Here is a 144,179-nt window from a genome sequence, read left to right as displayed (position 1 = left end):
GTGCGGTTAAACAGATCATTGCTTATTCTTTGGGTTATTGGGCTTTTTCCTATATTTTCCGTTGTTTATTTTTAATGAATCATATAACAATAATTTGACCGACATCTTAAATAATGGTGTGATCTGATATGTGCGTTTAAACTCATGCCTCTTTAAATCGTTCTGTACAGAAAACGGTACGGTCACACGTGCATTTGTTTAAGTATATAGAATAAACTGGATGTTATTCTGCGTAAGCTAAGGCTACTATTGCATCTCTTTAGTTCGCTTAAATGGAAGTAGATAATCAGGGTCTGAGAAAGTACCCCTTTGCAATTAAAAAGAAATTCAAACAAAATAGGATTTCATGGGTTTTGAATTAATACAAATGTATATGTTTGAATGGTCGCGATATGCTTTTATTTGAAATTATAATTAATTATTAAAAATATAAACTAGTATTCATTATTATTTTGAACACACTTGACTATTTTCGTTACAAGTCCGTCTCCAACCAAACGCGACATTTGGCGCGATTCAAGTATGGGACAGGGATAACTATCGCCTTGTGTGTGCGGAAGGTTTTGATGATCTTGCTGCTCAAGCAGTGTGTCGATCCCTTGGATTCACCTACGGGAAAAGCATTTGCTGCTCCGCTTTTGGAAGGATGGAATACAGCATTGTTTATAGCAATATCAATTGTACTGGTATCGAGTCAAGTATACTCGAATGCGATTATGTTAAATACTTTGCCAACTGCACCAGTGAACATTACGCCTCTGTAGCGTGTTCGAATAATCCTGAAAATGAAGGTTTATTCAATATTTACTTTTTGCTTGCTCCTTACATTGGATGATTAAAAAAAGTTTGTTATTTGCACAATTTTCTAAATTGTTATTCAGACGCATGTCTTCAGATTCGTTTAAAACAATGCACTCGTGTCTTTTCGTCAAATCAATCATTAGAGTTTTAATCACGTTTGTTCGAAGTGCAATCCAATGATATACAGCTTTTTGTGTTAGTTGATATGTACTATACCCTTGTTTTTCATAAACAAAGAAATTCTCAAAGCATTTTTTTACAGAATTTGAATTAAAGATACATCAGTCTGGAAAAGTTACCACAAGACATTTTGATAATTCGGGCTTTATCTGCGCTAATGATTTTGACGATACAGAAGCGACAGTTATTTGCAAGGAGATGGGATATAAAGGTGGATCTGCGTACTTCCATTCAAGGCATACGAAATATTCAACAGTCCCACTTCTAGGTATATCAAATATTTTACTATAATCAAATCCCGGATGAGGTCAATGGTTTTCCGTTCCAAATATATCTCTGAGTTTGGTAATCAATGATGATATATTGTTTAAATAACACTGTATTTTGATGATATTAATTTAGAAATAAAAGAGTGTTTAGAGTTAATATCTCTCGATTTCTTAATTTTAGAAAAAAAACACATTTGAAATGTTTGTTTCTTTCAATTATATACTAGGAGTTCCATGGTTAGCAAATATTGCCTGCGAGGGAACCGAGAAGTATCTCGGGAAATGTGGAAAAATCAATTGGGGCTCAGTTGGTACTTGCGATGAAAACAGATTACCTGCAGTTTACTGTTACAACAAAACGGGTACCTAAACTTAATTTTCTGCTTTGTGTACTTTTGGATACGGGAATATAAACTTAGTTTAGGCCATGGGTTCTTAAGCATATGACTGGCTTAGCGTAGTTTATTTTGTTCTTGGCTATGGGTACTTAACTGTATTGTTGGTACGAGTATTTAAGGTTACTTATGATACGGGTATTTAATGTTAGTCTTGGCAACGGGTATTTAAAAAAATAGGTTAAGCTTACTTAATATTGTTCCAAGCTACGGTATGGTTAGGACCATTGGTTAGGACCATTGTGTATTTAAGCTAAGGTTAGGTTAAGCTTACGTATTCTTTATCTTATTCTAGGCTACGGGTACTTGAATGAATTATAAGAAAAAGGCTTAATTTTAGCTGTGGTTACCTAATCTTGTTGTTGGCTATGGACATGTACGCTTATTTTTGGGCAACGTGTTTTATACTAATTTTATCCCACGGGTATATATTCTCACTACTGCTACGTGTATTTAAGCATGTTTCGGACGCGGCCATGTTGATTTCATTTGTTCTTTGTTTACTGATTATGTTAATGGTAAATCTACAAATATTATTTTTGTTGACAAATGCCAATATTTCAGTTTAATTTTACATAATACCTGCAGTTTATTAAAACAACCCAACGGGTATTTAACGTTATTAAAAGCTGCAACCATGCCGTTTTTGTCGTGTTTATCATGGTTAATTTACAGTTGCAAACATTTATCCTTCTGACAAATGAAAATCATCTACTTAATTTTTTATTGCATTCCACAAAACAGAATACCTGCAGTTTTTTGTTTACACGCGACGATACAAGGGGCCGATGTCTTCTGTCTTTTACGCAAATGCATTTTTATCTTTCTGATTAGTAAAAGTCAACAACAAGTATCTACTAGTATTTCATTTTTATTTCACATCATAATAATAATGTCATATCATTTTTAAATACAGGGTTTTCTTTAGCCCTTGTAAATGGAGCAGACAAAGATAATGGGCTTGTTGTGTTCACCGTAGATGATAAAGAGGGTGCAATATGCCTACGCGATTCTGTTACAGAAGAACGACAAAAACTTGCAGCCATAGTATGCAAACAACTTGGATATAGAAACGGCGGCCTTCTTTTGAATGGTACTGATGCTGAGAATGAGTTCACTGCAAGGAAATTATTTCCTGGAAAGTCGGATATGTTTATAACCAAGATAAAGTGTAAAGGAAATGAGAGCAGCCTAGCGGAGTGCACCTTTAGGATTTTAGAAGGAAGGTATGATTTCCCTGAGGATTGGATATCGATTACTCTGGATGGTTGTCAAAACAGTTCTTGTTATAGAGCACGATCATACAACCGAGGGTATGCGTTTTTAAACGAACTCTCGTGTTGGGCTGGAAAACGACGTCTCGTTGTGAAATGCTTCCTTTAATATCCAGTATTGTTATCGATTATAACAGAAAACATTCGTATTAGTATTTTTGAGTTGTTTTCATGCATTAATGTATGGTTTGCATTGGACCGTGCGTCACTAAAATGCGACTGGGCACGTAAAAGCATGTCAAGTGTTTGTTATCAACAGGAATTAAACTATAGTTTAACACAATCTACCATAAGCTCAATATCTGTACGCATGTAGACTAATTACACAAACGGATTTATATAAGTGTATACTGGTTATAAATACAGAATGTCAAATAATACTGTTACAGATAAAGTTAAAAATATAGCACACATGATAGTACAAACACCAAAGCAGACGTATATCATCATTAACAGTAAATGTCAAATAAATATAGGTATATGTAGACAAGAGCAGTACAACATTAATATGACAATTCATAAACCGTTTGAAATTTAACAGGCAGTATAAATAATGATAAAAAAAATCAAGAGTAAATAAGTTGTAAATTTCAAATTAATACAGTTCTCCCACTGTTCATACTGTAACATAAGGCCTATATGCCCTTTTATTGGTGTAGTTTGTTAATTGGATTTTAATTTTGATGTTGTTTATCATACTCAAATAGGATATGTTTTCATAAATATTTAATGGTCGTAAACAATATTTGAATATGAGATGAATAATAAGTGAAAGACCCATAAAGTTGGACTTATATAATATTCCCAAACCAAGTCCAACCAAAGTAGCATTGAATAATGACAAGAGTTATATGACTTTGTTCCATTGCTGAATGACGAAGTAGTATTATTTATGGATATAAAAGTATGTAAAACTGGAAACTAACAAAACAGTAAAACTGTGATGTAAAACCGACAATATCGGCAGATATGAAAATCATATATTGGATAACAGCTAATATGTAATTATATAAACTGATAATTAAAGCAAGCACAAATAATATTAAGCAAAAAAAGCAATCAACCCGAAATAGGTAAGTATACAACGGAACTTAAACGGATAAAACAATATATACATATAAGCATTAGCAAGTCATGTTAATCGTGGAAAGTGTTGACATGGCTGTACATACATGTTTGTTATAATCACAACTAATCATTCGATAATATGAATTGTATGGAAAAAGCGATTGATAGTGGAGACACATAATCAATACCTCCTCATTCTGTGATATGAACTGCAATGGTGAAGATACACACTCAATATCACCTAATCAGATAAATACATACTAATTACATGATAATTGACATGAATGGTGGAAACGCCTTTAAACACCATTATCTCCTCCTTGGTTTATATAAAAATGCATAGTTAAAGCCATGGTGGAGACCCTTATCAAATATCTCCTCATTGACTGATATGAAAGGCATGATAAATGCTATAAATGGTAAAGACTAGTGATGAAACGATTATCGAGTACAATCGATAAATCGTCGCTGACAATGCTATGTCGGCGACAATTGATAGTGGTTGTCCAAAATCGATGCCGCTAATGTTACTTCCGGTAACTACGTATTTTTTTGTGGTAAAAGTCAAGTAAATCTCAGTTTTTCTTTCAGGTAAATTCTCGTTGAGTTCATTTTAACAAAGGCGGTCAGTCTTTTACGCAAATGCGATGAATGTAAATACTTTTGTTTAAAAACTTACAAATTCTCCCAAAATTACAAATTGTTTTAAATTGTTTGTACATTTCATAAAACCTTCAATAACCTGTCTCTATGGTGTAGTGGGTCCGGTTTTATCTGCAAATACCGGGGATTCCGGCTCGATGCATTCTATTTTTGAAACCTTTTTTGGTATCGTTTGTAATTAACTAATTTACCTTTATGTGAAAGTTTTATGTAAATAAGATATTTTAATGAAATGTTCAATATAGCAGGTTATTGAATATTAAGCTGGTTCACAAATATTGAATATGCCTTTACATGGATAAAATGTTAAGATAACTTACTTGATGCGGTGTGCATCATTTTGCAATTGATGTGCAAGTATTAAGTATGTGTTGATGGAAATAATAGCAAAACTTTTCTCCTGTATTTTCGGAGTTGGACGGCAAACATGTCCGTTCTTCATATATTTTTTTGTTTTTACATCGACTGGAAAATTTACTATTTTCAAGAAAACATTTGTTTTCGATTATTTGATTATCGAACGATGAGTTGAATACAATTGGGGAAAAATAACAATTTGGCACTGATAACCACTGTTTCATTGTCATAATATCCTGTCGAAACGGTGGCGGTACATTTTTTTTAATCTTCACCTCTTATCGCTCATTACCATCGAACTAACTTTTAAGAATCTGTACAAATGAAATAATGTATTACGTGTAAAGCTGTATAGTAGGAACTTTAACTGGTTCATATTCACTACCGGTAGTGACTGACAGGTCTTGCTCTTCAGTGACTAATGTGGTCGCTGGTCCTGGTTTTGTAGATACTACTGGCGCAACTCTGTGCTGTGACAGGGTGGCGACAGACGTCTGTGCCATTGCTTGTGAATTATGTCTCTCCAAATAACTGGATAGTTGTGAAAACTGGTGCAGTAAAAACATGATTGTTAAACACTTTGAAAATTGTGTTAGAATTGCTGTAGAAATTAAAGCAAACTATCACCTTTTGAAAACATCAAATGATGACAATCCTCTACAGTCATGCAACCAATCTGAAGTTGAGAAATTCAATTCTACTCCAGCCATTTATTAAATAGCATTATCATAGTTCTCACATTGAATTATTTCTCCGGTTAAAGGTTGTATAAGAAAATGTCTTGACATGATATTTTAAGTAAACAAACTTCATTTGTATAAAATTCCAAGTTTTCATCTTAATGGAACTTCATGTATCGAGATATCGATTGTTTTGAAATGACCCTTCGTTTCGTAGACTCGGGAAACCTACCTATCAATAAGCATTTTAGCTAACACGCTGTCATTTTGAATAGTTATACCATCTTTCAGAACTTTCAACCGACCAATTTCATTACCGATAATAATCTGTATGGCCCTGTGGCGACGTTGTTTCGAAGCAATTGTCCGCTCTTTGCGCTTGCCGTCTTCTTTGAAACCATATTTGTGTGTTTTTTTAGCACAAGCGAAAGTCACGTGATGAGTGTCGATCATATCCCGATGTTATTTTTTAAAATTACTAGTTAGACATACCCAGTAAAATTTGAACAGAAAAAGGCAACCACTGAAAAATACAGATATGTTGAGAGCGATGTCGTACATCGGTAAGTAAGATTTATTTAGTTGTACACATCGATATCAATTTTATGTAAGATTATACATAATCATATATTTTAAAATCATTAAAATATTTGTTCACAAATGCATGTACCTCTTATATCTAAACAAAACTTAAGTGTTTTATTCGTTTTTTCCGAACCATTACCTCACTTTCCGCTAAATCCGAGCCAAAATGATAAATGGGCCTGTAATCTACCAGTCGGATTTTGTACATGTTGGACACATTGCAGAAGTGTTCTCGAAAACGGTTAAAGTTTCAAGGGAAACATGCATATTCTAATACACACTAGGTAGGTGGGCATATGATAGGCTATGTTTAAAATTGAAGAAACTATTATTATTATATGTATAACCTTGAATTTCGGCTCGAGTCAAGCGTTTTGATTACGCCAATTTGTACTGAAACCAACCATTTGGTCACGTGGAATCCCCGCCGTGAATATTTTGGCTTTTAAAATTTATCAAGCATAACTACGTTCTTAAATACTGCGCTATTTGTCATCGTGTATTGAAATTAAGAACATTAGACACATGTAGGCACATGTAGGCAAGAAACCACCAATTAATTTTCCTTTAGATTTTTAAGTCAATTAACCAATTTGCATGTGAAAAAAACACTGATTTCTAATGATTCACGACTCTCAACACAATATATGGAAAGTAAATTCCAAGTCTGTACTACACATTAAACAACGTAAGAAAAACTGTTTTATAAGGGATAAAAAGTTGAAAACAATTATTTTGCATTCGATGAAGTTACCACATCCCTTGTACAAGCAATGCGGTGAAAATGTAAATAAAAAACGTACATCAAGTAGGTCCAACATGTTATGTTTTAAATACAAACCACTTAGCTTCAAAACCTATAAAGATTGTAGCCAGCCACTGGTCTGAGATGGAAAAAAATATGCTTTATTTCAATGGCATGTGTTCAAAAGGAAAAAAAAGCATGCTGCATTGAGTTGCAAAATAAATACAATCCTAATGATGTAGCAAAATAAACCATGCCATTAAATTTCAAGAAGACGATTTTTTTTAAATCAAACCTATGAGTATGCTCTACTTGTAAGATTTCAAAAACTTAGATGGGGTGGCTTTGAATATGGGACACTACATTCAATAAAATATTTGTCTAAATTTCAACCAAGAAACATTAAAATGGGTTCGTTAATTTAAATTGAGCTATAATGTACAGCTGGTCTTTTATCGAAGTGAAAGAAATGTATTAGAAAATTTATAATATATAATTTAACATTGCCGTGCAACCAGTGTTACCCGGAAAAGTCTGACAAATCTACACATACCAAGTAAAAATACAAAAATACCTTTTCCGAATGTACTTGTGTCTCAATTCCATTCAATCATAACAATTGGAATCTTTAGAATTCGTTCATGTTCAAGATTATAATTCATCAGTATTAATGCGCATTAAAACGGCCATTGAAGTGTCTTGTTATTTAAAATTCAAGTCAAATTTCCATTCTTGATCGACACAATTTATTAATACTTGAAACCGCGCAACGAAAAATATCAGCTTTAGATACAAACAACTCGTATGCTACGTTTTCGTATGATCATTGTAACAAAATGTTTTTACTAAAACGATTTAAAGGCGTAAGGTTATTCAAAATAACGCTTCATCATTATATCAAATACAAGCATACTTCTGTTGACAATGTGGTTTGAAACGTATGATTGATGTCACGTAAACACAACTTATCGCAGAAGAAACAAAACGTTTCATTGCTGGATCTACGCGTGTATTGGTATTAGAAATACTTGTTCACATTAGATGCTTTTGTAGTTTTGTGCATTTTCTCTTGGGAGCGCTATCTGATGATGATTTTTTTCTAACATTATTACTCTATGTTCGTGAAGTTTATAGAAAGATTCAACTGTATAACTTTAAAACTTCAGATTAAAGCAAATATTTTGGCACATGGTTAAACAAGTCCGATACAAAGCATTTATACACATCTACTTAACTTCGGTACCTAACAATCCTTGATAAACTTACCTTGTTTTAATATAGTATACATGTATATGTACTGTGTTGTTTGAAGAGTTTTGTGCTGTTGTTCCATGTTTCTGGTTTGTGATTTTTTGTGTTCTATGGCTTTGGCGTTTACCCTGTGCCATTAAATGGGATTTATGTTTCAACGTTTTGCTACTGAGCTTGTTTCAGTAGTTTTATTATATCAATATTGAACAAGTTTGTCAACATTTGAATGTTTCTTTTGCTTGTGTGTATCTAAGGTAAATGATCCATAATACTTGACTTGAAAAAGCTGTTCGTTATACCTATCAGCTAGTTAGGATATACGATTTGTTCAATAGCCGTAAGCCAACATTTAATCTATTTGTTTCGTTCGTGAATTTTCTTATATTAATAACAAATGAACTCGTCAAAGTCGATTCAAAGTGTATCATTAAGTTAACTTTAAGTTCAATAAGGTCCTGGTCCTAGTTTCTCAGAATTTCTAAAGTTCTTACTTAGCTAAGTATTATACTTAAGACATGTGTATATTGTAAATAAAATGGAAAGAAAGATAATATCACATAAACACATATTACTGCAGAAAAAAACAACATGCTGGATCTACGTCTATTTGGTATTTGAAATACGTGTACATATAAGTTGCTTTTGAAATGTTCTTGGCATATTCGTTTGGGAATGCTATCTGAATGGTGATCATTGTACTTATGAAATTTAAATGCCGTTTGGTAAATCGCGCTCCTCTCACCGATTTGGCTTTTAATATATGAATGCGTTGTTAGTGTTTGTTTCTAAAGTGAGCTTTATTATTGTTTGTAAGAAAATTCATAATACCTAGAAGAAAGGTTTAACTTTATGTATTCAGATGTAAGCGTATCTTAAACGGGTCCTTTGCATTGCATATACACACATTTATTTAACAGAGTTGTGAACTTTTCAATGTTTCTTTGCTTGTTTGTATCTAAGTCACCTTTCAGCTAGTTAGGATATAAGAGGTGTTCAGGACCGTAATTCAATATTCAATCCAAATGATCTGTTTGTGAATTCTGATATTAACAAGTGAACTCGTCAAATTTGTACCTTAAAAGTTGTTAAAGGTTTTTTCTGAGCTGAGAACTCTGTTAAAACATTTGTATACTGTGAATATAACGGAAATTACATCTGGATCTTTCATATATCAATTTATGTTGTTGTTTTATTATTATTTAAACCATATAATGTGCGCTCACTTATTTTATATTGTCATGTTATATGCTTAAACTGCCGAGTACACTAAACAAATTCGATGTTTTATTCAATAACATCAATACAAAATATAGCCATCTGCTACTTAAACGGAAGCTGCTGCACATAATTTCACCGAGCTGTACTGCCATCAGCGGAGATTAGTAATGCAAAACACATGCGAAATCACGTTCAAATTATACAGTGTAGCGTGTGTGGAGATTAAGCTTGATTCTTATCATCCTGTGGTTTCGAGTTGTTGATTTTTTCGATGTAAATGTGCAAAATTCATAATAATTGGTGATAAGTGATTTTTCTTGGAAGCTTAAGCTGTTTAACAATGGCTGAAGAAATATCGGCTCCTCGAATTGTGTTCAAGCAAATGGTACATAGGGGAATTCCTTTGTTTGAATGTGAAATTGACCGAATTGAAGCCATGGACACATTTGACGATGACATCTGGCTTTGTGGATACCCTAGATCCGGTGAGTTCTACAGAGATTCAATGTGTTGGATAATTACTTAAATATTAAGGATTGACTTAAACTTAAGCAAAGGTAAATAAATACCTGGGGCCGTATTCAATAAGCATCTTAGTGAATATTTTCAACTTAGTGAGAATTTCGTAATTTTTGACATCGATTATTTTAAATACCTGCTACTTTTCATCAGATTTATTTATATGCATATATTGTTTAGACCATTTTCTTCCTAATTTTCATATTTTTGGTGTACAAACATTGTTCGTTTTCTTAAAATTCATATTAGAAAAAAGGCAATTTTTCACTTAGTTGAATTTTTTTACTGAGGTGCTTATTGAATACGGCCCCTGTACTGACATAATAGTGTATTATTGGGTCGACTTTGTCTGCTGCTAGAATACTCCATAAATCATCACGGTTTTTCAACAAAAATGAATACAAAAGATAAAGCGCGGTAAATAGATTATTTATCTCCATTTATATTCCTATAATATTAATTTTGAAATTACGTGTATAGATAGGAGCTTAAATTATCATTCTAGTAACATATTTATAGAATGCCTTCATAAAATCCATGCATCTATTTTGTGTAATATTGATTGTTTTATTATGCTAACCATGATCAACTGCCAAACTAAACCATGTTTTGAAACCAGGAAATACCTTGACACAGGAAATGACATACCTTATACAGACACTCGATTTTGGCCGTGCAAACTCCGTTTACCTCGAGGACAGAGTGCCTTGGATTGATGCCAAAGATGACCGCTTACAGAAAGTAAAAGGTGAGGGTTTATAAGAAATAAATAGTCATTATTTATAATGATTTAGAGAAAGGATCAAATATGTTTTAAAATTAATACACAATTTTAAATAATCTAGCAAAAAGAATGAATAATAAAATGAAAACTACAATGAGAAGGCGGTAGTTAAAAAAAACCTTGGTAAGTTCAAGATGGTACTACCATATTACAGTTATTAGCTTTGAGTAGTCTTGCATATTTTAGAGGGCATTTGTTGATTTTAGTGTCAGATCGTATTTTATAACATAACTTACGGCGCAGGAGTGATATAACCCCATGCAATAATTTTCATATATAACTAGTGTAATAACTATGCGAACTAGGTAACCGTTCCACAGAAAAAAATGTATTCATACGCGCAGTAAAAAAAAAGAAATCATGTCGTGTCAACAAACTCAATACCACGATGAAACGAATGGCGAAGAAAACTGGGCTTAATCCAAACAAACACCTCCATGATCACAGCGCCAAAAAATTCTCGTCCTAAATCAAATGACAACAATGTTCCTGCGAACCAGATTATGCAAACATAGGTACACAAGAACATTGCATCTATAAACAACCATAATCTCATAAATCCAAAATGACACAAGGAAATGTCCAGCATCCTGTACTCTAATGAAAATACCCCGTCTACTTCCTTGCAAAATGCCCATTCTAGGCAGTTCGCCAGCAAGGCTCAAGTGCATCCACTGCCACTATCACTGATTCCACATAGAATACCACTTTTTCTTGTGGATTTTACAACATTTATGGTGCTCCAAATCACGGATATAATGTCCTTGTGCACATCCATCAAAAAGACAAAAATCCATGCAGTAATCGACCAGCTACAAAACGATTTCGGACTATTGAAAGCGACTTGCTGACCTATGTTCTTTTTAAACTTCAACCGCCAAATAACATGTACACACTTGCGAGATTACTAATGACGTCACGCAGTTATGACATTAATATTGCTCTTATTATTGATTCGCTTGATTTAAATATGTATTTTTGTTTTTATTAAGTGAAACCTTTGAAAATCGGTTGATAAATGAGACATGATTTATGTCTTTTATTGTTAATAAAACGTTTTTATATCGGGCTATTTTCTTTCCTGCGGATGAAGCATCCTTATAACACACAATGTAAAAACTTCGCACTATGACAAGAGAAGTGTATTAAAGAAACTTTGACCTACATTTCAACGTTAAATGAGTTAGGTTATAAATAGTATCTCAAATTCGTGTTTATTTTGTATCAAATTTATATAAGTGTTATTGGTATTTAATAAAAGAATTCACCCTTTTCTGTATTTTGAACGCCGCTACCCGTGAGACGCCCATCATGCAACGTTTTGACAGCTGATGACTTAGCTGTCAATTCTTTTTCCGGCCCATTGAGAAATTGTCCTCAGAAATTTTGTATAGTTTGACATTTACTCGTGGTTAAGTGCTAACATTTTATGAAATTCATCTGTGAAATTGTATTATGCATCTTTGTTTCTTTTAACAGTTAATGCAGGAAAGTATTTTTAAATTAAATAGGTCATGACATCATGAACAAAATAACAAAGCTCGCCATTAACTGAACAAAAATTAGGAAAGGTCGATATCAATAAACATTGGATTAAAACAGTTTTACAGTTGTATGAGTTTGTTTTATGATACTTTGGTAGACAGTCACTACACACTGTCAGAGATCAAACTGATTCGCTTGAAGACGGGTCGTTTTCCGGATAAAGAGTGAAGAACAAGCTTGGTTGTTGACATATGTTTTGGCGGGCTGCTGGGGTAAAGAAAATTTGTTATTTGTCGAGTGAATTTTCCGGGGAAGTACTAAAAAGCCATAAAGATATAAAAATATATTTGATTAATTGTATAACATCGAATGTTCAAGCAACACTTGTTTTATTTTGTTTTGTACGAACGCAAATGAACAAACACTTCAAATTCAAAACAACAACATTCTTTGAATAAACGAAAGTTATGGGGTTTTCTTTCAAAAATATGTTTATCTAAACATATTTTATTAAATATCTTATAATTACTTTTGGCAATATGAACTGATTCAAAAGTGATTAGTTTAGTCTGGATTAAGGGGAATGCTTTCCCTTAGTTTGAAGGTAGCACTTAAAGTTGATATCTTCATTCTTTAGTTTGCAGCGCAAAAAAGTAAACGCTTTCCAATATTGTACAATATAGTGATCTGAATAGTTTTTTTTTCTTTTTTTGTCTGTGGTAGATAACATACGAGTTTCGATATTTTATTTCACTGCGATACTTGTTTTCCAGGTGTTGATGCCATAGAAGAACAGATCAGACCAAGATTTGTAAAATGTCATCTTCCATACGATTTCCTGCCAAGTCAGTTAAAAGATGGCAAGGGAAGGGTATGAGAACAATTAGTTGATTAGTATTGTCTCTACTGGCTGATCTACTCACTATGAATGTATGCATATACTTATAAATGTACGACACTATTAGTATTAATTCACATAAATAGTCATATGAACCATATAACAACTTCTAATTACATGAACATTTTCGCATTTTCAGATTATATACGTATCTCGAAACGCCAAGGACGTATTTCAGTCCTACTACCGGATTATGCTGTGGGATGACCAACTTGACACTTCTAAAGAAACCTTAAACACTTTCTTTGAAAACTTCGTGAAAGGCAAAGGTCAATTTAGTTTTAGAATAGTCTAAAAAAAAATTAACCTGAATATCATTTCTAACATTTAAAGCATTTTTACAATTTATCTTGTCCAACATAATTATGTAATATGAGCTGCCTTGTATGTGTATTGTTACTGCATGTCATATAATATGTTTGGCATATAATCCTTGTGCCAAGAAACAATTACAACATGCTTTGAGTTGGCGTTACCGCCGTACTGGCGTTTGGTCCTTGTGCCACAAACAGGATCACCAAACGGTTTTGGCAGTCGTTACAGGCATTAACCTGTGTTTGAATCTAATGCAAGAAACAATATTACTGGCATTTGATCCCTGTGCAAAATAACAAGATTACAACAGCCGTTTGGATGGTGTAACTATTGCATTACTGGCGTTTGCTCTTAATGGCAGAATTAAAATCACCACTTTTGGCTGGCGTTATAAGAGTTTTACATGTGTTTTATTTGTGTCAGAAATGAGATTACCACAGGAGTTTGGCAAGCGTACACCTCGTTTTACTGGCTCGTTTTGAGAGAAAAAATATCGCATCAGGATTTGATCTGGCATTTGGTCCTCAAGACGGATAAAAGGTCACGACAGGCTTTTCGCTGACATTTGATCCTTGTACTAGATACATGATAACAACAGACATTTCTATGGATTCTGTCTCTTGTTCCACAAACATGAATCCAGCAGGCGTTCGGTTGGCGTTTCATACAGATGCGGGAAACAAGATTGCACAAGGCTTTTTCTACTGGATATGTCCGTGTGGTCCATAACATTACTCCCAAATAATATGTGATACATAGATACATTCTTTCATTTTTTTTGTATATTGCATTAATATGTTTTCGTTCCAGTTGCAAAATTGATTGAAAATAATATACTGCAATTACTCGCTTCAGACCTATACGGATTATGGACCGACCATATCATTGGCTACTGGAAAAAACGCGACAATGTGCTCTTTCTCAAATTTGAAGACATTGTTAAGGTAATAACATTCCTTATGCAAGCCTAACTATTATTTTTTGTTCACAGACGGCAATGCACAATATGCATTATAACGTCTATATTATTAATAGATTTTTTTCGCATACTACTTAGTTATATTGATACTTAATATATTGAATTTACTAGTGAATACACCTTATTGAGGGGGCCAAAACACTTTTTGTTATAGGTTCAAATAACGACGTTTAAATTGATGTTCATTTTTAAAACTGGAACCTGTTTAGTATTCCTTTTTAAAATTGATATTTTAAAGGAATCTTTAAGTGATGTCAGACAGTTTTAGATATATTTATTGTCATACATTCCTTTTTTAACTAGGATATGTATATAGCTTTCTGAAAAATAATTCAACATACAAAATGTAGCTACAATTTAAACATGTACTTATCTTTACAATAACAGGATATGCCGACGGCCATTCGAACAATAGCAACGTTTCTGGGACGAACGTTAGCGGAAGATGACGTCACAAAAATATGGAAACATTGCCACGTGAACAATATGAGGGACAATCCGATGGTAAACTTTTCCTACAAGGCAAAGAATATGTCGATTCGCCAAGAAGTGGGAGCATTTATAAATAAAGGTAAATAATTCACATTAGTATGTACTCTGTTATTTTCAAATATTCGTTTGTGACGACATATTCATTTGACGACGCACAACTAATATTGTTTGTGCGTTTATCTTTGCAAGGTTCATTTAAGTGTTGGGTTTGTCGGATGGTCATATGACTTTATCTCTGTATGTACTTAATAGTGTCACAGTGTAGTTTTTAGTCAATTAAGTTCTATTCCAGACGTAGTATCTTGAACGGCAAAAAGGACACGCTTACTTTATATGTAATTCTTATAGTAATCTCGGATTCTTGGATTATGTTTTAACTTAACCTGTTAATCAGGTATCTTAAATTTGTCAATAAAATGAGGATACAGCTGTGTCTCGTCTTAAACAAAATCGATGAAGCATTGAAAACACCGAACAGACTACTATTATTTTGTTCTGAAACTAAAATCAATATTTCAACAGTATATAGCAAATATTTTGATCACGGTATTTGCCTTACATAATAGTAGTTGTTGTGTCGTTTTAATAGGAGAACCTGGTGTTTGGCGTAATGTTTTAACTCCGCAGATGAGTGAACAGATAGACGTCATGATGATACCACTGGATGGAACAGGACTTAAGTTTGAATTTTCATAATACAATGGAAACGATGGGACAAATTCAGATATATGACATGATGAAACCTCTGGATTGAACGGGGTTCTGGTTTGAAATGACAAAATATAATGAAAAATACAGGGACAATCTCTGATAGAAGGCACGATAAAACCTCTTGATAGAACGGTACTCGAGTTTGAATTGTCAAAATACAATGAAAAATCAGGAACAAATTCGGAACATGATATGATGAAACCCTTGGATGGTACTGGACTCGAGTTTAAAATTGTCATATGAAAAAATGGAAACTACAGCGACTAGCTCAGTAACAGGCTTCCTGTTTTAAAACACAATGTTCATGGCCTGATATACAGTAAAGGGTCGCACTTATATAACACGTTTTAGTGTTTAAGTAATATTGCTTGATACATCTTTTATTAGCATCCGTTTTATTTATTCATTTTGAATCCATATCATATTGTTGTTTATGTTTCCATTTGTACATGCAATGGCTTTGTTTTCATTGATATGCTCAGTTATGGGCCTTGTTAACAATTAAACTTAAAACTTGAATATTTCCGGTTGGTTAACGTCGAAAGGTTGGAATTATTTGGTCGTGTTTCGTATCCAAGGTCTAATTGTTACAAGCTTGACTCTGATTCCTTGGGTCACAAGTTCGATTTCCCTCCTCATTGAAAAAATATACTAATTGTCGTCTTAGAGGAATTTGCAACGCGTTTCGTGTGACACTGCTTCATACTAGTGCACGTTAAATACCAGGATAACTCTAACTATGGCTACATTCTGGCTGTGCCCCACATCCTAATGATAATGATGCCCCCACTGGAAACAACACATGGATAGCTTACTTAATCTTAAATACACAAATGTATAAACACCGTAGTTGGTCATATTTGCTCAAGCCGCCGGAAAATGATATTTAAAGAACATACAATTAAAATGATAATTATTTGAAGTTGCATTTGAAAACACTGTCGATATGACATACCGATAAGTCTGGAAATCTCTTTTGTGAAGATGTCGTCATTAGGTAGCATTCCTACACACTCATATATAGCTTGGGTCGCATGAATTCAATCAAAATGACAGCGCTATGAATTGTCAATGTTCAGAACGACGTTTGGTATTTAAAGATTATGTCTATGCATATTGGAGACTTTTGACAACGACGAGACTAGCAGGCCATCTATTACGACACAGGTGCAATTTTGCAGGACTCGTGCGTTCTTAAGGGCTCAAGTGGCTTAATAATAAATAAGTATTTAAAATAAGAAGTTTACCTTGTGGTTTGTTGATGAGGGATTGCTATAAAGGTTGACATAACGTCATAACGATATTTGGTGGTGCAGTGTGTACAACGTTTATTTATATACAAGTTTTATAAGTCTTATCATCACTGCTTGAAAAAGTCGATAAACAATTTAAGTTTCGATCGAACAGTAAAATAGATTTGCGATTTTGCTGATTTATTAATAAAACCCAATCATTAATTTTGCCTATTAATATTAAGAACACAACAGAAAGTAAAACAGTTTTTGACGAAACGTGTTTGAAGTATGACACATGTTTAAAATTTAAGATAACATTTTATTTTAATTATTCTATTGGGATTTAAATTACTGCGTTTTGCTGTCATGTCATTTGACGTGTAAATCGACTGCGTTGTTTTAAGGGCGTTTGTGAACTGACGGTACATTGGAATGCGGTTTGTTTGTGTTTTGCCTTGTGTGTTTCTTGATGATTGTCTGTTCTGCATGGACTCTGACTATGGTTTCATTCATAAGCAAGATAGCACCGAGACTTTGCCTTTCAATCCTTGTTATATTATATCTTATTACAGCAAGAGTTTTGCTATCAGGTGTAACTACAAATCTTACTTAGTTTTGTTTGGCACTAAACTATATAAACATTTCTTATTTGCGATTTTCGATTTGATATTTAAGAATCAATTTTACTTGTCTTCTCAATCCTCTTAATGTAGTTTACTTCACTGTTGACCTTTTTAATGTAAAAATCATTATACACATGACTGGGGTATGTTTGATGATATGAAATAGATGGAATTCCAAGAAGTCACCTTCACGTAAGTTCACAGTTTTGCATGTTAGTAACGTAGCAAGTTAAACAAAATTTATGCTATACACTCGCCGACAGACACTATCATTTACAATTAAATGTGTTGAAATAATTTAGCATGAATATAATGCATCGTACTCATTGTGATACACTATTTAAAAGATGTGACGTAAGATATCTTTGGAGTAATGTGCTGTTGTTCAATGTTTTTTGTTTGTGAGTTATTTTTTTGTGATCTTTGTCTTTGGCGCTTACCCTGTGCCATTAAACGGGGTTTATGTTTAAAGTTTTTGCAACTGAGCTTGTTTCTTTAGTTTTTTTATATAAATATTTATATTTACATACAGTTATCCTCTTTTCATTCCTAACGTGAGCAGAAATCGTGTTCCATACTTTCATTTTATAATAAGAAAAGCAATCTTAAGCTAATTTATTCGCAATATTCTCTTTAAACAAAGATCATGTTATGAAACCGATCGAGTTGAAAAGTGTTCATTATTTAAAAATTAAGTAAATCGTTTACATTGACAGGGACCAGTGTAATTAATAGTAATATAGACAAGAGTGGCTCAGTGGAACTTAAATATGTCTGTAAAGGTAAAAACCATTTAAATTCTATTAATTGATGGGCTGGCGAACATTTTGGTCTTTTGAGGTGATTTATGCAGCCCTTTTTGGCAAAATTGCTACTTTATTTGTGTTAACATTATTGTCTTTGTCCCATATATTACACCAATAACCAAGTATCGTAAGTATATATGCATTAAAGAACATACGTTGTATCTCCACTGTGAGGTTAAACATTATCTTAATTAGAATGTTAAGTTTAAAATAGAGTGTTTTGGCAAAGAAAGTCTTTTTTTGAAAGTCATTTTAGATTATCATTATAGACACCTAGTGTCAGGATTACCTGACTCAACCTACATTTTAGTATATTATTATGTCTCAATATAGAATGATATATAATGTGGTGTTTGCAGTAGTCTGCACACTTTGAAATGATATGCAAACGTGTTATGATCTCTTGTAATTCTACAATAGAATGGCCGCATATATCTTGTTATGTACATAATTATTATGTTTTAACTGAATTGAATATATGTGGATGAGACTTTAGTAGATAAATATATAATAAATAATATATATATATAGAATGATTCCAAGCAATTTGTGCACAAGGTTATGCAATTGATTGTTTAATTTTGTTAAGCGGCAAGTTTTGTTTTGTGGAGGCTTGCCGCTAATCATTCATATTGATATATTGATTTTTTGTAGATGATTTTTGACGCTTGTTAAATTGTAGCCTGATTTGTGCAATGTTGAATCAGCAGCAAATAAATATATTGTCATAACAATATCATTAATATATATAAGAAATAACAGCGGACCAAGAATATATCGCGTTGGTGCTCCTCCTGACAATTCTGAAGCAGGTTTGATTTTATATTTTCTACTTAAACTATCTGTTTTCTATAAGTTAAATAGAATTGAAAAAAAAAACACACACACTAGTATGGCATTTCCGTAACGTGATATAGCTTCTGTTTATGCAAAATAATCGTAAGATCTACTTAATCAAGGTTTTTTTCTTAAATCAAGAAATAAAACCCCAACAACTTTGCACTTGCCAACTTCTTTAACCATGCTTCTATTTAAATACTGGACAACATGAATGGTTTTCCTTGAAACCAAATTGCTTTGTATGTATAATATTTTCAGAATGAAAGTAAGATTGCAATTGATTTGCAATATGCCTTATATATATGTTTGATATTTTGGGCAGTTTTGAAATCGGACGATCATTATTTGGATCTTCGTCCGAGCCTGACACCTGATCGGTCACGTGCAAAGATATGGAAATATCCCCTTCCGTATACTTTTATTTAGCATTGTTGCAAAGCTCAATGTTGTATTATCACCTCAGTTAATTGGACAAACCTCATCAGGCCAAATATATATCTTTTTACATCACGTTTATCAAATACTTAGTATAATTTTCCTCTGAAAGGTAAAATATAACTGAAATGAAATATACTATTGCCTATCATAGCGTCAAAAATAAATGCCTTTCTACATTTCTAATCATGGCAATTGTTTATATTTCTTAGAGATTTATATTCTATATACATTGATGCTTTTACTTCTTCAGTAAACCAGAATGGTTGGTAATCACATTCTACTCGTTTTTGCTTAATATGATGATGTTTGGTCAACACTTGATTAATAATGGAATAAAACATATTTAATGCATCATTAGGATTGACAATCGTCCAAATACCGTCAATTTCCCAAGAAATTATGCCTTTTTAAAAAGTTTGTTCATTGAACATCTTTACACATCTTTTTGTAATGAATTTATGATAAAAACTTTTAAAACAGTTATTGTAAATATTTTTTGAATGAAGCATGAATAGGGATTATTCACTGATAATTCTGGTACGTTTTCTGCACAGCCAGTACAACCTATATAAATGGGTATTTACTGTTGTTGTTTTGTGTGTTACCTAGTAGGCGTTATAACAAGCTTTTTAAATCCATATTTCACGGTTAGGTCACACTATGTAGTATTGTCGTAACTTTCTTAATCGCTAAAATACTAAATACAGTTTAGTTAAGAACATAATAGTATACATTGCTAGTATCTGAAATGTCCAGATGAGGACAATAAACAAAACTAACTTTAAGGTATCAGAAATGTTTTCCCTTTACTTCTAACCAAAGAGATTCAATATCAGTACTTTCTATTTTAGTTTGTCGTTTGTAAATCAAAGCATCACTAATATAAATAAAAGTGGGCCATATGTTGATGAAAAAGACTTATTCTTTTATTATTACAGGTGTTTTCTTGTAGCAATTCATTTTGTAATTTGTCTTTTACAAACGCTTCACACAGAACAACTAAGTTTTTGCTCTGTAAATGCAATTATACTTCGTCTATTTTTTTAAGTAAATGTTGTATATTTAGGTAAGCAAAGTGAATCCCATCTCCTCCGAAGTTAAAGGTTGTTTCAGTGATTCGATAACATTTTTAATTTACTGAGCTGGTTTGCATCTGTTCGGATACCAAGTTGTTACAGTGAATGAGGGACAATTACGCAGTAAAACATGCGCTACATGCTCTTTATGTTTCTGTCCGTGGAGCCATTGTTGAACGTTCTTTATAAATCTACCCTCTCATCACTAAATAAGACCGGCATGCTAAAAAATACTCACAGCAATTATTTACTTGCCAGAAGATATACGCGATTAAAGTACGGGATAGCTTTCTCAGCAGCGTAATGAAACTTTTCGCCAGCTAAATTTCGGGAGACCTTTCGGATACGAATATGGTTTTGTTTTCGAATATACCTTCAGAAATATTTGTTTGCGATTATGTATAATAAGTGTCATTTTCTGTAGACACTTTGTTCTTAAAAGCATAACGTCTCCAATACAATGATAATATTGACTTTTTCTTAAGGTGTCTCAGGATTCCTTAATGAATCTTTTACCAAAGTCATATTTCGTGACAACGTCAACGGTTAAGGAAATAACAAAACTTCTGTAACGAGTGTGAACATAAGAGATACATCAAACATATAAAAAGACATTGGTAACTCTTGTTTTCTATATGCATGAGTAAAGAACTATAAGATATTGTTCGGAAACAACAACAATCAAACAGCTTTGCAAATTGATATTGATTATTGATTCTATTGGAAAACAAACCATTTGAGGATATGTACTGTTTCAGGTGACAGCTCATCGTTTTTGTTTTATTTTGCATCGGTACTTGCAGAAGAAAAGGATAACATCAACGAACTTTCCGTCATCGTAAATGACATTTCCTGATGATATAGTTTGTAATCTATGAAATAAATACAAATACTGAAGAGCAATCGCTGGAGTAAAAGTTGTTAAATAACATTTTGAATACTTATCGTCGGACGTCTTGTGTAAGTGATTTCAAATGCAATAAATAATATGCAACTTTTAACGTTATTTTATCTAACAAAAAATAAATGTAAAAAGAAATAACTGAAAATAACGACCAACAACCAACAATGTCAACCCCAAAGCAATATCAAACTAAATAATACTCTTGCACATTGTACGTATTGATGCACTAGTGTACATAAGTAAATGGTAATGAAGCTTGAATATAGTAAAATAACCTTTTTAGTCACATGAAATCCTTTCCTGAGCATGTTACACCTCTAGGTCACTGTGAAACATCAATGGTATCATATTACACCATCGATCTACAAACGGAGCCTGCATACTGTTATTATTAAATTCACATTCACCATAATTATACTTAAATTGACCAGAGAGCGGTGCTAACAACATTACAACATAACAGCATTAGGCCCAGTGTGTTAATGCATGAATTGATATTTTACTATTGTTTAATGTGAACGATGTACAAATAGCCTTGTCATGTTATAGAGACATATTTGCTTCATTTGTCCATATAAATTTGGAATCGTTTCGAAATGGGATTTTTTATTGATTACAATGTAGCCGGTTGTAACCCATGTAGCCCGATAGTTTAGATAGAAAAAAAACAACACTTTTGGACAACTTTGCTGCAACTCATCGTAACTATTGTAACTCTGATCAGGTGGCGACCTGAAAACTCGTTTTTTGATGCTAAATTTTGATTATCTTGTATGTATTCAATATGCTTGTAATGTATTCGAATGTAAAATTCGAAATAATGGATAGTCGAATTAAAGTGTCTAAAATTGATTTATTTGTAAGAGTGGATAAGTTATGTAATGAACATTTATGCCAAGAAAACGGAAAACTGGTTCCCGCAATCTAAAGACAAAAATAAAACACGAAAAATGGCCACCAGCCAAGGGACTCAATGGGCTCAAGGGTTAAAAGTTCAAACAGCAACCCAAGCCAACCAATTCGACCAGCCTTATATTATAGAAACTCAAGTCAACAAAATTAACTCGCAATTTTACAATATGGATTATTGAATTTTATTAGATCAGATCAAGTCAAGTGTTAACCGTAAAGGATAGGTAATTCTGTATGGAATCAAAGCTCGAGGACATTTAACCCACTTATTCATTTATAAGTTACCAGTACGATGGATTACTAGCAACGTCTGTGCAAACCCCATGTAAAATAGGATTATTAAAAACTCAAACTTGTGAAATATGAAAGCGACCAGTTAAAACGTATTGTTGAGAATTTATTTGAAAGTATTATCGATATATAATGCCGTTCTAAAAGGGAAAATAGCCTGTTCTGGAATATTCCAAAGGGCCCTGGAGACATGCTATTCGCTGGCAGTTCGCCAAGTGTCCCTTCCGATGGACCGAAGTGAACTGCTTCCGATGGCTTAGGTGCTTGACATTTGCAGAAATGTATTATTCATTGATTTGATGTTAAACTTAGCAGAGCTAACAGAGATGGAAAGTATGACCGTGGCAAACCTCGCTTGATTATTGCAGATTTTGTTGACTTAAATTTAAATTGGTGGTTTAGGACTGGAGCTTGAATATAGAGTCCCGACGAAAGTTAACAAAAGGTGACAACATATGCGCTGATAATGAAGCAGGCTAGAAGCGAAGGTTATCGCACAAATCTTGTAATATATCAACTTAATTTTATCCCTATCACTTCCATAAGAAGACGCCCTTGATCTTTTGATAAGTGTGTCAATGCTTTGGATTTAAATTGCATAAGATGTTATTTATCTAGTTATATGAACATTGTTAACTTTTTCTAATTACGGTATTAGTGTTATTGACAATTTGGTAGTGTCAGGGGATTTATTTCTCTAAGTTCAGAATTAAACTGTTTATGATATGTACAGGTTATCTCCATATGTTCCATTCTCATTTATGTTAAAAGTTGACATGCGCAATTTTGAAAATAGTAACAAGGATTGTTAGGTACCGTCTTGGAACGGTCAGTAAAATGTAAATTTACTGGGGGTTTTAACCAGTTTATATGCACAAACCTCACTCTTACCCCAACAATCCTAGATAAAGAAAAAACTCAAAGGTAAATATTATCAAAGTATGCATTAACTTGAGGAAACTTAATACTAATAAACTTATAGGTAAACCCCAAGTACTTCAATAATAAGAGATCCCAATTCTATATGCAGATGGAGGAATACAATTCAGAGCACCTAATGCAGAAACTTTTCAAAGATACGATGCAGTCATTGTTTGAAACTATGAGCATCGCACACAGTCTGCCATACAAGGTTTAAAACTGTGAGATCATAGCGTTTCGTAATAAATGTCTTCTGGTGAAGTTGCTAAAAATAACTATGTTGTCTGCAAACATAAACAGGAATAGTTTTAGTGTGTTTACATTGATGCCATGCGCACCTTTTATGAAAAGCTTTTCCTCTAAATCGTTTAGACGCATAGCAAATAAAAATGGAATTAAATTTCACCTTGCCTCACACCGAGTCAAAGGAATCGCCTGTGTTACTTATCCTAACATGTGAGTTAACAGTAGTATACATTGACTTTGTACTATTCAATTATTTTACTTTAATACCTAGTCTGTATATCTTTTGCCAACTAACAGAATGCCTTTGAATAATCCACAGTTGTAAAAATCGTTTGTCATCATTATTAAAACAATGATGTATCAATGCATTTAAATCAAAAATAATGTTAACAATGCCCATCTTTGCTCTAAAACCTATTTGAGCTTTAATGTGCAAATGATAAAAAAACAGCCCATTCTTTGAGGCGGGTATAAATACTTTTTGTGAACGTTTTCCCTATAATACTGAATTATATGGAAGGGTATTTAAGTAAAAAATAAATTCATATAAATGGATTATTCTTGTATGTAAATTACATTAATATTATGGTAAATTTATATTCTATCATTACTGCTAACATGCGCATTCATACTATTGTTACGCACATTTAGAGATGTTACTACATCTTAGTTACAAATAGCTGCCATATATGATATTCATATAAATGTATTATTCTTGTATGTAAATTACATTGATATTATGGTAAATCTTTGTTCTATCATTACTGCTTACATGTGCATTCATACAAATGTTACGCACATTTAGAGATTTTACTACTTCTTAATTCCAAATTGCTGCCATATATTAGAAACTTGTTAATTTTAGATTTTATCTACAGACTGACAAATGTCTGCTGACTACTGCCTAATAACTGCTTGCGTGAATCTGAACGAATAGTTTATTTATAATTCAAATTAATAAGTTAAGGTTATGCTAAGCGAAAACATCCAGTACTATAACACAGCCAGCAAGCAGTAGACAACAAGCATTTGTATAAATCCGTGACGAAGCTAAATTCATATAAAGCTAGGGACCATTATCTTCGGTTGTTTCCGTGATTCGCAAGGTGCGCACCGGTGTTACCTGAAAAAAATACCACGGCAAATTTCTACCGCGAGGAGCGTGTTCCCTCTGGTCGGCCCAGTTGTCTATCCTAAATTATGATCGGACCTGCTTGAGGCCATCAGAATTATTAATGTCGTTCATCTTTGTCGTGATATTTTTTTTTTACTTTTATGTTATAAAAGGAAAGGCAATATTACTATATTATAGTATATTCCATACTTTGTTAGGAGTCTATCATGAACTATTTTAATGCAACGTTTATAAATACGTTGAAACTGTTGTCTATCACAGATTATTTAGCTTGACGAAATAGGCTATTGAGCAAACAGATTTTAGGCTTAAAAGTATCACGTTTATGAAACTGTTGTCCGCATCTCAATAATATGTACCTTTTAATACGAAGTTGTTAGTGTCTATCAAAGAAATATTTTAATTGATATTTATGTATGTCATACAAAAATAACCCTATCATATACCATTTCTTTTATGGACATTTGAAGGTACATATTAACAAAATCAATTGATATATTTTATTTTTTGCATCAAATATGTTCTTTGATAATATAAAGAAAAGTACATTGATCAAACAAGTGTAAGTGAGAAAGAAATAGAATTGGCTTCAATTGCCAATCAATAATTTCTGCTCACAGTCTGCAGTCTATCACAGATCAATGAGCAATTGCAATGACCAACAGTTAACACAAACGCTTCCGTGGGAGGGGGGATGGCACACCCGGCACATGCCCCATCACTAAAGTCTTCAAAGTTTGCATTCTATCTCAAAGGAGTGGAAATTAATAAACTACACCTTTCAAATGCCATCATGTGCAGGCGATGTGAACTCATAAAAACAACAAATTCAAACAGCGCAACCTCCTTTAATTATGTCCTCTTGATGTTTCTTCATCCGTATATAAACAACAGTTTCCACGTCTTCCAACAATTTCCAATACTGGTGAAAATGTATCCATTATCCGTGTGATATTTGTTGAAAACAAGAAAAGCATACATGCCATAAAACTGAGAAAAAAGTTATTTTCTCCAGTCTTGTAGCAGAACGCAATCCTTGAACATGTGCAAGATATGCCATGAAGTCAATATCACCACTACTTGAAGGCCACCGATGTGTTATGTTCACGTGTATGTCTTTCTGATGTCTTCACAAATTGCTTACGTCTAGCGGACCCTTGGGGGGAGGGGTACGCCCCTTAGGTATGTCCTCTCTTGGGGAGCGGGGCGTGGTATGCCCTTTCTTGGGGAGCGGAGTACGCCCCTTAGGTATGCCCTTTCTTGGGGAGCGGAGTACGTCCCTTAGGTATGCCCTCTCTAACGTCTATTCCTGAACTCTCCCCTGCTTTTAAGATAAACTTTCATAACCAGTATCACTTATTACCTTATTATTATAATAAAATTCATTAAACTTATCTTGAAGCCATATGATGGCAGATAAACAATGGTTAAAGTTAAATGAACAGTAATGTTCATTTCTATTTTTTTATTGATAAGATTAATCCCAGTATGTAAGATTCATTTTATATTAGAAAATAAATAAAATATATATGTTTAGGAAAGACAATTAAGAAAACCATGTTTTATGATAGACAATATTTTTTTATGTAAATGATAAATAAGAAAAAATATTCTTATTGTCTATCATGAAATATATATTTCTTATTGCCTATCATGAAATATCTTTCTAACTGTCTATCATAAATATTATCATATTTTATGATAGACAATAAGAATTTTTTTTTTAATATTTCTTATTGTCTATCATGAAAAATATTTCTTATGGTCTATCATGAATTACTTTTATTATTGTCTATCATGAAATATTTTTCTGTCTATCATAAATTTTAATACATATGTTTAAATTAAATATTTCTTATTGTCTATCATGAATTTTTTTCTTACTGTCTATCAGGAATTATTTTCATTATTATCTATCATGAAATATTTTTCTTACTGTCTATCATAAATTTTAATAAATGTATTTTATGATAGACAATACGAAAACAAATTATACATAATTACAGTAAAGCAAAAACCATGATTGACTGTAAGAAACTTACTACTTGTGTTTTCATGTAATTATAGGACAAATAAGAAAAATATAAATAATTCTTATTGTCTATCATAAATTTACAAAAACAACAACATATTTTACGATAGATAATAAGAAAAAATCTGGATAAACAGCTAAGGCCTGTAAATATGAAAATTTGTTCATGCTCAAGTCAATCGTATGATCAAACTTCAAAAGATTAAAACAGTAAAATGCTTAATGTTTTACTGATTTTCAATATTCCAACTCATTTTAGCTCAAGTTAGGCTCTTCCCATCTTTAATTTAGACAAGAGACATAGTGGTCCTACATCGCTCAACTTATTAAAGGGTTACAAAAGAACCATTGCAAATAATCTTTGTGAAATAGCCACCTCAGGACCGCTAAGACACACAAGGACATGCAAAGACACCTCAACTTTAAGGGAAAGCTACTTTAAAGCACTGTACTAGGTATTAAGCAGTCAAGAACTAAAAAAAAAAAATCACATAAAATCATTTTTACCGGTTAAAATCGTTTTTGTTTGTAATAATTACAAAAATGTAGAAAGGGCTCAAAGTCTCAACCAAATGTTCCCCTTTGTCTTTACTGGTTTAGAATGTCTATTTCTATGTTATTAACCTTGCCGGATCAAGTAGAAATTGATCTTATTAACCCTTATTAACCCTACCCTGGCCCTAAATCCTAGTGGTTATTTAGGTTTGTCGTCAACCAATTAACTATTAGTGTTTCTTATGAAACAGTACCTCTCATGGCACTCATAATATGCATGGGCTATTTAACACTATTAAAACACGTTATTTAGATTTTGACGGACTAAAACATTATAATTGATGTTTTTCAGTACATATTTTAAAGCTTTGAAATAGATTACCCACTACTGTTAGTGTCTTAGTGTCCTAGCTTGTGTGTCTTGGCGGTATTTACCAATAATAGTTGAGCTAAATTTTGCCCCCTCCATTTGTGATTTCTTGTTAGATATTTAATTATTTTTCCAGTAATGCATATATACCTGGTGATGATTGAACCCGTGACACTAGAAATCCTGCTCTCTACCGCTAACTGAGCTAGCTGGGGACCTCAGAGTAAACAGTGGCTCAGTTAGTAACGGCATGAATTTACATAATTTCAAAGACTTCTCTGCCCCTAAACCAGCCCTTTTTACGATTTTTGATATTCCATGTTGCTGGTGTAGGGTCAGAGGAATTTCTATAGTGAAAATGTGGGACTCTCCTCCCCCTCGCAGGAGAGGAACTTTAAACCACTATATCTTTGTAAAACATCATTTAATAAACATTTTAACACTATGCATCTGTTATCTAGATATTATTGAACCTATCTGAACAGAAAAAAATGTTTTGTACACCTCAGATATGTTGTGGTAAAGGTTACAGAAAATATGTATGGCATAAGTACATTTATACATGAGGCATTTGATTTGTCAGATAACTCTGAATTGGATTGCCTCTAACTAAGACCTAATGGTTTAAAAAACAAAAGTTAAAGTTCAGATAGGTTAATAAATATATTGATAATATATTTGTAACATTGAAATATTAATCCAATGCATGGTTACAGAGATATATTGATTTAAGATCCTCTCCTGCGAGGGGGAGCAAAGTCCCACATTTTCACTATAGAAATTCCTCTGACCCTACACCAGCCACATAAAATATCAAAAATCGTAAAAAGAGCTGGTTTAGGGGCAGAGTAGGCTCAGATTAGGTAAGGGGGGCCAGTCTTGCAAGTTAGACGTGGGTTCAAATCATTGTCCTACACTAGGTATATCTCCATAAAAGTACAATTTACGTCTAAACAAAACTTTATACCGATCGGTTAGTGCAAAACTAAAATTGATTATAAGATTTGCACTGACCAGACAATGTCGATTTCCCTTGAACACTGTAGAACGATTTTGCTTCTTCAGATTTTTAAATTTATATAGAAACTGTGAGATAAATAGTCATTGTTCCAGTTTGCGATGAGTCATTTAACGTGTACAACCCAATTTGTAAAACATTAAAACTTTCGCACAAGTTGCAAGTAAAACATTAAAACTTTCTCACAAGTTGCAAGTCCAATGTATCCGGATTGACGTATCCGAATTGCATGCTTGCGGTCGACAAATATAAACTTCTATTTGGACAAATATATACTCCTGATTAAGACGTAGGAATGTTGCGGCTTGTTTAATGTAATTTTTCAATGTACAATGTATGTTTATTGATATTTACCTCATACGACGTGTATATAATATGTGTTGTTTTGTTATCGTCGTTGTTCATCGTATTATCTGGGGCTGTAGGAATCGGGTAATGTTTATCCATGCACCGTCTCGTCACGGAAAATCTCGAAGTTATGAAGATGCTTGACAGAGTGACCTCCCGTTTATAGCAATTTGCGCTAGAATTTTGTTTTTTTTATTACTGGTTCCCTTCCATATCTCGAATAACACAATGCACAATGCTTTGTGCGTTATGAGTGTGCTTATATTGCAAAAATCAGAACATTGAATTTGTGTTATTTCTAATTGATATAAGGTAAAAGTGCAATTTTAACATTAGAATCTACATGTTGAAGGAAAGTTTGATTATGCTGCATGCAGAAGTAATGAAGCAACACAATGAACTCGCTCAATTACATGCACGAATAAGACGGTTATTATTTACACGCAATAGCATGCATAAACATCTTGGTAATAATAATAGAATGTCGATTTACCATTTGAGACTATGCAGTTGTCACTAGTATGAATACACATGTCACTAGTATGAATACACATGTTAGCAGTCATGATAGAATATAAATTTACCATAATATTAATGTAATTTACATACAAGAATAATGCATGTACATGAATTGATTTTTTACTTAAATACCCTTCCATAGAATTAGGTTACTCTTCTTAAATTACTAACTTCATTAACACTTCCTTTGTTGTACATAGGCACTATATGGCATTCTCCCCGAGATTAAGGGCAATAGCCTTCTATATATTTTATTAAAAGCATTTGTTCATACTAAAGTGAATATATTCTTACTATAAAACAATAATTTATTAACAATTCTATCCGGACCTCTAAATAGTATGTTTAATTCTACTAACAAAGTATTCATTTCACTCTCTAATAATTGGTTATTAAAACAGTCATCAATGGCATAGAAAAATGATTTGAAACTTTATTCAGGATTAATAAGCATTGACTTATATATAAGTATAGACTTTAATTATATAACTTATATGATACCTTTACAGAATATCTTACTGACATCAAGCACAAATGTTTAACTTATAATAAATGAACAGCGTTTTTCCTAAATGTTAAAATGTACTTTAATATCAACGTTTATTCTTTCCTTACAGATCAGCTGGCGATTTGGCGTAACCTTTTGTCACCATAAATGAGTGCCAAGCTCGAAATGTTGATACCAAATTGGAGGGATCTTGACTCTCATACGGTGTTTGTTAAATTGATGATTTATTATGCTTAATATTTTTTGAGATTTTAGGTAAGTAATACAATTTAATATTTATGTCAATAGTATAATGTAAGTTTATCGGTAGCATTTGAAAATTATTCAATAATGAGGAAAATGATTTTAATATTTATATGAAAAACTACAGAAACAAGCTCAGAAGCCAAAATTTCAAACATAAACCCCGTTTAGTGGCACAAGGTAAACACCAAAGACATAGAACCAAAAAACAAAACAAAACAAACAACAGCACAAAATTCCACAAACAACACAGTGCATATATACTATATAAACTAGGTGTGTTTATCAAGGAGTGCTAGGCACCGCCTTGGAACAGTCAGAAATATTTACTGGGGTTAAACCAGTTTGCGAGCACAACCTCACTCTTATCCAAGCAATTCAGAATAAAGTAAACACGTACAAGGTACATCTTATCAAAGTATGCATTAACTTAGGTAAACTTAATAATAAAACAAATAATAATAAACTTATAAAGGTGATAATACTAATACTAACTGTTTAATTAAAAAAGATTAAACGAGGGCGTTTTTTATTGTTTTAAAAAGCTGCGTGGATACATTACTGAGTATTGAACAAACTTTTGTATACGCCAATGGCGCTACATCAGTTTGTCATGTCTGTACTGTCTATACATGCGTGTCATTATTTTGTAAAGTATATGTTTATGTGTTAGATTTACCATGTTGGTAAGCGAAAGAAGTAAGTAACTGAATATTTTCCTAGTTGTAAAAAAATCTTCCCAAATAGTTTAATAAGTTTGTTTAAGAGTACTGTTGATTCATGTTTAAAACAGTCTTTAAGAGTACTGTTGGTTGATGTTTTAAACATTCTTTTTATCCGTATATTTAATGTCTACAAACAATTTATATTTTACTTCAGTAGCCATCGTCTTCGAATGAATATAGAAGAATACTACAGAATCCTCCAAATAATGAAGTTGGAATTTGCTTAAGCTTGTGTTAACATTGAAACATGTCGCTAACCTAAATATTCACAGCAGACGAAAATCATAATAATAGGTTACTTAATGAATGTCCCTCGTATGTCTCCACAGACGAAACAAACTACTTTTGTGGCGTTTTAAAGTAACTTGTTAATATCACGGTACCTTCAAATATCTATGAAATAATACTTTTTTGAAAGCTTACCATATGTGTCGGAATCATCGATTGACCTAATATTTTTTTCTCTTTGACAAACTTTTAATTATTTTCCTTTGTAGAAACGATTTTTATCGGTAATCTTAGCGATCAAAAATGTTGGTTTGAGCTCCAGTGATTTGTATCAAATGCACCATAAACTGTGATACGGGCTTTTCCCAATATCACTACAAGGTAACGGGTTTTAGCACAACACCCTGAAGTATCTTTTCATTCGGAACTCTTCGGCCCATATCGAAAACAACCTCGTATGTATTTGGACAGTTAACATACTCAAAAAGAGATACGTTTAAGATCGCGTTGTAATTTTATTAAGGAGTTAAACGTTTTGACTTAACTCTTGGGAATCTTAATTATGTTTGCAATAAAACATGTCACTGGCAATCAATTTAAACTTAGATCAATAAAAACAACTCTAAAACACTACATTTAATTAATGATATAATTCAAATATTTACGAACGACTTCAACTGATGTACCGGCATACATCCGAGGTTGTTTTCGATAAAAATGGCCGAGGAGCTCCGAATGGTATCTTTACTGAAATTCCTGCGATTTGATTGGCTGACGGGTTATCGTGTGAGCCTATGTACTTGTTGGGTTACGTACAGTTCCTACGTTTTATTATTGATACTGTTAATATATAATGTTTTGTCCTCACTCTTGCGCACAGTGTTCAGATATTGGCTCATTTTGAGCATTTTTTTGATAAGCATATAGCTGATTTTTCTACCTTCTGTACCCTGTACGTAGGAGTGTCCTTCACTTTTCAAGTTTACCAATTTATTAAAAATCAGATTAACTCGAATAAGCAAAACATCCTCCGAAACGTTTCTCTGAGCTTTGATGAATCGGGTCTTAAAGTTTGTAAACCAAGCTGTAAAAAAGCGTAGCCTAAGAGTTTGGGTGCGAGTTATTAAGTACCAAATTTAATGTGCCCAAAGATTTGTGATAACGGTATAAGACATGCATTTTTTGTGTCTTAATGTTTCCTTTTTCTTTAATCAGTTTATACAACTGTTTGTTTGTAAAGGTGTTTTCTTATCAAACAAATTTTATAGTTTTATTTTACAATTACAATTTGGCTTGTCCATTTTGATCACGTGATCCTCCATGGTACAATATTGAGACCTATCCCAAACTGCCGTCAATAATGCTCAAACCCAACTTTCACATTATTATTAATTGCAGAGTATATGCATTTAGTTAGTAATTTATTTATATATCAAAAACCTTGAGCAAATAATTAAAATGATAAAGAAATTCAATTAACAAATCTTTAGAAGTGTGACATTCATCTTTCAAAATTATATGCTCACAGAAATATGCTGAAGTATAATGTTTCGTATACATATTTTAAGTCTGATAAGGAATAATGCATATGTCGTTTGTATTCATTGACAATTATTATCGGCAGCTTTATACCATGTGCAAAATCGATTTAGGTACTTACTAAACTTACAAACGCGTTTAATGTTTAACCAGCACAGAATAAGGAACCACTTGTTAAACTTAATTCAAATATTCCCCTTTCCTCTATTTTTTAAATTTAACCGTGTTTCAATGGCGGTATTTTGAAGTGTTTTAATGGTTTTATTGTTGCCGCAGAGCGACAGTTGCTGGCTTTATATTTCATTTAATAACTACGTTTGTTAGACGAAGATGCAATTATATATCAACTTCCTTATTTCAAATTGTCACATTCGTTCACCATGGGGGATTACCGACATGTTGGATTTATTTATGTGTTTATGCATTTTAGCAGATATTTCTTTTCACGTAAGTTTTCCTTATGTTTAATTCACAATAGTTTGCATGTTTGGATAACATACAATAATATCATATTACCCAATACTCAAATCTAAATTGCCTATAGACTTACATGTATTGCTTTTCAAAGCACACTGATGTTCAGGGGAAATAATAATATACCAACTATGAGATAATATAAAAACATTTACGCAATTTATAGCGTTAATGGCAAACGATTGACCAGAATCTTAGTCGAAACAAGTAGCACTGCTTTTCTTAAACTTACAGTTGATCATCTTTGTATTTGGCTTTTCTTTCAAGTGTTAATTTTTCTATTCATTAAAAAGAATATGCAATCATAGACGGTACATGTACGTATATATCTTACTTTATGTAATAACACGACGTACATGTACCGTCTATTATTGCATATTCTGTATATAGAACAGAACAGAACAGATCATTTATTGTTTACTTGCACATATACAGTTCATCGTTATTACAATCACATAACACATGGCATGGCAATGCCAATAGTTGATAAATGCGAGAGTGCATTGGGCGTATATACATATATAAATTATCAATGATTTCGACATGTTAAAATCAACAAAGTTAAGCATTATTATTCAAAGCATTTTATCGTAGCTTAAAAGCATGTTTGCAATTCAAAGCTAGTTTTCGTAGACATGCAGCATTTTCCGAGTTTAATAATTGAATGAATTTAAACATGCATAATCTTGCATACAATTTAGTTATGTATTTTTCCTTATGTAATTATATTGCGGACAAATCAAGACAAAGTGATATTCATCTTCAATAACATTATGAACACATTAAACACATTTACGTTGATTTCTTTCAATATTAACATATCTGCCTCTTTCAACATTTAACATATGAAAAAACAATCTTAATCTAGCAATACTATTTCTAAGTCTATAGCTATACAATTTATCTATATACGATGACACATGAATAATACATTTTATTTCTCTGTATAACACTAGTGAACTTAATGAATTTATATCATTTTTCCAATGCCCAATAAATGAGTCGATTAATAATCTTCTAAAAATAGGAATAAAATAATCAATATTAATCGACTCCGGATATAAACCATACTTAATTGAATCCTGCATTTTGTAATGTAGTGCGTACATTTGAACACCACTTGTTTGAATTCGCGTTATTTTCCGCATCGTATCGAAGGCTTTGCAATTTATTGTTTTAAAATGCAATTGTCTCTTTTAAATTGTACAGTTTAAGAAAATATTTTACGATTCGTACATGTCTAGTAACATACAGATGGTACCGTCCTAGTTCACCATATATTGCAGAGTAACTAGAGCTTATTTTTACAACAAGCGGTATTTTAAGAAATTTTCTATGAACCCTTTCTATATTTTCAGCTCTACAAAAGCCAAATACTTCACAAAAATAGCACAAAATTGATGACACAAATGAGTCGAATAAACCCAACATAATGTTAACAGGAATTTCTTTCCCCCTAGTTATCCCAAACAAATTTCCCATAGCCTTAAGTCCTTTATCTGCTAATGGCTGTGTAGCGTTCATAAATGATCCTCCGCTTGACAAAACAATACCAAGATAATTGAAAGATAAAACCTTTTCTATCAATTCATTACAGTAGTAAAGATTTACATTTTCATTGTTATTACCTCCCTTTTTATATATAACTATTTTTGTTTTATTAACATTTATCTTTAGTTTCCACTGTTCACAAAATGCATTGCAAATTATTTAAAGATCTTTGAAGACTTTCAACAGTATCAGATAATATTACAGCATCATCTGCAAACAATAACAAATAAATTGAAAGTTGGTCTAATGCTAAACCTGCATCGTTATTTTCATTAAAGTATAGTTCTATATCATTAACGAACATTGAAAATAAAATCGGTGACAAGATTTCTTCCTGTAAAAGGTCAATATCACAATCATAACAATCAGATAACGAGCCCATATGTTTTACACATAATCTCACTTCACAATAAATTAATTTAATTACGTTAAATAGACGACCGTCTAATCCAGACTTCAATAGCTTATACCATAAACCAGTTCTATAAATAGAATCAAAATACTTAAGTAGGTCAACGTAACAACAATATAGCTTCTTTTTATTTTCCAGTTAATTTGTTTGTCAATGAACGACTTTAACAAGAAAATTGCATCTATTGTGCTATAATTGCTTTTAAAACCGAATTGAGCATCGGTGAGTAAGTCCGCTTCCTTAACCCATCGTTTCAGCCTTTCATTTATTAACACAGCAAACAGCTAGTTAATGTAATGCCTCGATAATTATTAGGATCTGAATTATCACCTTTTTTAAATATGAATATATAAATTCTTTATCATTTTACGCAATACGTACTATATTAGATAATAGTTTTAAAACGTCTGTTAGCAAAATATCCAAGACAAGAAAGAGATGCATACCTACATAATAATACATTGTTATATATTTCAGTGAGTTTAGCCTGTGGAGTCGACGATAATGGTTTGTACCGGTTTGGACCCGATTGTGAACACCTTTGTCACTGCGCCGGAAACAAACAGTGTGCTAACGTCACTGGAGCTTGTAAAGAGTGCGAAAGACACTGGTTCGGACCTGGGTGCCAGTATTGTAAGAAATGTTCTTTACATGTATAGCATTCCATCACGTCAATCATAATCCAATTTATCATACCTCAAACACCCCTCATTTAAATATGTACTACTTTGATACTTTTCTAATTATTAGATGATATTGCGCTGGATTTTAACGATGAGATAAACAAACTGTATGGTTCAAGACATTTAGACAACCTTCCACATCCTGGACAACAATACTCGCAACAAGCACATGATGGAAACATCTCAACATGTAGCTCAACAGACAGCGCATCTCCTAGAATCAATAGGCGCAATGAACCGTACTGGAGCATTTACTTCATCAACAACACAAGATTTTATGATTTCCAACTGGTGTTGTCAAACGATGAAACCCTTAGAAGTATGTTAAAAAATGTAACTGTTAGAGTATTGTATTTAAAATTTACACATATTTTCTGTAGCGATCTGAACAGCTTAATACTTGAGACAGGAATACAAAACTGTGTGTATGAACTAGACGCATTAAGGTTATTTTTTAAAGTAATATAACCTATCTTCATAAAATATTGTGTGAACTTAAACATTTACGATAACCATAAATGCTCTGTAACCCCAACATATGCTATGTCCTGAGATTGCCAAAGACGTATTGCGAAATAAAGCTATATTTAGACAGCGCATCACGATAAGCGATACATCGTTTATAAGAAAAATATTTCGATCATGACATTGAATTCAATTGTCATATATACAATTATCATCATTATTTAACTTCCTGTTTTGGTAACCTATCAAATGGATATATACGTAGTATATCGTCCTAGTTGGCTTTGCATTTCTGTAATGTCGCCGTTTTGACTACAATAATGAAATCATGGTGACCACAATTAACGAAACATTTACCTGCCATCCTGTAGTATGCGTAAAATGTTTAATTAGATAAAACTAATCTCTAATTATTACCTCTCAAATTCATAGTTTTCAAATTTCTTTCGTACTAGCACGGAATTTAAAATTGTCCGAAATGCGAGGGACATATAAAAGGTGCTAACGCCATCTCCACTATTTGGAAATATTATACACAACTTAGATAGTTAGTGATATCCCTCGAAATAGTTCTCATTTTGATCGACCTCGTCTGACATGATGTTATAACACTTGATAGTAGCAGTGTCAAAGACATGGCGTGAAACGAGTAAATAAATACTCTTTGAGTGTCATGTTCAGCCCCAATACACATGAGCTAGGTCAGGTTCATATTCCAGCTGTGTATGAAATCCGTTTTTATCTTAATACTTTTTACCACAACTGACTTATGAGCAAGGGCATTGTCGTAAGAAGCATGACACCGCGTAGCCCGGATTGTGAACGGGTTTTACCAAAAGCGGGTTCTACGTAGTGGGCGTGAACCGATCCGGTAACTGTTGTCTTTGTAGAACTGAAATCTTAGTCACCATACCATGCGAGTCAAATATAAAATATAGTTCATACATCATGCGCTTTACACACTTTTATCTTCGAGCGATTTAAGGTATTTCGCCGTCTTTTCCGATCACACCTAGTTGTTTTCCTTTTTATCTGGTACGAAAAATGATATCCCGTTCTGTCACAAAACGCAAATGCAAGCAAATCTGACAATTATTTCGCCTTCTAGTTTTTCCCTGATAGATTCACTGATGAAGAACCTATCGCGTACATACCTTGTGAAGCGAACACTGTATGTGTGTATGGTATGCAACAGCGCCGATTAGGTGCCAAATGTCATTGAAAAATGTTTTACCGGTCGTCAAGCACCTCTTTCTTAACAAGTTTTTAGTAACATCTGTTTTATTCCAGGCGAATGCGTTCAAAAATGGCATTATATTCGAGTGATGTGTGACCTCACATGTATCTTTGTAACTATATTGTTATTGTCCCAAATCTACTGGTATCACTCTCAATTGTTCAAAACCTTTACTTCTACGTTGAATGATTTAGTTTATTAAAATAAAAAATAAAAAACCTAAAGGTTTCTGTTATTCTTGTACAGCTATTCATTAAGATCTCATTTATGTTTCAGGACTGACTATATGGCCTTCGTAAATACATTTATTTAAGAACATTTATTTTAGGCCGACAATGAGACTCTGTGAAAATCCCGGATGCACATGCAAGGATAGTATTGACTGTTAAAATTAATTCGTTTATCCAGGATACTTTATCGGCTTCAAGATCTACATAGAAAACCTGACTTCATGGGGTTACACTGAGGATGAAAGAAACAACAAACCGCCGACCGAAAGACGCTCTATTTGTTACAAGCACAATCGTATCGCGATCCCGCACAAAACCATGGTTGTGCAGTGTGGCACGCCTATGATTGGTAACTCTGTCAGGATTGAGATGGCTAACATTGCGTCACAGCTGGTTCTCTGTGATATTAAGATAAGTGCAGGTAGTTGACACCATCAATTTACCATATATCAATATGAAAGCTTTAAAATGTGTGTTGTTATAGAACATCTAAACTGTAAACAGTTATTATGACTATCTACCGTTGAACTTATTATATGAATCTTTCTTATATGGTAAGTAGGTTGCAGCAATTGGCTTATACATCGAACATGTTTAAAAAGTAATACTTACCATTTTGAATCATATTTAAGTTTAAGGTTAATTATATTGTATCCATGTGTATACTCGTACTTTAGGAATAAATATGGCATTTGGCAAACGTTTAACTCTGAGTCCGAACGATGCATCGTCGAAATATTCGCCAACCGGAGCAGTTGATGGCAACACAATTAACACAAATATACATAAGTGCTCTGGAATGTATGCAAATGATAGAAACAATAAATGGATGGATGTAGACCTACAACAGCGACTTGACATAAACTTAGTTCTGCTTACTCTATATCAAGAAGGTACGTGTTTTCATGAATGTTTATACATTGAAAAAGATCCGCAAATTACTTGTAAAAGACAGGAATGACAGTGCTTTTATATAAACATATGGATATCAAGAAACTTCGGACAAAAAGACAACCTTGCAAATGCAAATTAATTTGCCCAATGTTTCAGCTGGTTTCCTTGCTACTGACTTTACTATTGCCGTATCTAACGGAGGGACTTTCAAAACGATTTATGATAATGCTACGGACTCACGACCTATGCCAGGGATCTTCCTGTCATCAAAAGGGCAACATTTAAGGATACAACAAATGAATGGTTCCTCTCACTTTACTGTGTGTGAAATCCAAGTGTTTGCACGTAAGTCATTGACAATAACGCACGAACAAACATGCACATTGATTCATAGTACAAAGTGCAGTTCAATGATCGTCAAATTTCCATTCGTACACACAATTTTGCTATTTATTCATTTTTCATGTTTAATTACAACTGATGTTTTGACTAACGGGCATATTCATATACGACCTATGCGATGTTTGTGTCTTCACTAACAAGACCTGTTTTTGATGCATTTAAGTAAAGGTAAACACTCGAAATAATGTATTTCACTTGATTGACAGTACAACACTAGTTTAATGACAATATTATGTGAATGTGTTGTCTTATAACGTTGTGTTTCTTCTGTTCAGTGTTCGGTTGGCCTTGAACCTTTGGTTAGGTTTATCCATGTAGTTTCCATTGTATTGTCATTCAATTTGTCCGGAGAACTACTGCGGATACAACTGTTCTGTTCCCTGTCATTGTCTTGTCCCAGGTTCTATGCAAGACAGACTTACGGGTGTTTGTACTTCAGGCTGTGTTAACAGGTGGACGGGCAAGGACGGCATGTGCAACAAAAGTATTTAACTTGGGCTTAACTCTTGAGAAGCGGGTTAAATCTCACTAAATGATTTATCATTAGTTGTGATATGCTATTCGTACTAACAGTCGGAAGAAGGGGTTATCTTGTTTATTATAACTGTTTCATTTATATTTTTATAGAATCTGTCTAGTTTGCCAGATGATATTTGTCTGTTAAAGTTGACCATTGTAATGTTGAACAAGTTTACAGAACGTTTTGGGCCACTTGACTCTATTTTCCTGTAGTTTTCATTCCTTTTTAAAACAAAAAGTTTTAAGTAAGTGAGTGTTAGTTGTACCTTCATTATATGTTCTAGCTGCAAGTCCAATCTAATTGTCACTATTACCTTAATGAAACAGATTGTAGCATCAGCATGTGGGGGGAGGAATGCGAACACCCATGTGGTCAGTGTTCCAACGGAGCTCCGTGCAACGTAAGCAATGGACACTGCAAGACATGTGCAGCGGGCTATAAACATACTCAAAATTGTACAGATGGTGAGTAGTAGAATGTAGCTTAAGAGCCAAATGTGATGAAAGTATATAATATTCTCAAATATATCAGTGGATATACATTTTTAAAGGAAACTTTTTTCAGATAGCATCAATTTCATAACTTTGAACTATGAGTCTAAAATTTATGAAATGTTACAGTGAGTGGCGATACATGAAAATGTAAATCGATGCTAGCCGAGTTGTATTACAAGGCTCATACCATAATGCTTTACATGTATTTTCTTTTCTGCTGTAGAATGCGAAGATGGAAGGTATGGACCCAATTGTAATAGTATTTGCAGTCTTAATTGCGTCCATACGTGTAGCAAACTAGACGGCACTTGTAAATATTGTAAAGCAGGGTACACAGGCAAAATGTGCGACAAAGGTACGATAACCTGACTCAAAAATACATTAATATACATATTTGTATTTTGATTTACACTTTTTTTCTTCTTTATTTGGTAAATATGGGATTACTGTTTCGTCTTTTAAGAATGCGAAAATGGAACGTATGGCACTAATTGCTCAAAACCGTGTGGACACTGCGTTGCAGGGTGTGACAAGAAAGAAGGTTCTTGCTTGGGTGGCTGTTTACCCGGTTTTACAGGCGATACCTGTCAAGCCATTGGTATGTTGCTTAACTACATAATTTAACGTGCTAAATACCGGGATGTCTTGAAATATGTACATGTCCCCTATGATATTAGTGAGTTGGCCATCTGTCCCCAATGATATAAGTTAATTAAACAATATCAATACATGCCACAATAAACATGTCTGTATTAAAAAACATGACCTGATTTTTAATATTCTGAACTTATTTTTAAATATCGAGCACTAGCCATACTTCAACAAAACAGTAGTTAATATTAATTAAGGCGCTGCCTCTACGGGCTTGAAGTGCTATTGCCGAACACTTTAAGCTTACTTAATGACTACGTAAAACATACTAGGAGTAAAAGGGAAACGCTTTATTGTGTATGTTAATAAAACTTTTTAAATAACAAGCAGTTTTGTTGCTGTTAGCAATTTATTTAGTGTATATGCAACAATCTTCAATAATAGTGTATACATTATATATAATGCATTACTTTATATTTTATATGAAGTTTAGAGTTATTCTTCTTAATTAACTTAAATAAAGCTACTATGCATTTGAGATCAAGTACACAAACGCATTTGAGGAATATGTTACAAACAGAAAATAAATAAAAACAAGAGCTGTCACAGAGACAGCGCGCTGGACTATTCCGCCGCTTTTCGGTGTATGGATTGAAAAGTTTTGGAGAAACATGAATTGATCACTGTTATATTAGATTTCAATGCAATACATGATGTGCTGAGATATTTACATAAATTGAAAATATTTGAGGTGGTACGTAAACTTTTACATAAATTGTAAAGTTGAAAAAGGGGCATAATTTTGTCAAAATGCTTGATAGAGTTACCTCCTCCTGTGTAAAGGTTGGGGGCATAATGGTGAACAGGCGTACAAAGTTTCAAAGCCAGATGTCAATGGACATTGAAAATATTTGAGGTGGTACGCAAACTTACACCTAAATTCTAAGTAAAAAAGGGGCATAATTATGTCAAAATGCTCGATACAGTGACCTCCTCCTGTGTACAGGTTGGGAGCATGATGGTGAACACGCGTGCGAAGTTTCAAAACAGTATGTCAATGGACTTTGAAAATATTTGAGGTGGTACGCAAACTTTTACATAAGTGGTAATGCTGACGCTGACACTCGGGTGACTAGGATAGCTCTCCTTATTCTTCGAATAGTCAATCTAAAAATGATCACATATCAATAATGTTGCACTGAAGTATGTAACAAGCAGGGGTTATTATAATTTTAACTAGAATTGAATGGGCAAAAATCTATTTAAATATGATGGTAAAACATGGCAAAACATTTAATCAGTTACTAATAATTATGATTGTATATGAACAATATGTAGCCAAGCAGCTCTGGAAAATTATCTGCAAAATATCTCAGTGATACAAAATCATACACCACACCCCCGCCAAAAAAGTTGCAAAATGTCAATTATGAACAAATGTGTTGTTTAGATTTTAAGGGCAAATACAATTCTGCTTTAATTACAGAATCATCTTAACGATGCTTTCAATAAACTTTAAAATAATTTGTTTGCAATGACAAATCTGACAAACATCCTGTCTAATGATCAAAATTATCTAAATTTCAATTAATGAATATTGTAAACAGCTTTGCTAAAATCAGGTATAAACCAAAAGACCCAATAAACCAAATTATGTTGATAAAATTCAGTGTTCTCAAAAGCACAATCAATGTTTTCTGTACTGACAGCTGGATCTTCAATGTTTAACATATATATCAGTTCAACAACATACAGTGATCTTGGATTCATTGACAGTTAAAACACCATAAGTACTATACACCGAACTGGTGTCTTCTTGAAAAAAAAATCATGAATAAAAGAAACCGAACAAACCAGCAAAAACTGAAAGTATCTGGTTTTAAATGCTAAATATGGCACAAAATTAACATAACATAGTTTTGCAATTGTCTATACGTTGCTCAATTATTACATATTTGCTGTAAATGTCACATTTTGTATTATTCACACAAACAAGTTTGACAGGGTTGACTAACATCTGCATTCTCTTGAAATATGGGATTCTGTGCTGCATCCAGTTTCAAATTGTTTGACCACTTCAGGCTGCTGGCACATCAGAATCTGCAAATAACATAAATGCAATGTTTTAACAGAATAAAAGTACTAACTACTACTGTGAAGATATACCAGTTAACAATCATTTGAGGCATACACACTTCTTTATGTAGTCATAAATTTGATATATTCATATATGGTGAAAATTTAAGAAGTCCAACTTCAACACAAATTATCTATTTATAAAACAACGTTTCTGCCATTCGGCCTTCATCAGGTTGTATGTATATAATGAACAGGAAATGACGTCATTATCAAATGGCGTCAACGTTGATAACCTTGATATAGTCACATAATGATAGTCATAGTGTAATTTGACGGATTCAAAGATCAAGACAAAATAGATGAAATATATCATGTTTGAATATTTTGCAATTAAATTAAGTATTAAACAACTCCAAGGTAATTGACTACAAAGAAGCATTTTGGAGGAGTCAGAAATGCACTTGCTTTGAATCTCTTCTTACTTGAAGACATTTTCCATACTCTGGAGATGGTATGGAATTCCAGACAGAACTATCTTGAGCAGGATTTTTTGTCCATAAAGGTCCTCTCAAACTTCAGCAACCAGGTGGCTATAAAAAAAAGAACCAATACATTTGTGCTATTACAGAATGTTGAAATATATTAAGAAGTATTGAGGGATAAGTCAAAAACCTGAAATTTATAAAAAAGCAAACAAAATAGTTTATTAGAAAATGATATAATCTCATGGCCGTGACCGGAAATAATTTACAACCAGCATGAAACAATGTTATTTAGGAATGAAACAAACTTAAAAGATTCGAACCCGCTACTGTTTGGATACATTTTCATAAAGTGGTTGTGAAATACTAATAATTTACCGCATGATGCCTAATCCAATTTGAGTTCGGCTGGCAGGTCCGTCATCATCCCCATCTCCAACCTGTTACAAACAATAACAAATTAATTATGTTATTTAGGAATTGGACTACAAAAAATGTCACCTGGTTGATGTAATTACATGTACTAAAAATCGTATTTTCATAAGGACATTCACTAAAGGCTTCGAGTTGAGTTGGTGAAGCTGGCATTTATGCACCAGTCAATTTTAACCCCCCCCCCAGGTCCGGGGAATAGCAGGGACTTTGACTTCCGGTCAAGCCAACCCCGGCTAAAATCTCCGCTCTGCGGGGACGAACAGATGGTAAAATCTCTGCCAAATGCCCCCGTACCCAAGGGACTCTTGGTAGGCCCATTCCCCGCTATATTTTGCGCAAAGACAAAACCACCGCATTCATCTGGCACTGCAGGGCCACCTGAAAGGTAACTAGAGCTATCACTGAAGGTGGTTAATACCCCCGAACGCCGCCCTGATATGAAATTGCAGTCAACTATTTGGAAAGCCAACCTATAAATGACAACTTTATTTTATGGACTATTGTCATTGTAATTTGCTAAAATAGTGTAATGATTCATGTACACTGAACTCCTTCTCATTGTGCTGTACCATTGTATAAAGTTTTATTACATTCCATCCGATAGATTTCAAGTTATGCTCCGGACAAAAAAAGTAATAAAGAGCAATAACTCTGTAATTGGCTGAAATAGAATTGCGGTTCCTATACATTGCACTTCCTCTCATTATGAGGTTTCTATACATTGCACTTTCTCTCATTATGATCTATCACTGTATGAAGTTTTATTAAATTCCATCCAATAGTTTTCAAGTAATGCTCCAGACAAGAAAAAATAACAAAGGGCAGTAACTCTGTAATTAGCTGAAATAGAATTGAGGTTCCTATACACTGCACTAAAGTCCTCTCATCATGATCTATCACTGTATGAAGCTTTATTAATTTCCATCCAACAGTTTTCAAGTTATGCTCACGACAAGAAAAAAAGTATTAAAGGCCATAACTCTGTAATTAGCTAAAATAGAGTTATGGTTTTGTGCACTGCACTTCCTCTCATTGTGCTTTACCATTGTATGAAGTTCCAATGAATTCCATCCAGTACTTTTCAAGTTATACTCCAGACAAAAAAGTAACAAAGGGCAATAATTCAGTAATAAGCAAGAATAGAGTTATGGTTATTGTACACGGCACTTCCTCTAACTATGCTCTACCATTGTATGAAGTTTAATCCAATTCCATCCAGTAGTTTTTAAGTTTTGCTCCGACTGTGAAACCGACCAACATCAGGGAATAAATATTATTAAGAGTTAGAAAAAACAACAACATGATAGTATTTAACAGTTTTTTCCTTTGATTTTTTAATTGAATTGTCCCTGACATGAGGAAATAGTTACTAGAATATTTTTTACTTCTTATATCGATACTGGGTGGTGAAAGTTATATTCACAGATTTCCTAAACAAAGATGAAGTTTACAAATGCAACCTCACATTTGACAGTTTAGACATTATTTAGTTTTTGTATTAGATGGAAGAATCAGCTTATTTTTGTATCATTACAAAAACAGATCTCAAGTGTATGAAAATGTCCCTTGAATAACATTTTTCCTAAATTATTATTAAGTAACAGGGCTTTTTCTGCCCAATTCGGGAAAAAGACCCTAGACATTTTGGATAATTTTGCGTCATGAAAATGCTGAAATTGGAAAAATTAACTGTTAAAAGAAAAAGCTTCGACAGCTTAGTCTCCTGCGAATTAGGAAATGATTTTATATTAGTTTAATTCCCTTTAATAGAACCAAAATGGCTGAAATATCAATCCTTAGGTGTAAATATCTATTGCAATTAATCAATCATGACAGATAATATTTCATACAGATATATCTGAATGTGATGAAAATCAATGATTTCTGAGTACAGTTATCAAAAAAACTTTACATCACATAATTTATTAGGATGTTGAAAATGAACCAGTACATTTTAAAAGACTTTCTAAAACAAAATTTCTGAAGATTGGGAAAAACATCTTATATGTTGCTTTGGGAATGGGTCCGAAAGTCAAACCCATGGGTACTATAGAAAAAGCCCTTAGTAAGTACTACGCTTTTAGCCATGAAACATATTTTTTATACTAAATAAATTCCAATGAAACTGTCCAATATGTATCTAAAACTCACATTGGCAGCTAGATGGTTTATGAAAGGGCTAGACACCAGATGGTCCAAAAATCAGCAAATATATTATTTGCCAGTTCATATTGTGAATATTTAGCATGTAAAAGTGACTTGATAAGAACAGACTCATATACTGACAATATTTTTAAATCAACAGGTATTTATATGGTACTCAAACAGTTCATTTTAAATTGGTAAAACACAAAAAAACAGCAAAAGAAGCATTGTGCCATTAGCAGAGGTTTTCACTATTTCTTTTTTTTCTTGCAAATGTACAATTTGGTGTCCCTTAAAGTTGCACTCCCACAGATTTAACGTTAAGACAACTTTCTTATTTTTGTCTTTTAACGAGACGATTTTTGTGTAAATGCATAATAAACAAGTTATATAAGACTGCTGACAAAAAAATTGATCGCAGATTTTTATATCTTATTTCAAAAAAATGATTTTTTATTCATTTTTCTAAAACCGTTAGTAACGTTTTAAAAACATAAAACATTAATGCACCAGTCAAATGTAACCACGCCCCATGCGATAACTGAAAGAAAGAATAAATAGTGAATTTGTTTTGTTTTAGTGTAAAATCCTGATGTACATGAATTTCACTGAGTGAGAATCAAAAGCTATATTTTAAGAGTAACGAACTGAAATATTTTGCGATCTATCACAAACATAATAATTTAATTTTAGACCCTAAAAGTGTATTAAATGGCATTCAATTATAATTATTGAAGTAGGGCAACAGATTATAATTTGTATACAAAGGTTACATTATTTTGGTAATGAAGTTGTTCAAATTGTGTCCCAGCCCTCTTAGCACTGGCATTCAATATTTATTTGAGAGCTGGCTGAAATTTCAAACAGTAAAAGAATATCAATATGTTGAAAAAGTGAAATATTGTTTTTCTATTGTTTATAAATGTCTATAAATCACCTATGCTTTACAATATTAGAGCTGGCATTGTAAATGTCTTGTTAATTTTACATGAACAATATCGCTTTTTAAGTAATTCATATTGATTCATATAGTGTTTGAAGAAATAATTGAGAAGAAAATATTTCTCGGCCATATTCTATCTCAAGTCGAAACAGCAGTTAGGAAGAGTAAATTGCACACTGCACTGCATGAAGAAAAATCACTAATCTACAAGCATGTTTAAAACTTCTGAAAAATATTGTGAAAAACGCCACTGTTTTTTTTTGCTGAACTGATGACCCCGCATTTTCTGATTATATGCAGAAAAAAAGGTATTATAAACATTGCTTTTCGTGAGGGGAAACCCCTCCCGAACCCACCCATGTCATTTTTTACTTTGTAGGAAAGAGTTTGTCTTAAACTGTCTAGCATTGAATAATTTTGAAAAGAGGCTAACTTAAAGAAGTTCTGTGCGGAAATATGTGCCAGTTTAAGCGAGACATGTCAATACATTTCATCTCGCCTAAAGGTATCCTTCTGAAAACCTTGGTATTTTTTTTTACCAGTAAGACGCTGTAACTATAGTGTTATCATGTAATTCTGCCAAAAAGAAACGCTGCCTTTTATGCTGAAATCTCCCCCTGGTTCATAATCTATAATACTCACATTATTATGCTTGTTGAAACCAGGTCAAACATGCCAAATCTGATGATTGTCGGGAGGGGAAACCCCTCCAGAACCCTCCCCTGAAAAACAGATTATGAATTAATAAACATTTGATTTCATTATTTGTGCTGAAGTGGTTTTCTGTAATTTCATTCATACATCTTTATCGCTTAAAGTATTCGCGAGTCATCTGCCCCACTCTGCCATGACAAAAATATTAATGTTTATTTTATCATCTGTGAGACACGCAGCCCCTTTAATGGGCGGACGAGTCTAGCCTGTGTGACCAGCTGCCCGTTTAACTCAGTTGGCAAGAGCGCCGTGCTAGTGTTCCTGCGGACGTGAGTCTGAGCCCCACATCAGGCACACTTTTCTTCTCAGGTTTACCATAATCATGCACAATGATTTTTAATGAAAAACATTTTTTTTTTAGATTTAGTTTTCACTACTTAGCGATGAAAAAGTCGATTGAAGGACCAAAAATCTAAAATATTGAAAAAATCAACTTCTATGTAGTTTTGATGTTCAATATTTAACAAGCATGACTTATAACAAGCATGAACAATTTTTATGAAAAGAATATTTTATTAGATTTCTATTCAAAAAGCATAAATTTACGCTTTCCCGGAAATGTCGTAAAGCAAAAATAATATGTTTGAGAGTCAAATTTATCGGGACTTCCCAATCAACAATATCTTGTAGATTTGTGTTGATTGCAGCCAAGATTTATGCATTTTTGTAACGCGGAAATGAATTTCAACCGCGAAAATTCATTATTTTTCTGAATAACATTCTTATTTTACAAAATATTATCAAGATCTCTCAAGACATTGTTGGATAAGTATTCTGTGGCATTTTGACATAATGACGAAGTACTTATGTCGACAGTTTTTTTCGTAATAATGTGAATGCTTTTTGATCCATAATCTGTTAAAATCTTTTTTTGTAAAATTTGTTCAACTCTTAAATAACCCCAAACATGTCGCCAAGAATGAATGTTTCAACCCCCAAAAAGATCGTTTCTCAAATCTAAACAAAACAAGCATTTTCAACGTTTTATGTTTTGACCTTCCCCACCCACTTTGGATTTGATGTGGATACCGTTTTCATCACTTTAGCTTGTTCATTACGTAAAAACCAACGTTATGTCATTATGGTGTCCAAACAGCAACGTATGAACGATTCAATTTACAATGACAAGTATAATTCTTAGTTCAACCCACCGTGAAAACAACGTTAAATCCGTGTTATTGCATCATGATATTGATATATTCAAATAATTGTTTACATCAACTGTCGTAAAATGCGCATAAATACATTTATCTTAATTATTTAGATATCCGGTTTAGACGGTATTTTTTAGGATGTGGGGTAAAAAACCAATTGTTACGACAAACCCTGTTCGTTTTGTAATATTATTGTAGAGTTATGAAATATAATTTCCGGTCAAAAGAAGTACTCTTTAGACGTGTATTCATTATATGTTTTCTCCACTCCTTTTATGGAAGTGCCGAAGGTGGATTGTACATGTACCTCGGGTATTTCCGTATTGATTTTCATTGGTTAACGGAGGTCAAACCCCGCCCTAAGCATGTACAATTTGCTTGCCGGCATTGTTTCTTATTCCACATCAGGAGGACAAGCGGAGCATAATGCAAATGGATTCGTAATCGGCGGGAGCGTTGGGATTGTTCTTCTTATCGCTGTCGGCTTTGTCATCTCTGTGATATATATAAGGCGAAGGAAGGTCAAACCAATCAGACGGTACAAACTAACTTAATAATTAAGCTTGTTTTCTTATTACTTTAAATCGCATGTTTTGCGTTTTTCTCGTAAAGTTATTGAATAACAGTTGTGCATTCCTAAGAAATGTAAATGACTGTTTGGTCACATAGTGTTGTTGTACAATGTATTTCATGATTTGTCCAGACGGAAAGCAAGATCGAATGATATAAATGGAACTGAAGCTGACCAATCTGTTACGAACATGGATGGGGAAAACAATGTTTACATCAACACCGCTGCTGTTCAGCAGACGAGCACTGCACACGGTATAAACATGTTTAATGACGTAAAAGTATGCACTTTTCGACCATTTGTGCGTAATATATCTTTTGAAACGTAAAAACGTTTATATATAAACATGTTAAAAATGCTAAATGCAATGATATGAATATGTGCCAGGTCATCATAAATTTTGGGCGCTATATTGGTCCGCCTTTTCCTTTCAACATACTGTTTCATCCTGTATTTTAAAGAGGCAAGGGTCGAAACGAGAATGATCTAGAGACACAAACTTAAATACACCACATACACACGTGCAAACATTACACACGGACCACACGTGTATCAAAATAGCTTTACCGAGGGACGTTTTTATTTAAGACATCGGCGATGCAACATGTATGGCCTCTGGTGCTGATTACATAACAGCATTTGATGAACCGGGTGAATATTACAATACAGAAGCTTTCCATAGAAAGGTGAACCATTCTATCAGTCCCATTGCTGTCCGTGAACTTACGGGGTATTTGAATGTACACTACAATGATATTAGCTTCTTCGAGAGGACCTTTCAGGTAAAGTTTTCTTTCCTATATACGTACTGCTCATAATCGAATGCTATAAATGTACTGCTCATAACTGAACGTTATGTATGTACTGTTCATAATTGAACGCTATGTATGTACTGCTCATAATTCAACGCTTTATATGTACTGCTCATAATTAAACGCTATATATGTTCTGCTCATAATTAAACGCTATATAAATGTACTGCTCATAATCGAACGCTATACATGTACTGCTCATAATTGAACGTTATATATGAACTGCCCCTAATAGAACGCTATATATGTTCTGTTCATAATCGAACGCTACATATGCACTGCTCATAATTGAACGCTATGTATGTACTGTTCATAATCAAACGCTATATATGCACTGCTCATAATTGAACACTATGTATGTATTGCCCATAATAGAACTCTATATATGTTTTGTTCATAATCGAATGCTATATATGCACTGTTCGTAATTGAACGCTGTGCATGTACTGTTCATAATTGCACGCTAGGTATGTACTGTTCATAATCGAACGCTATATATGTACTGCTCATATTTGAACGCTACGTATGTACTGTTCATAATCAAATGCTATATATGCACTGCTTATATCTGAACGCTACGTATGTACTGTTCATAATCAAACGCTATAATATATATTTGTAAATTAGCAACTTAACGTTTATTACCGGTTATCCCGTTTATCAGACATTTTCTTGATCTTGAAGCTGAATGTTGGAACATTTGCTTTCATATCAAACAAATTACAGACGATTACAACTGTTCAAACATAAATAGAATTTTATATCATCGTTCAAATGTATTTTGAACTGTTTGCCGTTGTAATACGTAAAATATTTTTTACCCCACCCACGCCTCAAAATTTGTCAACAAACTAGCGTGGCATTCATTCTTTACCTGGAAAACAAACCTGTTTTCAAGCGAAACAGACTGGTCTCTGAAGGTAAGATGACTGAATATTAATTTACTATGAAGCACATGCAGTCTTAAACTAAGAAGAATTTTTAAAATCCAATGAGTGTACGCATTTGTTTTGCTAACACATTTGACCTTCCAAATTTTCATTCATTAAATAGCGGCGTAGTAATTTGTTTATGTATTCATACCCCACTTAAAATAAAAATGTTTTCGTTATTTGATGGAACATATGTGCACTTATAAAACGAGCGAAGAATAAACTATAAGAGTGAATAGCAGAGAACTATTTCTCAAAGTTGACAGCTATAATTTTGAGTAAATACCACCCTTTTCAAATAAGGGGGTAATTAAGAAATAAATTAAAAAAACTAAAAAAAACTCCGAAAATAAGCATAAAAAACAGAAAATTTGTTTATTTCAGTGTAAGATTGTATTTAGTTTCACTCTTGATAATAGAAAAACTACATTTTCACCCGTGGCTTTGCCATTAGTGAAAATATGTTTTTCTATGACACTCGTGAAATAAAATACGATCTTACACTGAAATAAACAAATATCCTCTATATATTATTTGTATTCAATTTTATATCCAATTACAAGTATTTCGAGGCCTTTCATCTGTTGATGTATATTACAATGTTTAATTGTGTCATTTGTCTTTGACCAACAATGAGAGAGAAACGGGCAATTAATAAGAAAGTTGTCATAGTCTTCGACGTGAATGCAGTGATTACAAAGAGGACTTGCTGAGATATTCCAGCAGAATAGGTTTAGATTTGTAGCCATGATGTCATGTAGTAGTTTGAACTTGAACTGTTAAACTTGATTTTCTGGAATCATCCAATGTAAAATAAGATACCATGATCGCCATGCAAAGGGTTTTTCAAATACAGCATTACGAAATAAATGATAAATATCTTTATTGGTGAGATCGTCTAACTGCTTTTGACCGTATTTAAGATTTAATCACGTTTTAATCTTTATGTTTACAGATTGAATCGATTTAATTACAATTTTCCAGTGCTTTGAGATAGCTTTTATTATTGTGTTTACCTCTGAAATCCAGTTACATTTCACTATTGCACAATTCTTCTCAGGTCTATCTCACCAGATGATGAAATTATATCGATTAGAAACATAAATCCAGAGTCAATCCAGTGTTTGACTAGTAGACATTTATTATTGAATTTAATATATTTATTTCCCCATAAAACTTGAGTTCGAATTGAATAAAAGTCATTCTTAATATTGTTTGACCTTGAAATTGATTTAAATTCTAACCACGTGATGATCAAGTCTCGTTGGAAAACAGAGTTTTAAGTTTTGTCCAGATAGGGATTTAAGTGAGTCTAAATTCATATTGAAGACAAGATAATTTGGTCCGCATTGATAAAGAAAATATGATGCGATTATTTTCCATTTTGCATTTTATTTTATTTTAAGGAATTTAGTCAATTAAGTTTCATCCTTTTAGAATAGTATTTTAATTCAGAAACTCCAGTCCACCTTCGAGTTTATTTCCTATTAAGGTTGTACGCTTAATTGTAGCTCTGTTGTCATTCCAAATGAAATTAAGGTCCTAAACGCTGTGTTTTCTGCGTGCTTCGGACTGTCCATTCTCTGACATGATGAACAATTGCCGGAATTTCATCCGTACATTATATATGTACATGCTTTTTTTATTCATGGCGCTTTAAAATCCAATGCTAGGGAAATGGTGTGATTCACGTTAATTTATTTACAAGTCTTTAGTTTTGTCATAGCTTAAGAATAGGAATAACGTCTCCCCTTGTTACACACGTGGATTCGCAAATAGCAATATCATTTTTTGTTGGTGAATATCATGTTTCTATGGCTTGTTACCACTAATGAAAAAAGTTAACAATATTAGAAGCCTAAAAATTATTTTTATTGTATGCATTAAAATGATGGAAAACGAAAATAAATGGAAGTTTTTTGCATAATGCGCCAAATATTATACTACGTGTTCTGTTAGGGCTAGCGATGACACGAAAGTATGAAGGCTAAGTTGCAAAAACACTAAGACGAAGACACGAAAGCACGAAAATTTGAAGCCGAAGGAGCGAAGTAGCCTTTATCCCTTTGCTTCTCCGCCTTCGTACATGTAATTTCATAGAGACATTTGATAATACTGACATAGATAATTAGACTCAATATAATGTTTAATATCTTGTATGATTGATCATATTGATAGCGTAATCACCTTTCTAAAACACGCTGGAATTCAACGCGGTCTTCACATTACTGGTAGTGCTTTTAGTTTGTGGCCCCTTACGAACGGTGTTCAGTTAGGTCATTGTGTCTTCCGAAAGAAAGAAATCAAAGGAGCGAAGGGACGAAGGTCAAGACGCAAAGACACAAAGGCGAAAGAGCGAAGGGACTATGGTGAAGGAGTTTCTCCGCCTTGTTACTTTTGTTATTTTGCCTTCATCCCTAAGCTCCTTTACCTTCGTGCTTTTGGACATAAGGTCGAATACAGTATGACAGTATGTCCCTAACGGAACACCGTAGTAATCGGAAGTGACGTTATTTCAGAAATAAAATCGTTAAAATTGACGTTCGATTTGCGTTGGTGAGAGGGCTTAAATTTCAAAACGGTGAAATATACCAAGTTGATATTCTTATGTTAAAACAATAACATTTCATTTGTATTTTAATGATACATGAATTTAAAATTCCGTAATGTAAACAATAAGGTGGTATCGTTTTTCAGGAAATCCCTTCTGGTTTACAGTTCCCTGCAACAGCGGCAAAACGTTTCGAAAATATAGGCAAAAATCGATATAAGGGATTATATGCATGTAAGTTGACATACATTCTCTTCCACTATTAAATTATAGTCAAAGATTAACAAAATCATGTACAAACATATGTTGTTATCGTTTACTAGGAATCTTTAATGTGATATTACGTTAAATCTTTTCGTATACAAATTATGGTATGGTTATAATACACTGAAACACAGCAATATATTATAATAACGTAGCATAAGATATGGCTTTATTCGTACATATTACATATGTATAATAAATTAAAAAATAATGTAAGTAAATACTTTGTTACAGACGACCACTCCAGAGTTGTTCTACAAGCCGAAACTAGTGCAAATATCAATTACATCAATGCCTGCCATATCCAAGTAAGATATTAATGTATACAGAAATCCCTGTTTACCAATAATATGTTATTAGGTTCTTTGTTTTAAAAAAGGAATTCGACCTGAATTATCCAATGTTTATATAATTATGCTTTTAGTTCAGCGTGTATAACTTATATACTTGTGTTAATAAAATCAAACAGTTAATATGCCGTAAATAAAACAACTGTAACATTCTGTTTAAGGGATATCAAAAGAGAAAGACCTATATTGCGTCTCAGGGTATGTACATATTGTATAAATAAACTATATTTTTCAAGAGCGCCGCGGAGTTAACGCCAACGCACGTCCTTAGTTTGAGTTTAACTAAAACTAAGGGCATACTATTTATTTATTTATTATAGCCGAGGTATCGTCCTTGCTAAACATATAAATTAAATTAAATATATTAAACAAAAGCGCCGCTGAGCGATCGCCAACGCCATTTATATATGTTGTTTTCACTGAAACTCGGCCATAACTCGAACTTTATGAAAGCCTGAGTTATTTACTTTACTATATATGTGCTAACTATCTTTGGGTAAAGTTTATTTGATTTTCACTCATCTCAGATAAATAGATCCATTAATTTAAACATGCTAGAAATTCTTTTCTCCCACTTCAGATAAGTAGATCCAATAATTCAACCATGCTAGAAATTTATATCTTGCCCACGGGCGAAGATAAAATGCCCGTATGGAACTTCTTTTAATGGTCACCACATTGTTATTACCTCCCTTGTTGAGGACTGTCGTCTGTAGCGCACCATCGAAACCTTGTCTGGTGGCAATATTTAGAACGCGAGTTAATTATTTCTCGCTTCAAATGTCACCAGAAAACAGTTTTCACGCACCTTTCAAGAAATAATGCTTCACTCTTCTTAGAACTATTTAAAGACCGATCAGACCATTCACATACTCTGAATCACTGCGCGAAAATCCATGACAACCACGAATTATCGTATATCCATACGCAATTATTTTCACTAAGCACAAAAGAGTTCCAGCAAAAAAATACATTTTACTTAATTTTGTTAAACTGAGGTGGGAGAAAAATCATCTACCATAGCCGGTCGTGTAAGATTGGTTCATCCCGACCCTCGCGCAGGGTGTTTTGCGGAAACTCGGTAAACCTCGTTTTCGCAAAAAAAACCTACGCTCGGGTCGGAATGAACCTATCTTACACTCTCGGCCATGGAAGATACTTATAATCTTGCACGTTTGTCGTTAAGTGATTGTTTGAACTACGACGACGACTGCAGAGCAATGACAATACCTCGACCGTTTTCCTTGAAACACGGACGAGCTAAAAACGATTTTTGGAGGCTATATTCTTAAGTGAACATCACCATTGAAACCATGTTAATATAGCAATTCAATCACAAATGTTGAGATAAATGTGATTTAAATGACATTTAAAGGTCCTGTGGAATCTAACATGGAGGATTTTTGGCAGATGATTTGGGAGCAAAACGTACAAACGGTTGTTATGGTTACCAATTTGGTTGAGGAAACAAAAGTTTGTATTTTTTATCCAAACATAACAAATAAAGGTGATAGAAAACATTTTAAAACATAAACTTGAACAAAAAACATACATGAAAGTGCCAACATGCTTGCCTTTGAACATTTTGTAATTTGCATGTTTTATATACATTTATGTCCGTTTTCAGATGAAATGTCTACACTATTGGGGCGGAGGACTCAAGCATCAGACGACTTATGGCTACTTCGAAGTTACATTGATGAAAGAGGAAGTGTTTGCTGACTTCTGTATAAGAACAGTTGGATTTCACAGAACGGTATAGCGTTTATACTGATTTCAGTATGACATGTTTACTACATTTTCTATTCTATATTCTATGTTTCGTTTTTGCATTTGATGTTAAAAGACGGAAGGTCAATTTGCTAATAACGTTTGACCTTTGTAAATGCCAGTGATGTAAAAGGTCGACGTTGAACTATATCTTTTAAATGTTTTACTATAGATATGAATATTTCAGACACATCCATCAGAACGCCGTAAACTGACCCAGTTTCACTACACATCTTGGCCGGACAAAGACGTACCACAAAGTCCGATAAGCCTTGTACACTTCTGGAGAAAAGTTAAACTTCGTGATGGCCAAAGGAAACATCCGTGGCTTGTGCATTGCAGGTCCATAGCATTGTTAACATTAATTGATTTACAAAACATGCAAAGACTTCCATCATTACAATATATATCTAAGTTTACCTGTGCGCTTTGTTATAGAAACTGTACTGTATATAATGCTATTTTTGAATGTGCGTTAAAGTTTAATGTCGGATGTGTTAACATTTATCGACTTCCGTTACTTTGTGTTGTTGTATTTTTATGGGAGACGCTTGAAGCTTGAAGTATGAGTTGTTGTTTTTGTGTTCTTTTTAAAGACGTCTAAATGTATCTTCAAACAAATTCCTACTGTATTTGTTAGTGCGGGGATAGGCAGAACAGGGACATTCATAGCCATGGATTATCTATACGACCAGGGAAGAGCGACAGGAGTTGTTGATATTGCACAGTGTGTCACAGATTTGAGAGAGGACAGAGTTAACATGGTGCAAACAGTGGTAAGAGGCTTGTAGTGTTAAGTTACCACACAGTTTGTATGTGGGGTGGTTGGTTTGTCGGTTGGTCGGAAGGGCGGTATGTTGTAAAACTTACGGAGCGACCTTCATCTATAGTGTTGGATGCATTGTTCTGAAGCTAGGTAAAAATACCAGACATGACGTGTACGAGTTTCTGAACACATAATTCGCCGATTGCGGCCATTCGTTTAAGAATTATGGAACTATGTAGGTATATAAAGGTTTCTGTAGCACATTTCTTACACAGCTTAAGAGGAATCGTAATAAAACTTGATACACATGATCACTTTATGGTTTACTAGTGCTTAGCACGTATTTACAGTTGCAGCAAATCATTTACGGGTTATTTGCCCATGACTCTTGGTTGTACAGTTTGGCGGTATGAGAGTTTCTTAATCAGACGTTTTACACTTTTTAAAAGTGGTCATTCTTAAACCAAATTGATACACATGAACACTATGTTTGCTAGTGATACACATATATTTTGCTAGTTACACGCTCTTGAACTTACACTCTACTATTAAAGCGTTAACTTAAGCGCTCCCATAGTCATACATAAATTATTCTCATATTTGGTAAACATTGTCGTTGTTTAACAATAATAACTTTAACTTTAATATGTTTTGACTTAAATTATTTGAAATGTATTGAGTCAAGGCGGCGTGCGGCGGTAGTCATCGCTCTAATAGCTCTGTTTGTTATAGTTCATCATAAAGAATTATTAAGTGAACCATGTGCAAAACAAGACCCACATACTCGAAGTATTTATTCAAACGTACTTAACAATTCTTCTCGTCAGGGCCAATACCGGCTCCTTCACCGGCTGATGTTGGAATTATTCGTACTCCCATTTGAACCAGTACGAAACGAGCTCATTGACAATACCTTTAGAGACATGTCCCGCGTGGCACCCAAATCAAAGTCTAGAAAATCCAGATTACGTCTTCAATACGAGGTTAAATCTAAAGATTTACTCTCTTTCCATTTTCGACGGATATAAAATAAAGTAAAATTGTGTATCAAAATGCATTGTTTTTAAATATTTTATAAAATCAAAGACAAACGACGTGTATGTAATATTCCGCTTAGCTTTTAATTATTATATAATGCGTAAACACCGTATGTATACATATATACTTAACATATTTTGACAACCATTACATTTCGAAGAATGGAAGTAAATCTGATTTTCGACAAAATGATCAATACATAAACATATGGTTTTGTCAGGACTTAGACAAAGGCCTTGAGATGGATAGTGTTGATGACGACATTGCTTGCACAAATGCACTTTTACCTGACAATAACAGCAAAAACAGATTTGACCATATACTTCCAGGTACGTCATATACCTTACTAAACTTAATCTATAATGATACTTTAAATATGTCAGTTTATTTGTGTTTTTATAATGTGCCACTATAAAAGATCGTAAACGGGGCAGCTAGGACTGTCCAATAGTTAATAACATAAGTTGCAGTAGCAGGCAAAAATGTTGTAAAGAATCAATTGCCTTCAACAACTTGAATGCTCATTTTCTTTCGAGAAACCCGAGTTTAAATTGTTATACTGATGTTAAGTTATTGGGCAGGGGTGAAAACCTTCTTATCGTTGGTTGATGCAGTGTTCTATGGTTTGTTCGGAATTATTGGTTGGTTCCATGTACAAGATTATATGCTATGTGTAAATACAAAGTTCTGTGAACGTTTACGTTAGTTATAAATATTGCAGCGGATGAATATCGCCCATTCCTACGCTGCCAAGTTCAGGGGAGAAACAACTACATTAACGCAGTCTTTATGCCGGTAAGTGACTTGCATTAAAAGAAATATCCAGTTTACACAGTAATACATATATACATTTGTCATTGACCAAGTTAGATAAAAGTCGATGTTATTTACCGCTTACGTAGAGACGAGCTTACGTTATACTTGAATATGAACATTTCTTGAATCAAGAGAAAACAATGTTTAAGTAAGAATTTAATGTGGAAAGCATGCAAGTAACATACTGATAAATTCTCACAATTTCCTATTTCATTTCCGGTAGAGCTACACCAACCCAAAGGGGTTCATCATCAGCCAGTTGCCTCTTCCAAGTACAGCTGTCGACGTGTGCAGACTCATTCTAGACGAGGAAATCAATATTGTTGTTCAATTTGATGATAGTGGGAAAGAAGAGGTAAAGACTATATTTTACTTAAGTGGAAATCTAAATGCACTGGTGACGAAAATATATTGAACCGAACTGTAAACGTACCTGATAATGCTAAATTGAAAATATAGTTATCTATCTTATTTTGGATTAATATATTGTTTTATATGGAATGAACAAGCAGTTACTAAAGAATAAAGTATTTCAAAATGCAGTTTGTTGTAAAGGCATCCAAAAGAGCGTTTTGGAAAGTCAAGGTCAACCTTAAATGTTTCATAATGAGTAGTTGTTCTCTGGGCTTCACCCTGATCATCTTCTGATAAATGCAACAGAGGTACTCATTTTTGAAATATGACAATAGCGCAGACAATATTTGGAGGGCTAAGTTTTAGGCGTTCGGTTTAGTATATTAACGATGTTGTTGCCACTGACTTATGTGTTTGTGCTTCACTGAGAAAAGCACGCGAAGGTTAATTATGTTTTAATTAATTATTTAAAATTACCCTTTCAGATTGGACGTTTCTTGCCTGAAAATGAAGAAAAAATGAAAATAGACGCGTTTGAAATCAGACGAGAACGAACGTCTTCAGTGCAAGATTGTCAAATAGAGACAGTCAGTCTAAAGCTGAATTATAAGGTAAATAGTTTTTATAACTTATGCGCAATAACATTTGTTTGCATAGTGCGGTAATGTTATAACATTTTTAAAATGCTCTACATTGTATTTACAGACACGCACATTCAAACACATTCAGTTCAAGAAATGGACTAGAAATCGATTGGTTCCCCCAGACAGCAGCTCTTTGTTGAATCTTGTAAAAGAGGTGGAGGAACAGCAGTCTTCAGAAGATGATGAAGATTCACCTATTCTTGTGCTTTGTTTGTAAGTTGGATCTACATAGTTTACAATGTATTTGATGTATCAAATCATTTCCTATTAACGATTTTAATAAAAAATATATTTAAAATCGTGTTATATTCAGTCATTGTTATATGTTTACCGAAAGCCTTGTGATGATATTAGTGAATATATTTTCTCATATCTTTAGACTAAAAAATCAAATTACGAAGCGTAGATTGCTCAATGTCAAAGTTAAACTTTATGTTATGAAAAACTAACTTATTTTAAACGATCCCTTTTTGTAATAACCTTTGCAATGTTTTCGTGTGGCTTCATGTGTCACGTTGAATGTATGAGGGATATGATCATTGTGCCTGTAGACAAACTCTTTGTTAAAGTATTAGACTGGTGGCTCCTTCCCGCCCCGTTGATTGTATAATTAACTTACAAAATAGGAATGGAGCAGAGAGGAGCGGTCTGTTTGTAGTGCTGATGAACATCTTGGAGAGATGTCGAGTTGATGGCGAAGTATCCATTCCACAGGTCATCAGATATCTTCGGTCACGGAGAAAGCAGATTGTCCCGAACTTGGTAAGTACATTTTGAGGTTAGTGTTTGTCTATTGTACTGATGAACGTCTTGGAGAGATGTTGAGTCGATGGTGAAGTATCCATTCATTAGGTCATGAGACATATTCAGTCACGGATAAAGTAAATTGTCCCATTTTTTGTTAGAACGATTTGATGCATCGGTTACGTCTCGCTTTGATAAAGTATGGACTTTAGATATCTTAGTTCACGGGGACACCAGATTGTACCATACTTTGTAAGTCTCGTTTTGGTGAAGAATGTCCTGCAGGCTTCTCAGGTCACGGATACAGCGGGTTTTCTCCACAATCTAGTAAGTACGAGTTAATAACGTCTGTAAGGTTTCAATTTGACGACGGATGGACTGGAGACATCTCAAGTCACGGAGTTACTAGAACGTCCCTAACTTTTTAAGTTCGTTTGGAGTAAAGTGTTCATCTTATGCAGAGATGAAAGTTCTGGCATGTCAAAGATGTCAAATGGACGGCGTGGTATGATGTGCGCCTTTAAAGGCGAGTCAAATTCTAACGTCATCAGGAACCACCAAACAATTGACCTTGGATAGACGCAATAATAACGTCAAAAACTGACTTTGAATAAACGTTGTAAATTGGTAGAAAATTTAAAAGTTTTTTAGAGGTCAGATAACGACGTTCAGCCAACGTGTAACCAAGCATACCACACAGGCATCAGTATTTACAGGATTTACGTACATTTTATAACAAACAAGTCGGATTATGTACTGGTTTTATTTTCACAACAAATCTAAACAGATACTGAAACTGTTAAATAACAGCATTGAATTGATAAAAGCACATCCAGGTAAATGACACATGGCTAATTTAAACCATATAAAAGCATACATCTAAGCTAAGCACCTTTAAAGTTCAATTGCCTCCTTTGATAGAAAAAAGGGTATTATGCAGGCATTACAATTGTTTAATTGTCTTCGACCTGTCGGGCACTGACTTCTGCCTTTTGTCCTTTCATGAACTGTGATGGCACAGAAAATACTTAAAGAACAGCATGACTTATGCAAACTTGCAATCTAGTGAAAGCGATGCTTAATTGAACGCGTGTGCCCCTCTACTGTTAAATGTTTGACTTGCCCCTGGACAGTCACTAACTTTTTTCCCTTTGTCCTTTCATGAACACTATTTGTATTGCCATAGCAAAGTAGCGAGAGAGCGGTATGGCGATAACGATGCTGATTTGAAACCCCCTCATTACATTAAATCACTGAATTGCTCTGGTCGGTCACTGATTTCCACCCTTTGTCATTTCAGGAGCAGTATGTGTATTGCCATAATGTCACAACAAAGTACCTAGAGAGCAGTATGACTTATGCAAACTTGAAATCTGCCAGAAGTGATGCTTAATTAAGAAGTAGACTATAAATTCAAATGCCAGTGATTTGCTAAGTGTTTACATTTTATTCCGCTTAAACATCGCTGTTTGTTAAGTGTGTGCTATGTTACATATATGCATTTTGTTATATTTGATTTTGCACTGTAACATGTATTATGGGCTGGAGGCCTTTCATTGAATAAACTTTCGTTCGATAGCAAAATGACGTATTAAGGGACCCTTTATAATAAAGCATTGTATTGTAATTCCGCAATGCGATAGGGATTTTTAAAAAAGCCACTATATATTTGTTGATAAAGCGGGACTAAAGCAAGTGCCTTCGAACAGAAATCGCTTTGTTTTAAGAAGCTTTTTTATGCAATTTTTATCATGGTTTTAATAAGTATAACTGTAATCCACTTCGTATAATACCTCTTATGTACATGTTTCATACTTTTCTTAAAATACTATAAATCTATGCTGACGTTAATGTTTTTTATTTTAATAAATAAAGCACGCTTAAACACGTTGTTGTTTTTAAATTCATTATATTTCATTCAAAATAGTGTTAATTTTGGTCAGAATATGCTAACGTTCCATCAAACCATGTCAACACTCATTTAAATTAAGCGTAAGCACCTGCAGTATAGCCACACCCAATTATGGTACTAACGCAGTTCACAGTTGATGACTCCAAAGACAGGATATGATTATGTATAGAAATTTGCATGGCGCACACCTTATATAATCCACTTGTACCACCTACTGCTAACGATCTGCACTCATTCAGTCAAGAAAAATAGATCGTCCATAGAAATTAGTTTTCAATCTATAAGAAAGTCCCTTTTCTGACATTCAGATCATATAAATATCAAACTAAATACAATATATGTATCATTAAATATCAATACAATTATGTTTTAGAAGTCAAGGTCAGAGTCAGTAGAATAAATCACTGCGATTTTAAGGGTTTTAGAGTACTCAACCTGGTATGCATTTGTCCGAACAATAAAGTCGTTTTTTATGTATAATCTATTTATTTATAGCGGAATAAATATATACAACCAGCGTAATCAAGTGCAAAAATATGTAGTCAATAAAAGTGCAGCAGACTTCATCATAATAAATCGGCTATTAGGCATCTAGGTACAAAAATATACTTCAATCACACAAAATATGAAATGTTAGGGAAAATCAAATATGAAATATATGAAGAAAAAACAACAATTAATAACATTGCAGACCTTTTGATGGAATTTGTTGGATTTATTTTAGAAAAATAAACATTATAACTGCAATTTAAAGGATACACAAAAAATTCAATGTTCTATGTTTGAACTATCATGTTTCGCTTCTACCCATTGCTACTAACAAAACTCTAAAACATAAGAGACATTCTCTTTTTTAACACACAAAAAATGAAACATCATTCATCGGAGAGATATATAATACATGATTCAAATGCCAATTGAAAGGAAACGTGTAACTTGATGCATTCAATGTCTGTGTATTTTATAAGCTTGCGATGTTGTATTATAAAACGTAAATTTGATTGAATGCCTCAAATATGGTTCAAGTTATAGTTGGCTGCATGCGTGTTCTCCTTGCTACGAATGGTACTTATTCTCGAAGTAGTGCATAATCGCATACACGATGCTGAAGAAAATAAGGAGAAGTCCAAGAAAGATAGTGGTGATCAGACAAGGGTTTACCTGTCGCGTGTTGCGAGTTGCTGCGGATCACAGCTACTGGATGGGGTGGATCTTAAATACACCGAACATTGTTATTCATCAATCAAACAAAGGTGAAAAGTGATGAACTGATTTTAGGAAGTATTTCACACATTTTTTTAAAGAAAATGTCTATGTTCTGTTTTCACAATATATTTTTTCTAAAGAAATCATATTGAACCTCAAAACTGCCCACATTTCATTCCACGTCCCACTACATTATAACTTCTAGCCTCACGGGACTGGTCGTAACCGTTCCCTGGCTGGGCTTGGCGAGGAGAATTCGCTGTATGAATTTCCGCTTAAACAATGAATAAGGTTAAATGTGAAGTTGATGGTGTTCTCTGTTTGTGGCATTGAATGAACTTCTGTTAATGTTTGTCTTGTCTTTATCAATACGCCGTTAAACAAAAGTTGAACTTTAAGTTATTGGACGAGTTCCTGTATGTTCCTTAGTTTGATGGAGATGAAATGGCTAGTTTCCTATTCCATGGCGTTGTTTGTATTTCGTTTAGTGTTTGTTTGGCCTTGAATCCGTTGCCTGTTAACATAGTTGAGATTACAGGGGCTGTGCCTGTTGTTGCCATTATTAAAAATACGAAGAATAAATGCATGATCGATCAAAATCGTCTTTTATAACATTTGCCTGGTATTATTGTCTTAAAGTACATTATTTCTTCATAAAACATGGAAAATTATAACAAATCCATTTAAACATATATTTGTTCTAAACTATTTTGAAAAATAATACCGATTTATTGACAAAAGGAATACATACCTTCAAAAACTAATTGTGCATACCTCATAAGTTTGTGAAAAATATTTTCAGTGTAACAGTTATGCATTGGACCTATTCCTTTTGAATACATGCTTAATTTCCTGACTTATCTTTTTAAATGTTTTATAATTTGTAATAAATAAAAGTTCAACCACGGAATAATGGTACTTTACACTTAAATTACATTTTAATATAACATGCATATCTGAACCTGACATTTACAACACAATTAGGTCTACAAGTAGTATTTATATCAACATATCTTTGCAACTTTTTTAAGATGATGTACATTATATATATGGATGTGAATAAAACTGAGATAAAAACGAAATTAATTATGTAATTATGATTTATGTCGCCGATATGTTGCCGAACATGAACGTATGTAAAATCTAGTGTTTAAAGGAAGTATATGAAATATCTCACAATAAGCTCTTAAAACGTTAAAACACTTACCATATTTCGTTGTAGCCATTTTTATTAAAATGTTGACTTCAATATTAACAGGAAGTTTTATGGTGATGTACAATACAATAATAAGCTAGCTGAAGTAGATGAATATCTGTTAACTCAATGTTTATCAGGCTCTAATTAATTCGACGGACTTATTACCTTACAATAGAATAAAGGAACAAGCCTAGAAGCCAAACCTTTAACCATTGCTTACAATGACTTCGTTAAGAGATGTTTTTGTTCCAAACATCCGTTATTGTAAGAACATGTTAACTTTTGTAAGCTTTTAATTCTACAATGGCGTAGCTTTACGATGGCACTGTATGCCCGGGCATGTACAACATATTGTTAGATGTTGAACATGTTTTTCGAGGATATCCATTCGACATTTAATGAGCTGTTAAATACTGCGATTCCTATGAAATACGGTAGCGCTCCTAAGATGAATTTCAAGACTGAACATGGATGTTATTCGTTAGGGCTTCTAGGATGAATGTCCAGATAGAGCCTGGATCATATTTGCTAGCGCTCAGATGATGAATTACAAGACTGAGAATGGCTCATATTCACTAGTGCTCCTAGGATGAATTATTTCGAGACTGAGCATGACTCATATTCGCTTGTGCTCCTAGGATGAATTATTTCGAGACTGAGCATGACTCATATTCGCTAGCGCTCCTAGGATGAATTTTAAAGACTGAGCATGGCTCATATACGCAGGCGCTCAAAGGATGAATGTCCAGATTAAGCATGGCTCATATTCGCTAGCGCTTCGAGGATGAATGTCAAGACTGACAATGACTCATATTCGATAGCGCCCCGAGGATGAATGTCCAGACTGAGCATGGCTCAAAAACGCTAGCCCTCCGAGGAGGAATGTCAAGACTGAGCATTGCTCATATTGCTAGCGCTCAGATGATGAATGTCAAGACTGAGCAAGGCTCATATTCGCTACCGCTCCGAGGATGAATGCCCAGACCGAGCATTGCTCATATTTGCTAGCGCTCAGAGGATAAATGTCTTGACTGAGAATAACTCATATTCGCTAGCGCTTCGAGGATGAACTTCAAGACTGAGCATGGATCATATGCACTAGCGCTGCGAGGATAAATGGTAAGATTGAGCATTCCTCATATTTGCTAGCGCTCTGAGGATGAATGTTCAGACTGAGCATGGCTCATATTCGCTAGCGCTCTGAGGATGAATGTCCACACAGAGCATGGATCATATTCGCTAGCGCTCCGAGGATGATTGTCCAGACTGAGCATTGCTCATATTTGCTAGAGCTCCGAGGATGCATGTCCAGATTGAGCATGGCTTAAATTCGCTAGCGCTCCGAGGATGAATGTCCTGACTAAGCATGGCTCATATTCGCTAACGCTCCTAGAATGAATGTCCAGACTGAGCTTGGCTCATATTTGCTAGCGCTCCGAGGATGAATGTCTAGACTAAGCATGGCATATATTCGCTAGCACTCCGAGAATGAATGTCCAGACTGAGCATTGCTCATATTTGCTAGCGCTCCGAGGATGAATGTCTAGACTAAGCATTGGTCATTTTTCCTAGCGCTCCGAGGATGAATATCCCGGCTGAACATGGCACATCTTCGCTAGCACTCCGAGGATGAATGTCTAGACTGTGCATGGCTCATATTCGCTAGCGCTCCGAGGATGAATATCCACACAAAGCATGGCTCTTAATCGCTTGCGCTCCGAGGGTGGATGTCCAGAGTGAGGATGGCTCATACACGCTAGCGCTCCGAGGATGAATGTCCAGACTGAGCATGGCTCATATTCGTTAGCGCTTTGGGGATAAATGTGTAGACTGAGCATGGCTCATATTCGGTAGCACTCCGAGAATGAATGTCCAGACTGAGCATGATTAATAGTAGCTAGCGCTCCGAGGATGAATGTCCAGACTGAGCAATGCTCATATTCGGTAGCGCTCGGAGAATAAATGTCCAGATTGAGCATGACTAATATTAGCTAGCGCTCATAGGTTAAATGTCCAGACTGAGCATGATTCATATTCGCTAGCGTTCAGACGATGAATGTCCAGATTGAGCATGGCTCATATTCGCTACCACTCCGAGGATAAATGTCCAGTCTGAGCAATGCTCATATTCGCTAGCGCTCCGAGGATGAATGTCCAGACTGAGCATGGCTCATATTCGCTAGCGCTCGGAGGATAAATGTCCAGACTGAGCATGGCTTATATTTGCTAGCGCTCCGAGGAAGAATGTCCAGAATGAGCATTGCTAATATTCGCTCGCGCTCAGAAGATGAATATCCAGACAGGGCATGGCCCATAAACGCTAGCGATACAAGGATGAATGTCCAGACTAAGCATAGCATATATTCGCTAGCGCTTCGGGGATTAATGTCCAGACTGAGCATGGCTCATATTCGCTAGCGTTCAGACTATGAATGTGTAGACTAAGCATTGCTCATATTCGCTAGCGCTCACAGGATGAATGTCCAGACTGAGCATTGCTCATATTCGCTAGCGTTCCGAGGATGAATGTCCACACTGAGCATTGCTCATATTCGCTAGCGATCCGAGGATAAATGTCCAGACTGAGCATGGCTCATATTCGCTAGCGCTCCTAGGATGAATGTCCAGACTGAGCATGGCTCATATTCGCTTGCGCTTAGAAGATGAATGTTCAGACTGAGAATTGCTCATATTTGCTAGCGCTCCGAGGATAATTGTCAGACTGACCATGGCATATATTCGCTAGCGCTCCGAGGATGAATGTCAACACAGAGCATGGCTCATATTCGCTAGCGCTCAGATGGTGAATGTCCACACTTAGCAATGCTCACATTTGCGAGCGCTCCGAGGATGAATATCCAGACTGAGCATTGCTAATATTCGCTAGCGTTCCGAGGATGAATGTCCACACTGAGCATTGCTCATATTCGCTAGCGCTCAGAAGATGAATGTTCAGACTAAGCATTACTCATATTTTCTAACGATCCGAGGATGAATGCCCCGACTGAGCATGGCATAAATTCGCTTGCGCTCCGAGGATGAATGTCCACACAGAGCATGGCTCATATTCGGTAGCGCACAGATGATTAATGTTCATACTGACCATTGCTCATATTTGCTAGCGCTCCGAGAATGAATATCCAGACTGAGCATGGCCTATATTCGCTAGCGCTCCGAGGATGAATGTCCTGACTGAGCATCGCTCATATTCGTTAGCGCTCAAATGATTAATGTTCAGACTGACCATTGCTCATATTTGCTAGCTCTCCGAGGATGAATAACCAGACTGAGCATGGCATATATTCGCTAGCGCTCCGATGATGAATGTCCAGACTGCGCATGGCTCATATTCGCTAGCGCTCCAAAGATGAATGTCCAGACTAAGCATTGCTCATATTTGCTAACGCTCCGAGGATGAATGTCCAGACTGAGCATGGCTCATTTTCGCTAGCGCTCCGAGGATGAATATCCAGACTGAACATGGCTGATATTCGCTAGCGATCCGAGGATGAAGTTCTAGACTGAGCATTGCTCATATTCGCTATCGCTCCGAGGATGAATATCCAGACTGAGCTTGGCTCATATTCTCTAGCGCTCATAGGATGAATGGTCAGGCTGAGCTTGGCTCATATTCGCTAGCGCTCATAGGATGAATGGCCAGTCAGAGCATCGCATTGGAAACTTGCAAATGTTACTCCTAAATTCAAGAAGTCTGATCCTTCAAAGCCCTCAAACAATCGTCCTGTCTTAGCTATTTAGGCAAGCTAATGGAGCGCTGTATTCACAAAAGGCTTTACAATTACGTTGCCAGCAGCAATCGCAATACATCTCATCAGTCTGGCTTTATCAAAGGGGACTCTACAGTAAATCAACTTAATTTCTCCCCTTATTATGTCAAGCTCTTGATGAGGGAAAGCAGGTGGTGCGGTATTTTGTGATATATCTAAGGCTTCGATCAAGTCTGACATAAAGGCCTTATTCACAAACTGTCTTCTTTCGGCATTAGAGGGAATCTTCTCAACTGGGTTACATCATGCCGAGGGAATCTTCTCAACTGGTTTACATCATATCATTTCCCGTAGGAAACAAGGAGCCGTTCTTCCTAATCTTTGTCTTATGTACTTGCGGGAGTGCCTCAGGGCTCTATTCTCAGTCCTTTTCTTTTTCGCATTTATATAAACGACATCGTTGATGATATTGAAGCTAACGTTCGTTTGTTTGCAGATGATACTATCCTGTACATAGTAGTCGAGACACCTGAAGCTTCAGCTGCTGTCATCAATTCTGATCTTCAGAAATTAACAACTTGGTCAACTAAATGGCTTGTCACGTTCAACCTTCTTAAACAGAATCAATTATGTTCTCTAAGAAACGTGATAGAGGGATACATCCCCCTTTGTTTTTACTTCAATTTAATTCGTTCACACAAATATTTCGGTCTCTGTCTTTCTGATGATGCTAAATGGAAAGATCATAAATGGAAAGATCACATCCTTTCCGTTCTCGACAAAACTTGGAAGAGATTGGGTATCATGTGTTCCCTTTAATTAATACTTTCTCGTGCATGCCTTGATTATAAAGGCTTAATAAGTCCCCTTTTGGAGTATGGGGACGTTGTCTGGGACAACTATAGTTTTAAATAACAGTGAAATCGAGGCAATTCAGACCGAAGCAGCGGGGATAGTAACCGTGTAACATACTGTGTCTTATGTCTGATTTGAAGTGGGACACTTTTGCAATTAGAAGGAAACAAACATAGGCTTGTTCTTTTTTAAAAGATGTGCAAATGAAAGACGCCCAAATATCTATCGTCCTTGATTCACAACCAGGTTCAGGTGAGATATCCACTAAGGCACTCTGAAAACGTTTCCCTACTAATTTGTCGAACCCAGTCATGTGCGTCGTCATTTCTTCCTGCTACAGTTCAAGTTTGAAACTCCCTTTCAATAGCAACAAGACAAGCTTTTATATACAAATTTCAAACACACTCGACAAAATCATCTCCACTTTACAATGTTTGTTCGCGCCGCAACCAAATCATGCATTGACGTCAAAGGCTCGGATGTAGTTCGCTTAACCAATGATATTAACAGAAAAAAATATCATTGACTCCTTTATGTGCATGCACCGAAATTAAAGATGCTTCCCTTTTTCTCATGATATGCCCTTTATAATCAACCCATAGACAGCGATATTTCAATGACCTTTCTTGTTCACCAACCATTCATAATTTACTTTTCGGTGACGATCGCTTAACTTTTGAACAAAACAAGGACATATTTCTGTGTGTGCAGAGGTTAATTACAAGTTCAAGAAGATTCGATGCTTGAATGGGTCTGTTTGGATAGGATAGTGTCCGGTGTCGGGGGCAATGTGTCATGCATGAGATGATAAACCTATTATATAGCTACATGTGTTAAAAATGATAACAGTATACCAGCAAATATATCACGCATCTTATTTTAAGTATCTTGATCGGATTTGAATATCATAAGTTTATTGAACTAAATAACTATAAGGAAAGGAATTTACATAAGTATTAAGTAACTTGTTTTCCAATCCCTATTCTTTGTATTGTTGTTAAAATACCTTGTATAAGTAAATTTGAAATAAATACCTCATAGTACTAAACAAATGTTTGAAAAACTTACTGATTGTCCCTCGAATGACTCCACAGTTTTTGTATGCTTTTTGGGCAACTTAAAGTAATTACTTAATATCACTGTGCATTCATGTTCATATAGGAGCTAAATATATTAATCGAATTCATCGATTAACCTAATGAAATCTTCTGTGTGACAAACGTTTAATTATTTTTCCATGTAAAAACGATTTGTTTCTGGTAATCGTAGCTCTCTAAAATGTGCTTAAGCTCCAGTGATTTGTATCAATTTCAATATACAACATCATAATTCTAAGTTTCAGATAGTGTTTAATTAGAATAGTAAGTTCCGTCAACAAAGAGAACTGATTAGAGTCTGGCGTATACAAAAGCAATATCAAGAACCATTGCTAATTATGCCTTTCCTTATCTGATGTGAAATGACTTTCGCAAATTTCGTGACAAGGAGACATTTATAAACCTTTTTTGATGCTGTTGTTATGAAGATGTCAATGGCTCACAAGACATGAATTGTATTCTCATTACAGATGTGGAACACCATTCACTTCCAGTGTACGTAAAATGCCATTGGATTCATTGTTTTGTTTATCAGAATTACATCGTGTCAGTTGAAAATGTTGTTATTTAGTGAACGGATAAGTCATGAACGTGTGCGTTACGCACAAGGCGTATCGTTTCTATGTGTTGGTGCTCCTATGGCTGAAATGCTATACATAAGATCTAATTGAGTATGTTTCTATTTTAAATTTCAGAACAAATGACAAAAACGATATTGAAATCTTATTTAAAAATGAAAACTTTACATTAATAAAAAGTTTATTACGAAGCCTGATTTACGAAACAAGTATTTGACCTGTTTACGTCTGTGCCGCCAGATAATGTATCATATTGTATTCAGCAGTCAAAACGTTTACATGTAATATAGCTTTCCAAGAATGTTGCCATAGCAGCTTATGTATACAAGTATGAAGATTTAAAACTTCAAACACGCGTAGATCCAGCCATATTAAGAACGTATGTGACCTTATGTCATCTAAATAATTTAATATGGACAAAGGACATATGGATTAGCTGAATTTTAATATGAATAGATCACCACAGCAATCCGGGCTTAATGTGTTTGCACCTACATGTACATTGGCGGAAAAACCTTTCTCACTGAATTCCGGATAGTACCTATTCTGAACTCTAATTCTGAACAAAGATAGATAAAATAATGATATTCGAGTACCTTTTGGCGTAAGCGTCAACATTTGTCGTTCCACTCATTCAGCTAGGGTCCTTGGATATGGATGGTTCTTCTAAAGCTAGGTTGTTACTTGTCGCTGAGTGTTATGCCTAGTTTAAGTTAATTAAATGTACCTCATTTATTCCTTAGAAAGTACAATTTTACACACACTCAAGGGGATGCGCTTTAATTCGATGTTTATTTTGTCCTTGTTGTCGCTTACGTCGTCCACAGTGCAGTTAATATTTTCTACTTCAGTGTGCTTTCCAATACTTATGTGAAAAACTACAGAAACAAGCTCAGTAGCAAAACATTTAAACATAAACCCCGTTTAATGGCACAGGGTAAACGCCAAAGACATATAACACAAAATAAATCACAAAAAGAAACATGGAACAAAGCGATGCATCTACCATTGCTACCAGGATATAATGTTTATGACTTCTTTCCTGAAATTAAATGTATTAAGTTTAACTTCAAACACGTTCTTGTATTCTAGAGTGCGTATTACTGGCGGTAGGGAGAACAATTCATTGATTGCTGGAGTCGTGGAAAATAATTTTTCGAATTGTGGTGATTTTAATAAGTGGTAAACTATGAGCTCTACCGGTTTCTACGACAGGGAAGCTCTGGTTGCGTCTCGAGAACTGGGAGTTAAGCATAGCAAACTTTTACCGTTACGTTCTACGATTTACTAAACAGCAATTAATTAACTGAGACCTTTAAATAGCAAGCGGTGTTTTAAAATGTAATACAGGAGTTTGTTTCAATACGAATTTAAGCAGAATAAATTTGGAGGTTATTGAAACTTTTGAATATTACTCAAAGTATGATGATTTTTTTCAGGCTAATGAAATTGTAGCGGAACTTTTGCTAAATTAGACGCTGCACAGTTAAACATCGGAAACCATAAATTCGCATGTGCCTGCCAATTTGGATTTGAAGAATGTTAGCGGCGTCCAAGATTTCTCTTCTATTATCTGCTCTAAATACCCTATTTAGAACACAGGGTATTGCAATCAGAAACGTATAATGAAATGTGCTAAAGCTTACGAATGTACGTTGATATATTTTGAAGAAATATTATGACTGACATGTATACATACCATAAGTATTAAAATAACGTATAGTATTTCGTTCATATTTATGTATTTGTTCAGTATCCTCTTAACGAGGAGGGGCGTACCTGAAGTACATTTCAAAGCTTTTGTAATTGGTCCTTTCATAAGTTCCAATAAATATGAATATGTATATAGAAAATCATATCGAACGTGATGACCAGAATCGCATGTAATTTCATTAGCAGTAGTATGATTATTATGCCCTTTGTCCTGCTCTTAAGGTTAATACAGAATGCATACTAGTAATTATAATACAATGATATTGTGTTCTTTGAGCATATTGTATTGAGATTTTTTTTCTAGAATTTCTGAGACTGTGTTTTAGACATACCATGAAACTCATTATGTCGTTGTTAATTGACCAGTCTCTTACCTTAACGCATAGTACCACGATATGTTTTATGTTTCAGCTGCAACAATGTACGGAATTCATTTGTGTTATGTTTTCTATACATTCAATTTGCATTGCGCATGTCAACTGGAAAATGTGGTGAAAACCTGTATAAATCATGAACAGTAAAGTGCTAAATAAAGGGGAATAAACCCCCTTACTCTACCAAATTGTAAATACAACTATTACCGTTAAATGTAAGTCTAATTGTCGACATGTGCATCATTACCACATATGCCGTTAACAAATTTTCATATTACTAGATAATATTAGATCTAACAATTGAATGCTCTATGTATAACGAATATTTGATTATTCCAGTGTAATGTAAGATCGTACTTGATTTCAAGAGTGCCAAAGAAAAACATATTTTAACGAGTGGCGAAGCCACAAGTGAAAATATAGTTTCTTTATGATCACGAGTGAAATGAAATACGATCTTATACTGAAATAAACAAATTTTCTGTTTCTTTTATGCATATTTCCAAGCTTTATACAATTTTAATTTATTTATTTAATTAACCCCTTTTTGAAAAAGGTGTTATTTACGCCGCTACCTGTGGGACGCCCTCACGCAAAATTATTGCTGTCAATTTTCTGTTATTGTTTTTATAGTCTATTATTCGCTCTGTTTTTAGTGCAAATATTTTATGAGCAGTTTTGAATGAAGTTTTTTAAGTGCATCTATGTTCTAAAACAATAACGAAAACACTTTTATTTTAAGCGGGGCATAAATACATAATCAAATTACTGCGCCGCCATGTATTGAATGGAAATTTGAATGTGTTTGCAAAATAATTGCGGATACTCATTTGATATAAAACATTTTTCTTAGTTTAAGAGTGTGTTTCATGATACATGGGTATTCAGCCATCTTACTTTCATAGACCAGTCTGTTTCGCTTGAAGTCGTTTTCCAGGTAATGATGAGGACCACGCTAGTTTGTTGACAAATTTAGTGGTGTGGGTTTGGTAAAAATATTATGTTTATCTGTAAATTGTTGTGTGGATTTCGTATTACGTTTTATAACGGCAAACAGTTCAAAATACATTTAAATGATGGTATAACATTCTATTTTTGTTCGAACAGTTGTTTTCGTCTGTAATTTGTATTGTTTGAAAGTAAATGTTCGATCATTCAGCTTCAATATCAAGAAATCGTTTAAAACGGAATAAACATATTTGCTAATACACGGCAAGTTGTTAATTTCCAAATATATTTTTATTTAAACTTGTGTAACATATCTTTACATTTTAAATATTTTTAGCCAACATTTTCTGGTTGAAAGTGAAGTGTTCTGTTGTGATCAAGGGTAATTAACTGCAATGGATTTTAAAACTTTGTTCTGGAAGTTGGTATTTTCACTTCTTATTTTGTAGTGAAAATATCAAATTGATATTTTACTGTTGCTATTTCACTGATAAAGCTGCATATTTCATCGAAAAGCATGAAAGAAATAGACACATTTATCAACGGGGTGCCTAATTGGGAAAAGACACCAAAAAGTCAATTACATTCGACAATTTTATCAGAGCATTCAACCGTGCGGGAGTTGATGTCAACTAAACCTGCGACTAAACCAAGATTTCTTACTTATTTTCTTACACCGGATTCTAAAAGTTAAAAAGAAGTCAATGTCTCTGAAACTACACATAATAAGTAGGAGGTAAATACACGAAAGATATGTATACGTCATTATCCCTTTTTAAAAAATAATTAATCGGCTTTAATCCATGTAAATCAACTTTCTTCTGTTTCGAATACAGTGATATATACTGAAATAGTGATGACTTTATTAACAGTAATATACCACCGAGTTCCAGTCTAAATTCATAACTTTCTGACCTTGGAACAAATGATAGGATAACCACTAATATTTACTTTCACATAAGGATAATATATCAAATGAATGCATCATATTAACAAATAAAGAGTCTCTAAAACATAATCTTGCAGCTCCGATATTTCACTATCCAATGTTCGAGTCAAACGCTTACACGTTTTTTATCCGCGCCCCTTTATAGAACCGGAAGTGTTCAACGCTTATTCCGGTTCCGGTATCCGACGTTGCCAGATATCTTGTCGGCTAGTCAATAGACGCCAGAATGGTCGCTGATGGATTCACGGCCACTGTCGGTTACGATTAATGTGTCTCCGTAGAGTTATAAATGACATCGGCGGTTGGGTAACCGCAGCCGAACTCATCACATTCGCCCTTGTTATCTTCTTATACCTTTTATACGTGCAACTGTTAACGGTACCGCTACCGTCGGTAACTTACTGTAGCCCGAACCGCTCCGATAAAAAAGTGTCTATTTTTTTACATAAAGTTGATCTCTCACAAGGTCACCTTTCCCCACAAATTTAAAATTTAGAGTTAACAAGTTTTGCAACAATCGGGCGAGTTTTGCCACGAACATATTTTGTGAGCTCTGCTTATTTTAACACCGTTTTCAATACATTTCTGCAAATGTCAAGCACCGTTGTCTCACAGTCTTTATTATGTAAAAAAATAATATCACCAAATAAAAACTAGATTTATAAAGGGAATATAAATAAGGGAACTAATACAAGAGGTTATTGAACACCTTAAATATATCAAATAATCAAATCGAGGATAATCATATTTGTCGAAGTAGCGACAGCCTTGGGCATCCTTGATCACCAAATGCGTAAAATTGTCATTCTGTTAATCTCGGTCACTGTTATTATGTCTACCATGTTCTGTTTTAAGAGCATGGATTGAGCATCGAAAGTTTGATGAGATTCGCTTATATGTATATATGGAACAGACTCAGATAAATATGTTTCTGAGGTAATTGCCGATTTAAAACGTTTATAGCACAACGCCTCTGTTGAGGAACTATTATCGGAAATTATGTTTTGGTAAGCTTAGTCTCTGAGGCGATTTGTAAAAGTTTATAGAAAGGCCTCGGTATGATCGACTCATCTGCAATCCATACCTAACTAAAATCAGTCGTGAAAAAGAAGTCGTTTGACGCTTGAAGCCAATCTCCATCTACCATGCTCGTCAATGAACGTAATAGTTCGTAGCACTGCGTATCTATATATATGTCGGGGCATATTTAATTGTTTAAGCCAGCATTTATATTGGGGAACACGCCCAGTTTGTCTTATTGAAAAGAAGTTGCAACATTTTGATTTTAGCAACCAAGTCTCTTACAAAACATAAACTGGAACTGTTCAGTTTACTCACAGAATTCGTAGCCCCATATCTCCAATGAATATGTCAGGCTTTTTTTAATAGCATCGAAAAGATTAAAAGTTTCATGGTTGCTTAGAAAAATGCTTTTCTTGTTTTAAAAACTTGTTGACTGCTTTCGTTACTTGCAGTAAGAGGATGTCAATAGTTTTGGTCCCTGGTAGCTCAGGCATGAAATATGAGCCTAAATACTTTAAGGTAGAAACAATTTCTATTCTTTAATAAAACCACATTTCATATTGGCCGTTGCGTTACCACGCCTGACTGAATTCGGTTTGTTTTTCACATAAGTATTATTTTCCGCTAAATGTATTGATGTCCTTTGTCCACCGTGCTTACTCATTATTTTAATGAATATATTGCTAATGTAAAATGTAAGTGCTGGTGTCTGAGTTTGATGTTGATATTTATGCCCTTAAAATACTTTGATGCTATAAAAATATCTGTTGACGCAAGAAAATAATCCACTGTACTTTGACTTTAATGTCAGCTGTACATGTGATATGTCCTTGTAGGTTCCTGAGTATCCCTGTAGAATATATTTCATATCGGTTAATAGAGTTTGATCTGATTAACGTTTTGTAATCGTTTTTGTTCAAACAAACACTGAGCATTTTCGGTAAAAGTGTCGTCGAGCGATAGGAACGGATTGGACTTACAGTTCCACACAGCTTATCAGAAACATCAATTGGTTTAAAAGTGAAACCGACAGTACACAATCAAAACTTTGCACTTTTTATTATTCATTAATCAATATAATGCCGAATGGCATACATAAGGCCAACATATAAAAGGATAAACAAGTTTAGATTTATTTTTATTTTTTCGAAATGTTTGATGGTTAACGTTTATACTGGTTAAGGTTGGATCTTTAATATAAACAAGCAAGTTAACTTTGAGACATACCATGTTTGAGTTGACTTTCGTTTGACCTGTGTAAGCTTAACCAGTTATTTTATCAAGCAAGGGAACTGAAGACTATCTGGAGAATTGGAATTAATCAAATGGGGCTCAGTTGGTTCGTGCGAGGAAAATATAATACACTGTAGACTATTACAACAAAAACTGGTATTTCAGGTTGTTTTTTAGATACGGCCATGCCGATTTCTTGTCTTCCTGTTCATAATTACGTCTTTTGACCAGTGAAAGTTATGAACTAGTGTTTATATTATTTTACTATGGGTGTTTTATAAATACAGGTTTTGTACATGCCCGTGTAAATTGAACCGATAAGGATAATAATTGGAAAATTCGCTTTGGATAACTCAGACTCAAGTAAGCGAATAATGAGACTATTGTTTCGTACCTTCTAATGTATCTCGAGGTCGACTATGTTATAGCAAACCTGCTAGTACTTTTTTAACATTTTTTCTCGGTCATATGAACAAATAATATCAGTGACAATGACTAAATATGTATTTCTCAAATATAATGCATAAAGGCTAATTTCTGCATGGCTTTAACCTTATCTTTTGCCTCTAAAGAAATGAAGAATGTGTTTTAACAATGATTAGTATAGGATTCGCTTAAGAAGTATCCCAAAGATACACCTACATTTTCAGTTATAAAGTTGAACCTTTCTTCTAGGTATTATAAATTCGCTTTACAAACAATAATGAAGTTACTTAAAGCTCACATTAGAAAAAAAAGACTAACAACACATTCATATCATATAAAGCCAAATCGGTGAGAGGAGAGTGACTACCGAAATGGCATTTAACAGTAAAATGATCACCATAGATAGCGTTCCCAAACGAGAATGCACAAAACATTACAAAAGCAACTTATATAAACCAGTATTTCAAATACCAATCAGGCGTAAATCCAGCATGTTGTTGTTTTCTGGAGTTATATGTGTTTACGTGACATTAATCACGCGTTTTAAACCACAATGTCAACCTGATTGTATGATTTGAAGTGATATTTACTAAATTGATGATTTTATTTTGATTAATCATAGGCCATTTAATCGTTTTAGTGAACACACTTTGTAACACTTATCATACGAAAACATTGCATACGAGGTGTTAGTAATTACAACTTAAACTATTTCGTTGCGTGGTGTTAGGTGTTAAGAAATTGTGTCGTTAAAGAATGGAAATTTGACTAAATATTTTCATGCCGAGTAACGTCAAGGGCAATTTAAATGCCCATTTATACTGACAAAGCATTTTCTATTTAAATCATAATCTTGAACAATAACGAAGTCTATACTCTCCAATTGTTGTAGTTGATTAATACAGAAACACAAACACGAGCGCAAAAATATCTTTGTTATGAGTGGATAGAGCAAAACAAGAATTATGATATTTCAGAACCTTCTAGCTTCAACGTCAGCACTTCTTGTTGCACTTGTTCAGTTAGGATCTATGGATGTGATGGGTTCTTCTAAAGGTAAGTTGTTATTGCCAATTATCTCAAACCGGAGTATTAGTTTTAACATGGACAGGCTGGCTTACACCATTACGTAAAATAATATGTATGTGTCCAAGATTCTTAGGTGAACGACAGTCCAGTAAGAAGAACAATTACAAACACCATTAAAATGGTCAAATTACTTTCATAGTAGGGACAGTCCATCAAGAATTATAAAAGCTACATCAGCCTTATGTCCTAAAACCAAGGTGAGTCATGTTATAACCACTGGAACTATAATATACATGTTTGAACCACTTCCACTGTATTCCAAATAAGACCAAGCTTCTTACATTAGGGACAATCCGGATAAAATCACTTTATCCTTATTATACAGATGTCTACAATTCTTAAAACTGAGGCAGTTAAGTAAGAACTACAACAACTATATCATACATGAGGTTAAAGTGTTTAGTACCGGGACAGTCCGGTAAGGACTAGATTTACTATATCATACATGGGTGCAAAATTCAAAGAACGCGGGCAGTTCAGTAAGAACTACAACAACTATATCGTAAATGAGGTCAAAGTCGTTAGTACCGGGACAGTCCGGTAAGGACTACATTTACTTTATCATAATTGGGTCGAAAATTCTGAGAACCGGGGCAGTCCAGTTAGAACAAGAACAACAACTATATCATACATGAGGCCAAAACGTCTAGGACCGGTGCAGTTAGGAACGAACAAGTATATGCCTTTAAGATCAGGGACAATCCGGTTAGAAGGCTTACACCTGTATTATGTCAAATCTTCGTAGATCAGTAGCAATCCGGTTAGAACTACTACCTTTATTCTGTAAATGAGTCCAAATTACTTTGATCAGGAGCAGTCCGGCTAAAACTACTACTACTATATTATGAACAAGTCAAAACATCTTTGAACAGGAACAGTTCGGTTAGAACAACCACAGTTATATTATACATGTAATAACCATTTCAACTAGCAAGTTGTACATGCGTCAAGGTGGTTTTATTTTAAAAATGTGCAGTCCGGTTAAAACCTCTTTTAATGAATCACATATGACTTAAGCGTTACGAAATAAGTGATGGTCCCTGTTGGAACAAATGCAACTGTATTATGAATAATTTAAAGCTACTTAGAGCAGGAACGGTTAAAAGCACAGCAGCTAAAGTATACACAAGTCAAATAATGCTGATTGTGTCTACGGAAAAGCGAACTACGGCGACTTCATCATCGTATATACCTGCTATATAGTACGTGGATTATGTTTGTGGCGGTCAACTAAGACAAACTTTTTTTTTCTATTGCCTGCTCTATAGACCCTATTTGAAACACAGAAATCGACACCGGAAGCTTCATATAAAACGTGCTATTTAAAGCCTGCGACATGTCGTTGATACAATTTGAACTAACATGATGACTACAAGTAGATAACATGTATCATTGTAAAATGAGTATTATAATGAGCTATACAGTCTTTAGACAAATCAAATCCAGGTAACTATGCAAGGTCCTTTCATGAGCAAGGGCGTTCTTTAGTAAAACAATTAATTGATGACAACATTGAAAAGTTGTGTTGTGTATACGTACTTGAAATTGTTTGCGTGCATATTTGAGTCAAACACTACATTGTTCTTAACATTTTATAGTCTTGCAGCTTTATTTTGTTTATTAGGGGGTTTACGATATAAAAGAAAAATCAATGATTTTTATCCAGCCCCTCAATCTATGATATGATCTGCCTTTGTATATTATGAAACTTTACATCGCATTTTTGTAGCACACTTAAAAACAAGAATTTGGTCTCTAATTGCATTATTTTTACACTGCAGGAATTAAGGTCCTTCCTGTTGATCTGTCACCTTCAATAGTGTATGTGGAGAAAGACGGAATAAAGGGTTTTATCTACCCTGAAGATTGGGATGACAATGACGCCCGAGTCATGTGTAAACAGCTGGGTTATAAATCAGGAGTCGCCCTCGGGCCCTGGGATCTAGGTACGCCGTTAAATAAAGTATAAGTAACCAACGACTATAGCCGTTATTATGATAAGGACAGTCAATTTATGTACGTACGAATATGAACAGACGTTGACAGTTTACTTGTTTAATGCAGTTTTATAAAATTACTTTACAATCCATTGCATGAACAATTACACTGAGTTATCGACACACTCGATCGAATCAAACATAGATTTAACCCAAACATTAACGAATGAAGATATCTTGTGTAATGTGTGTGGCCTTGATGCGTTGTGTAACTTGTTTGTTTGGACATTTTTGTTGTGCTTTTAAACATAAAATTTGTACAATTAAGGCAACTGGACTTGTCTTTGTAACAATTATACTTTTTATAACAGGACATCCATTATACCCTTACTTGATATCAAACGTGCAATGTAATGGAACAGAAGAACACATCGGGAATTGCAAATTCAATGAAACATCCCCTCTGTTTAACCTTTACCGACGCAATCGCATCGCAGCAAGAGTGCATTGTATAAATGAAACAGGTATAGTAATTGCTACATACGTCATTGGAAACATAAGGAAGCCCTACGAGAGTTTTAACTAACTTTAATCACAGCGTTTACCACATGACGACATTTTAAAAATAGTGTTATGCTAGTTGTATCTCGCAGTCATGTTTATATGGTTGAGTGTGTGTTCGGTTTTGATAAATGTGCGGTTAAACAGATCATTGCTTATTCTTTGGGCTATTGGGCTTTTTCCTATATTTTCCGTTGTTTATTTTTAATGAATCATATAACAATAATTTGACCGACATCTTAAATAATGGTGTGATCTGATATGTGCGTTTAAACCCATGCCTCTTTAAATCGTCCGTGGGAGTACACTATTGAATGCAATAGGTAAGAGCAGTCTACAATAATGAACCAACATTACTATGACCACTGCATGCAGTATGTTTTCTGTACAGAAAACGGTACGGTCACACGTGCATTTGTTTAAGTATATAGAATAAACTGGATGTTTTTCTGCGTAAGCTAAGGCTACTATTGCATCTCTTTAGTTCGCTTAAATGGAAGTAGATAATCAGGGTCTGAGAAAGTACCCCTTTGCAATTAAAAAGAAATTCCAACAAAATAGGATTTCATGGGTTTTGAATTAATACAAATGTATATGTTTGAATGGTCGCGATATGCTTTTATTTGAAATTATAATTAATTATTAAAAATATATACTAGTATTCATTATCATTTTGAACACTTCACTATTTTCGTTACAAGTCCGTCTCCAACCCAACGTGACATTTGGCGCGATTCAAGTATGGGACAGGGATAACTATCGCCTTGTGTGTGCGGAAGGCTTTGATGATCTTGCTGCTCAAGCAGTGTGTCGATCCCTTGGATTCACCTACGGGAAAAGCATTTGCTGCTCCGCTTTTGGAAGGATGGAATACAGCATTGTTTATAGCAATATCAATTGTACTGGTATCGAGTCAAGTATACTCGAATGCGATTATGTTAAATACTTTGCCAACTGCACCAGTGAACATTACGCCTCTGTAGCGTGTTCGAATAGTCCTGAAAATGAAGGTTTATTCAATATTTACTTTTTGCTTGCTCCTTACATTGGATGATTAAAAAAAAGTTTGTTATTTGTACAATTTTCTTAATTGTTTTTTCAGACGCATGTCTTTAGATTCGTTTTAAACTATGCACTCGTGTCTTTTCGTCAAATCAATCATAGAGTTTTAATCACGTTTGTTCGAAGTGCAATCCAATGATATACAGCTTTTTGCGTGAGTTGATATGTACTATACCCAAAATGTATTTGTTTCTACTTGTTTTTTCATAAACAAAGAAATTCTCAAAGCATTTTTTACAGAATTTGAATTAAAGATACATCAGTCTGGAAAAGTTACCACTAGACATTTTGATAATTCGGGCTTCATCTGCGCTAATGGTTTTGACGATACAGAAGCGACAGTTATCTGCAAGGAGATGGGATATAAAGGTGGATCTGCGTACTTCCATTCAAGGCATACGAAATATTCAACAGTCCCACTTCTAGGTATATCAAATATTTTACTATATTCAAATCCCGGATGAGGTGAATGGTTTTCCGTTCCAAATATATCTCTGAGTTTGGTAATCAATGATTATATATTGTTTAAATAACACTGTGTTTTGATGATATTAATTTAGAAATAAAAGAGTGTTTAGAGTTAATCTCTCTCGATTTTTTTTAATTTTAGATAAAAAACACATTTGAAATGTTTGTTTCTTTCAATTATATACTAGGAGTTCCATGGTTAGCAAATATTGCCTGCGAGGGAACCGAGAAGTATCTCGGGGAATGTGGAAAAATCAATTGGGGCTCAGTTGGTACTTGCGATGAAAACAGATTACCTGCAGTTTACTGTTACAACAAAACGGGTACCTAAACTTAATTTTCTGCTTTGTGTACTTTTGGATACGGGAATATAAGCTTAGTTTAGGCCATGGTTTCTTAAGCATATGACTGGCTAAGGGTAGTTTATTTTGTTCTTGGCTATGGGTACTTAACTGTATTGTTGGTACGAGTATTTAAGGTTACTTTAGGATACGGGTATTTAATGTCTAGGCAACGGGTATTTAAAAAAAAATAGGTTAAGCTTACTTAATATTGTTCAAAGCTACGGTATGGTTAGGACCATTGGCTAGGACCATTGTGTATTTAAGCTAAGGTTAGGTTAAGCTTGCGTATTCTTTATCTTATTGTCATGTTTATCATGGTTATTTTACAGTTGCGAACATTTATACTTCTGACAAATGAAAATCATCTACTTAAATTTTTATTGCATTCCACAGCTACAGTTTTTTGTTTACACGCGACGGTACAAGGGGCCGATGTCTTCTTTCTCATACCAACATGTTAGTTTTACATTTGTAAACATTTTTATCTTTCTGATTAGTAAAAGTCAACAACAAGTATCTACTAGTATTTCATTTTTATTTCACATCATAATAATAACGTCATATCATTTTTAAATACAGGTTTTTCTTTTGCCCTTGTAAATGGAACAGGCAATGATAATGGGCTTGTTGTCTTCACCGTAGATGATAAAGAGGGTGCGATATGCCTACGCGATTCTGTTACAGAAGAACGACAAAAACTTGCAGCCATAGTATGCAAACAACTTGGATATGGAAACGGCGGCCTTCTTTTGAATGGTACTGATGCTGAGAATGAGTTCACTGCAAGGAAATTATTTCCTGGAAAGTCGGATATGTTTATAACCAAGATAAAGTGTAAAGGAAATGAGAGCAGCCTAGCGGAGTGCACCTTTAGGATTTTAGAAGGAAGGTATGATTTCCCTGAGGATTGGATATCGATTACTCTGGACGGTTGTGAAAGCAGTTCTTGTTATAGAACACGATCATACAACCGAGGGTATGCGTTTTTAAACGAACTCTCGTGTTGGGCTGGAAAACGACGTCTTGTTGTGAAATGCTTCCTTTAATATCCAGTATTGTTATCGATTATAATAGAAAACATTCATATTAGTATTTTTGAGTTGTTTTCATGCATTAATGTATGGTTTGCATTGGACCGTGCGTCACTAAAATGCGACTGGGCACGTAAAAGCATGTCAAGTGTGTGTTATCAACAGGAGTTAAACTATAGTTTAACACAATCTACCATAAGCTCAGTATCTGTACGCATGTAGACTAATTACACAAACGGATTTATATAAGTATATACTGGTTATAAATACAGAATGTCAAATAATACCGTTACAGATAAAGTTAAAAATATAACACACATGATAGCACAAACACCAAAGCAGCCATATATCATCATTAACAGTAAATGTCAAATAAATATAGTTATATGTAGACAAGAGCAGTACAACATTAATATGACAATTCATAAACCGTTTGAAATTTAACAGGCAGTATAAATAACGATAAAAAAATCAAGAGTAAATAAGTTGTAAATTTCAAATTAATACAGTTCTCAAACTGGCCTATATGACCTTTTATTGGTGTAGTTTGTTAAGTTTGTTAGGATTTTAATTTTGATGTTGTTTATTATACTCAAATAGGATATGTTTTCATAAATATGTAATAGTCTTAAACAGTCAATTTGAATATGAGATGAATAATAAGTAAAAGTCCCATAAAGTTGGACGTATATAATATTCCCAAACCAAGTCCAATCAAAGTAGCATTAAATAATGACAAGGGTTATATGACTTTGTTGCATTGCAGAATGACGGAGTAGTATGATTTATGGATATAAAAGTATGTACAATTGGAAACTAACAGAACAGTAAAACTGTGATGTAAAACCGACAATATTGGCAGATATGAAAATCATATATTTGATAACAGCTAATATGTAATTATATAAACTGATATATAAAGCAAGCACAAAATAATAATATTAAGCAAAATAGCAATAAACCCGAAATATGTAAGTTTACAACGGAACTAAAACGGATAAAACAATATATACATATAAGCATAAGCAAATCATGTTAATCGTGGAAAGTGTTGACATGGCTGTACATACATGTTTGTTATAATCACAACCAATCATTCGATAATATGAATTGTATGGAAAAAGCAATTGATAGTGGAGACACATAGATAATACCTCCTCATTCTGTGATATGAACTGCAATGGTGAAGACACACAACCAATATCACCTAATCAGATAAATAAATACTAATTCCATGTTAATTGACAAGAATGGTGGAAACGCCTTAAAACACCATTATCTCCTCATTGGTTTATATAAAAATGCATAGTTAAAGCCATGGTGGAGACCCTTATCAAATATCTCCTCATTGACTGATATGAAATGCATGATAAATGCTATAAATGGTAAAGACTAGTGATGAAACGATTATCGAGTACAATCGATAAATCGTCGCTGACAATGCTATGTCGGCGACAATTGATAGTGGTTGTCCAAAATCGATGCCGCTAATGTTACTTCCGGTAACTACGTATTTTGTTTCATTTTGTGGTAAAAGTCAAGTAAATCTCAATTTTCTTTCCGGTAAATTCTCGTTGAGTTCATTTTAACAAAGGGGGTCAATCTTATACACAAATGCAATGAATGTAAATACTTTTGCTTAAAACTTACAAACTCTCCCTAAATTACAAATTGTTTTAAATTGTTTGTACATTTCATAAAACCTTCTTCAATAACCTGTCTCTATGGTGTAGTGGGTCCGGTTTTATCTGCAAATACCGGGGATTCCGGCTCGATGCATTCTATTTTTGAAACCTTTTTTGTTTCGTTTGCCTTCCCAATTTTAAGACTTCATGAAGCATTATATCATGACATTGCGTCCTTTCAATCACGATCATTTACAAATTTGCCAATGAATGGGCAAACAATTTAAGCAGCAAACCATTGAAATTGTGATTAGCAGTCATAAAAACAAGTATTTTTTTCCAAAGGAAATATTTGACCCTTTAATGACATTCGCCTTTTAATACAATATTGTTGTTTTTTTTCACAATGTTGGAAACATGTCATATATCGGTCGAAAAAGAGACATCTATTGGGAATATCCAGAATATGGAAACAATGAGTTATAACTTCATGAAATCATGAAATCATCTAGGTGTAATCCTTTCAATAGGTAAAAAATGGGTGAGAGTTAATAAAATTGGTGGGAAATAACAATTTGGCACTGGTAACCACTGCTTCATGGTCATAATATCCTGTCCAAACGGTGGCGGTACATTTTTTTTAATCTTCACCTCTTATCGCTCATCATCATCGAACTAACTTTTAAGAATCTGTACAAATGAAATAATCTATTACGTGTAAAGCTGTATAGTCGGAACTTTAACTGGTTCATATTTACTACCGGTAGTGACTGCAGACATGTCTTGCTCTTCAGTGACTAATGTAGTCGCTGGTCCTACTGTAGACACTACTGGCGCAACTCTGGGCTGTGACATGGTAGCGACAGACGTCTGTACCATTGCTTGTGAAGTATGTCTCTCCAAATAACTGGATAGTTGTGAAAAATGGTGCAGTAAAACATGATTGTTAAACATAAGGTTACTTTGAAAATTGTGTTAGAATTGCTGTAGAAATTAAAGCAAAACTATCACATTTTGAAAACATCAATCCACTACATTCATGCAACCAGTCTGAAGTTGAGAAATTCAGTTCTACTCTAGCCATTTATGAATAGCATTATCGTAGTTCTCACATTGTTCCTCCGGTTAAAGGTTGTATAATTAAATGTCTTGACATGTTATTTTAAGTAAACAAACTTCATTTGTATAAAATTCCAAGTTTTCATCAAAATGGAACTTCATGTATCGAGATATCGATTTTTTGAAATGACCCTTCGTTTCGTAAACTCGTGAAACTGACCTGTCAATAAGCGTTTTAGCCAACACGCTTACATGTAGGACACATTGCAGAAATGTTCTCGAAAACGGTTAAAGTTTCAAGGGAAACATGGATATGCTAATACACACTAGGTAGGTGGGCATATGATAAGCTATGTTTAAAATTGAAGAAACTATTATTATTACATGTATTACCTTGAATTTCGGCTCGAGTCGAGCGTTTTGGTGACGCCGTATTGCACTGAAACCAACCATTTGGTCACGTGGATTCCCCGCCGTGAATATTTTGGCTTTTAAAATTTATCAAGCATAACTATGTTCTTCAATACTACGCTATTTGTCATCGTGTATTGAAATTAAAAACATTAGACACATGTAGGCAAGAAACCACCAATTAATTTTCCTTTAGATTTTTAAGTCAATCAACCAATTTGCATGTGAAATAACACTGATTTCTAATGATTCACGACTCTCAACACAATATACGGAAAGTAAATTCCAAGTCTGTACTATACATTAAACAACGTTAGAAAAAATGTAAGGTTTTTATTAAATAAGGGATAAAAAATTGAAAATAATTATTTTGCATTCGTTGAAGTTACCACATCCCTTATACAAGCAATGCGCTGAAAATGTAAATAAAAAAAACGTACATCAAGTAATCCAACATGTTATGTTTTAAACTACTTAGCTTCAAAATCTATAAAGATTGTAGCCGGTCACTGATCTGAGAAAATAAGCATGCTGCATTGAGTTGCAAACAAAATACAATCTTAATGGTGTAGCAAAATAAACCATATTATTAAATTTCAAGAAAAGATTTTTTTAAAACCAACCTATGAGTATGCTCTACTTGTAAGATTTTCAAAAACTTAGATGGTGTGGCTTTGAATATGGGACACTACATTCAATAAAATATTTGTCTAAATTTCAACCAAGAAACATTAAAATGGGTTCTTTAATTTAAATTGAGTTATAATGTTCAGCTGTTCTTTTATCGAAGTGAACGAAATGTATTGAAAAAATCCTAATATATATTTTTACGTTACCGTGTAACCAGCGTTACCCGGAAAATTCTGACAGATCCACACATACCAAGTAAAAATACAAAGATACCTTTTCCGAATGTGCTTGTGTAATTCTATTCAATCATAACAATTGGAATCTTTAGAATTCGTTCATGTTCAATATTAAAATTCATCAGTATTACTGTGCATTAAAACGGCCATTGAAGTGGCTTTTATTTAAAATTTAAGTCAAATTTCCATTCTTAATCGACACAATTTATTTACTTGAAACCGCGCAACGAAATATTTCAGCTTTACATACAAACAACTCGTATGCTACGTTTTCGTATGATCATTGTAACAAAATGTTTTTACTAAAACGATTTAAAGGCGTATAATTATTCAAAATAACGCTTCATCATTATATCAAATACAAGCATATAATTCTGTTGACAATGTGGTTTGAAACGCATGATTGATGTCACGTAAACACAGCCTACTGCAGAAGAAGCAAAATGTTTCATTGCTGGATCTACGCGTGTATTGCTATTAGAAATACTTGTTCACATCAGATGCTTTTGTAGAGTTCTGTGCATTTTCTCTTGGGAACGCTATCTGATGATGATTTTTTTCTTAAGTTATTACTCTTTGTTCGTAAAGTTTATAGAAAGATTCAACGGTATAACTTTAAAACTTAAGATTAAAGCGAATATTTTGGCACATACTGAAACGGGTCCGATACATAGCATTTAGACACATTTACTTAACTTCGGTACCTAACAATCCTTGATAAACTTACCTAGATTTTAATATAGTATACATGTATTATGCACTGTGTTGTTTGTAGAGTTTTGTGTTGTTGTTCCATGTTTCTGTTCTTTTTTTGTGTTCTATGTCTTTGGCGTTTACCTTGTGCCATTAAATGGGATTTATGTTTCAACGTTTTGCTACTTAGCTTGTTTCAGTAGTTTTATTATATCAATATTTAAAAAGTTTTCAGCATTTGAATATTTCTTTTGCTTGTGTGTATATAAGGTAAATTATCCATAATACTTGACTTGAAGAAAGCTGTTCGTTATACCTATCAGCTATTTAGGATACAAGATTTGTTCAACAGCCATAAGTCAACATTTAATCTATTTGTTCCGTTCGTGAATTTTCTTATATTTACAAATGAACTCATCAAAGCCGATTCAAAGTGTATCATAAAGTTAACTTTATCTTCAATAAGGTCCTGGTCCTAGTTTCTCGGAATTTCTAAAGTTCTTACTTAGCTAAGTATTATACTTAAGAAATGTGTATATTGTTAATATAATGGAAAGAATGATGATATCGCATAAACACATATTACTGCAGAAAGAATAACATGCTGGATCTACGTCTATTTGGTATTTGAAATACGTGTTCATATAAGTTGCTTTGGAAATGTTCTTGGCATATTCGTTTGGAAATGGTATCTGAATGGTGATCATTGTATTGTTGAAATTTAAATGCCGTTTGGTAAATCGCGCTCCTCTCACCGTTTTGGCTTTTAATATGATATGAATGTGTTGTTAGTGTTTGTTTATAAAGTGAGCTTTATTATTGTTTGTAAAGTAAATTCATAATACCTAGAAGAAAGGTTTAACTTTATGTATTCAGATTTAGGCGTATCTTAAACGGGTCCTTTACATGGCATATACACACATTTACTTAACAGAGTGAGCTTTTCAATGTTTCTTTGCTTGTTTGTATCTAAGTTACCTAGTAAGGATATAAGAGGTGTTCAAGAGCCGTAATTCAATATTCAATCCATATGATCCATTTGTGAATTCTGATATTAACAAGTGAACTCGTCAAATTTGAACTATTTACGTTGTTAAAGGTTGTTTCTGAGCTGAAACCTCTGTTAAAAACATTTGTATAGTGTGAATATAACGGAAATAACATCTGGATCTTTCATATATCAATATATATTGTTGTTTTATTATTCTTTAAACCATATAATGTGCGCTCACTTCTTTTATAATGTCATGTTATATGCATAAACTGCCGAGCACACTAAACAAATATGATATTTTATTCAATAACATCAATACAAAATATGGCCGTCTGCTACTTAAACGTAAGCTGCTGCACATAATTTCACCGAGCTGTACTGCCATCAGCGGAGATTAGTAATGCAAAACACATGCGAAATCACGTTCAAATTATACAGTGTAGCGTGTGTGGAGATTAAGCTTGATTCTTATCATCCTGTGGTTTCGAGTTGTTGATTTTTTCGATGTAAATGTGCAAAATTCATAATAATTGGTGATACGTGATTGTTAATGGAAGCTTTAGCTGTTTAACAATGGCTGAAGAAATATCGGCTCCTCGAATTGTGTTCAAGCAAATGGTACATAGGGGAATTCCTTTGTTTGAATGTGAAATTGACCGAATTGAAGCCATGGACACATTTGACGATGACATCTGGCTTTGTGGATACCCTAGATCCGGTGAGTTCTACAGAGATTCAATGTGTTGGATAATTACTTAAATATTAAGGATTGACTTAAACTTAAGCAAAGGTAAATAAATACCTGGGGCCGTATTCAATAAGCATCTTAGTGAATATTTTCAACTTAGTGAGAATTTCGTAATTTTTGACATCGATTATTTTAAATACCTGCTACTTTTCATCAGATTTATTTATATGCATATATTGTTTAGACCATTTTCTTCCTAATTTTCATATTTTTGGTGTACAAACATTGTTCGTTTTCTTAAAATTCATATTAGAAAAAAGGCAATTTTTCACTTAGTTGAATTTTTTTACTGAGGTGCTTATTGAATACGGCATCTATTTTGTGTAATATTGATTGTTTTATTATGCTAACCATGATCAACTGCCAAACTAAACCATGTTTTGAAACCAGGAAATACCTTGACACAGGAAATGACATACCTTATACAGACACTCGATTTTGGCCGTGCAAACTCCGTTTACCTCGAGGACAGAGTGCCTTGGATTGATGCCAAAGATGACCGCTTACAGAAAGTAAAAGGTGAGGGTTTATAAGAAATAAATAGTCATTATTTATAATGATTTAGAGAAAGGATCAAATATGTTTTAAAATTAATACACAATTTTAAATAATCTAGCAAAAAGAATGAATAATAAAATGAAAACTACAATGAGAAGGCGGTAGTTAAAAAAAACCTTGGTAAGTTCAAGATGGTACTACCATATTACAGTTATTTGCTTTGAGTAGTCTTGCATATTTTAGAGGGCATTTGTTGATTTTAGTGTCAGATCGTATTTTATAACGTAACTTACGGCGCAGGAGTGATATAACCCCATGCAATAATTTTCATATATAACTAGTGTAATAACTATGCGAATTAGGTAACCGTTCCACAGAAAAAAATGTATTCATACGCGCAGTAAAATAAAAGAAATCATGTCGTGTCAACAAACTCAATACCACGATGAAACGAATGGCGAAGAAAACTGGGCTTAATCCAAACAAACACCTCCATGATCACAGCGCCAAAAAATTCTCGTCCTAAATCAAATGACAACAATGTTCCTGCGAACCAGATTATGCAAACATAGGTACACAAGAACATTGCATCTATAAACAACCATAATCTCATAAATCCAAAATGACACAAGGAAATGTCCAGCATCCTGTACTCTAATGAAAATACCCCGTCTACTTCCTTGCAAAATGCCCATTCTAGGCAGTTCGCCAGCAAGGCTCAAGTGCATCCACTGCCACTATCACTGATTCCACATAGAATACCACTTTTTCTTGTGGATTTTACAACATTTATGGTGCTCCAAATCACGGATATAATGTCCTTGTGCACATCCATCAAAAAGACAAAAATCCATGCAGTAATCGACCAGCTACAAAACGATTTCGGACTATTGAAAGCGACTTGCTGACCTATGTTCTTTTTAAACTTCAACCGCCAAATAACATGTACACACTTGCGAGATTACTAATGACGTCACGCAGTTATGACATTAATATTGCTCTTATTATTGATTCGCTTGATTTAAATATGTATTTTTGTTTTTATTAAGTGAAACCTTTGAAAATCGGTTGATAAATGAGACATGATTTATGTCTTTTATTGTTAATAAAAAGTTTTTATATCGGGCTATTTTCTTTCCTGCGGATGAAGCATCCTTATAACACACAATGTAAAAACTTCGCACTATGACAAGAGAAGTGTATTAAAGAAACTTTGACCTACATTTCAACGTTAAATGAGTTAGGTTATAAATAGTATCTCAAATTCGTGTTTATTTTGTATCAAATTTATATAAGTGTTATTGGTATTTAATAAAAGAATTCACCCTTTTCTGTATTTTGAACGCCGCTACCCGTGAGACGCCCATCATGCAACGTTTTGACAGCTGATGACTTAGCTGTCAATTCTTTTTCCGGCCCATTGAGAAATTGTCCTCAGAAATTTTGTATAGTTTGACATTTACTCGTGGTTAAGTGCTAACATTTTATGAAATTCATCTGTGAAATTGTATTATGCATCTTTGTTTCTTTTAACAGTTAATGCAGGAAAGTATTTTTAAATTAAATAGGGCATGACATCATGAACAAAATAACAAAGCTCGCCATTAACTGAACAAAAATTAGGAAAGGTCGATATCAATAAACATTGGATTAAAACAGTTTTACAGTTGTATGAGTTTGTTTTATGATACTTTGGTAGACAGTCACAACACACTGTCAGAGATCAAACTGATTCGCTTGAAGACGGGTCGTTTTCCGGATAAAGAGTGAAGAACAAGCTTGGTTGTTGACATATGTTTTGGCGGGCTGCTGGGGTAAAGAAAATTTGTTATTTGTCGAGTGAATTTTCCGGGGAAGTACTAAAAAGCCATAAAGATATAAAGTATATTTGATTAATTGTATAACATCGAATGTTCAAGCAACACTTGTTTTATTTTGTTTTGTACGAACGCAAATGAACAAACACTTCAAATTCAAAACAACAACATTCTTTGAATAAACGAAAGTTATGGGGTTTTCTTTCAAAAATATGTTTATCTAAACATATTTTATTAAATATCTTATAATTACTTTTGGCAATATGAACTGATTCAAAAGTGATTAGTATAGTCTGGATTAAGGGGAATGCTTTCCCTTAGTTTGAAGGTAGCACTTAAAGTTGATATCTTCATTCTTTAGTTTGCAGCGCAAAAAAGTAAACGCTTTCCAATATTGTACTATATAGTGATCTGAATAGTTTGTTTTTTTCTTTTCTTGTCTGTGGTAGATAACATACGAGTTTCGATATTTTATTTCACTGCGATACTTGTTTTCCAGGTGTTGATGCCATAGAAGAACAGATCAGACCAAGATTTGTAAAATGTCATCTTCCATACGATTTCCTGCCAAGTCAGTTAAAAGATGGCAAGGGAAGGGTATGAGAACAATTAGTTGATTAGTATTGTCTCTACTGGCTGATCTACTCACTATGAATGTATGCATATACTTATAAATGTACGACACTATTAGTATTAATTCACATAAATAGTCATATGAACCATATAACAACTTATAATTACATGAACATTTTCGCATTTTCAGATTATATACGTATCTCGAAACGCCAAGGACGTATTTCAGTCCTACTACCGGATTATGCTGTAGGATGACCAACTTGACACTTCTAAAGAAACCTTAAACACTTTCTTTGAAAACTTCGTGAAAGGCAAAGGTCAATTTAGTTTTAGAATAGTCTACAAAAAAATTAACCTGAATATCATTTCTAACATTTAAAGCATTTTTACAATTTATCTTGTCCAACATAATTATGTAATATGAGCTGCCTTGTATGCGTATTGTTACTGCATGTCATATAATATGTTTGGCATATAATCCTTGTGCCAAGAAACAATTACAACATGCTTTGGGTTGGCGTTACCGCCGTACTGGCGTTTGGTCCTTGTGCCACAAACAGGATCACCAAACGGTTTTGGCAGTCGTTACAGGCATTTACTGGTGTTTGAATCTAATGCAAGAAACAATATTACTGGCATTTGATCCCTGTGCAAAAAAACAAGATTACAACAGCCGTTTGGATGGTGTAACTATTGCATTACTGGCGTTTGATCTTAATGGCAGAATTAAAATCACCACTTTTGGCTGGCGTTATAAGAGTTTTACATGTGTTTTATTTGTGTCAGAAATGAGATTACCACAGGAGTTTGGCAAGCGTACACCTCGTTTACTGGCTCGTTTTGAGAAAAAAGATATCGCATCAGGATTTGATCTGGCATTTGGTCCTCAAGACGGATAAAAGGTCACGACAGGCTTTTCGCTGACATTTGATCCTTGTACTAGATACATGATAACAACAGACATTTCTATGGATTTTGTCTGTTGTTCCACAAACATGAATCCAGCAGGCGTTCGGTTGGCGTTTCATACAGATGCGGGAAACAAGATTGCACAAGGCTTTTTCTACTGGATATGCCCGTGTGGTCCATAACATTACTCCCAAATAATATGTGATACATAGATACATTCTTTCATTTTTTTGTATATTGCATTAATATGTTTTCGTTCCAGTTGCAAAATTGATTCAAAATAATATACTGCAATTACTCGCTTCAGACCTATACGGATTATGGACCGACCATATCATTGGCTACTGGAAAAAAACGCGAAGACGACAATGTGCTCTTTCTCAAATTTGAAGACATTGTTAAGGTAATAACATTCCTTATGCAAGCCTAACTATTATGTTTTGTTCACAGACGGCAATGCACACTATGCATTATAACGTCTATATTATTAATAGATTTTTTTCGCATACTACTTAGTTATAATGATACTTAATATATTGAATTTACTAGTGAATACACCTTATTGAGGGGGCCAAAACACTTTTTGTTATAGGTTCAAATAACGACGTTTAAATTGATGTTCATTTTTAAAACTGGAACCTGTTTAGTATTCCTTTTTAAAATTGATATTTTAAAGGAATCTTTAAGTGATGTCAGACAGTTTTAGATATATTTATTGTCATACATTCCTTTTTTTAACTAGGATATGTATATAGCTTTCTGAAAAATAATTCAACATACAAAATGTAGCTACAATTTAAACATGTACTTATCTTTACAATAACAGGATATGCCGACGGCCATTCGAACAATAGCAACGTTTCTGGGACGAACGTTAGCGGAAGATGACGTCACAAAAATATGCAAACATTGCCACGTGAACAATATGAGGGACAATCCGATGGTAAACTTTTCCTACAAGGCAAAGAATATGTCGATTCGCCAAGAAGTGGGAGCATTTATAAATAAAGGTAAATAATTCACATTAGTATGTACTCTGTTGTTTTCAAATATTCGTTTGTGACGACATATTCATTTGACGACGCACAACTAATATTGTTGTGCGTTTATCTTTGCAAGGTTCATTTAAGTGTTGGGTTTGTCTGATGGTCATATGACTTTATCTCTGTATGTACTTAATAGTGTCACAGTGTAGTTTTTAGTCAATTAAGTTCTATTCCAGACGTAGTATCTTGAATGGCAAAAAGGACACGCTTAATTTATATGTAATTCTTATAGTAATCTCGGATTCTTGGATTATGTTTTAACTTAACCTGTTAATCAGGTATCTTAAATTTGTCAATAAAATGAGGATACAGCTGTGTCTCGTCTTAAACAAAATCGATGAAGCATGGAAAACACCGAGCAGACTACTATTATTTTGTTCTGAAACTAAAATCAATATTTCAACAGTATATAGCAAATATTTTGATCACGGTATTTGCCTTACATAATAGTAGTTGTTGTGTCGTTTTAATAGGAGAACCTGGTGTTTGGCGAAACGTTTTAACTCCGCAGATGAGTGAACAGATAGACGTCATGATGAAACCACTGGATGGAACAGGACTTAAGTTTGAATTTTCATAATACAATGGAAACGATGGGACAAATTCAGATATAAGACATGACGAAACCTCTGGATGGAACGGGATTCTGGTTTGAAATGACAAAATATAATGAAAAATACAGGGACAATCTCTGATAGAAGGCACGATAAAACCTCTTGATAGAACGGTACTCGAGTTTGAATTGTCAAAATACAATGAAAAATCAGGAACAAATTCAGAACATGATATGATGAAACCCTTGGATGGTACTGGACTCGAGTTTAAAATTGTCATATGAAAAAATGGAAACTACAGCGACTAGCTCAGTAACAGGCTTCCTGTTTTAAAACACAATGTTCATGGCCTGATATACAGTAAAGGGTCGCACTTATATAATACGTTTTAGTGTTTAAGTAATATTGCTTGATACATCTTTTATTAGCATCCGTTTTATTTATTCATTTTGAATCCATATCATATTGTTGTTTATGTTTCCATTTGTACATGCAATGGCTTTGTTTTCATTGATATGCTCAGTTATGGGCCTTGTTAACAATTAAACTTAAAACTTGAATATTTCCGGTTGGTTAACGTCGAAAGGTTGGAATTATTTGGTCGTGTTTCGTATCCAAGGTCTAATTGTTACAAGCTTGACTCTGATTCTCTGTCACAAGTTCGATTTCCCTCCTCATTGAAAAAAATATACTAATTGTCGTCTTAGAGGAATTTGCAACGCGTTTCGTGTGACACTGCTTCATACTAGTGCACGTTAAATACCAGGATAACTATAACTATGGCTACATTCTGGCTGTGCCCCACATCCTAATGATAATGATGCCCCCACTGGAAACAACACATGGATAGCTTACTTAATCTTAAATACACAAATGTATAAACACCGTAGTTGGTCATATTTGCTCAAGCCGCCGGAAAATGATATTTAAAGAACATACAATTAAAATGATAATTATTTGAAGTTGCATTTGAAAACACTGTCGATATGAAATACCGATAAGTCTGGAAATCTCTTTTGTGAAGATGTCGTCATTAGGTAGCATTCCTACACACTCATATATAGCTTGGGTCGCATGAATTCAATCAAAATGACAGCGCTATGAATTGTCAATGTTCAGAACGACGTTTGGTATTTAAAGATTATGTCTATGCATATTGGAGACTTTTGACAACGACGAGACTAGCAGGCCATCTATTACGACACAGGTGCAATTTTGCAGGACTCGTGCGTTCTTAAGGGCTCAAGTGGCTTAATAATAAATAAGTATTTAAAATAAGAAGTTTACCTTGTGGTTTGTTGATGAGGGATTGCTATAAAGGTTGACATAACGTCATAACGATATTTGGTGGTGCAGTGTGTACAACGTTTATTTATATACAAGTTTTATAAGTCTTATCATCAATGCTTGAAAAAGTCGATAAACAATTTAAGTTTCGATCGAACAGTAAAATAGATTTGCAATTTTGCTGATTTATTAATAAAACCCAATCATTAATTTTGCCTATTAATATTAAGAACACAACAGAAAGTAAAACAGTTTTTGACGAAACGTGTTTGAAGTATGACACATGTTTAAAATTTAAGATAACATTTTATTTTAATTATTCTATTGGGATTTAAATTACTGCGTTTTGCTGTCATGTCATTTGGCGTGTAAATCGACTGCGTTGTTTTAAGGGCGTTTGTGAACTGACGGTACATTGGAATGCGGTTTGTTTGTGTTTTGCCTTGTGTGTTTCTTGATGATTGTCTGTTCCGCATGGACTCTGACTATGGTTGCATTCATAAGCAAGATAGCACCGAGACTTTGCCTTTCAATCCTTGTTATATTATATCTTATTACAGCAAGAGTTTTGCTATCAGGTGTAACTACAAATCTTACTTAGTTTTGTTTGGCACTAAACTATATAAACATTTCTTATTTGCGATTTTCGATTTGATATTTAAGAATCAATTTTACTTGTCTTCTCAATCCTCTTAATGTAGTTTACTTCACTGTTGACCTTTTTAATGTAAAAATCATTATACACATGACTGGGGTATGTTTGATGATATGAAATAGATGGAATTCCAAGAAGTCACCTTCACGTAAGTTCACAGTTTTGCATGTTAGTAACGTAGCAAGTTAAACAAAATTTATGTTATACACTCGCCGATAGACACTATCATTTACAATTAAATGTGTTGAAATAATTTAGCATGAATATAATGCATCGTACTCATTGTGATACACTATTTAAAAGATGTGACGTAAGATATCTTTGGAGTAATGTGCTGTTGTTCAATGTTTTTTGTTTGTGAGTTATTTTTTTGTGATCTATGTCTTTGGCGCTTACCCTGTGCCATTAAACGGGGTTTATTTTTAAAGTTTTTGCAACTGAGCTTGTTTCTTTAGTTTTTTATATAAATATTTATATTTACATACAGTTATCCTCTTTTCATTCCTAACGTGAGCAGAAATCGTGTTCCATACTTTCATTTTATAATAAGAAAAGCAATCTTAAGCTAATTTATTCGCAATATTTTCTTTAAACAAAGATCATGTTATGAAACCGATCGAGGTGAAAAGTGTTCATTATTTAAAAATTAAGTAAATCGTTTACATTGACAGGGACCAGTGTAATTAATAGTAATATAGACAAGAGTGGCTCAGTGGAACTTAAATATGTCTGTAAAGGTAAAAACCATTTAAATTCTATTAATAGATGGGCTGGCGAACATTTTGGTCTTTTGAGGTGATTTATGCAGCCCTTTTTGGCAAAATTGCTACTTTATTTGTGTTAACATTATTGTCTTTGTCCCATATATTACACCAATAACCAAGTATCGTAAGTATATATGCATTAAAGAACATACGTTTTATCTCCACTGTGAGGTTAAACATTATCTTAATTAGAATGTTAAGTTTAGAATAGAGTTTTTTGGCAAAGAAAGTCTTTTTTTGAAAGTCATTTTAGATTATCATTATAGACACCTAGTGTCAGGATTACCTGACTCAACCTACATTTTAGTATATTATTATGTCTCAATATAGAATGATATATAATGTGGTGTTTGCAGTAGTCTGCACACTTTGAAATGATATGCAAACGTGTTATGATCTCTTGTAATTCTATAATAGAATGGCCGCATATATCTTGTTATGTACATAATTATTATGTTTTAACTGAATTGAATATATGTGGATGAGACTTTAATAGATAAATATATAATAAATAATATATATATAGAATTATTCCAAGCAATTTGTGCACAAGGTTATGCAATTGATTGTTTAATTTTGTTAAGCGGCAAGTTTTGTTTTGTGGAGGCTTGCCGCTAATCATTCATATTGATATATTGATTTTTTGTAGATGATTTTCGACGCTTGTTAAATTGTAGCCTGATTTGTGCAATGTTGAATCAGCAGCAAATAAATATATTGTCATAACAATATCATTAATATATATAAGAAATAACAGCGGACCAAGAATATATCGCGTTGGTGCTCCTCCTGACAATTCTGAAGCAGGTTTGATTTTATATTTTCTACTTAAACTATCTGTTTTCTATAAGTTAAATAGAATTGAAAAAAACACACACACTAGTATGGCATTTCCGAAACGTGATATAGCTTCTGTTTATGCAAAATAATCGTAAGATCTACTTAATCAAGGTTTTTTTCTTAAATCAAGAAATAAAACGCCAACAACTTTGCACTTGCCAACTTCTTTAACCATGCTTCTATTTAAATACTGGACAACATGAATGGTTTTCCTTGAAACCAAATTGCTTTGTATGTATAATATTTTCAGAATGAAAGTAAGATTGCAATTGATTTGCAAGATGCCTTATATATATGTTTGATATTTTGGGCAGTTTTGAAATCGGACGATCATTATTTGGATCTTCGTCCGAGCCTGACACCTGATCGGTCACGTGCAAAGATATGGAAATATCCCCTTCCGTATACTTTTATTTAGCATTGTTGCAAAGCTCAATGTTATATTATCACCTCAGTTTCTTGGACAAACCTCATCAGGCCAAATATATATCTTTTTATATCACGTTTATCAAATACTTAGTATAATTTTCCTTTGAAAGGTAAAATATAACTGAAATGAAATATACTATTGCCTATCATAGCGTCAAAAATAAATGCCTTTCTACATTTCTAATCATGGCAATTGTTTATATTTCTTAGAGATTTATATTCTATATACATTGATGCTTTTACTTCTTCAGTAAACCAGTATGGTTGGTAATCACATTCTACTCGTTTTTGCTTAATATGATGATGTTTGGTCAACACTTGATTAATAATGGAATAAAACATATTTAATGCATCATTAGGATTGATAATCGTCCAAATACCGTCAATTTCCCAAGAAATTATGCCTTTTTAAAAAGTTTGTTCATTGAACATCTTTACACATCTTTTTGTAATGAATTTATGATAAAAACTTTTAAAACAGTTATTGTAAATATTTTTTGAATGAAGCATGAATAGGGATTATTCACTGATAATTCTGGTACGTTTTCTGCACAGCCAGTACAACCTATATAAATGGGTATTTACTGTTGTTGTTTTGTGTGTTACCTAGTAGGCGTTATAACAAGCTTTTTAAATCCATATTTCACGGTTAGGTCACACTATGTAGTATTGTCGTAACTTTCTTAATCGCTAAAATACTAAATACAGTTTAGTTAAGAACATAATAGTATACATTGCTAGTATCTGAAATGTCCAGATGAGGACAATAAACAAAACTAACTTTAAGGTATCAGAAATGTTTTCCCTTTACTTCTAACCAAAGAGATTCAATATCAGTACTTTCTATTTTAGTTTGTCGTTTGTAAATCAAAGCATCACTAATATAAATAAAAGTGGGCCATATGTTGATGAAAAAGACTTATTCTTTTATTATTACAGGTGTTTTCTTGTAGCAATTCATTTTGTAATTTGTCTTTTACAAACGCTTCACACAGCACAACTAAGTTTTTGCTCTGTAAATGCAATTATACTTCGTCTATTTTTTTAAGTAAATGTTGTATATTTAGGTAAGCAAAGTGAATCCCATCTCCTCCGAAGTTAAAGGTTGTTTCAGTGATTCGATAACATTTTTAATTTACTCAGCTGGTTTGCATCTGTTACCAGATGATACCAAGTTGTTACAGTGAATGACGGACAATTACGCAGTAAAACATGCGTTACATGCTCTTTATGTTTCTGTCCGTGGAGCCATTGTTGAACGTTCTTTATAAATCTACCCTCTCACCACTAAATAAGACCGGCATGCTAAAAGATACTCACGCCAATTATTTACTTGCCAAAAGATATACGCGATTAAAGTACGGGATAGCTTTCTCAGCAGCGTAATGAAACTTTTCGCCAGCTAAATTTCGGGAAACCTTTCGGATACGAATATGGTTTTGTTTTCGAATATACCTTCAGAAATATTTGTTTGCGATTATGTATAATAAGTGTCATTTTCTGTAGACACATTGTTCTTAAAAGCATAACGTCTCCAATACAATGATAATATTGACTTTTTCTTAAGGTGTCTCAGGATTCCTTAATGAATCTTTTACCAAAGTCATATTTCGTGACAACGTCAACGGTTAAGGAAATAACAAAACTTCTGTAACGAGTGTGAACATAAGAGATACATCAAACATATAAAAAGACATTGGTAACGCTTGTATTCTATATGCATGAGTAAAGAACTATAAGATATTGTTCGGAAACAACAACAATCAAACAGCTTTGCAAATTGATATTGATTATTGATTCTATTGTAAAACAAACCATTTGAGGATATGTACTGTTTCAGGTGACAGCTCATCGTTTTTGTTTTATTTTGCATCGGTACTTGCAGAAGAAAAGGATAACATCAACGAACTTTCCGTCATCGTAAATGACATTTCCTGATGATATAGTTTGTAATCTATGAAATAAATACAAATACTGAAGAGCAATCGCTGGAGTAAAAGTTGTTAAATAACATTTTGAATACTTATCGTCGGACGTCTTGTGTAAGTGATTTCAAATGCAATAAATAATATGCAACTTTTAACGTTATTTTATCTAACAAAAAATAAATGTAAAAAGAAATAACTGAAAATAACGACCAACAACCAACAATGTCAACCCCAAAGCAATATCGAACTAAATAATACTCTTGCACATTGTACGTATTGATGCACTAGTGTACATAAGTAAATGGTAATGAAGCTTGAATATAGTAAAATAACCTTTTTAGTCACATGAAATCCTTTCCTGAGCATGTTACACCTCTAGGTCACTGTGAAACATCAATGGTATCATATTACACCATCGATCTACAAACGGAGCCTGCATACTGTTATTATTAAATTCACATTCACCATAATTATACTTAAATTGATCAGAGAGCGGTGCTAACAACATTACAACATAACAGCATTAGGCCCAGTGTGTTAATGCATGCATTGATATTTTACTATTGTTTAATGTGAACGATGTACAAATAGCCTTGTCATGTTATAGAGACATATTTGCTTCATTTGTCCATATAAATTTGGAATCGTTTCGAAATGGGATTTTTATTGATTACAATGTAGCCGGTTGTAACCCATGTAGCCCGATAGTTTAGATAGAAAAAAACAACACTTTTGGACAACTTTGCTGCAACTCATCGTAATTATTGTAACTCTGATCAGGTGGCGACCTGAAAACTCGTTTTTTGATGCTAAATTTTGATTATCTTGTATGTATTCAATATGCTTGTAATGTATTCGAATGTAAAATTCGAAATAATGGATAGTCGAATTAAAGTGTCTAAAATTGATTTATTTGTAAGAGTGGATAAGTTATGTAATGAACATTTATGCCAAGAAAACGGAAAACTGGTTCCCGCAATCTAAAGACAAAAATAAAACACGAAAAATGGCCACCAGCCAAGGGACTCAATGGGCTCAAGGGTTAAAAGTTCAAACAGCAACCCAAGCCAACCAATTCGACCAGCCTTATATTATAGAAACTCAAGTCAACAAAATTAACTCGCAATTTTACAATATGGATTATTGAATTTTATTAGATCAGATCAAGTCAAGTGTTAACCGTAAAGAATAGGTAATTCTGTATGGAATCAAAGCTCGAGGACATTTAACCCACTTATTCATTTATAAGTTACCAGTACGATGGATTACTAGCAACGTCTGTGCAAACCCCATGTAAAATAGGATTATTAAAAACTCAAACTTATGAAATATGAAAGCGACCAGTTAAAACGTATTGTTGAGAATTTATTTGAAAGTATTATCGATATATAATGCCGTTCTAAAAGGGAAAATAGCCTGTTCTGGAATATTCCAAAGGGCCCTGGAGACATGCTATTCGCTGGCAGTTCGCCAAGTGTCCCTTCCGATGGACAGAAGTGAACTGCTTCCGATGGCTTAGGTGCTTGACATTTGCAGAAATGTATTATTCATTGATTTGGTGTTAAACTTAGCAGAGCTAACAGAGATGGAAAGTATGACCGTGGCAAACCTCGCTTGATTATTGCAGATTTTGTTGACTTAAATTTAAATTGGTGGTTTAGGACTGGAGCTTGAATATAGAGTCCCGACGAAAGTTAACAAAAGGTGACAACATATGCGCTGATAATGAAGCAGGCTAGAAGCGAAGGTTATCGCACAAATCTTGTAATATGTCAACTTAATTTTATCCCTATCACTTCCATAAGAAGACACCCTTGATCTTTTGATAAGTGTGTCAATGCTTTGGATTTAAATTGCATAAGATGTTATTTATCTAGTTATATGAACATTGTTAACTTTTTCTAATTACGGTATTAGTGTTATTGACAATTTGGTAGTGTCAGGGGATTTATTTCTCTAAGTTCAGAATTAAACTGTTTATGATATGTACAGGTTATCTCCATATGTTCCATTCGCATTTATGTTAAAAGTTGACATGCGCAATTTTGAAAATAGTAACAAGGATTGTTAGGTACCGTCTTGGAACGGTCAGTAAAATGTAAATTTACTGGGGGTTTTAACCAGTTTATATGCACAAACCTCACTCTTACCCCAACAATCCTAGATAAAGAAAAAACTCAAAGGTAAATATTATCAAAGTATGCATTAACTTGAGGAAACTTAATACTAATAAACTTATAGGTAAACCCCAAGTACTTCAATAATAAGAGATCCCAATTCTATATGCAGATGGAGGAATACAATTCAGAGCACCTAATGCAGAAACTTTTCAAAGATACGATGCAGTCATTGTTTGAAACTATGAGCATCGCACACAGTCTGCCATACAAGGTTTAAAACTGTGAGATCATAGCGTTTCGTAATAAATGTCTTCTGGTGAAGTTGCTAAAAATAACTATGTTGTCTGCAAACATAAACAGGAATAGTTTTAGTGTGTTTACATTGATGCCATGCGCACCTTTTATGAAAAGCTTTTCCTCTAAATCGTTTAGATGCATAGCAAATAAAAATGGAATTAAATTTCACCTTGCCTCACACCGAGTCAAAGGAATCGCCTGTGTTACTTATTCTAACATGTGAGTTAACAGTAGTATACATTGACTTTGTACTATTCAATTATTTTACTTTAATACCTAGTCTGTATATCTTTTGCCAACTAACAGAATGCCTTTGAATAATCCACAGTTGTAAAAATCGTTTGTCATCATTATTAAAACAATGATGTATCAATGCATTTAAATCAAAAATAATGTTAACAATGCCCATCTTTGCTCTAAAACCTATTTGAGCTTTAATGTGCAAATGATAAAAAACAGCCCATTCTTTGATGCGGGTATAAATACTTTTTGTGAACGTTTTCCCTATAATACTGAATTAGGTTACTCTTCTTAAATTACTAACTTCATTAACACTTCCTTTGTTGTACATAGGCACTATATGGCATTCTCCCCGAGATTAAGGGCAATAGCCTTCTATATATTTTATTAAAAGCATTTGTTCATACTAAAGTGAATATATTCTTACTATAAAACAATAATTTATTAACAATTCTATCCGGACTTCTAAATAGTATGTTTAATTCTACTAACAAAGTATTCATTTCACTCTCTAATAATTGGTTATTAAAAACAGTCATCAATGGCATAGAAAAATGATTTGAAACTTTATTCAGGATTAATAAGCATTGACTTATATATAAGTATAGACTTTAATTATATAACTTATATGATACCTTTACAGAATATCTTACTGACATCAAGCACAAATGTTTAACTTATAATAAATGAACAGCGTTTTTCCTAAATGTTAAAATGTACTTTAATATCAACGTTTATTCTTTCCTTACAGATCAGCTGGCGATTTGGCGTAACCTTTTGTCACCATAAATGAGTGCCAAGCTCGAAATGTTGATACCAAATTGGAGGGATCTTGACTCTCATACGGTGTTTGTTAAATTGATGATTTATTATGCTTAATATTTTTTGAGATTTTAGGTAAGTAATACAATTTAATATTTATGTCAATAGTATAATGTAAGTTTATCGGTAGCATTTGAAAATTATTCAATAATGAGGAAAATGATTTTAATAGTTATATGAAAAACTACAGAAACAAGCTCAGAAGCCAAAATTTCAAACATAAACCCCGTTTAGTGGCACAAGGTAAACGCCAAAGACATAGAGCCAAAAAACAAAACAAAACAAACAACAGCACAAAATTCCACAAACAACACAGTGCATATATACTATATAAACTAGGTGTGTTTATCAAGGATTGCTAGGCACCGCCTTGGAACAGTCAGAAATATTTACTGGGGTTAAACCAGTTTGCGAGCACAACCTCACTCTTATCCAAGCAATTCAGAATAAAGTAAACACGTACAAGGTACATCTTATCAAAGTATGCATTAACTTAGGTAAACTTAATAATAAAACAAATAATAATAAACTTATAAAGGTGATAATACTAATACTAACTGTTTAATTAAAAAAGATTAAACGAGGGCGTTTTTTTGTTTTAAAAAGCTGCGTGGATACATTACTGAATATTGAACAAACTTTTGTATACGCCAATGACGCTACATCAGTTTGTCATGTCTGTACTGTCTACACATGCGTGTCATTATTTTGTAAAGTATATGTTTATGTGTTAGATTTACCATGTTGGTAAGCGAAAGAAGTAAGTAACTGAATATTTTCCTAGTTGTAAAAAAATCTTCCCAAATAGTTTAATAAGTTTGTTTAAGAGGACTGATGATTCATGTTTAAAACAGTCTTTAAGAGTACTGTTGGTTGATGTTTTAAACATTCTTTTTATCCGTATATTTAATGTCTACAAACAATTTATATTTTACTTCAGTAGCCATCGTCTTCGAATGAATATAGAAGAATACTACAGAATCCTCCAAATAATGAAGTTGGAAATTGCTTAAGCTTGTGTTAACATTGAAACATGTCGCTAACCTAAATATTCACAGCAGACGAAAATCATAATAATAGGTTACTTAATGAATGTCCCTCGTATGTCTCCACAGACGAAACAAACTACTTTTGTGGCGTTTTAAAGTAACTTGTTAATATCACGGTACCTCCAAATATGTATGAAATAATACTTTTTTGAAAGCTTACCATATGTGTCGGAATCATCGATTGACCTAATATTTTTTTCTCTTTGACAAACTTTTAATGATTTTCCTTTGTAGAAACGATTTTTATCGGTAATCTTAGCGATCAAAAATGTTGGTTTGAGCTCCAGTGATTTGTATCAAATGCACCATAAACTGTGATACGGGCTTTTCCCAATATCACTACAAGGTAACGGGTTTTAGCACAACACCCTGAAGTAGCTTTACATTCGGAACTCCTCGGCCCATATCGAAAACAACCTCGTATGTATGTGGACAGTTAACATACTCAAAAAGAGATACGTTTAAGTTCGCTGCAAGTAGATCGCGTAGTAATTTTATTAAGGAGTTAAACGTTTTGACTTAACTCTTGGGAATCTTAATTATGTTTGCAATAATACATGTCACTGGCAATCAATTTAAACTTAGATCAATAAAAACAACTCTAAAACACTACATTTAATTAATGATATAATTCAAATATTTACGAACGACTTCAACTGATGTACCGGCATACATCCGAGGTTGTTTTCGATAAAAATGGCCGAGGAGCTCCGAATGGTATCTTTACTGAAATTCCTGCGATTTGATTGGCTGACGGGTTATCGTGTGAGCCTATGTACTTGTTGGGTTACGTACAGTTCCTACGTTTTATTATTGATACTGTTAATATGTAATGTTTTGTCCTCACTCTTGCGCACAGTGTTCAGATATTGGCTCATTTTGAGCATTTTTTTGATAAGCATATAGCTGATTTTTCTACCTTCTGTACCCTGTACGTAGGAGTGTCCTTGACTTTTCAAGTTTACCAATTTATTAAAAATCAGATTAACTCGAATAAGCAAAACATCCTCCGAAACGTTTCTCTGAGCTTTGATGAATCGGGTCTTAAAGTTTGTAAACCAAGCTGTAAAAAAGCGTAGCCTAAGAGTTTGGGTGCGAGTTATTAAGTACCAAATTTAATGTGCCCAAAGATTTGTGATAACGGTATAAGACATGCATTTTTGTGTCTTAATGTTTCCTTTTTCTTTAATCAGTTTATACAACTGTTTGTTTGTAAAGGTGTTTTCTTATCAAACAAATTTTATAGTTTTATTTTACAATTACAATTTGGCTGGTCCATTTTGATCACGTGATCCTCCATGGTACAATATTGAGACCTATCCCAAACTGCCGTCAATAATGCTCAAACCCAACTTTCATATTATTATTAATTGCAGAGTATATGCATTTAGTTAGTAATTTATTTATATATCAAAAACCTTGAGCAAATAATTAAAATGATAAAGAAATTCAATTAACAAATCTTTAGAAGTGTGACATTCATCTTTCAAAATTATATGCTCACAGAAATATGCTGAAGTATAATGTTTCGTATACATATTTTAAGTCTGATAAGGAATAATGCATATGTCGTTTGTATTCATTGACAATTATTATCGGCAGCTTTATACCATGTGCAAAATCGATTTAGGTACTTACTAAACTTACAAACGCGTTTAATGTTTAACCAGCACAGAATAAGGAACCACTTGTTAAACTTAATTCAAATATTCCCCTTTCCTCTATTTTTTTAAATTTAACCGTGTTTCAATGGCGGTATTTTGAAGTGTTTTAATGGTTTTATTGTTGCCGCAGAGCGACAGTTGCTGGCTTTATATTTCATTTAATAACTACGTTTGTTAGACGAAGATGCAATTATATATCAACTTCCTTATTTCAAATTGTCACATTCGTTCACCATGGGGGATTACCGACATGTTGGATTTATTTATGTGTTTATGCATTTTAGCAGATATTTCTTTTCACGTAAGTTTTCCTTATGTTTAATTCACAATAGTTTGCATGTTTGGATAACATACAATAATATCATATTACCCAATACTCAAATCTAAATTGCCTATAGACTTACATGTATTGCTTTTCAAAGCACACTGATGTTCAGGGGAAATAATAATATACCAACTATGAGATAATATAAAAACATTTACGCAATTTATAGCGTTAATGGCAAACGATTGAACAGAATCTTAGTCGAAACAAGTAACACTGCTTTTCTTAAATTTACAGTTGACCATTTTTGTATTTGGCTTTTCTTTCAAGTGTTAATTTTTCTATTCATTAAAAAGAATATGCAATCATAGACGGTACATGTACGTATATATATCTTACTTTATGTAATAACACGACGTACATGTACCGTCTATTATTGCATATTCTGTATATAGAACAGAACAGAACAGATCATTTATTGTTTACTTGCACATATACAGTTCATCGTTATTACAATCACATAACACATGGCATGGCAATGCCAATAGTTGATAAATGCGAGAGTGCATTGGGCGTATATACGTATATAAATTATCAATGATTTCGACATGTTAAAATCAATAAAGTTAAGCATTATTATTCAAAGCATTTTATCGTAGCTTAAAAGCATGTTAGCAATACAAAGCTAGTTTTCGTAGACATGCAGCATTTTCCGAGTTTAATAATTGAATGAATTTAAACATGCATAATCTTGCATACAATTTAGTTATGTATTTTTCCTTATGTAATTATATTGCGGACAAATCAAGACAAAGTGATATTCATCTTCAATAACATTATGAACACATAAAACACATTTACGTTGATTTCTTTCAATATTAACATATCTGCCTCTTTCAACATTTAACATATGAAAAAACAATCTTAATCTAGCAATACTATTTCTAAGTCTATAGCTATACAATTTATCTGTATACGATGACACATGAATAATACATTTTATTTCTCTGTATAACACTAGTGAACTTAATGAGTTTATATCATTTTTCAAATGATCAATAAATGAGTGGATTAATAATCTTCTAAAAATAGGAATAAAATAATCAATATTAATCGACTCCGGATATAACCATACTTCATTGAATCCTGCATTTTGTAATGTAGTGCGTACATTTGAACACCACTTGTTTGAATTCGTGTTATTTTCCGCATCGTATCGAAGGCTTTGCAATGTATTGTTTTAAAATGCAATTGTCTCTTTTAAATTGTACAGTTTAAGAAAACATTTTACGATTCGTACATGTTTAGTAACATACAGAGGGTACCGTCCTAGTTCACCATATATTGCAGAGTTACTAGAGCTTATTTTTGCAACAAGAAGTCTCTTCAGAAATTGTCTATGAACCCTTTCTATATTTTCAGCTCTACAAAAGCCAAATACTTCACAAAAATAGCACAATATTGATGACACAAATGAGTCGAATAAACCCAACATAATGTTAACAGGAATTTCTTTCCCCCTAGTTATCCCAAACAAATTTCCCATAGCCTTAAGTCCTTTATCTGCTAATGGCTGTGTAGCGTTTAAATGATCCTCCGCTTGACAAAACAATACCAAGATAATTGAAAGATAAAACCTTTTCTATCAATTCATTACAGTAGTAAAGATTTACATTTTCATTGTTATTACCTCCCTTTTTATATATAACTATTTTTGTTTTATTTACATTTATCTTTAGTTTCCACTGTTCACAAAATGCATTGCACATTATTTAAAGATCTTTGAAGACTTTCAACAGTATCAGATAATATTACAGCATCATCTGCAAACAATAACAAATAAATTGAAAGTTGGTCTAATGCTAAACCTGCATCGTTATTTTCATTAAAGTATAGTTCTATATCATTAACGAACATTGAAAATAAAATCGGTGACAAGATTTCTTCCTGTAAAAGGTCAATATCACAATCATAACAATCAGATAACGAGCCCATATGTTTTACACATAATCTCACTTCACAATAAATTAATTTAATTACGTTAAATAGACGACCGTCAAATCCAGACTTCAATAGCTTATACCATAAACCATTTCTATAAATAGAATCAAAATACTTAAGTAGGTCAACGTAACAACAATATAGCTTCTTTTTATTTTCCAGTTAATTTGTTTGTCAATGAACGACTTTAACAAGAAAATTGCATCTATTGTGTTATAATTGCTTTTAAAACCGAATTGAGCATCGGTGAGTAAGTCCATTTCCTTAACCCATCGTTTCAGCCTTTCATTTATTAACACAGCAAACAGCTAGTTAATGTAATGCCTCGATAATTATTAGGATCTGAATTATCACCTTTTTTAAATATGAATATATAAATTCTTTATCATTTTACGCAATACGTACTATATTAGATAATAGTTTTAAAACGTCTGTTAGCAAAATATCCAAGACAAGAAAGAGATGCATACCTACATAATAATACATTGTTATATATTTCAGTGAGTTTAGCCTGTGGAGTCGACGATAATGGTTTGTACCGGTTTGGACCCGATTGTGAACACTTTTGTCACTGCGCCGGAAACAAACAGTGTGCTAACGTCACTGGAGCTTGTAAAGAGTGCGAAAGACACTGGTTCGGACCTGGGTGCCAGTATTGTAAGAAATGCTCTTTACATGTATAGCATTCCATCACGTCAATCATAATCCAATTTATCATACCTCAAACACCACTCATTTAAATACATACTACTTTGATATTTTTCTAATTATTAGATGATATTGCGCTGGATTTTAACGATGAGATAAACAAACTGTATGGTTCAAGACATTTAGACAACCTTCCACATCCTGGACAACAATACTCGCAACAAGCACATTATGGAAACATCTTAACATGTAGCTCAACAGACAGCGCTTCTCATAGAATCAATAGGCGCAATGAACCGTTCTGGAGCATTTACTTCATCAACAACACAAGATTTTATGATTTCCAACTGGTGTTGTCAAACGATGAAACCCTTAGAAGTATGTTAAAAATGTAACTGTTAGAGTATTGTATTTAAAATTTACACATATTTTCTGTAGCGATCTGAACAGCTTAATACTTGAGACAGGAATACAAAACTGTGTGTATGAACTAAACGCATTAAGGTTATTTTTTAAAGTAATATAACCTATCTTCATAAAATATTGTGTGCACTTAAACGTTTATGATAACCATAAATGCTCTGTTACACCAACATATGCTATGTCCTGAGATTGCCAAAACCGTATTGCGAAATAAAGCTATATTTAGACAGCGCATCACGATAAGCGATACATCGTTTATAAGAAAAATATTTCGATCATGACATTGAATTCAATTGTCATATATACAATTATCATCATTATTTAACTTCCTGTTTTGGTAACCTATCAAATGGATATATACGTAGTATATCGTCCTAGTTGGCTTTGCATTTCTGTAATGTCGCCGTTTTGACTACAATAATGAAATCATGGTGACCACAATTAACGAAACATTTACCTGCCATCCTGTAGTATGCGTAAAATGTTTAATTAGATAAAACTAATCTCTAATTATTACCTCTCAAATTCATAGTTTTCAAATTTCTTTCGTACTAGCACGAAATTTAAAATTGTCCGAAATGCGAGGGACATATAAAAGGTGCTAACGCCATCTCCACTATTTGGAAATATTATACACAACTTAGATAGTTAGTGATATCCCTCGAAATAGTTCTCATTTTGGTCGACCTCGTCTGACATGATGTTATAACACTTGATAGTAGCAGTGTCAAAGACATGGCATGAATCGAGTAAATAAATACTCTTTGAGTGTCATGTTCAGCCCCAATACACATGAGCTAGGTCAGGTTCATATTCCAGCTGTGTATGAAATCCGTTTTTATCTTAATACTTTTTACCACAACTGACTTATGAGCAAGGGCATTGTCGTAAGAGGCATGACACCGCGTAACCCGGATTGTGAACGGGTTTTAGTTGCTACCAAAAGCGGGTTCTACGTAGTGGGTATAAACCGATCCGGTAACTGTTGTCTTTGTAGTACTGGAATCTTAGTCACCATACCATGCGAGTCAAATATAAAATATAGTTCATACATCATGCGCTTTACACACTTTTATCTGCGAGCCATTTAAGGTATTTCGCCGTCTTTTCCGTTCACACCTAGTTGTTTTCCTTTTTATCTGGTACGAAAAATGATATCCCGTTCTGTCACAAAACGCAAATGCAAGCAAATCTGACAATTATTTCGCCTTCTGGTTTTCCCTGATAGATTCACTGATGAAGAACCTATCGCGTACATACCTTGTGAAGCGAACACTGTATGTGTGTATGGTATCCAACAGCGCAGATTAGGTGCCAAATGTCATTAAAAAATGTTTTACCGGTCGTCAAGCACCTCTTTCTTAACAAGTTTTTAGTAACATCTGTTTTATTCCAGGCGAATGCGTTCAAAAATGGCATTATATTCGAGTGATGTGTGACCTCACATGTATCTTTGTAACTATATTGTTATTGTCCCAAATCTACTGGTATCACTCTCAATTGTTCAAAACCTTTACTTCTACGTTGAATGATTTAGTTTATTAAAATAAAAAATAAAAAACCTAAAGGTTTCTGTTATTCTTGTACAGCTATTCATTAAGATCTCATTTATGTTTCAGGACTGACTATATGGCCTTCGTAAATACATTTATTTAAGAACATTTATTTTAGGCCGACAATGAGACTCTGTGAAAATCCTAGATGCACATGCAAGGATAACATTGACTGTTAAATTTAATTCGTTTATCCAGAATACTTTAACGGCTTCAAGATCTACATAGAAAACCTGACTTCATGGGGTTACACTGAGGATGAAAGAAACAACAAACCGCCGACCGAAAGACCCTCTATTTGTTACCAGCACAATCGTATCGCGATCCCGCACAAAACCATGGTTGTGCAGTGTGGCACGCCTATGATTGGTAACTCTGTCAGGATTGAGATGGCTAACATTGCGTCACAGCTGGTTCTCTGTGATATTAAGATAAGTGCAGGTAGTTGACACCATCAATTTACCATTGTTATATCAATATGAAAGCTTTAAAATGTGTGTTGTTATAGAACATCTAAACTGTAAACAGTTATTATGACTATCTACCGTTGAACTTATTATATGAATCTTTCTTATATGGTAAGTAGGTTGCAGCAATTGGCTTATACATCGAACATGTTTAAAAAGTAATACTTACCATTTTGAATCATATTTAAGTTTAAGGTTAATTATATTGTATCCATGTGTATACTCGTACTTTAGGAATAAATATGGCATTTGGCAAACGTTTAACTCTGAGTCCGAACGATGCATCGTCGAAATATTCGCCAACCGGAGCAGTTGATGGCAACACAATTAACACAAATATACATAAGTGCTCTGGAATGTATGCAAATGATAGAAACAATAAATGGATGGATGTAGACCTACAACAGCGACTTGACATAAACTTAGTTCTGCTAACTCTATATAAAGAAGGTACGTGTTTTCATGAATGTTTATACATTGAAAAAGATCCGCAAATTACTTGTAAAAGACAGGAATGACAGTGCTTTTATATAAACATATGAATATCAAGAAACTTCGGACAAAAAGACAACCTTGCAAATGCAAATTAATTTGCCCAATGTTTCAGCTGGTTTCCTTGCTACTGACTTTACTATTGCCGTATCTAACGGAGGGACTTTCAAAACGATTTATGATAATGCTACGGACTCACGACCTATGCCAGGGATCTTCCTGTCATCAAAAGGGCAACATTTAAGGATACAACAAATGAACGGTTCCTCTCACTTTACTGTGTGTGAAATCCAAGTGTTTGCACGTAAGTCATTGACAATAACGCACGAACAAACATGCACATTGATTCATAGTACAAAGTGCAGTTCAATGATCGTCAAATTTCCATTCGTACACACAATTTTGCTATTTATTCATTTTTCATGTTTAATTACAACTGATGATTTGACTAACGGGCATATTCATATACGACCTATGCGATGTTTGTGTCTTCACTAACAAGACCTGTTTTTGATGCATTTAAGTAAAGGTAAACACTCGAAATAATGTATTTCACTTGATTATACAGTACAACACTAGTTTAATGACAATATTATGTGAATGTGTTGTCTTATAACGTTGTGTTTCTTCTGTTCAGTGTTCGGTTGGCCTTGAACCTTTGGTTAGGTTTATCCATGTAGTTTCCATTGTATTGTCATTCAGATTGTCCGGAGAACTACTGCGGATACAACTGTTCTGTTCCCTGTCATTGTCTTGTCCCAGGTTCTATGCAAGACAGACTTACAGGTGTTTGTACTTCAGGCTGTGTTAACAGGTGGACGGGCAAGGACGGCATGTGCAACAAAAGTATTTAACTTGGGCTTAACTCTTGAGAAGCGGGTTAAATCTCACTAAATGATTTATCATTAGTTGTGATATGCTATTCGTACTAACAGTCGGAAGAAGGGGTTATCTTGTTTATTATAACTGTTTCATTTATATTTTTATAGAATCTGTCTAGTTTGCCAGATGATATTTGTCTGTTAAAGTTGACCATTGTAATGTTGAACAAGTTTACAGAACGTTTTGGGCCACTTGACTCTATTTTCCTGTAGTTTTCATTCCTTTTTAAAACAAAAAGTTTTAAGTAAGTGAGTGTTAGTTGTACCTTCATTATATGTTCTAGCTGCCAGTCCAATCTAATTGTCACTATTACCTTAATGAAACAGATTGTAGCATCAGCATGTGGGGGGAGGAATGCGAACACCCATGTGGTCAGTGTTCCAACGGAGCTCCGTGCAACGTAAGCAATGGACACTGCAAGACATGTGCAGCGGGCTATAAACATACTCAAAATTGTACAGATGGTGAGTAGTAGAATGTAGCTTAAGAGCCAAATGTGATGAAAATATATAATATTCTCAAATATATCAGTGGATATACATTTTTAAAGGAAACTTTTTTCAGATAGCATCAATTTCATAACTTTGAACTATGAGTCTAAAATTTATGAAATGTTACAGTGAGTGGCGATACATGAAAATGTAAATCGATGCTACCCGAGTTGTATTACAAGGCTCATACCATAATGCTTTACATGTATTTTCTTTTCTGCTGTAGAATGCGAAGATGGAAGGTATGGACCCAATTGTAATAGTATTTGCAGTCTTAATTGCGTCCATACGTGTAGCAAACTAGACGGCACTTGTAAATATTGTAAAGCAGGGTACACAGGCAAAATGTGCGACAAAGGTACGATAACCTGACTCAAAAATACATTAATATACATATTTGTATTTTGATTTACACTTTTTTTCTTCTTTATTTGGTAAATATGGGATTACTGTTTCGTCTTTTAAGAATGCGAAAATGGAACGTATGGCACTAATTGCTCAAAACCGTGTGGACACTGCGTTGCAGGGTGTGACAAGAAAGAAGGTTCTTGCTTGGGTGGCTGTTTACCCGGTTTTACAGGCGATACCTGTCAAGCCATTGGTATGTTGCTTAACTACATAATTTAACATGCTAAATACCGGGATGTCTTGAAATATGTACATGTCCCCTATGATATTAGTGAGTTGGCCATCTGTCCCCAATGATATAAGTTAATTAAACAATATCAATACATGCCACAATAAACATGTCTGTATTAAAAAACATGACCTGATTTTTAATATTCTGAACTTATTTTTAAATATCGAGCACTAGCCATACTTCAACAAAACAGTAGTTAATATTAATTAAGGCGCTGCCTCTACGGGCTTGAAGTGCTATTGCCGAACACTTTAAGCTTACTTAATGACTACGTAAAACATACTAGGAGTAAAAGGGAAACGCTTTATTGTGTATGTTAATAAAACTTTTTAAATAACAAGCAGTTTTGTTGCTGTTAGCAATTTATTTAGTGTATATGCAACAATCTTCAATAATAGTGTATACATTATATATAATGCATTACTTTATATTTTATATGAAGTTTAGAGTTATTCTTCTTAATTAACTTAAATAAAGCTACTATGCATTTGAGATCAAGTACACAAACGCATTTGAGGAATATGTTACAAACAGAAAATAAATAAAAACAAGAGCTGTCACAGAGACAGCGCGCTGGACTATTCCGCCGCTTTTCGGTGTATGGATTGAAAAGTTTTGGAGAAACATGAATTGATCACTGTTATATTAGATTTCAAAGCAATACATGATGTGCTGAGATATTTACATAAATTGAAAATATTTGAGGTGGTACGTAAACTTTTACATAAATTGTAAAGTTGAAAAAGGGGCATAATTTTGTCAAAATGCTTGATAGAGTTACCTCCTCCTGTGTAAAGGTTGGGGGCATAATGGTGAACAGGCGTACAAAGTTTCAAAGCCAGATGTCAATGGACTTTGAAAATATTTGAGGTGGTACGCAAACTTACACCTAAATTCTAAGTAAAAAAGGGGCATAATTATGTCAAAATGCTCGATACAGTGACCTCCTCCTGTGTACAGGTTGGGAGCATGATGGTGAACACGCGTGCGAAGTTTCAAAACAGTATGTCAATGGACTTTGAAAATATTTGAGGTGGTACGCAAACTTTTACATAAGTGGTAATGCTGACGCTGACACTCGGGTGACTAGGATAGCTCTCCTTATTCTTCGAATAGTCAATCTAAAAATGATCACATATCAATAATGTTGCACTGAAGTATGTAACAAGCAGGGGTTATTATAATTTTAACTAGAATTGAATGGGCAAAAATATATTTAAATATGATGGTAAAACATGGCAAAACATTTAATCAGTTACTAATAATTATGATTGTATATGAACAATATGTAGCCAAGCAGCTCTGGAAAATTATCTGCAAAATATCTCAGTGATACAAAATCATACACCACACCCCCGCCAAAAAAGTTGCAAAATGTCAATTATGAACAAATGTGTTGTTTAGATTTTAAGGGCAAATACAATTCTGCTTTAATTACAGAATCATCTTAACGATGCTTTCAATAAACTTTAAAATAATTTGTTTGCAATGACAAATCTGACAAACATCCTGTCTAATGATCAAAATTATCTAAATTTCAATTAATGAATATTGTAAAGAGCTTTGCTAAAATCAGGTATAAACCAAAAGACCCAATAAACCAAATTATGTTGATAAAATTCAGTGTTCTCAAAAGCACAATCAATGTTTTCTGTACTGACAGCTGGATCTTCAATGTTTAACATATATATCAGTTCAACAACATACAGTGATCTTGGATTCATTGACAGTTAAAACACCATAAGTACTATACACCGAACTGGTGTCTTCTTGAAAAAAAAATCATGAATAAAAGAAACCGAACAAACCAGCAAAAACTGAAAGTATCTGGTTTTAAATGCTAAATATGGCACAAAATTAACATAACATAGTTTTGCAATTGTCTATACGTTGCTCAATTATTACATATTTGCTGTAAATGTCACATTTTGTATTATTCACACAAACAAGTTTGACAGGGTTGACTAACATCTGCATTCTCTTGAAATATGACATCAGAATCTGCAAATAACATAAATGCAATGTTTTAACAGAATAAAAGTACTAACTACTACTGTGAAGATATACCAGTTAACAATCATTTGAGGCATACACACTTCTTTATGTAGTCATAAATTTGATATATTCACATATGGTGAAAATTTAAGAAGTCCAACTTCAACACAAATTATCTATTTATAAAACAACGTTTCTGCCATTCGGCCTTCATCAGGTTGTATGTATATAATGAACAGGAAATGACGTCATTATCAAATGGCGTCAACGTTGATAACCTTGATATAGTCACATAATGATAGTCATAGTGTAATTTGACGGATTCAAAGATCAAGACAAAATAGATGAAATATATTATGTTTGAATATTTTGCAATTAAATTAAGTATTAAACAACTCCAAGGTAATTGACTACAAAGAAGCATTTTGGAGGAGTCAGAAATGCACTTGCTTAGAATCTCTTCTTACTTGAAGACATTTTCCATACTCTGGAGATGGTATGGAATTCCAGACAGAACTATCTTGAGCAGGATTTTTTGTCCATAAAGGTCCTCTCAAACTTCAGCAACCAGGTGGCTATAAAAAAAAGAACCAATACATTTGTGCTATTACAGAATGTTGAAATATATTAAGAAGTATTGAGGGATAAGTCAAAAACCTGAAATTTATAAAAAAGCAAACAAAATAGTTTATTAGAAAATGATATAATCTCATGGCCGTGACCGGAAATAATTTACAACCAGCATGAAACAATGTTATTTAGGAATGAAACAAACTTAAAAGATTCGAACCCGCTACTGTTTGGATACATTTTCATAAAGTGGTTGTGAAATACTAATAATTTACCGCATGATGCCTAATCCAATTTGAGTTCGGCTGGCAGGTCCGTCATCATCCCCATCTCCAACCTGTTACAAACAATAACAAATTAATTATGTTATTTAGGAATTGGACTACAAAAAATGTCACCTGGTTGATGTAATTACATGTACTAAAAATCGTATTTTCATAAGGACATTCACTAAAGGCTTCGAGTTGAGTTGGTGAAGCTGGCATTTATGCACCAGTCAATTGTAACCCCCCCCCCCCAGGTCCGGGGAATAGCAGGGACTTTGACTTCCGGTCAAGCCAACCCCGGCTAAAATCTCCGCTCTGCGGGGACGAACAGATGGTAAAATCTCTGCCAAATGCCCCCGTACCCAAGGGTCTCTTGGTAGGCCCATTCCCCGCTATATTTTGCGCAAAGACAAAACCACCGCATTCATCTGGCACTGCAGGGCCACCTGAAAGGTAACTAGAGCTATCACTGAAGGTGGTTAATACCCCCGAACGCCGCCCTGATATGAAATTGCAGTCAACTATTTGGAAAGCCAACCTATAAATGACAACTTTATTTTATGGACTATTGTCATTGTAATTTGCTAAAATAGTGTAATGATTCATGTACACTGAACTCCTTCTCATTGTGCTGTACCATTGTATAAAGTTTTATTACATTCCATCCGATAGATTTCAAGTTATGCTCCGGACAAAAAAGTAATAAAGGGCAATAACTCTGTAATTGGCTGAAATAGAATTGCGGTTCCTATACATTGCACTTCCTTTCATTATGAGGTTCCTATACATTGCACTTTCTCTCATTATGATCTATCACTGTATGAAGTTTTATTAAATTCCATCCAATAGTTTTCAAGTAATGCTCCAGACAAGAAAAAATAACAAAGGGCAGTAACTCTGTAATTAGCTGAAATAGAATTGAGGTTCCTATACACTGCACTAAAGTCCTCTCATCATGATCTATCACTGTATGAAGCTTTATTAATTTCCATCCAACAGTTTTCAAGTTATGCTCACGACAAGAAAAAAAGTATTAAAGGCCATAACTCTGTAATTAGCTAAAATAGAGTTATGGTTTTTGTGCACTGCACTTCCTCTCATTGTGCTTTACCATTGTATGAAGTTCCAATGAATTCCATCCAGTACTTTTCAAGTTATACTCCAGACAAAAAAGTAACAAAGGGCAATAATTCAGTAATAAGCAAGAATAGAGTTATGGTTATTGTACACGGCACTTCCTCTAACTATGCTCTACCATTGTATGAAGTTTAATCCAATTCCATCCAGTAGTTTTTAAGTTTTGCTCCGACTGTGAAACCGACCAACATCAGGGAATAAATATTATTAAGAGTTAGAAAAAACAACAACATGATAGTATTTAACAGTTTTTTCCTTTGATTTTTTAATTGAATTGTCCCTGACATGAGGAAATAGTTACTAGAATATTTTTTACTTCTTATATCGATACTGGGTGGTGAAAGTTATATTCACAGATTTCCTAAACAAAGATGAAGTTTACAAATGCAACCTCACATTTGACAGTTTAGACATTATTTAGTTTTTGTATTAGATGGAAGAATCAGCTTATTTTTGTATCATTACAAAAACAGATCTCAAGTGTATGAAAATGTCCCTTGAATAACATTTTTCCTAAATTATTATTAAGTAACAGGGCTTTTTCTGCCCAATTCGGGAAAAAGACCCTAAACATTTTGGATAATTTTGCGTCATGAAAATGCTGAAATTGGAAAAATTAACTGTTAAAAGAAAAAGCTTCGACAGCTTAGTCTCCTGCGAATTAGGAAATGATTTTATATTAGTTTAATTCCCTTTAATAGAACCAAAATGGCTGAAATATCAATCCTTAGGTTTAAATATCTATTGCAATTAATCAATCATGACAGATAATATTTCATACAGATATATCTGAATGTGATGAAAATCAATGATTTCTGAGTACAGTTATCAAAAAAACTTTACATCACATAATTTTTTAGAATGTTGAAAATGAACCAGTACATTTTAAAAGACTTTCTAAAACAAAATTTCTGAAGATTGGGAAAAACATCTTATATTTTGCTTTGGGAATGGGTCCGAAAGTCAAACCCATGGGTACTATAGAAAAAGCCCTTAGTAAGTACTACGCTTTTAGCCATGAAACATATTTTTTATACTAAATAAATTCCAATGAAACTGTCCAATATGTATCTAAAACTCACATTGGCAGCTAGATGGTTTATGAAAGGGCTAGACACCAGATGGTCCAAAAATCAGCAAATATATTATTTGCCAGTTCATATTGTGAATATTTAGCATGTAAAAGTGACTTGATAAGAACAGACTCATATACTGACAATATTTTTAAATCAACAGGTATTTATATGGTACTCAAACAGTTCATTTTAAATTGGTAAAACACAAAAAAACAGCAAAAGAAGCATTGTGCCATTAGCAGAGGTTTTCACTATTTCTTTTTTTTCTTGCAAATGTACAATTTGGTGTCCCTTAAAGTTGCACTCCCACAGATTTAACGTTAAGACAACTTTCTTATTTTTGTCTTTTAACGAGACGATTTTTGTGTAAATGCATAATAAACAAGTTATATAAGACTGCTGACAAAAAAATTGATCGCAGATTTTTATATCTTATTTCAAAAAAATGATTTTTTATTCATTTTTCTTAAACCGTTAGTAACGTTTTAAAAACATAAAACATTAATGCACCAGTCAAATGTAACCACGCCCCATGCGATAACTGAAAGAAAGAATAAATAGTGAATTTGTTTTGTTTTAGTGTAAAATCCTGATGTACATGAATTTCACTGAGTGAGAATCAAAAGCTATATTTTAAGAGTAACGAACTGAAATATTTTGCGATCTATCACAAACATAATAATTTAATTTTAGACCCTAAAAGTGTATTAAATGGCATTCAATTATAATTATTGAAGTAGGGCAACAGATTATAATTTGTATACAAAGGTTACATTATTTTGGTAATGAAGTTGTTCAAATTGTGTCCCAGCCCTCTTAGCACTGGCATTCAATATTTATTTGAGAGCTGGCTGAAATTTCAAACAGTAAAAGAATATCAATATGTTGAAAAAGTGAAATATTGTTTTTCTATTGTTTATAAATGTCTATAAATCACCTATGCTTTACAATATTAGAGCTGGCATTGTAAATGTCTTGTTAATTTTACATGAACAATATCGCTTTTTAAGTAATTCATATTGATTCATATAGTGTTTGAAGAAATAATTGAGAAGAAAATATTTCTCGGCCATATTCTATCTCAAGTCGAAACAGCAGTTAGGAAGAGTAAATTGCACACTGCACTGCATGAAGAAAAATCACTAATCTACAAGCATGTTTAAAACTTCTGAAAAATATTGTGAAAAACGCCACTGTTTTTTTTGCTGAACTGATGACCCCGCATTTTCTGATTATATGCAGAAAAAAAGGTATTATAAACATTGCTTTTCGTGAGGGGAAACCCCTCCCGAACCCACCCATGTCATTTTTTACTTTGTAGGAAAGAGTTTGTCTTAAACTGTCTAGCATTGAATAATTTTGAAAAGAGGCTAACTTAAAGAAGTTCTGTGCGGGAATATGTGCCAGTTTAAGCGAGACATGTCAATACATTTCATCTCGCCTAAAGGTATCCTTCTGAAAACCTTGGTATTTTTTTTTACCAGTAAGACGCTGTAGCTATAGTGTTATCATGTAATTCTGCCAAAAAGAAACGCTGCCTTTTATGCTGAAATCTCCCCCTGGTTCATAATCTATAATACTCACATTATTATGCTTGTTGAAACCAGGTCAAACATGCCAAATCTGATGATTGTCGGGAGGGGAAACCCCTCCAGAACCCTCCCCTGAAAAACAGATTATGAATTAATAAACATTTGATTTCATTATTTGTGCTGAAGTGGTTTTCTGTAATTTCATTCATACATCTTTATCGCTTAAAGTATTCGCGAGTCATCTGCCCCACTCTGCCATGACAAAAATAATAATGTTTATTTTATCATCTGTGAGACACGCAGCCCCTTTAATGGGCGGACGAGTCTAGCCTGTGTGACCAGCTGCCCGTTTAACTCAGTTGGCAAGAGCGCCGTGCTAGTGTTCCTGCGGACGTGAGTCTGAGCCCCACATCAGGCACACTTTTCTTCTCAGGTTTACCATAATCATGCACAATGATTTTTAATGAAAAACATTTTTTTTTTAGATTTAGTTTTCACTACTTAGCGATTATCAAGATCTCTCAAGACATTGTTGGATAAGTATTCTGTGGCATTTTGACATAATGACGAAGTACTTATGTCGACAGTTTTTTTCGTAATAATGTGAATGCTTTTTGATCCATAATCTGTTAAAATCTTTTTTTGTAAAATTTGTTCAACTCTTAAATAACCCCAAACATGTCGCCAAGAATGAATGTTTCAACCCCCAAAAAGATCGTTTCTCAAATCTAAACAAAACAAGCATTTTCAACGTTTTATGTTTTGACCTTCCCCACCCACTTTGGATTTGATGTGGATACCGTTTTCATCACTTTAGCTTGTTCATTACGTAAAAACCAACGTTATGTCATTATGGTGTCCAAACAGCAACGTATGAACGATTCAATTTACAATGATAAGTATAATTCTTAGTTCAACCCACCGTGAAAACAACGTTAAATCCGTGTTATTGCATCATGATATTGATATATTCAAATCATTGTTTACATCAACTGTCGTAAAATGCGCATAAATACATTTATCTTAATTATTTAGATATCCGGTTTAGACGGTATTTTTTAAGATGTGGGGTAAAAAACAAATTGTTACGACAAACCCTGTTCGTTTTGTAATATTATTGTAGAGTTATGAAATATAATTTCCGGTCAAAAGAAGTACTCTTTAGACGTGTATTCATTATATGTTTTCTCCACTCCTTTTATGGAAGTGCCGAAGGTGGATTGTACATGTACCTCGGGTATTTCCGTATTGATTTTCATTGGTTAACGGAGGTCAAACCCCGCCCTAAGCATGTACAATTTGCTTGCCGGCATTGTTTCTTATTCCACATCAGGATGACAAGCGGAGCATAATGCAAATGGATTCGTAATCGGCGGGAGCGTTGGGATTGTTCTTCTTATCGCTGTCGGCTTTGTCATCTCTGTGATATATATAAGGCGAAGGAAGGTCAAACCAATCAGACGGTACAAACTAACTTATTAATTAAGCTTGTTTTCTTATTACTTTAAATCGCATGTTTTGCGTTTTTCTCGTAAAGTTATTGAATAACAGTTGTGCATTCCTAAGAAATGTAAATGACTGTTTGGTCACATAGTGTTGTTGTACAATGTATTTCATGATTTGTCCAGACGGAAAGCAAGATCGAATGATATAAATGGAACTGAAGCTGACCAATCTGTAACGAACATGGATGGGGAAAACAATGTTTACATCAACACCGCTGCTGTTCAGCAGACGAGCACTGCACACGGTATAAACATGTTTAATGACGTAAAAGTATGCACTTTTCGACCATTTGTGCGTAATATATCTTTTGAAACGTAAAAACGTTTATATATAAACATGTTAAAAATGCTAAATGCAATGATATGAATATGTGCCAGGTCATCATAAATTTTGGGCGCTATATTGGTCCGCCTTTTCCTTTCAACATACTGTTTCATCCTGTATTTTAAAGAGGCAAGGGTCGAAACGAGAATGATCTAGAGACACAAACTTAAATACACCACATACACACGTGCAAACATTACACACGGACCACACGTGTATCAAAATAGCTTTACCGAGGGACGTTTTTATTTAAGACATCGGCGATGCAACATGTATGGCCTCTGGTGCTGATTACATAACAGCATTTGATGAACCGGGTGAATATTACAATACAGAAGCTTTCCATAGAAAGGTGAACCATTCTATCAGTCCCATTGCTGTCCGTGAACTTACGGGGTATTTGAATGTACACTACAATGATATTAGCTTCTTCGAGAGGACCTTTCAGGTAAAGTTTTCTTTCCTATATACGTACTGCTCATAATCGAATGCTATAAATGTACTGCTCATAACTGAACGTTATGTATGTACTGTTCATAATTGAACGCTATGTATGTACTGCTCATAATTCAACGCTTTATATGTACTGCTCATAATTAAACGCTATATATGTTCTGCTCATAATTAAACGCTATATAAATGTAATGCTCATAATCGAACGCTATACATGTACTGCTCATAATTGAACGTTATATATGAACTGCCCCTAATAGAACGCTATATATGTTCTGTTCATAATCGAACGCTACATATGCACTGCTCATAATTGAACGCTATGTATGTACTGTTCATAATCAAACGCTATATATGCACTGCTCATAATTGAACGCTATGTATGTATTGCCCATAATAGAACTCTATATATGTTTTGTTCATAATCGAATGCTATATATGCACTGTTCGTAATTGAACGCTGTGCATGTACTGTTCATAATTGCACGCTAAGTATGTACTGTTCATAATCGAACGCTATATATGTACTGCTCATATTTGAACGCTACGTATGTACTGTTCATAATCAAATGCTATATATGCACTGCTTATATCTGAACGCTACGTATGTACTGTTCATAATCAAACGCTATAATATATATTTGTAAATTAGCAACTTAACGTTTATTACCGGTTATCCCGTTTATCAGACATTTTCTTGATCTTGAAGCTGAATGTTGGAACATTTGCTTTCATATCAAACAAATTACAGACGATTACAACTGTTCAAACATAAATAGAATTTTATATCATCGTTCAAATGTATTTTGAACTGTTTGCCGTTGTAATACGTAAAATATTTTTTACCCCACCCACGCCTCAAAATTTGTCAACAAACTAGCGTGGCATTCATTCTTTACCTGGAAAACAAACCTGTTTTCAAGCGAAACAGACTGGTCTCTGAAGGTAAGATGACTGAATATTAATTTACTATGAAGCACATGCAGTCTTAAACTAAGAAGAATTTTTAAAATCCAATGAGTGTACGCATTTGTTTTGCTAACACATTTGACCTTCCAAATTTTCATTCATTAAATAGCGGCATAGTAATTTGTTTATGTATTCATACCCCACTTAAAATAAAAATGTTTTCGTTATTTGTTGGAACATATGTGCACTTATAAAACGAGCGAAGAATAAACTATAAGAGTGAATAGCAGAGAACTATTTCTCAAAGTTGACAGCTATAATTTTGAGTAAATACCACCCTTTTCAAATAAGGGGGTAATTAAGAAATAAATTAAAAAAACTAAAAAAACTCCGAAAATAAGCATAAAAAAACAGAAAATTTGTTTATTTCAGTGTAAGATTGTATTTAGTTTCACTCTTGATAATAGAAAAACTACATTTTCACCCGTGGCTTTGCCATTAGTGAAAATATGTTTTTCTATGACACTCGTGAAATAAAATACGATCTTACACTGAAATAAACAAATATCCTCTATATATTATTTGTATTCAATTTTATATCCAATTACAAGTATTTCGAGGCCTTTCATCTGTTGATGTATATTACAATGTTTAATTGTGTCATTTATCTTTGACCAACAATGAGAGAGAAACGGGCAATTAATAAGAAAGTTGTCATAGTCTTCGACGTGAATGCAGTGATTACAAAGAGGACTTGCTGAGATATTTCAGCAGAATAGGTTTAGATTTGTAGCCATGATGTCATGTAGTAGTTTGAACTTGAACTGTTAAACTTGATTTTCTGGAATCATCCAATGTAAAATAAGATACCATGATCGCCATGCAAAGGGTTTTTCAAATACAGCATTACGAAATAAATGATAAATATCTTTATTGGTGAGATCGTCTAACTGCTTTTGACCGTATTTAAGATTTAATCACGTTTTAATCTTTATGTTTACAGATTGAATCGATTTAATTACAATTTTCCAGTGCTTTGAGATAGCTTTTATTATTGTGTTTACCTCTGAAATCCAGTTACATTTCACTATTGCACAATTCTTCTCAGGTCTATCTCACCAGATGATGAAATTATATCGATTAGAAACATAAATCCAGAGTCAATCCAGTGTTTGACTAGTAGACATTTATTATTGAATTTAATATATTTATTTCCCCATAAAACTTGAGTTCGAATTGAATAAAAGTCATTCTTAATATTGTTTGACCTTGAAATTGATTTAAATTCTAACCACGTGATGATCAAGTCTCGTTGGAAAACAGAGTTTTAAGTTTTGTCCAGATAGGGATTTAAGTGAGTCTAAATTCATATTGAAGACAAGATAATTTGGTCCGCATTGATAAAGAAAATATGATGCGATTATTTTCCATTTTGCATTTTATTTTATTTTAAGGAATTTAGTCAATTAAGTTTCATCCTTTTAGAATAGTATTTTAATTCAGAAACTCCAGTCCACCTTCGAGTTTATTTCCTATTAAGGTTGTACGCTTAATTGTAGCTCTGTTGTCATTCCAAATGAAATTAAGGTCCTAAACGCTGTGTTTTCTGCGTGCTTCGGACTGTCCATTCTCTGACATGATGAACAATTGCCGGAATTTCATCCGTACATTATATATGTACATGCTTTTTTTATTCATGGCGCTTTAAAATCCAATGCTAGGGAAATGGTGTGATTCACGTTAATTTATTTACAAGTCTTTAGTTTTGTCATAGCTTAAGAATAGGAATAACGTCTCCCCTTGTTACACACGTGGATTCGCAAATAGCAATATCATTTTTTGTTGGTGAATATCATGTTTCTATGGCTTGTTACCACTAATGAAAAAAGTTAACAATATTAGAAGCCTAAAAATTATTTTTATTGTATGCATTAAAATGATGGAAAACGAAAATAAATGGAAGTTTTTTGCATAATGCGCCAAATATTATACTACGTGTTCTGTTAGGGCTAGCGATGACACGAAAGTATGAAGGCTAAGTTGCAAAAACACTAAGACGAAGACACGAAAGCACGAAAATTTGAAGCCGAAGGAGCGAAGTAGCCTTTATCCCTTTGCTTCTTCGCCTTCGTACATGTAATTTCATAGAGACATTTGATAATACTGGCATAGATAATTAGACTCAATATAATGTTTAATATCTTGTATGATTGATCATATTGATAGCGTAATCACCTTTCTAAAACACGCTGGAATTCAACGCGGTCTTCACATTACTGGTAGTGCTTTTAGTTTGTGGCCCCTTTCGAACGGTGTTCAGTTAGGTCATTGTGTCTTCCGAAAGAAAGAAATCAAAGGAGCGAAGGGACGAAGGTCAAGACGCAAAGACACAAAGGCGAAAGAGCGAAGGGACTATGGTGAAGGAGTTTCTCCGCCTTGTTACTTTTGTTATTTCGCCTTCATCCCTAAGCTCCTTTACCTTCGTGCTTTTGGACATAAGGTCGAATACAGTATGACAGTATGTCCCTAACGGAACACCGTAGTAATCGGAAGTGACGTTATTTCAGAAATAAAATCGTTAAAATTGACGTTCGATTTGCGTTGGTGAGAGGGCTTAAATTTCAAAACGGTGAAATATACTAAGTTGATATTCTTATGTTAAAACAATAACATTTCATTTGTATTTTAATGATACATGAATTTAAAATTCCGTAATGTAAACAATAAGGTGGTATCGTTTTTCAGGAAATCCCTTCTGGTTTACAGTTCCCTGCAACAGCGGCAAAACGTTTCGAAAATATAGGCAAAAATCGATATAAGGGATTATATGCATGTAAGTTGACATACATTCTCTTCCACTATTAAATTATAGTCAAAGATTAACAAAATCATGTACAAACATATGTTGTTATCGTTTACTAGGAATCTTTAATGTGATATTACGTTAAATATTTTCGTATACAAATTATGGTATGGTTATGATACACTGAAACACAGCAATATATTATAATAACGTAGCATAAGATATGGCTTTATTCGTACATATTACATATGTATAATAAATTAAAAAATAATGTAAGTAAATACTTTGTTACAGACGACCACTCCAGAGTTGTTCTACAAGCCGAAACTAGTGCAAATATCAATTACATCAATGCCTGCCATATCCAAGTAAGATATTAATGTATACAGAAATCCCTGTTTACCAATAATATGTTATTAGGTTCTTTGTTTTAAAAAAGGAATTCAACCTGAATTATCCAATGTTTATATAATTATGCTTTTAGTTCAGCGTGTATAACTTATATACTTGTGTTAATAAAATCAAACAGTTAATATGCCGTAAATAAAACAACTGTAACATTCTGTTTAAGGGATATCAAAAGAGAAAGACCTATATTGCGTCTCAGGGTATGTACATATTGTATAAATAAACTATATTTTTCAAGAGCGCCGCGGAGTTAACGCCAACGCACGTCCTTAGTTTGAGTTTAACTAAAACTAAGGGCATACTATTTATTTATTTATTATAGCCGAGGTATCGTCCTTGCTAAACATATAAATTAAATTAAATATATTAAACAAAAGCGCCGCTGAGCGATCGCCAACGCCATTTATATATGTTGTTTTCACTGAAACTCGGCCATAACTCGAACTTTATGAAAGCCTGAGTTATTTACTTTACTATATATGTGCTAACTATCTTTGGGTAAAGTTTATTTGATTTTCACTCATCTCAGATAAATAGATCCATTAATTTAAACATGCTAGAAATTCTTTTCTCCCACTTCAGATAAGTAGATCCAATAATTCAACCATGCTAGAAATTTATATCTTGCCCACGGGCGAAGATAAAATGCCCGTATGGAACTTCTTTTAATGGTCACCACATTGTTATTACCTCCCTTGTTGAGGACTGTCGTCTGTAGCGCACCATCGAAACCTTGTCTGGTGGCAATATTTAGAACGCGAGTTAATTATTTCTCGCTTCAAATGTCACCAGAAAACAGTTTTCACGCACCTTTCAAGAAATAATGCTTCACTCTTCTTAGAACTATTTAAAGACCGATCAGACCATTCACATACTCTGAATCACTGCGCGAAAATCCATGACAACCACGAATTATCGTATATCCATACGCAATTATTTTCACTAAGCACAAAAGAGTTCCAGCAAAAAAATACATTTTACTTAATTTTGTTAAACTGAGGTGGGAGAAAAATCATCTACCATAGCCGGTCGTGTAAGATTGGTTCATCCCGACCCTCGCGCAGGGTGTTTTGCGGAAACTCGGTAAACCTCGTTTTCGCAAAAAAAACCTACGCTCGGGTCGGAATGAACCTATCTTACACTCTCGGCCATGGAAGATACTTATAATCTTGCACGTTTGTCGTTAAGTGATTGTTTGAACTACGACGACGACTGCAGAGCAATGACAATACCTCGACCGTTTTCCTTGAAACACGGACGAGCTAAAAACGATTTTTGGAGGCTATATTCTTAAGTGAACATCACCATTGAAACCATGTTAATATAACAATTCAATCACAAATGTTGAGATAAATGTGATTTAAATGACATTTAAAGGTCCTGTGGAATCTAACATGGAGGATTTTTGGCAGATGATTTGGGAGCAAAACGTACAAACGGTTGTTATGGTTACCAATTTGGTTGAGGAAACAAAAGTTTGTATTTTTTATCCAAACATAACAAATAAAGGTGATAGAAAACATTTTAAAACATAAACTTGAACAAAAAACATACATGAAAGTGCCAACATGCTTGCCTTTGAACATTTTGTAATTTGCCTGTTTTATATACATTTATGTCCGTTTTCAGATGAAATGTCTACACTATTGGGGCGGAGGACTCAAGCATCAGACGACTTATGGCTACTTCGAAGTTACATTGATGAAAGAGGAAGTGTTTGCTGACTTCTGTATAAGAACAGTTGGATTTCACAGAACGGTATAGCGTTTATACTGATTTCAGTATGACATGTTTACTACATTTTCTATTCTATATTCTATGTTTCGTTTTTGCATTTGATGTTAAAAGACGGAAGGTCAATTTGCTAATAACGTTTGACCTTTGTAAATGCCAGTGATGTAAAAGGTCGACGTTGAACTATATTTTTTAAATGTTTTACTATAGATATGAATATTTCAGACACATCCATCAGAACGCCGTAAACTGACCCAGTTTCACTACACATCTTGGCCGGACAAAGACGTACCACAAAGTCCGATAAGCCTTGTACACTTCTGGAGAAAAGTTAAACTTCGTGATGGCCAAAGGAAACATCCGTGGCTTGTGCATTGCAGGTCCATAGCATTGTTAACATTAATTGATTTACAAAACATGCAAAGACTTCCATCATTACAATATATATCTAAGTTTACTTGTGCGCTTTGTTATAGAAACTGTACTGTATATAATGCTATTTTTGAATGTGCGTTAAAGTTTAATGTCGGATGTGTTAACATTTATCGACTTCCGTTACTTTGTGTTGTTGTATTTTTATGGGAGACGCTTGAAGCTTGAAGTATGAGTTGTTGTTTTTGTGTTCTTTTTAAAGTCGTCTAAATGTATCTTCAAACAAATTCCTACTGTATTTGTTAGTGCGGGGATAGGCAGAACAGGGACATTCATAGCCATGGATTATCTATACGACCAGGGAAGAGCGACAGGAGTTGTTGATATTGCACAGTGTGTCACAGATTTGAGAGAGGACAGAGTTAACATGGTGCAAACAGTGGTAAGAGGCTTGTAGTGTTAAGTTACCACACCGTTTGTATGTGGGGTGGTTGGTTTGTCGGTTGGTCGGAAGGGCGGTATGTTGTAAAACTTACGGAGCGACCTTCATCTATAGTGTTGGATGCATTGTTCTGAAGCTAGGTAAAAATACCAGACATGACGTGTACGAGTTTCTTAACACATAATTCGCCGATTGCGGCCATTCGTTTAAGAATTATGGAACTATGTAGGTATATAAAGGTTTCTGTAGCACATTTCTTACACAGCTTAAGAGGAATCGTAATAAAACTTGATACACATGATCACTTTATGGTTTACTAGTGCTTAGCACGTATTTACAGTTGCAGCAAATCATTTACGGGTTATTTGCCCATGACTCTTGGTTGTACAGTTTGGCGGTATGAGAGTTTCTTAATCAGACGTTTTACACTTTTTAAAAGTGGTCATTCTTAAACCAAATTGATACACATGAACACTATGTTTGCTAGTGATACACATATATTTTGCTAGTTACACGCTCTTGAACTTACACTCTACTATTAAAGCGTTAACTTAAGCGCTCCCATAGTCATACATTAATTATTCTCATATTTGGTAAACATTGTCGTTGTTTAACAATAATAACTTTAACTTTAATATGTTTTGACTTAAATTATTTGAAATGTATTGAGTCAAGGCGGCGTGCGGTGGTAGTCATCGCTCTAATAGCTCTGTTTGTTATAGTTCATCATAAAGAATTATTAAGTGAACCATGTGCAAAACAAGACCCACATACTCGAAGTATTTATTCAAACGTACTTAACAATTCTTCTCGTCAGGGCCAATACCGGCTCCTTCACCGGCTGATGTTGGAATTATTCGTACTCCCATTTGAACCAGTACGAAACGAGCTCTTTGACAATACCTTTAGAGACATGTCCCGCGTGACACACAAATCAAAGTCTAGAAAATCCAGATTACGTCTTCAATACGAGGTAAAATCTAAAGATTTACTCTCTTTCCATTTTCGACGGATATAAAATAAAGTAAATTGTGTATCAAACTGCATTGTTTTCAAATATTTTATAAAATCAAAGACAAACGACGTGTATGTAATATTCCGCTTAGCTTTTAATTATTATATAATGCGTAAACACCGTATGTATACATATATACTTAACATATTTTGACAACCATTACATTTCGAAGAATGGAAGTAAATCTGATTTTCGACAAAATGATCAATAAATAAACATATGGTTTTGTCAGGACTTAGACAAAGGCCTTGAGATGGATAGTGTTGATGACGACATTGCTTGCACAAATGCACTTTTACCTGACAATAACAGCAAAAACAGATTTGACCATATACTTCCAGGTACGTCATATACCTTACTAAACTTAATCTATAATGATATATATATATATATATATATATATATATATATATTTATTGAGATAAAAACTTTATTTAGTAAATTATGTGCGTATTATTTGTTTGTTTGTTTGTATTTAAATATGTCAGTTTATTTGTGTTTTTATAATGTGCCACTATAAAAGATCGTAAACGGGGCAGCTAGGACTGTCCAATAGTTAATAACATAAGTTGCAGTAGCAGGCAAAAATGTTGAAAAGAATCAATTGCCTTCAACAACTTGAATGCTTATTTTCTTTCGAGAAACCCGAGTTTAAATTGTTATACTGATGTTAAGTTATTTGGCAGGGGTGAAAACCTTCTTATCGTTGGTTGATGCAGTGTTCTATGGTTTGTTCGGAATTATTGGTTGGTTCCATGTACAAGATTATATGCTATGTGTAAATACAAAGTTCTGTGAACGTTTACGTTAGTTATAAATATTGCAGCGGATGAATATCGCCCATTCCTACGCTGCCAAGTTCAGGGGAGAAACAACTACATTAACGCAGTCTTTATGCCGGTAAGTGACTTGCATTAAAAGAAATATCCAGTTTACACAGTAATACATATATACATTTGTCATTGACCAAGTTAGATAAAAGTAGATGTTATTTACCGCTTACGTAGAGACGAGCTTACGTTATACTGGAATATGAACATTTCTTGAATCAAGAGAAAACAAGGTTTAAGTAAGAATTTAATGTGGAAAGCATGCAAGTAACATACTGATAAATTCTCACAATTTCCTATTTCATTTCCGGTAGAGCTACACCAACCTAAAGGGGTTCATCATCAGCCAGTTGCCTCTTCCAAGTACAGCTGTCGACGTGTGCAGACTCATTCTAGACGAGGAAATCAATATTGTTGTTCAATTTGATGATAGTGGGAAAGAAGAGGTAAAGACTATATTTTACTTAAGTGGAAATCTAAATGCACTGGTGACGAAAATATATTGAACCGAACTGTAAACGTACCTGATAATGATAAATTGAAAATATAGTTATCTATCTTATTTTGGATTAATATATTGTTTTATATGGAATGAACAAGCAGTTACTAAAGAATAAAGTATTTCAAAATGCAGTTGGTTGTAAAGGCATCCAAAAGAGCGTTTTGGAAAGTCAAGGTCAACCTTAAATGTTTCATAATGAGTAGTTGTTCTCGGGGCTTCACCCTATCTTCTGATAAATGCAACAGAGGTACTCATTTTTGAAATATGACAATAGCGCAGACAATATTTGGAGGGATAAGTTTTAGGCGTTCGGTTTAGTATATTAACGATGTTGTTGCCACTGACTTATGTGTTTGTGCTTCACTGAGAAAAGCACGCGAAGGTTAATTATGTTTTAATTAATTATTTAAAATTACCCTTTCAGATTGGACGTTTCTTGCCTGAAAATGAAGAAAAAATGAAAATAGACGCGTTTGAAATCAGACGAGAACGAACGTCTTCAGTGCATGATTGTCAAATAGAGACAGTCAGTCTAAAACTGAATTATAAGGTAAATAGTTTTTATAACTTATGCGCAATTACATTTGTTTGCATAGTGCGGTAATGTTATAACATTTTTAAAATGCTCTACATTGTATTTACAGACACGCACATTCAAACACATTCAGTTCAAGAAATGGACTAGAAATCGATTGGTTCCCCCAGACAGCAGCTCTTTGTTGAATCTTGTAAAAGAGGTGGAGGAACAGCAGTCTTCAGAAGATGATGAAGATTCACCTATTCTTGTGCTTTGTTTGTAAGTTGGATCTACATAGTTTACAATGTATTTGATGTATCAAATCATTTCCTATTAACGATTTTAATAAAAATATATTTAAAATCGTGTTATATTCAGTCATTGTCTTATGTTTACCAAAAGCCTTGTGATGATATTAGTGAATATATTTTCTCATATCTTTAGACTAAAAAATCAAATTACGAAGCGTAGATTGCTCAATGTCAAAGTTAAACTTTATGTTATGAAAAACTAACTTATTTTAAACGATCCCTTTTTGTAATAACCTTTGCAATGTTTTCGTGTGGTTTCATGTGTCACGTTGAATGTATGTGGGATATGATCATTGTGCCTGTAGACAAACTCTTTGTTAAAGTATTAGACTGGTGGCTCCTTCCCGCCTCGTTGATTGTATAATTAACTTACAAAATAGGAATGGAGCAGAGAGGAGCGGTCTGTTTGTAGTGCTGATGAACATCTTGGAGAGATGTCGAGTGGATGGCGAAGTATCCATTCCACAGGTCATCAGATATCTTCGGTCACGGAGAAAGCAGATTGTCCCGAACTTGGTAAGTACATTTTGAGGGTAGTGTTTGTCTATTGTACTGATGAACGTCTTGGAGAGATGTTGAGTCGATGGTGAAGTATCCATTCATTAGGTCATGAGACATATTCAGTCACGGATAAAGTAAATTGTCCCATTTTTTGTTAGAACGATTTGATGCATCGGTTACGTCTCGCTTTGATAAAGTATGGACTTTAGATATCTTAGTTCACGGGGAAACCAGATTGTACCATACTTTGTAAGTCTCGTTTTGGTGAAGAATGTCCTGCAGGCTTCTCAGGTCACGGATACAGCGGTTTTCTCCACAATCTAGTAAGTACGAGTTAATAACGTCTGTAGGGTTTCAATTTGACGACGGATGGACTGGAGACATCTCAAGTCACGGAGTTACTAGAACGTCCCTAACTTTTTAAGTTCGTTTGGAGTAAAGTGTTCATCTTATGCAGAGATGAAAGTTCTGGCATGTCAAAGATGTCAAATGGACGGCGTGGTATGATGTGCGCCTTTAAAGGCGAGTCAAATTCTAAGGTCATCAGGAACCACCAAACAATTGACCTTGGATAGACGCAATAATAACGTCAAAAACTGACTTTGAATAAACGTTGTAAATTGGTAGAAAATTTAAAAGTTTTTTAAAGGTCAGATAACGACGTTCAGCCAACGTGTAACCAAGCATACCACACAGGCATCAGTATTTACAGGATTTACGTACATTTTATAACAAACAAGTCGGATTATGTACTGGTTTTATTTTCACAACAAATCTAAACAGATACTGAAACTGTTAAATAACAGCATTGAATTGATAAAAGCACATCCAGGTAAATGACACATGGCTAATTTAAACCATATAAAAGCATACATCTAAGCTAAGCACCTTTAAAGTTCAATTGCCTCCTTTGATAGAAAAAGGGTATTATGCAGGCATTACAATTGTTTAATTGTCTTCGACCTGTCGGGCACTGACTTCTGCCTTTTGTCCTTTCATGAACTGTGATGGCACAGAAAATACTTAAAGAACAGCATGACTTATGCAAACTTGCAATCTAGTGAAAGCGATGCTTAATTGAACGCGTGTGCCCCTCTACTCTTAAATGTTTGACTTGCCCCTGGACAGTCACTAACTCTTTTCCCTTTGTCCTTTCATGAACACTATTTGTATTGCCATAGCAAAGTAGCGAGAGAGCGGTATGGCGATCACGATGCTGATTTGAAACCCCCTCATTACATTAAATCACTGAATTGCTCTGGTCGGTCACTGATTTCCACCCTTTGTCATTTCAGGAGCAGTATGTGTATTGCCATAATGTCACAACAAAGTACCTAGAGAGCAGTATGACTTATGCAAACTTGCAATCTACCAGAAGAGATGCTTAATTAAGAAGTAGACTATAAATTCAAATGGCAGTGATTGGCTAAGTGTTTACATTTTATTCCGCTTAAACATCGATGTTTGTTAAGTGTGTGCTATGTTACATATATGCATTTTGTTATATTTGATTTTGCACTGTAACATGTATTATGGGCTGGAGGCCTTTCATTGAATAAACTTTCGTTCGATAGCAAAATGACGTATTAAGGGACCCTTTATAATAAAGCATTGTATTGTAATTCCGCATTGCGATAGGGATTTTTAAAAAAGCCACTATATATTTGTTGATAAAGCGGGACTAAAGCAAGTGCCTTCGAACAGAAATCGCTTTGTTTTAAGAAGCTTTTTTATGCAATTTTTATCATGGTTTTATTAAGTATAACTGTAATCCACTTCGTATAATACCTCTTATGTACATGTTTCATACTTTTCTTAAAATACTATAAATCTATGCTGACGTTAATGTTTTTTATTTTAATAAATAAAGCACGCTTAAACACGTTGTTGTTTTTAAATTCATTATATTTCATTCAAAATAGTGTTAATTTTGGTCAGAATATGCTAACGTTCCATCAAACCATGTCAACACTCATTTAAATTAAGCGTAAGCACCTGCAGTATAGCCACACGATATGTTTGATAGTAGTGTTGTACTGTCATCTTCGCGTATACGTATTTTATCCCAATTATGGTACTAACGCAGTTCACAGTTGATGACTCCAAAGACAGGATATGATTATGTATAGAAATTTGCATGGTGCACACCTTACATAATCCACTTGTACCACCTACTGCTAACGATCTGCACTCATTCAGTCAAGGAAAGTAGATCGTCCATAGAAAATTAGTTTTCAATCTATAAGAAAGTCCCTTTTCTGACATTCAGATCATATAAATATCAGACTAAATACAATATATGTATCATTAAATATCAATACAATTATGTTTTAGAGGTCAAGGTCAGAGTCAGTAGAATAAATCACTGCGATTTAAAGGGTTTTAGAGTACTTAACCTGGTATGCATTTGTCCGAACAATAAAGTCGTTTTTTATGTATAATCTATTTATTTATAGCGGAATAAATATATACAACCAGCGTAATCAAGTGCAAAAATATGTAGTCAATAAAAGTGCAGCAGACTTCATCATAATAAATCGGCTATTAGGCATCTAGGTACAAAAAATATACTTCAATCACACAAAATATGAAATGTTAGGGAAAATCAAATATGAAATATATGAAGAAAAAACAACAATTAATAACATTGCAGACCTTTTAATGGAATTTGTGGATTTATTTTAGAAAAATAAACATTATAACTGCAATTTAAAGGATACACAAAAAACTCAATGTTTTATGTTTGAACTATCATGTTTCGCTTCTACCAACTCCCATTGCTACTAACAAAACTCTGAAACATAAGGGACATTCTCTTTTTTAACACACAAAAAATGAAACATCATTCATCGGAGAGATATATAATACATGATTCAAATGCCAATTGAAAGGAAACGTGTAACTTGATGCATTCAATGTCTGTGTATTTTATAAGCTTGCGATGTTGTATTATAAAACGTAGATTTGATTGAATGCCTCAAATATGGTTCAGGTTATAGTTGGCTACATGCGTGTTCTCCTTGCTACGGATGGTACTTATTCTCGAAGTAGTGCATAATCGCATACACGATGCTGAAGAAAATAAGGAGAAGTCCAAGAAAGATAGTGGCGATCAGACAACGTTTACCTGTCGCGTGTTGCGGGTTGCTGCAGATCACAGCTACTGGATTTCTGGGGATGGATCTAAAATATACCGAACATTGTTATTCACATTCAAAGTTTACTATCATCAATCAAACAAAGGAGAAAAGTGATAAGATGATTTTAGGAAGTATTTCACACATTTTTTTAAAGAAAATGTCTATGTTCTGCTTTCACAATATATTTTTTCTAAAGAATTCATATTGAACCTCAAAACTGCCCACATTTCTTTCCACGTCCCACTGCATTATAACTTCTAGCCTCACAGGACTGGTCGTAACCGTTCCCTGGCTGGGCTTGGTGAGGAGAATTTGCTGTATGAAGTTCCGCTTAAACAATAAATAAGGTTATTTGTTAAGTTGATGGTGTTCTCTGTTTGTGGCATTGAATGACCTTCTGTTATTTTTTGTCTTGTCTCTATCAATATGCCTTTAAACAAAAGTTGAACTTCACTTATTGGACGAGTTCCTGTATGTTCCTTAGTTTGATGGATATGTAATGGCTAGTTTCCTATTCCATGGCTTTGTTTGTATTTCGTTTAGTGTTTGTTTGGCCTTGAATCCGTTGCCTGTTAACATAGTTGAGATTACAGGGGCTGTGCCTGTTGTTGCCATTATTAAAAATACGAAGAATAAATGCATGATCGATCAAAATCGTCTTTTATAACATTTGCCTGGTATTATTGTCTTAAAGTACATTATTTCTTCATAAAACATGGAAAATTATAACAAATCCATTTAAACATATATTTGTTCTAAACTATTTTGAAAAATAATACCGATTTATTGACAAAAGGAATACATACCTTCAAAAACTAATTGTGCATACCTCATAAGTTTGTGAAAAATATTTTCAGTGTAACAGTTATGCATTGGACCTATTCCTTTTGAATACATGCTTAATTTCCTGACTTATCTTTTTAAATGTTTTATAATTTGTAATAAATAAAGTTCAACCACGGAATAATGGTACTTTACACTTAAATTACATTTTAATATAACATGCATATCTGAACCTGACATTTACAACACAATTAGGTCTACAAGTATTATTTATATCAACATGTGAATAAAACTGAGATAAAAACGAAATTAATTATGTAATTATGATTTATGTCGCCGATATGTTGCCGAACATGAACGTATGTAAAATCTAGTGTTTAAAGGAAGTATATGAAATATCTCACAATAAGCTCTTAAAACGTTAAAACACTTACCATATGTCGTTGTAGCCATTTTTATTGAAATGTTGACTTCAATATTAACAGGAAGTTTTATGGTGATATACAATACAATAATAAGCTAGCTGAAGTAGATGAATATCTGTTAACTCTATGTTTATCAGGCTCTAATTAATTCGACGGACTTATTACCTTACAATAGAATAAAGGAACAAGCCTAGAAGCCAAACCTTTAACCATTGCTTACAATGACTTCGTTAAGAGATGTTTTTGTTCCAAACATCCGTTATTGTAAGAACATGTTAACTTTTGTAAGCTTATAATTCTACAATGGCGTAGCTTTACGATGGCACTGTATGGCCGGGCATGTACAACATATTGTTAGATGTTGAACATGTTTTTCGAGGATATCCATTCGACATTTAATGACCTGTTAAATACTGCGATTCCTATGAAATACGGTAGCGCTCCTAAGATGAATTTAAAGACTGAACATGGATGTTATTCGTTAGGGCTTCTAGGATGAATGTCCAGATAGAGCCTGGATCATATTTGCTAGCGCTCAGATGATGAATTACAAGACTGAGCATGGCTCATATTCACTAGTGCTCCTAGGATGAATTATTTCGAGACTGAGCATGACTCATATTCGCTTGTGCTCCTAGGATGAATTATTTCGAGACTGAGGATGACTCATATTCGCTAGCGCTCCTAGGATGAATTTTAAAGACTGAGCATGGCTCATATATGCTAGCGCTCAAAGGATGAATGTCCAGATTAAGCATGGCTCATATTCGCTAGCGCTTCGAGGATGAATGTCAAGACTGAGAATGACTCATATTCGGTAGCGCCCCGAGGATGAATGTCCAGACTGAGCATGGCTCAAAAACGCTAGCCCTCCGAGGAGGAATGTCAAGACTGAGCATTGCTCATATTGCTAGCGCTCAGATGATGAATGTCAAGACTGAGCAAGGCTCATATTCGCTACCGCTCCGAGGATGAATGTCCAGACTGAGCATTGCTCATATTTTCTAGCGCTCAGAGGATAAATGTCTTGACTGAGAATAACTCATATTCGCTTGCGCTTCGAGGATGAACTTCAAGACTGAGCATGGATCATATGCACTAGCGCTGCGAGGATAAATGGTAAGATTGAGCATTCCTCATATTTGCTAGCGCTCTGAGGATGAATGTTCAGACTGAGCATGGCTCATATTCGCTAGCGCTCTGAGGATGAATGTCCACACAGAGCATGGATCATATTCGCTAGCGCTCCGAGGATGATTGTCCAGACTGAGCATTGCTCATATTTGCTAGAGCTCCGAGGATGCATGTCCAGATTGAGCATGGCTTAAATTCGCTAGCGCTCCGAGGATGAATGTCCTGACTAAGCATGGATCATATTCGCTAGCGCTCCGAGGATGATTGTCCAGACTGAGCATTGCTCATATTTGCTAGAGCTCCGAGGATGCATGTCCAGACTGAGCTTGGCTCATATTTGCTAGCGCTCCGAGGATGAATGTCTAGACTAAGCATGGCATATATTCGCTAGCACTCCGAGAATGAATGTCCAGACTGAGCATTGCTCATATTTGCTAGCGCTCCGAGGTTGAATGTCAAGACTGAACATGGCTCATATACGCAAGCGCTCCGAGGATGAATGTCTAGACTAAGCATTGGTCATTTTTCCTAGCGCTCCGAGGATGAATATCCCGGCTGAACAAGGCATATCTTCGCTAGCACTCCGAGGATGAATGTCTAGACTGTGCATGGCTCATATTCGCTAGCGCTCCGAGGATGAATATCCACACAAAGCATGGCTCTTAATCGCTTGCGCTCCGAGGGTGGATGTCCAGAGTGAGGATGGCTCATACACGCTAGCGCTCCGAGGATGAATGTCCAGACTGAGCATGGCTCATATTCGTTAGCGCTTTGGGGATAAATGTGTAGACTGAGCATGGCTCATATTCGGTAGCCCTCCGAGAATGAATGTCCAGACTGAGCATGATTAATAGTAGCTAGCGCTCCGAGGATGAATGTCCAGACTGAGCAATGCTCATATTCGGTAGCGCTCGGAGAATAAATGTCCAGATTGAGCATGACTAATATTAGCTAGCGCTCATAGGATAAATGTCCAGACTGAGCATGATTCATATTCGCTAGCGTTCAGAAGATGAATGTCCAGATTGAGCATGGCTCATATTCGCTACCACTCCGAGGATAAATGTCCAGTCTGAGCAATGCTCATATTCGCAAGCGCTCCGAGTATGAATGTCCAGACTGAGCATGGCTCATATTCGCTAGCGCTCGGAGGATAAATGTCCAGACTGAGCATGGCTTATATTTGCTAGCGCTCCGAGGAAGAATGTCCAGAATGAGCATTGCTAATATTCGCTCGCGCTCAGAAGATGAATATCCAGACAGGGCATGGCCCATAAACGCTAGCGATACAAGGATGAATGTCCAGACTAAGCATAGCATATATTCGCTAGCGCTTCGGGGATTAATGTCCAGACTGAGCATGGCTCATATTCGCTAGCGTTCAGACTATGAATGTGTAGACTATGCATTGCTCATATTCGCTAGCGCTCAGAGGATGAATGTCCAGACTGAGCATTATTCATATTCGCTAGCGTTCCGAGGATGAATGTCCACACTGAGCATTGCTCATATTCGCTAGCGATCCGAGGATAAATGTCCAGACTGAGCATTGCTCATATTCGCTAGCGCTCCTAGGATGAATGTCCAGACTGAGCATGGCTCATATTCGCTTGCGCTTAGAAGATGAATGTTCAGACTGAGAATTGCTCATATTTGCTAGCGCTCCGAGGATAATTGTCAGACTGACCATGGCATATATTCGCTAGCGCTCCGAGGATGAATGTCAACACAGAGCATGGCTCATATTCGCTAGCACTCAGATGGTGAATGTCCACACTTAGCAATGCTCACATTTGCGAGCGCTCCGAGGATGAATATCCAGACTGAGCATTGCTCATATTCGCTAGCGTTCCGAGGATGAATGTCCACACTGAGCATTGCTCATATTCGCTAGCGCTCAGAAGATGAATGTTCAGACTAAGCATTACTCATATTTTCTAACGATCCGAGGATGAATGCCCCGACTGAGCATGGCATAAATTCGCTTGCGCTCCGAAGATGAATGTCCACACAGAGCATGGCTCATATTCGGTAGCGCACAGATGATTAATGTTCATACTGACCATTGCTCATATTTGCTAGCGCCCCGAGAATGAATATCCAGACTGAGCATGGCCTATATTCGCTAGCGCTCCGAGGATGAATGTCCTGACTGAGCATCGCTCATATTCGTTAGCACTCAAATGATTAATGTTCAGACTGACCATTGCTCATATTTGCTAGCTCTCCGAGGATGAATAACCAGACTGAGCATGGCATATATTCGCTAGCGCTCCGATGATGAATGTCCAGACTGCGCATGGCTCATATTCGCTAGCGCTCCAAAGATAAATGTCCAGACTAAGCATTGCTCATATTTGCTAACGCTCCGAGGATGAATGTCCAGACTGAGCATGGCTCATTTTCGCTAGCGCTCCGAGGATGAATATCCAGACTGAACATGGCTGATATTCGCTAGCGATCCGAGGATGAAGTTCCAGACTGAGCATTGCTCATATTCGCTATCGCTCCGAGGATGAATATCCAGACTGAGCTTGGCTCATATTCTCTAGCGCTCATAGGATGAATGGTCAGGCTGAGCTTGGCTCATATTCGCTAGCGCTCATAGGATGAATGGCCAGTCGGAGCATCGCATTGGAAACTTGCAAATGTTACTCCTAAATTCAAGAAGTCTGATCCTTCAAAGCCCTCAAACAATCGTCCTGTCTTAGCTATTTAGGCAAGCTAATGGAGCGCTGTATTCACAAAAGGCTTTACAATTACGTTGCCAGCAGCAATCGCAATACATCTCATCAGTCTGGCTTTATCAAAGGGGACTCTACAGTAAATCAACTTAATTTCTCCCCTTATTATGTCAAGCTCTTGATGAGGGAAAGCAGGTGGGGCGGTATTTTGTGATATATCTAAGGCTTCGATCAAGTCTGACATAAAGGCCTTATTCACAAACTGTCTTCTTTCGGCATTAGATGGAATCTTCTCAACTGGGTTACATCATGCCGAGGGAATCTTCTCAACTGGTTTACATCATATCATTTCCGGTAGGAAACAAGGAGCCGTTCTTCCTAATCTTTGTCTTATGTACTTGCGGGAGTGCCTCAGGGCTCTATTCTCAGTCCTTTTCTTTTTCGCATTTATATAAACGACATCGTTGATGATATTGAAGCTAACGTTCGTTTGTTTGCAGATGATACTATCCTGTACATAGTAGTCGAGACACCTGAAGCTTCAGCTGCTGTCATCAATTCTGATCTTCAGAAATTAACAACTTGGTCAACTAAATGGCTTGTCACGTTCAACCTTCTTAAACAGAATCAATTATGTTCTCTAAGAAACGTGATAGAGGGATTCATCCCCCTTTGTTTTTACTTCAA

The 144,179-nt window shown here is 34.1% G+C and overlaps 7 protein-coding genes and 1 long non-coding RNA gene across 13 annotated transcripts in view; all 8 read left to right on the top strand.

The window, feature by feature from the left end:
- Positions 1–3,155, top strand: part of LOC128227293 (neurotrypsin-like) — a 6,260-nt gene extending 3,105 nt beyond the window's left edge. The window contains exons 4-7 of the mRNA XM_052937695.1: positions 483–791; positions 1,064–1,249; positions 1,478–1,612; positions 2,562–3,155. Of these exons, the coding sequence (XP_052793655.1) occupies positions 483–791; positions 1,064–1,249; positions 1,478–1,612; positions 2,562–3,028 (1,097 nt within the window). The 3' untranslated portion in view covers positions 3,029–3,155. The remainder of the gene's footprint in view (positions 1–482; positions 792–1,063; positions 1,250–1,477; positions 1,613–2,561) is intronic.
- Positions 3,156–7,581: 4,426 nt separating this feature from the next.
- LOC128227302 (sulfotransferase 1C2A-like) lies at positions 7,582–16,188 on the top strand. Its single transcript, XM_052937705.1, has 7 exons — positions 7,582–9,971; positions 10,625–10,753; positions 13,048–13,145; positions 13,312–13,441; positions 14,343–14,431; positions 14,854–15,037; positions 15,548–16,188. The coding sequence occupies exons 1-7, from the start codon at positions 9,827–9,829 to the stop codon at positions 15,652–15,654; spliced, it is 882 nt and encodes a 293-aa protein (XP_052793665.1). The 5' UTR covers positions 7,582–9,826; the 3' UTR covers positions 15,655–16,188.
- A 17,245-nt stretch (positions 16,189–33,433) lies between these two features.
- On the top strand, positions 33,434–39,134 carry LOC128225702 (uncharacterized). Its single transcript, XM_052935611.1, has 5 exons — positions 33,434–33,568; positions 36,036–36,191; positions 36,309–36,560; positions 38,352–38,594; positions 38,851–39,134. Exons 1-5 carry the CDS (start codon positions 33,502–33,504, stop codon positions 39,132–39,134), a joined length of 1,002 nt encoding a protein of 333 aa, XP_052791571.1. The 5' UTR covers positions 33,434–33,501.
- Positions 39,135–39,230: 96 nt separating this feature from the next.
- LOC128227286 (receptor-type tyrosine-protein phosphatase kappa-like) lies at positions 39,231–62,503 on the top strand. Of its 4 annotated transcripts, none has more exons than XM_052937683.1 (23): positions 39,231–39,412; positions 39,870–39,953; positions 40,316–40,453; positions 40,707–40,838; positions 40,947–41,081; positions 49,435–49,564; positions 49,742–49,851; positions 50,186–50,379; positions 54,039–54,126; positions 54,391–54,464; positions 54,668–54,704; positions 55,882–55,979; positions 56,134–56,262; positions 56,464–56,618; positions 56,917–57,052; positions 57,870–58,025; positions 58,301–58,409; positions 58,802–58,875; positions 59,120–59,251; positions 59,736–59,861; positions 59,956–60,107; positions 60,521–60,656; positions 61,939–62,503. In XM_052937683.1, exons 1-23 carry the CDS (start codon positions 39,313–39,315, stop codon positions 62,029–62,031), a joined length of 2,718 nt encoding a protein of 905 aa, XP_052793643.1. In that variant the 5' UTR covers positions 39,231–39,312; the 3' UTR covers positions 62,032–62,503. The 4 variants fall into 4 exon arrangements, with proteins under 4 accessions (XP_052793643.1, XP_052793642.1, XP_052793644.1 ...); XM_052937682.1 differs by having other exon boundaries at positions 49,730–49,851; XM_052937684.1 differs by having other exon boundaries at positions 39,372–39,412; positions 39,745–39,953; positions 49,730–49,851.
- A 16,019-nt stretch (positions 62,504–78,522) lies between these two features.
- Positions 78,523–84,429, top strand: LOC128227294 (neurotrypsin-like). The gene is made up of 8 exons (XM_052937696.1): positions 78,523–78,566; positions 78,856–78,934; positions 80,749–80,913; positions 81,276–81,428; positions 82,167–82,475; positions 82,768–82,953; positions 83,184–83,318; positions 83,919–84,429. The coding sequence occupies exons 2-8, from the start codon at positions 78,910–78,912 to the stop codon at positions 84,383–84,385; spliced, it is 1,440 nt and encodes a 479-aa protein (XP_052793656.1). The 5' UTR covers positions 78,523–78,566; positions 78,856–78,909; the 3' UTR covers positions 84,386–84,429.
- A 5,880-nt stretch (positions 84,430–90,309) lies between these two features.
- LOC128227306 (uncharacterized) lies at positions 90,310–96,726 on the top strand. Its single transcript, XR_008259793.1, has 7 exons — positions 90,310–90,736; positions 91,157–91,285; positions 93,581–93,678; positions 93,845–93,974; positions 94,874–94,969; positions 95,393–95,576; positions 96,086–96,726. It is a non-coding gene; the product is annotated as an uncharacterized LOC128227306 (long non-coding RNA).
- An 11,701-nt stretch (positions 96,727–108,427) lies between these two features.
- LOC128227291 (uncharacterized) lies at positions 108,428–124,161 on the top strand. 2 transcript variants are annotated; one of them, XM_052937691.1, is made up of 11 exons: positions 108,428–108,562; positions 111,029–111,184; positions 111,302–111,553; positions 113,350–113,592; positions 113,853–114,068; positions 114,226–114,414; positions 114,912–114,956; positions 115,319–115,456; positions 115,710–115,841; positions 115,950–116,084; positions 124,033–124,161. In XM_052937691.1, the coding sequence occupies exons 1-11, from the start codon at positions 108,496–108,498 to the stop codon at positions 124,035–124,037; spliced, it is 1,578 nt and encodes a 525-aa protein (XP_052793651.1). In that variant the 5' UTR covers positions 108,428–108,495; the 3' UTR covers positions 124,038–124,161. The 2 variants fall into 2 exon arrangements, with proteins under 2 accessions (XP_052793651.1, XP_052793650.1); XM_052937690.1 differs by having other exon boundaries at positions 114,813–114,956.
- On the top strand, positions 124,042–137,200 carry LOC128227288 (receptor-type tyrosine-protein phosphatase kappa-like). 2 transcript variants are annotated; one of them, XM_052937687.1, is made up of 18 exons: positions 124,042–124,162; positions 124,328–124,449; positions 124,784–124,977; positions 128,637–128,724; positions 128,989–129,062; positions 129,266–129,302; positions 130,480–130,577; positions 130,732–130,860; positions 131,062–131,216; positions 131,515–131,650; positions 132,468–132,623; positions 132,898–133,006; positions 133,492–133,565; positions 133,810–133,941; positions 134,422–134,547; positions 134,642–134,793; positions 135,206–135,341; positions 136,622–137,200. In XM_052937687.1, exons 2-18 carry the CDS (start codon positions 124,386–124,388, stop codon positions 136,712–136,714), a joined length of 1,953 nt encoding a protein of 650 aa, XP_052793647.1. In that variant the 5' UTR covers positions 124,042–124,162; positions 124,328–124,385; the 3' UTR covers positions 136,715–137,200. The 2 variants fall into 2 exon arrangements, with proteins under 2 accessions (XP_052793647.1, XP_052793648.1); XM_052937688.1 differs by having other exon boundaries at positions 124,052–124,162; positions 124,340–124,449.
- Positions 137,201–144,179: the final 6,979 nt, after the last annotated feature.

This window comes from Mya arenaria, chromosome 3 (assembly GCF_026914265.1).
Source record: "Mya arenaria isolate MELC-2E11 chromosome 3, ASM2691426v1".
NCBI lineage: Eukaryota > Metazoa > Mollusca > Bivalvia > Myida > Myidae > Mya > Mya arenaria.
Note: the sequence above shows the minus strand (reverse complement) of the source record. Positions and strands in the feature narration are given on the sequence as shown.

Bases quoted from the DNA above. Each gene is read 5' to 3' on its own strand.
- LOC128227302 (XM_052937705.1), top strand. From the start codon at position 9,827: ATGGCTGAAGAAATATCGGCTCCTCGAATTGTGTTCAAGCAAATGGTA. The intron at 10,754-13,047 runs GTGAGGGTTTAT...CTTGTTTTCCAG, and splicing joins CCGCTTACAGAAAGTAAAAG to GTGTTGATGCCATAGAAGAA. The intron at 13,442-14,342 runs GTCAATTTAGTT...TACTCGCTTCAG, and splicing joins AAACTTCGTGAAAGGCAAAG to ACCTATACGGATTATGGACC.
- LOC128225702 (XM_052935611.1), top strand. From the start codon at position 33,502: ATGGGGGATTACCGACATGTTGGATTTATTTATGTGTTTATGCATTTT. The intron at 36,192-36,308 runs GTAAGAAATGTT...TCTAATTATTAG, and splicing joins CGGACCTGGGTGCCAGTATT to ATGATATTGCGCTGGATTTT. The intron at 36,561-38,351 runs GTATGTTAAAAA...TCGTTTATCCAG, and splicing joins AAACGATGAAACCCTTAGAA to GATACTTTATCGGCTTCAAG.
- LOC128227286 (XM_052937682.1), top strand. From the start codon at position 39,313: ATGCCAGGGATCTTCCTGTCATCAAAAGGGCAACATTTAAGGATACAA. The intron at 59,252-59,735 runs GTAAAGACTATA...TTACCCTTTCAG, and splicing joins ATGATAGTGGGAAAGAAGAG to ATTGGACGTTTCTTGCCTGA. The intron at 60,108-60,520 runs GTAAGTTGGATC...CTTACAAAATAG, and splicing joins CCTATTCTTGTGCTTTGTTT to GAATGGAGCAGAGAGGAGCG.
- LOC128227294 (XM_052937696.1), top strand. From the start codon at position 78,910: ATGGATGTGATGGGTTCTTCTAAAG. The intron at 78,935-80,748 runs GTAAGTTGTTAT...TTTACACTGCAG, and splicing joins TGTGATGGGTTCTTCTAAAG to GAATTAAGGTCCTTCCTGTT. The intron at 82,954-83,183 runs GTATATCAAATA...ATTATATACTAG, and splicing joins TTCAACAGTCCCACTTCTAG to GAGTTCCATGGTTAGCAAAT.
- LOC128227291 (XM_052937690.1), top strand. From the start codon at position 108,496: ATGGGGGATTACCGACATGTTGGATTTATTTATGTGTTTATGCATTTT. The intron at 111,185-111,301 runs GTAAGAAATGCT...TCTAATTATTAG, and splicing joins CGGACCTGGGTGCCAGTATT to ATGATATTGCGCTGGATTTT. The intron at 115,842-115,949 runs GTACGATAACCT...TCGTCTTTTAAG, and splicing joins AGGCAAAATGTGCGACAAAG to AATGCGAAAATGGAACGTAT.
- LOC128227288 (XM_052937687.1), top strand. From the start codon at position 124,386: ATGGATGGGGAAAACAATGTTTACATCAACACCGCTGCTGTTCAGCAG. The intron at 129,063-129,265 runs GTAAGATATTAA...ATTCTGTTTAAG, and splicing joins TCAATGCCTGCCATATCCAA to GGATATCAAAAGAGAAAGAC. The intron at 134,548-134,641 runs GTAAATAGTTTT...TTGTATTTACAG, and splicing joins GTCTAAAACTGAATTATAAG to ACACGCACATTCAAACACAT.